Genomic DNA, 107480 nt, shown 5'->3' on the forward strand with positions numbered 1-107480 from the left:
TGTGTGCCTTCATTAATGGATTTAGAATCATTGAATTGCAAAAAGAAGGCAGAAAGGTGATGTTTTGACAAAATGAGCTCAGTTGTTTGGAAGCGGCCCTTGAGGCAGTAGCTCTGAACTGGGGGCCTTGTGGATTTCTCCATAATGCAGATAAAACTTCATGATATATTTAAATCCTTTTCCGCAAACATTTTCCTGATTTGTTGCCAAGCTGTCACTGAATTTAGTAATCCAGACAGATTACCATAGGGGTTCTATTTTTAGGGTCCTTCTGTTACTGCGGCAGTTGCAGCTGATCGGATTACAGCTATATCCTACCCATGTAAAATGCACTGATGCTTCAAGAGAAACCTGCATCCACTCCCGTAATTACAATGTCAGACTCATTCCTAGATATTTCTCCCTAAGTTGATTTTGTAGCTGCATTGTGGCCAATCCATTATTAACTCACTAGATGGTGTGTTTTCTTTTAGTTTTGTTCTGTGCCTTTCAATACTAGCTTACTATTGTGTGTTTTAGTGGTGGGGGGGGGTGGGGGGTGGGACATGGGTGATGGAAAATGCATGGTGTGGGTCTCAGAGGACATAAAATTTCTCTAATTTTGAAGGCAGAGAAATGTGTAACCCAGCCTTTACTCTCTCCTATAAATGACAATATCTCCATCTAGTGGTGAAAATGAACTTAACCATAGTATTATCTTCACTGTCAGATGAAGAAAGAGGCAAATTTGCCTCGGAGCATAAATTATATTTTACCTTTAGAATGCAAAGGGATTCCCTGATATAGTAAAGAATCTGCCTGCAATGCAGGAGACACAGATTTTACCCCTGCGTTGGGAAGACCCCCTGGAGAAGGGAATGGCAACCCACTCCAGTATTCTTGACTAGAAAACTCCATGGACAGAAGAGACTGGTGGTTTACAGTCCACGGGGTTGCAAAGAGTCAGACACAACTGAGCGACTAACACTTTCATGTTAGAATATAAAATTTTTCTTAAGAATACATAGTCACTGAGCCAAACTAGACTTCTTCCTGCAGTCTTTGCAAGGGAAAAATAACTCCATTTACTTCAGGGGAAGTTTGGCCTCCAGAAATGACTTTTCAATAGCCAGGTATACAAGTTGTCAATAATCTTTTTCGTGATTTTTTACAAGGCTTTGGGAGGGAGGCAAAGTGTAAAGAAATACTAATAGCAAGTTGATTTAATATCACATGGATTCTTGTACTTGGTCTAATAAGTTATCCAACAAATATCTCATCTCCCTATAAAACTCATATTAATTTCATAGTATATAGACTCCAGTGAATTAGTATATATTAAACATACTTTGGAGAAGGCAATGGCAACCCACTCCAGCACTCTTGCCTGGAAAATCCTATGGATGGAGGAGCCTGGTGGGCTGCAGTCCATGGGGTCGCTAAGAGTAGGACACGACTGAGCGACTTCACTTTCACTTTTCACTTTCATGCATTGGAGAAGGAAATGGCAACCCACTCCAGTGTTCTTGCCTGTAGAATCCCAGGGACAGGGGAGCCTAGTGGGCTGCCGTCTATGGGGTCGCACAGAGTCAGACACGACTGAAGTGACTTAGCAGCAGCAGCAGCAGCAGCATACATATCTAAGCAAGTAAATTACATTATTTTCTTGAAAGTATAGATGCCAAAGAATGTTAGATTTTCCCATTCTGTAAGTTATTGCAACCTTTACAGTAAAGTAAAATTTTTTAAAAAATTATTTAAAAAATTAGAATATCGGCAACACTATTTGTGAGAGCAAGCATCTGGAATCTCTAACTGTCCATCAAGAAGAGATCTGTTTACAAAAATCACACATAGAACAAGTAAACTGTTGACCACCATGCATAAGATAGAAAGAATTGAACTGATTGATATAAAATGATAAATAAAGATTTTTCTAGATATGCTTATAGGTGAAAAAAGCAAATTCCAGAATGTAAATATTATTGTAAGATAATATCATTTAAATAAATACCCATCCTTCAATAAAAATGTTATATTAAAAAAAAAGAAAAAACAAGTTATTGTAATATAAAGTTAATAATTTAAGGCTGTCTTTTACAAATGTTCTTGATTATTGCTGTTTGTATTTGCAAACTCAGGATTGTTTTTAATTAATCTTCCAACTTCTATTAAGTTGTACAGCTTTAGTAACAAATTTGTTTACATAAGCATAGGTAGTCATCAGAGAACCAAGAGAGTGAAGACAGCCACTGAGCTTGCAGCAGATTTCCACCAGGTGGCAGCACGTTTGTGGACACATTCCAGATCCTGGTCCTTGAACCCAAATTCCCAATTTTGGTGTGCTGTGCGTAGCATTTTGAGCTTCTCTCGTGGCTCACAATCTGCCTGTAATGCAGGAGACCTGGGTTCAATCCCTGGGTCATAAAGATGGCTTGGAGAAGGGAATGGCAACCCACTGCAGTATTCTTGCCTGGAGAATTCCATGGACAGAGGAACCTGGTAAGCTACAGTCCATGCGGTCACAAAAAGTCACATGACTGAGCGACTAACACTTGCACTTTCATAGGAATTTGGTCTCTCTAAAAGGACTGCTTAGGGCAACTCAGTGCAGAAGTCAGATGTTTCAAGTCAGAATGCCAAGTGATTTGTATAAAATTGAGGATATTCCTTTCCTGAAGCTATAATGTCAGAATACATAGAGAGAGATTAGAGAGAGACAGTTATGAAAATAAATACAAATACATGAGCACATACGCATCTATTTTCCAGTTCTATGTGCTGAGCAGCCATAAGAACAACTACATTCCAACTGCAAACCTAGTGACCAGATTTGGTTCCTAAAATCATTCTCCTTAAAAAGAAGTGAGAAACAGAGAAATAAGTGATTTCAGGACTTATTGAGGGAAGTGCAAGATGAGCCTCAAAAATATTTTTAGCCAGAAAATATGGAAGTTCTCAGATAATGATGAAGATCTGTCAAAATAACAGAGTCCAGACCAAAGAGGCTCCTGCGGTCCAACTTCAGACAATATGAACATCAAAGTAAGTGATAATATTAACAGATTATAAGAAATCAGTGTTATGATTGTCAATGAACTGAGAAACTCTCCGAAAGCAAAGAAAACTAAAGAGACAGGACAACTGAATACAACATGTGAATTGGATTGGACCTTGAACCAGATATTGTCTGTTGGAAAGACATTATTGGAACAACTGAAAAACATAAAGTGGGCCTGAAGATTAGATAAGAGTACTATATAATGTTCATTTCTTGATTTTGATTATTATGCTATGGTTTTGTGGGGAAAATATTCCTGTTTTCACGAAGTTCACACTGAGATATTTAGTGGTAAAGGCTAAAAGTTGCTTTCAAATGAATCAGAAAAACGTGTGTCTGTGTTGTGTGTAGAAAAAGAGAAGAATAGAAATGAGTAAAATGCTATAATGCCAGGGTCTGAGTAAAAGTTATATGAACATTATTTGCATTATTCCTACAACTTTCTACAAGTCTGACCTTTTTTTTTTTTTTTCAAAATAAAATTTAGAAATTTAGTGTCTAGAAAAGTAATACTAACACAGTTCCTGGCACATATAATCTTCACAAATATCAAGCTTAGAATTCACGATTTCCACAGAACCTTGTGAATTAATCACATGGTATGGGCTTCCCTGGTGGCTCAGCAGGTAAAGAATCTGCCTGCAATGCAGGAGACCTAGGTTCAATTCCTGGGTTGGGAAGGTCCCCTGGAGAAGGGATAGTTTACCCACTCCAGTATTCTTGGGCTTCCCAGGTGGCTCAGCAGGTAAAGAATCCGCCTGCAATACAAGGTTCAATCCCTGGGTTCAGAAGATCCCCTGGAGAAAGAAAAGGCTACCCACTTCAGTATTCTGACCTCAAGAATTCCATGGACTGTATAGTCCTTGGGGTCACTAAGAGGTGGACACAACTGAGCGCCTTTCACTTCTCTCTTCTTCATGATAAACTAAGGGGCTTCCCTAGTGACTTAGACAGTAAGGAATCTGCCTGCAATATGGGAGACCTGAGTTTGATCCCTGAGCTGGGAAGATGCCCTGGAGACAGGAATGACAACCCACTCCAGTATTCTTGTCTGGAGAATTCTGTGGACAGAAGAGCCTGGTGAGCTACCGTCCATGGTGTTGCAAAGAGTCAGACACGACTGAATACCTAACACTTCCTTTTTTCATGATGAACTAAAGTAATATGCCCCTGCCATTCAACATTTAATAATTCTCAGGGTGAAAAATAAAATACCTGTGTGTTATGTGTAAGTCAGAGGATATACTTTTAAAATGATGTAACAAACAGTTTAAAAAGCTGAAATGATGACAAGATTTTTCTTTCCTTCCTTCTTATGAGCTCCCTGAAATAATAGTAAATATACACAAGAAGAATAAATTACAGAGGTTAAAAAAAAAAGATGTCATCAAGCAACCACATAAATGTTGCATTTCTGTAATATAGGAAATATTGATATATGGATATATTCGAATAGAGAAAAAAAAAACTCTGAAGGAAAAGCCTAAAAAAGATGAGAACAATTTCTTTCTAATGAATCACAAATAGCCAAGCTCAATATTATAAAAAATGGAGAATGTACGGGGCAGAAGTTGTCAGAGTACTTAGTATCAATAAAAAGTTGAGTATAGAATGGCTGAGCCTCTGTAAGATCATACTATAAACTCCCAAGCAATGGCACAGAAGGAGGAGGTAATCTTGTGGGTACAGTCTACCCCGACTCTCTCTTGTTTGCAAATGAGTGAGGATGTCAGTCATAGTGTAGAAGGCCAAGATATTGCGGAATTGTTGCCAGTTAGCCTCTTGGCCAACCATGGAGCCGTATACCTCTGGACCTTTTATTATGAGCAGAAAGTAAATTCTTAATTGTTTAAGCCATAATTTATCAGGCTTTCTTCTATCTGGAGCGAAAAACATTCTGATATTGATCCAACATTTAAATGTGAAAATGCAATCATTAGAAAGACTCACAATAATAATATATGCTATTAACAAAAATGTGTAGGAGTAGGTGGGGCTGGGGAGATCAAGCAAGAAAGATACCTTCCTCTTTTGCAGGAGATAAGAATTATTGAGTTGAGACATATTAAAATATAAGCTTTCGAATGGGTTTATTTATAGATAGAAGTGCATTCTCAGACAACAGAACAAATGAGAAGAAAAGACGTGATTCAAATGCCATCATCACAAATTAAACCAACCAAAATTATGAGATGAGATGAGAGAAGATGAAAGAAGATATCATATGATCATCATTTTCTTTATTTTGTAAAGTTGGTTTATTAATGTTTGGCTGTGCTGGGTCTTTGTTGCTGCTCAGGCTCTCCTCTAGTTGCGGCATGGAGGGGCTGCTCTCTAGTTGCAGTGCCGGGGCTACTCATCGCAGTGGCTTCTCTTGTTGAAGAGCACAAGCTCTAGGGCAGCAGGCCTCAGTAGCTGTGGATTGGATGCGTGGGCTTAGTTGCTCCGTGGCATGTGGAATCTTCCCAACCCAGAGATCGAACCTGTGTGCCCTGCATTAGCAGGCAGATTCTTTACAACCAGACCACCAGAGAAGTTCTTATTTTCTTAATTTAATAACGTGAATATTTATTGTACAAATTTTAAAATATAACTATAGACAATGATTTAAGGTATTTCCCGTGTGTCTGTTGTGCAGTTTTGTTTTGTTTTTTCTCAAAAATGGACTTAAGAAAGCCAAAATATTTTTCCTTTTTTCCCTCTGCACAATTGAGAAAGAATCAAATATTCACAGTGTAAAGAAACAAATGTCCTCAGTCTTTGAGAATAGATTTTAAAGATTCTTGAAAAGAAGTAATTGAATGATTATCTGATTTCATACAATGTCAATGGGTGCTTGTTTTTCCTCTTACATTTCTATTTTCAGTCCTCTCTTTTCATTTCTTCTCATTGTGTTAGGTACACACCCTCCAATTGATGCTAATGGCCTTAAACATCTGAAAATCTTCCTTTAGAGTGTGACCTGACTTTAGGCAATCTCCAATAAATCCGAGAGTCCATTGGCACAGCACCAAGAAGCAAGAGTATTTAAAAGCAAGATCATTCATCCAAGAAGAGGGATGCTTTCTGCCAGAGTTCTATTTTCAGATTACTGAGTTCTAAATGGAGCCATTCATTCTAATTGACAGTTGACAATGTTAATAGCCGGCAAAGTGCTTCTGTGAGCAAACATTCCTGTTTTCCTTTGTCTGCTTCCACCCCGGTGATAGCCATTGGCAGCAATCAGTGCCCGCGCTATGTCTCTGTACCAGCCCAGATGATTCTTGTGAGAGGCTGCTGTGCCTCATCCTTGCTCTCACAGGCCTCACTCTCTTCATCAGGAGGAAAGTTTACTTTCAGACTGAAAGCGGAGACATGGTGAGCTTTACTTCCCCAGGGGACATCCAGATGTTCAACAGGTCACCAGATATTCAAGGCTAGAGCTCTTGGGAATCAATTCTTACACATTATATCTGAAGTGCGTCAAAATATGGATTAAGGATAAAAACGTAATGCTATATAAAATCATTACTGCTTCCATTATACACATAGCTTTCCCTCATTGTTGATAATTTTTGTTTTTATTTTCTTTGAAAAATGATTTTCCATATTTTTCATGCCTACAGCTTATGCATCCTTGGTTAAGTTGTAAATCCTATGAAGAAATAGAACTTGCTTTTTAAATTTATTTTTAAATACAGCACTTTGTACATACATTTAGGAGGACATTCATAGCGTTTATCACTAGATGGCAGTAAAGATCAAAAACTGAATGAAACCGAAAAACTTCCAAGTAGGAATTCTGAAATAAAATTTTAATTTGAATAATTGAAATCAATATAAAAATTTTATGATCAAATACAAGGACTAATACATATCTGAAAAACATGCTGGCTACCATTTGCACTTAAAAAGTGGATTATTCTGGAGAAAACAATGGAAATATTGAAATCAAATTGTTAGAAAAACACAACTAATAATGATATGCCTGTTTGTATGATAATTATGCATACAAACAACTCCCGGGAGACAAACTTACAAGCATTTTACATTATGTGAGAATCTTGCCTAAAATATTAAAGTATAATTCTGTGCCTTGTCAAAAAAAATGCATTCCCCAAAGATTAGAGAAATTTCTTCATTTAGTATTTTAACATTCTTCATTCTAGTATAATATTTCCTTCATTTTTCAAGAACAGTTGGATAATGCAAAAACATAAAACAGTATTAGAATGATGCACAAGAATTCTCATTGCATTTAATGACACTTTGCTGTTGTTATTTAGCCATTCAGTCCTGTCTAACTCTTTTGCAACCATGGACTTTACCCTGCCAGGCTCCTCAGTCCATAGGATTTCCCAGGCAAGAATACTTGAGTGAGTTGCCATTTCCTTCTCCAGGGGATCTTCCTGATCCAGGGATAGAAACTGCATTAAAAAATTTTAATAATATCACAGTTTCTAATTTTTTTTTACCAGTGTTTTATTTAGAAAAAGTATAGTGTTTGTATCGGGCTGGAAGAAGCACAAGCTGGAATCAAGATTGCCAAGAAAAATATCAATAACCTCAGATATGCAGATGACACCACTCTTATGGCAGAAAGTGAAGAGGAACTAAAAAGCCTCTTGATGAAAGTGAAAGAGGAGAGTGAAAAAGTTGGCTTAAAACTCAACATTCAGAAAACGAAGATCATGGCATCCGGTCCCATTACTTCATGGGAAATAGATGGGGAAACAGTGTCAGACTTTATTTTGGGGGGCTCCAAAATCACTGCAGATGGTGACTGCAACCATGAAATTAAAAGACATTTACTCCTTGGAAGGAAAGTTATGACCAACCTAGATAGCATATTGAAAAGCAGAGACATTACTTTGCCAACAAAGGTCCATCTAGTCAAGGCTATGGTTTTTCCAGTGGTCGTGTGTGGATGTGAGAGTTGGACTGTGAAGAGGGCTGGGCACCAAAGAATTGATGCTTTTGAACTGTGGTGTTGGAGAAGACTCTTGAGAGTCCCTCGGACTGCAAGGAGATCCAACCAGTCCATTCTGAAGGAGATCAGCCCTGGGATTTCTTTGGAAGGAATGATGCTAAAGCTGAAACTCCAGTACTTTGGCCACCTCATGCGAAGAGTTGACTCATTGGAAAAGACTCTGATGCTGTGAGGGATTGAGGGCGGGAGGAGAAGGGGACGACAGAGGATGAGATGGCTGGATGGCATCACCAACTCGATGGAGGTGAGTCTGAGTGAACTCCGGGAGTTGGTGATGGACAGGGAGGCCTGGCGTGCTGCAGTTCATGGGGTCACAAAGAGTCGGACACGACTGAGCGACTGAGCTGAACTGAACTGATAGTGTTGTTTAGTCAGTCATGTCCAATTCTTCTCAAGTACATGGACTATAACCCACCAGGCTCCTCTGTCCATGGAATTCTCCAGGCAAGAATACTGGAGTGGGTTGCTATTCCCTTCTCCAGGGTATCTTCCTACCCTAGGCAAGGAATCCAGGTGTCCTGCTTTGTAGGCAGATTCTTTACCATCTGAGCCACCTGGGATCTATCTTGGGGCATCTTTATCATTTTGTTTATTTGCTTAAAGTGAAGGGTTATGATAAAACATTTTTGTTGTATAGACTTTGCCCTCTAAACATCATCATTTTGTCCTTTGATCAGAGATCAAAGGGAACCTTAACACCTACATGGACAGATTTACCTCCAAGAAAGATCACAAAAGTAGGATGGTTTAGTGAATTGCTCAATGAATCAGATGGTCTTCCTTTCAGCTCTGTTTTGGTGTCACTTTTCGCTAAACAGTCCTTGCAATGAATTACCCGTTACTTAACTGGAGAAAGAGTTGCAAAGAGTTGAACATGACTGAGTGAGCACAAGCATGAGCTTAAGCTTATGTGGCACCAGGTGGCAGGGGCTTATACTGGACCAGACCCTATTTTTCTTTTGTTTTATCTTTTAAGATAAAAAAAAGGCTTGACTCTTTTGAGTGAAGATAGGAAAGAACCAGTAAAGGGGAAGATTTAAAACACAAGTAGTTAATAATCAGCCCCATGAAGTGTAAATACTTACCTATTTGATGCATTTATATTTGTTTTCTGTGCAATCCATTCAAACACAGAGAAGCAAGAGGAAACAATGGTGGTATCTGCTTTAAAAAAAAAATACTAACAAATGATTTTACTGCAGGTTCTTTTAGTAGGAAGTCAACTTTGTGATTTTATATAAAAGTGGAACTTTTTGGTTTGACTTTTTAAAATTATTTTAGAAAAAGACAAAAAAAATCAAAACAGAAACTAATACTTACTTGCAACTTTCAAGAGAAAATATTAGAAAAACTATTATACATGACTAGGTCATAAATTCCATATGGGTAGTTTGGATGTAGAGTAATGTACAAACCTCTTATATTGTCTTTAGTTAATTGGATCTTTCTCCCATGCTCCCAAACACTGGAAGAAAAAATAATTCTGAGCCCTATCTTGTTTAAAATCCAATAATGTCACTGCTTCACAGCCCAAGTTAACCTCTAGTGTCAAGTTTTTCCCCTGAGTAGACGAAAAATGTGAACCAGCAAGCAGAATGGCCAGGGGACACTGAGCCACAGACCTCAGTCTTTCCGTCGACAGTGACTCACTTCACCCTGGTACACTCCAAAATTCTTAGAGAGTAGCCAAGGGAAGAAGAAATGGGAGAGAAACTAAGAAACTGAGCTGTTTTTTTCTAGACAGATAGAGGAGGATCTAAAAATAGATTATTAAACTAGACTAAAATTCACACCAGATGGCACTAAAAGCTCATTTTGTTTTCCTTCTTAAACTGAGTATGAAGTTTTTGAAGAATAATAGATTATATTTAGACAATAAAAAAGAGCTTCATTCAGGGTCGGCTTCATGAAGACACAACCTTTACACATGGGGCCCCACTCAGAAGTCACCACTATTTGGTTCAATGGTGTGCTCTATATGTTTTGAACTTCTAATAATTTTTGGACAAGGATGCTCACATTTTGCCATGTACCCATGCTGGTCTATATTTTCTCTATATTTAGAAAGACTAAAGTAGACTTCTGAATGTGGAGAATTTAACAGAAAAAGTACACATGCTAGATAAATGAGGACAAACATATTTAAAGTATAAAAGTTGAAACACTCAAAATGAATAGTTGGTTTGCATGCTGACAACACAACATTTCCAGTGGTCACAATCTTCAAGAAAATAACACAATAATTGTTTCCAGCTAGAAGCGAGAGACTTGAAGTTTATTTCCATTAGACTAGCCAAAACAAAACAGACTTCTTTTTAGATGGGTGGTTTGGTAGATGACTCAGCTTGGGACTAAGCCTGAATTTCTATGGATTCCTGTGGTGGGGTGAAAAAAAGTAAAAAAAAAAAAAGAAAGAAAGAAAGAAACCCACATACACAGTGAAATTCTTGATGTATAGATATATTCAAGCTATTTTCTTTTCCTTTTCTTTCTCTCATACTGTTTTTGCATTCTATTCCTACTCCTTTTTTGCAAGTACTTTTCCTACTTTTACCTTGGACCCATTTTTAGTTCCATGGACTGCCCAGTCAGCTGGATATTTCAAATAGCAAGATCAATAGATACAGATAACCAGAGAACATTTTTTAGAGCCTAATTCAGAAACCCCAAACAAAAAAATAACTGGTAGTTAATTACTTTTTTTTATTCTTAGGTAAAAAAACCAAAGTCTTTAAAAAGATAATGATAAGCATTAAACCTTTTATCACATGAGAACCAGAAGGATGATGTACTAGAACAGTGCAGTTTTTTGTTTTTTTTTTTTTTCTGAAAGCCCCATTCAAGTTCTAACATCAATAAGAAGTCTCTTTACTTCTGTTGGGCTTCCATGATTGTTCACCAATAAAGATTCCACCTGTTAATGCAGGAAATGCAGGTTTAATCCCTGGGTCAGGAAGATCCCCTGGAGAAGAAAGTGGCAACCTACTCCAGAAAATTCCATGGACAAGAGGAGCCTGGCAGGCTACAGTCCATGGGCCACAAAGAGTCCACACACATTCACAGAAAAACAGAGTCAATAAATAAGCTTTTCACTGCTTGAAAGGCTAACACTACTGAATTTAATAATCTCCAGTGAGATGAGAGTATAAAGAAGATAATCCATGACTTAGTTTACTACATGCAAGAGCTCTCGTTTCATTCCTCTTTGCAGCAGCTAAAAATGATCTGATGTTTCTGATATTATTGAACATTTCATAATGTATTCTCATATTAAAAGAAGCTTTCTTTGGCAAAAATGTATGGCAAGCTCCTCATCATAGCAGAAGCTACTGTGTTTTAATTTTTACTGAGTTCTTTATGTGGGCTCAATGGTGATTATCTCATTTATTAATAGTTTTCATCACAACCATCAGTGTCATTTTACAGATGACCAAACTGTGGCACAGAGAAGGCAGGAAACAGGCAAGCCTCACAGTCAGTGAGTGGTAGGGCTGGATTTGAATCATGAAACCTGACTAATTCTCAGTTATGATTATGAAGATGCTGATTGTCTGTGAATCAGTCTTCAGAGCCAGAAAAGCAAACAATGGTAATAATTGTAAGACGATGCATTGTTTATACATCATGGCTAAAGAAAAGATTTGGAAGGTGGGTCGCTTTGGCTATTGAGTCAATATCACGGGTTTCTACCACTGAAACTAAAGAAAGGATCATTTCCACATGACTGCACCTTAGGTATCCAGAAATGAAAAAGACTTTTCTTTTCCTGCATTTCTGGCTCAGCCTGAAACAGGTACACAAACTCCAGAACAAGGATTTCTTTTCAGAGCTTTCAATTTTTTAAAGCCATTTTAGTTTTGAGCTGAAAACTGGTTTGCTACTGCTGCTGCTAAGTCACTTCAGTCATGTCCGACTCTGTGGAACTATAGAACGTAGTCTGCCAGGCTCCTCTGACCATGGGATTCTCTAGGCAAGAATGCTGGAATGGGTTGTCATGCTTTCCTCCAGGAGATCTTCCCGACTCAGGGATTGAACCCATGTCACTTATGTCTCCTGCTTGGAAGGCAGGTTCTTTGTCGTTAGCACCAACTGGGAAGCCCCAAAACTAGTTTAATCCTAGTTTAATCACTATAAGATCTATATCATCCATAGCAAAAGAAATGGATGAAATAGAAACACCATTCAATCGTATTGACTGTTTCGCCTATCATTACCAATTATCTTAGAATTTGAAAGCATTGTTGTTGGGGTTTTTTTTTTCACTTTCTCTTAGATGATTTAAAGTATATAGTTAATACTCCTCCACACAAGAATCTACAAGTAGTCTGTGTGTGTGCATATTTTAACAAAATCACTGTAAGTTTACAAAAACTCGTGTAATCAAGCAAGGAAGGATAAATGAAAAATCTTTTTCAGCAAATGCAAAACACTAGCTACCTGCTTTGTGTGTTTGTTCATTTATTCCCTAATAAGAAGGGAAAAAGCTTTCTTATTAACATTATACTTAATTTCATATCTTGTCAGGGAACCTGAGTTGACAGTTTTTTATTCTTTTTCCTCTGAATTTTGACAATGAATACATTTTTCTAATATTTGATATTTATATCTCGATTATTTTTCCTTTAAACTTGGGCATTAAAAGAAAATTTGCCATCAAAAAAAGAAAAGAAAACCACATTTTTGGCCTTGTTTATTAGAATCACCAAGAATAAATAAAATCACTGAATCACTGAATCTCTAAGCAATAAAGGACATTTTTATTTTTACCTATTAATAAAAATAACATCTTTGTCAAAAGACATAGTGTCTTCTGAAGCAGGTTTTCATTCAGTCTCATTTCTTTCCTAATTTTCCTTTGGGGTCCGAAGACCTATGTTCAAATTTATGTTCAAAATTCATTCACCATTCACATACTGTGGGACCTTGGGCAAGTCATGTGATGTCAGGAACTTTAGACTCCTCACATGTAAAAAGCACACGACACTTCCCTACCAGACTTGTTTGAAGACTACATTAATATATATATATGTATAACAGCTTAGACTAGTTCTTAAGAATAAGAAATTCTCAGTAAATTTAGTCATTCAATAATTCAATAGGATGAAGTTTTACTGATCCTTCACATACTCTTCATTTCATAGCTTTTCCCAATTCTGTTACTCTCTTATTTTACTAAAGTATTTCATATATGTCTGTATATAATGATTATTACATTATATTATCAACTTTTGCATGACTTTCTGGATTCAAAAGTTGATTACCACTTTTTTACTTAATATACTTCTTTTTTTAGGAAAATTTTAAGTTTGCAGCAAAATTGTATAGATTTCTCTTTTAGTCTCTCTCTATGTCTTACAATTTTCCCTATTATTAACATCTTGGATTACCAGGTACAATTTAAAATTGATTAACCAATATTGATACATTATAATTATCTAAACTATACTTGGGTTTCACTCTTTGTTTTATCATCTGTCCCTGGAATTCTAAAAGTAAGAATTCTGGAGTGGGTAACCATTCTCTTCTCCAGGGGATCTTCTGGACCCAGGGATCGAACCAAGGTTTCCTGCATTGCAGGCAGATTATTTACCGTCTGAATCACCAGGGAATCCCATATAACTCTATCAGTTCAGTTCAGTTCAGTTCACTCAGTCGTGTCTGACTCTTTGCGACCCCATGAACCACAGCACAGCAGGCCTCCCTGTCCATCACCAACTCCCGGAGTTTACCCAAACTCATGTCCATTGAGTCAGTGATGCCATCTAACCATCTCATCATCTGTCATCGCTTTCTCCTCCCACCTTCAATCTTTCCCAGCATCAGAGTCTTTTCAAATGAGTTGGCTCTTCACATCAAGTGGCCAAAATATTGGAGTTTCAGCTTCAACATCAGTCTTTCCAATGAACACCCAGGACTGATTTCCTTTAGAATGGACTGGTTGCATCTCCTTGCAGTCCAAGGGACTCTCAAGAGTCTTCTCTAGCACCCCAGTTCAAAAGTATACATTCTTCAACGCTCAGCTTTCTTTATAGTCCAGCTCTCACATCCATACATGACTGCTGGAAAAACCTTAGCCTTAACTAGATGGAGCTTTGTTGACAAAGTAATGTCTCTGCCTTTTAATATGCTGTCTAGGTCATAACTTTCCTTGCAAGGAGTAAGTGTCTTTTAATTTCATGGCTGCAATCACCATCTGCAGTGATTTTGGAGCCCAAAAAATAGTCAGCCACTGTTTCCACTGTTTCCCCATCTATTTCCCATGAAGTGACGCGACCGGATGCCATGATCTTCGTTTTCTGAATGTTGAGCTTTAAGCCAACTTGTTCACTATCCTCTTTCACTTTCATCAAGAGGCTTTTTAGTTCCTCTTCACTTTCTGCCATAAGGGTGGTGTCATCTGCATATCTGAGGTTCTTGATATTTCTCCCAGAAGTCTTGATTCCAGCTGTGCTTCTTCCAGCCCAGCGTTTCTCATGATGTACTCTGCATAGAAGTTAAATATGCAGGGTGACAATATACAACCTTGACATACTCCTTTTCCTATTTGGAACCAGTCTGTTGTTCCATGTCCAGTTTTAACTGTTGCTTCCTGACTTGCATACAGGTTTCTCAAGAGGCAGGTCAGGTGGTCTGGTATTCCCATCTCTTTCAGAATTTTCCACACTTTAATGTGATCCACACAGTCAAAGGCTTTGGCATAGTCAATAAAGCAGAAATAGATGTTTTTCTGGAACTCTCTTTCTTTTTTGATGATCCAGTAGATGTAGGCAATTTGATCTCTGGTTCCTCTGCCCTTTTTAAAACCAGCTTGAGCATCTGGAAGTTCACGGTTCATGTATTACTGAAGCCTGGCTTGGAGAAATTTGAGCATTATTTTACTAGTGTGTGATATGAGTGCAATTGTGTGGTAGTTTGAGCATTCTTTGACATTGCCTTTCTTTGGGATTGGAATGAAAACTGACCTTTTCCATAACTCTATTGGCTTTGACACATGCATAGTACATGTATTCACCATTATGATATTGTACTTAGTATTTTAATTAACCTAAAAATGTCCTTTGCTTCACCTATTTATCTCTCCCTTCTTCTTCCTTACCTTTGGTACCAGGGTCCAGCCCCAGTTGGATCCAGGGTATCCCAAGCATGAACGGTGAGGCAAGAGAGATGTATAGATATAGAGAGAGATAAGGAAAGAATTTGCAGTTAAGAGAATAGAGGAGAGAAAAGAGGCTGATATTCCTTGGTTTACACAGAAAGCCAATGAAGCCTCAGACAAGAGACTTTCTCTGTTCATGTAGGCCGCCGGTGCCCTCTCGGTCTCTCGAAGGAGTGAAGACGCAGAGCCCCATCCCAGTCAGGTCTTAGAAGCCCAGGCAAAAAAGTGAATGCAGAGAGCCTCTGAGCTCCAAGGAATCAGCCTGAAAAGGAAAGTAAGAGAGAGAGAGAGAAAGAATTGAAAGAAAGAACGACACGGGGGAACCAGGCTTTCGTGGAACTGGTCCTTGTCCGTCTCTTTATTTTTCAGGGAAGCTTTTATACTTTAAGTTGTACATAGAGATAAATGTAAGAAGCAGAGTCACGCAGGGTCAGCTGCTCTGACCCTTATTTAAAGACAGAGTGTTCTTTGCATATCTTTGTTCTTACAAGGGTCTTATGTTTGTTTACAATATCTTCTGGTCTGAAGACCGATTAACATTTTATGGCCCAATCTTTCTTTCTATTGATAAAGGTTAGTCAATCAGAAAACTTGTTTTCCCTTAAGATCTGCTTAGTCTTAAGACAGTGATAAAGTTACTTTCTTACATAGCAAGGATACAACGATTTATAACAAAGAAAGAGGAGTACAATGATTTATAACAAAGAGAAAATTCATTAACTCAAAAGTTTATTATCGCTAACATCAAAACTACTATATTTCTTTTTCTACATTCCAATTACATTGATTAACATACTCCCAGGTGCCTAAGGGTATGGAGGCCCGGTGGCAATCATTAAGTTAGCAATGAAACGCTTCACCAACATGATTTTTATTTTTAGAAAAACCCTATGCTAAGCCTTTCAAAATACTCCAAACTCTCTGTGCTGTTTATGGTTGAGAGGTTGTAAACAATCATGTGCATAGTAGTGAGAGTGTGGATAAACCTGTCACACAAGTTAGACTGCCAGCATTTGAGCTGAGACACTCCTTTTATATGCAGGAGACTATTAACTGGAGCTATAAGTTAATTTTCCAGAGAAAGTTGGTTGGGGATAGCCCCTGTTAATGTCAGAAGAGTGTAGTATAACAGACAGATTTTGGTTTCGGGGGTAGATGCTCAAGCAGATCCAGGGGACCCCTTGAGTCCTGATCCACCTTGCCCATCAGGCCTCTTCCCCATGACCTTTGTCATGGGTGGGACCTCCCATGCTGGCTCCTGGCACTTTGGCAACCACTTATCTTTGTACTGTCTCTATAGTTTTGCCTTTTCCATAATGTCATATAGTTGAAATCATACAACCAATTTTTAGATTGACTTCTTTCACTCCGCAATGGAGAAGATTAATACATGTCTTTTCCCCAATGTCTTGATAGCTCATTTCTTTCTATGGCTCAGTAATACCATTGTGTGAATATACTAGTTTATACATTAATCTTTTGAAAGACATCTTGGTTGCATCCAAGTTTTGAAAAGTATAAATAAAGCTGCTAAAATCATTTGTATGCAGGTTTTTGTGTGGACATAATTTTTCAACTGATTTGGGTAAAGACCTAATAGTGTGATTGCTAAATTGTATGCGACTGTCTTTAACTTGTAAGAAGCTATCAAACTGTCTTCCAAAATGGCTGTACTATTTTTCTTTCTTATGAACAATGAATACAACTTTTCTGTTACTCCACTTGGAATGGGTTTTGGCCATTCAAATAAATGTATAGTGGTGTTTCATTCACTTTAATTTTCCATTCACTACTGACACATGATATAGAGCATCTTTTCATATGCTTATTTGCCATCTGTGTATCTTTTCTGGTGAAATATCTATTCAGATCTTTTATTCCTTTTTAATTTAGATGCATGCATGCTAAATTGCTTCAGTCATGTCCAACTCTTTGTGAACCTATGGACTGTAGGTTGCCAGGGTCCTTTGTCTAGGGGATTTTCCAGGCAAGAATACTGAAGTGGGCTGCCATGCCCTCCTCCAGTGAAGTTTCTCGACATAGGGATGGAACCCGTATCCCTTATGTCTTCATGTCTCCTGCATTGGCAGGTGGGTTCTTTACCACTAGTGCCATCTGGGAAGCCCTTTTTAATTTAGGCTATTGTCTTCTTTATACATGCTTTGTATACCAGTGTTTATCAGATGTTTTGCAAAGGTTTTCTCCAGGTCTATGACTTGTTTTCTTATTCTCTTAACAGTATCTTTTACAGAGCAGAAGTTTTTCATTTTAATGAAGTCTAATCAATGTTTTTCTTTCATTGATCATAGAGAGTAATATATTTTTATCTTCTGAAATGTTTCTTTGTATCTCTACTTACTTACTTCATACTCTCCTATTCAATTGTGTATCCACTTACCTAGCCTAGAATCTGGAATTTAGTCAGGAGCTTAAGCAGTTTTTGATAAAATATGTAGGTTAGTATGGTATATTAGATATATCCAATTGGAGAGCAATTGGATATTCATATGCAAACAAAATAATTTTGACCAAGTCTCATCTTATGTTATACAAAAATTAGTTCAAAATGAATCACAAACTGAAATAGACACTGAAAAACTATAAAACTCAGAGGAGAAAATTTCCAGGACCTAAGGTTAGGTTAAGAGTCTGTAGATGTGACACCAAAAGCAAAAACATTAAAAGGAAAAACTGAACCTCATTAAAATTTGAAACGTTCCCTCTGAGAAAGCCTTTATGTATTAAAATGATTAAAAGCTACAGACTGAAAGAAAATATTTGCAAACCACATATTTGACAAAGGACTAATATCTAGAATATTTTAAAAGTTCTCAAAATTCAACAATAAAAAAATAGACAATGTCAAAATACAAAATATGACAATGTCAAGTGCTGATGAGGTTGTGGAAAACTAGCTTACTTATACATTTATTGTGGGAAAGTAAAATGGTACACCGTCCTGGAAAACAGTTTGATAGTTTCTCAGAAATCTATACATGCAACTACCATTTTTTTTTAGTGAGAAATTTTTATTGCTGATGCCATTTCATCTTTATACTGGTTCATGAAATATAGCAGAATGTTCGATTGTTCCAATGCTGATGCAATAAATCCCACTATTATACAGAGATACCATCTCAATAATCTGTAACCAGATGGTAAAAGGGTTAGTTGTTCAGTTGTGTTCCACTGGAGCCTGCCAGTCCCCTTGATCCATGAAATTCTCCAGGCAAGAAGACTAGAATGGGTAGCCATTCCCTTCTCCAGGGGAACTTTCCAACCCAGAGACTGAGCCCAGGTCTCTTGCATTGCAGACAGTCTTTACCATCTGATCTACAATACATACAACACAAAGTAAAAGTGTTAGTTGCTCAGAATTTCATGGACAGAGGAACCTGGGAGGCTACAGTCCATGGGGTTACTAAGTGTCAGACACAACTGAGCACACACAAAGATGGTAAAATGTAAAAAGTTCATTTTCTAACTCTGTGAACATTTCATTTAATATGCAAAGTCTATTTCAACAAGTGATCATAATATAAAATTCAGATTCCTGTCCCTTGCTATCAAATTAAGCAACTGCACTACACACAAAAGAAAATCAGAATAGAAGAATCAATGACACATCAACTGTCCTGTAAAATCATTTTATTTTCTGCAAGGTAAACATTTTTCTTAGGCATTGTTACCAGAACAACCTCTTTGTAGGGTTTTATAGTTTGGAATAACTATGTATTTTTTTTAAAAATTGTATTTATTTTGTAGAGTTGTAATACAAAAAATGATTTATAGGCTATATTTTACAGGAAGAAGTTACTAGACTATATTCCTATTGAAGAAACTTTCCTATTTAAATCTATGATATGGAATGAAAAGAGGATTAAAAAGTCTTCTGATCAAAAAGCTTGAGATCATCAAAGGAATGTTTAGTTTCCTTCACAGAGAGCCACCAGGATTTTTTCATAATCTCCTTTGGTTTCATCCTGTTGATAAAAATAAAGTATGCTTAATGCTACCTGAGACCACAATCAATAGAAAGTATTTTTAAATTGTAGAATAATTATTGTATTAGGCTTAACATACATCAGAGTATATCAATTTTTTTGGATCTTGGATAAGAATATCACTTATTTAATTAATAAAATTTATATAGCAGATAACTGGTATTTTTAATTGCTTATATGAAAAGCAGTAGCTTTCAAAATTCAGATGCAAACTTCTCTTGATTATTCTATAGTAAAGCCATTATTTTCCAAGAATGAAATATAACACAGAATAAATATAGCAAAATATAACTTCATATCACCTTTGACTTGCTCAACCAGAGTGAAGGTTATAAGTCCATGATAGTCTCACTTTTCATGTTAGATTTTTGTTATCCAATACAAATGCCAAATTGAATTTGAACAGTCATCTATCTTTAAGTTCAAAACTCCTTGACTTGTCTTTATTTTTCACTTTCTAACTTGAACATGCATTTTATATTTTTTACATATGACAAAGTTAAGGAAAAATTTAGAATAAAAAGTTTCTAATCCTCTGATCAATATTCATTGCAACATAAATCATTATATATCTCTACCAAAGCATTTTGATTGCTAAATGTATGTATGGTAAACTGTTTCCATGACTACTGAAAAATCTGAAGTCTTTCTGTATAGTATCACTAGTAGATTTTACCAGCCCAAGTTCAATTTACTTTAAATTATGCATCTTTTTTAAAATTTTTATTTTTTGGTCATACTGTGCAGCAAGTTCAGCAACCAAAGATCAAACTCATGTCCCTTGCAGTTAAAGTACAGAGCCTTAACCACTAGACCACAAGAAAAGTCTCTGTATATTAATATAACAAATTAATCATATATGTAATTTATGGATACAGTAAATCAGCCCTTCTTTTTGAAGAAGTTGCAAAAAAATTATCATTTGTGGGGGTAACATTATGAGAATTACAACATACCAGGATGGCTTGACAGAGAGAGATGCCATACAACTTCTGATAGCATGCTTTGATGTCATTCATGTCGATTTCAGAGCGGGAAACCATAATCCTGATCAGTGTCTTATGACGAGTTCCAACACCCTGTTGAAAACAAATGATGATCAGTGTCCCTTATATTCCAAGCCTACTCTTAAGGCAGGATGTGGGTTTGAATGTGAAGCTATTTTGCTAACCTATATAGTTTTTATGGAGAAACTATTTCCACATTAAAATACGCACAAACACACACACTTCAAACAAGTGGTAATAAAATGACACGAACTCAACTGTGACAAGAGAATTATATAGAGAGCTTTTAAAACCTCCTAATTTATCTTCCACTATCCAGTCTTTCCTCTGTCTAAGCTATTTAAGAACTGCAAAGTAAGCTTTCTAAGTTGTAAACTGATCATTTGATTCATCTGCTTAAAACCTTTTAGTGACCTTCTGTAAATTTTAGGATGAAAATCAATCATTTTACCTGGGCTTACAATGCCCTGCCTAATTCTACAACTTCTTCCACCGTGTACCATCACTCTATATATATTATCCTGAAAGGGACATGCCGTGTTCTCCTCCAGGGTCAGACTTGCTTTATTCCTTCATTCTTTACACTGCTGCTCTCATCTGGCTAATTCCTGTTCAAATAGCATGTTGTAATTTAGCTGACACCTACACTGCTTTCCAAAGTCTGGGACACAGGTCCCTCTTCTCATTTACAATACTAGGTGTTCTCATTATCCATCTAATAACCTCACTAGGTAACAGCAAGCATGGGGTCAGGAACTGTACTGCCAACTACCCAGTGGAACATGCCTATCACATCAAAGGGACTCTTTTCTTTTAATTGAATGGTTAGATTGCTTTCTCCTAAGACTTCTTTATTTTGGAGTTGCAAAGGAAAAAAACAGACAACTTCATAACTTTTCACAAGTATATAGGTACCATCCTATATAATAAAATACAAGCTAGACAATAAAGGACTTAAAGTGATATCTCAAATACATCTTAATAAAACCTTACACTTTGATGAGCTTACAATGACATTTTAAAATCTTAGAATGACATATTAAGCAATGCCATGGAAGGCAAAATAATAAAAAAGATAAATGAAATTTAGAAGAGATTGTAAAGCTTACAATCTTAGCAGCTTGCTAAAATCATACATTCAGTTCAGTTCAGTTCAGTAGCTCAGTCGTATCTGACTCTTTGTGACCTTATGAACTGCAGCACGCCAGGCTTCCCTGTCCATCACCAACTCCCGGAGTTTACTCAGACTCACGTCCATCGAGTCAATGATGCCATCCAGCCATCTCATCCTCTGTCGTCCCCTTCTCCTCCTGCCCCCAATCCCTCCCAGCATCAGAGTCTTTTCCAATGAGCCAACTCTTCGCATGAGGTGGCCAAAGAACTGGAGTTTCAGCTTACGAGAAAGTATATTGCCCTTCCTCTGCTGACTCAGATTTTATGCAAATCATGAGTAATCTACAAATTGCTTTCAAGCTCACCTTACTATCTTACCTATACAAGAATATAACAAGTCTAACAGAATTTTAAGAAGTAAGTGTATTACCTCTTGCAATGGACAGAAAAATAATTTTTAATGAAAAGATACTAAAAAATAAATGTAATTTTTAAACAATATGGGATTTTCTGTTCTCTCCATACACAGTAATTTTTTCCCCAAAGCAAATCATATGTTACCTTCATAGCCTGATGGAGCTTCTCAGCAAAGAACATTGGCTTGCTTGTAGCACACTTCACTGTAAGAGAGGCATGTTTTAGTTGACATCTTTACCACAAAAGAAGAAAGGTACATATGAAAGAAATAGGATATACAGAGGTTTTCAAGAAAGATTCTGTTCTCCATCCCTGTTCCTCACCATCCACCCCCAGTAAGGGATATCTGGCTTAAAAAAAGCTATTTTCTAGACGGTGATTCTGAATATTCTGTCCTCTGACAATATCATTTATCTCTTATTATCCTAAGTCCACTGATAGCAGCTTAAATAGTTCGTGCTATCCTGAGTATACTCTTCATGGAAACAAGGAAACCAGTAGATATGTTAAAGGCCATGTTGGCAGGCAAGAAATACTTTTTTTCTTGTTGTAATAAGAAAAAAAAATCCAAGTGGGACAGGAAAGTCATAAAATATAAGGCAACTGCCAAATAAAATACTAACAGATGTGTCAATCAGTTTTAAGCAGATTCTCTACCTTCTTACTCCAAGTGTGATCTATGGACCAAAAGAACTGGAGTCAACTGAGAATTTGTTAGAAATGCAGACTTCCAGTTTCCACCCAGACCTACTGAATTAGAATATGCATTTTAGCAAGATCCCCAAAGGATTCATGTGCACATTAATGTTTGAGAAGCACTGCTTCATAATGGAGGTTTCCGAACTTCAACTGGTCATCTGAATAAAAGGGAAAACTTTAAAATTCTTTTCTTCTGAAGGTCTAAATCCTTTAAGCTTGCCCAAGATTACTCAGCAAGTGACAGACCAGGATGTGGACCTTGATTTATCTAATTCCAAATCCCATGCTCTTAATGACCATTTTGACTTTCTTTTGTGCCATGCCCAGCCTCGTATATTGCATGGTACAAGTTGATGCTCAATATTATCCACCTGCTCATGTTTTTAATCAAGGAAATAATATCTGTAATTACTAACATGACTATTGTATCACTTTAGCTAAATATTTATTGTCATTATCTTACATGCTACCTCTATTTGCAACATAAATTACATCTGAGTTTTTGTCTTGTTATTATATTTTATAAATTATTGGACAACATTGACAATACAATTTCAAGTTAGAAAACTCTTCCCTCTTCAGGACTACATACCAATAACTGTGAGGCATTTCTCGATGTCACCTTTCAACTCCAGGTCCAGAACTTTGTTCATGTCATGCTTACTATACTTGGAATATTTCTGAAATACTGAATATTAAATTTAAATTAGAGATGTACAAAACATCCTGTTTTTTTTAGCAAACTAGCAAAATCAGGCATGGCCACAAAGTCAAAGCATTCCTTATGTGTATGCTAAGTCACTCCAGTCATGTCTTTTTGTGACCCCATGGACTGTCACCTGCCAGGCTCATTTGGCCATGGGATTCTCCAGGCAAATACTGGAATGGGTTGCCATGCCCTCCTCCATGGGATCTGTCCAACCCAGGAACTGAACCCACATTTCTTATGTATCCTGCATTGGCAGGCAGGTTCTTTACCACTAGCGCCACCAGGGAAGCCCAAAGCATTCCTTAGGATGACTGAACTTCAAAAAACACAATGTAAATCTAACTATTCATCTGAGCATATTTTGGATACATCATCTTCTCTGAGAGATGTAATTCACATGGCTATTTTTGGGCTTCTGCGTATTTTGGGAAAATTTTTGCAAATGTTGACATTTATTAGAAGTGACATTTGATTGACAGCCATAACTCTACATCAGAGCCAAGTGCCACAGCAAATGGATCTTTCCTTATATAAAGATCTGTGTTGTAGATTCCTCTTATTTTAATCTCAGAGTGCTAACAGAATGCTGTTATTAAATAATAAACTTGAAGTAATCATCATGATCTGCCCTTTGTCTTTACTTCCAGAACACTCGGGGTAAATCTTGTGGCAAGAACTCTCTTTTAGCTTTTGTTTCTGGAGTATCTAGATACTCTTTTCTTCGCTTAGCCTCAGCTGTTTTCTTCTTCATTGTAATTTCATGTGTTCTGTTTTACGTGTATATATTGTCAGACCTATTCCAAATATCGAGGGGAAAAAATAGTAAAAATAAACTAATGTTCTACATGCCAAAGTCATAAAATGTGTTTCAAATACTATCACGTGGTGTCTGTACGAAGCTGGACAAATGCACAAGAAGCAATAAGAGATCAGGAATTCTGCATCCACTTGGTTTCGGAGTGTCACTGATTAAGATTTCTTTCTTGCTTTCTCTTGGAAGTGTTAGTCACTCAGTCGTGTCCAGCTCTTTATGACCCTATGGACTCCTCTGTGCCAGGCTCCTCTGACCACAGGATTCTTCAGGCAAGAATACTGGAGTGTATTTGCCATTCATTCCCTTCCCTGGGGGATCTTCCTGACCCAGGGATTGAACCTAAGTCTCCTGCAGTACAGGCAGATTCTTTACTATCTGAGCTACCAGGGAAGCCCTTTCCTTTCTCTTGCTTGTCCTCATTAAAAAATAAAAATAAAAAATGACTTCTGCAAACAGTCCCAGGGAACATTTGTTTTCTTCTTACCTCTGCGAAGATGGGGATAGCTCCTGGTGGTAAGAATGGTAGTGAACACATTCACATCTGTCCCTTTTCTTCTTTCTCCTGCTTCATATAAGGCCTGTTAAAAAAACACAAAAGTAAACACTTGACCCTCTGAGGACTTGATATCTGCATAAGAATGTCAGATCTCTTCAAAGATTTTGGAGGCAGCTGCTTTGTGTCCAATACAATCAAAGCAGGTGACAATGCTAAGATTACAAGTTCCTTAGAGATGGAAACTTTGTTTTGTCAAGTATCTTCCATAATATCTCTCAAGTTACCTTGCAAACACTAGAGACTGAATCTATGCATGCAAAATAAATGTTTATTGAGTTAACTCGCTTTAAGATTACATTCTGTATCAAGAACACTTCAAGGGACAATCTCTAAATTTTTAATTTTACTCTTAATTGTTTAAAGTAATTTTCAGCAAATGGTACTAATAAATCAATAATTCAACCATTACCTAGATGTTGAATTTTGATGTGAGAATTTCTGGATTCAAATTCTGACTCTGCAGCTTAATCGTTCTTAGATATTACTACTGAGATATCTTAGTAATCTTATGTAGTTTCACATTATTAAACTAAAGACTTTCCTCTTTTGTAAATGGAAAAGATAACCTCTACCTTATTGTCAGCAACCTGCTCTGTTACCTTTGAAATGTTAATTACCACCCTCCTCCTGGGTCACACTAATCCATGTAATGGCCATAAATATACATCTAAGAGCCCTGAAAGTCTTTTTTTTTTTTTTTAATTTTAATTTTTGCCTGCACTGGGTCTTTGCAGCTGCACGTGGGTTTCCTCTAGTTGTAGAGAGCAGGGGCTATTCTCTAGTTGTATTGTGCAGTTGTTTCTCTTGTTGCAGAGCACCGGCTCTGGGCACACGGGCTTAGTTGCCCCAAGGTATGTGGGATCTTCCTGGACAAGGGATTGAATTGGTGTCCTCTGCATTGCAAGGTGGATTCCTAACCACTGGACTACCAGGGAAGCTCCCTGATAGTCTTAAAATGGAAAGCAAATTCAGAAGTATCACAAGCAAATAATAGTAATTTCTTACTATGGGCAGTTACTCAAATACTTACTTTTGTTCTTTGATATGATTGCACAATTTCTATTAAAACGATAAAACTTCCAATGGGCATAAAAAGTTATTCGGGACTTTCTGAGCAAACAACTGATATAGATGCATTTATTTAACAAAAGTCAATAAATGCAGGATAATGCATTGATATAGTGAAGAGAGTGGAGTAGTCAAGTAAGTTTCTATTTTTACTAACTCACTGTAATGAATTTGTTGAGAATACTAACTGTACCATGAGTAAAGCATATGTAAATACTAGATGCCATTTTTTTTACCAAAAATTCCAAGTCCCAAAACGACACAGTTTTTCTAATGTTGCCAATGGACTGATGTATTAAAAAACAAGCAACCTCACTGAAACAATATATAATAATATACTTGAAAGTATATAAATGCTATAACTTTTATAATTTTAATATCATTACCATAATATTTTTACAATATTAACTTACACTTCTAAACCAATGTTCATTGTTTAAAGAATTGTTAGATGTGTTTATTCTTTTCACTTTTACTTTGTTATACCTGGTAAAATAAAAATTCAGAGTTTCCTCAATAACAGATCAAATTTTTACTGTTCTTTCTCAATCCTCTCCAGTTTCATGAACAGTGCAACCTGTTGAAAACATAAAGACCACATTTCCTCTCTTGGATTGCTTGAATCCTGGCTGGTGGGCATCCTTCAGGGAATGGACATTAGATGTCATTATCCTTTTGGAGAATCTCATATCTGCTTTCACATGGAGGCCCTCAAGTGGTACCTCACCTCAGGTCGGACCTAACTGAAGTAGCAAAGTAGATTCTAAGAGTATTTATAAGCACTTGCTTACCCTGGCATCTGAATCAGCCAAGTCGTCATTTACAGCAAGCTCCTCAGATCGGTCACCCTGGAAAATAACCCATTCTCATGTAAGTAGCTTTCTAGCATATAATCACATGGCTTATTTATTCTCTTAAAATCAGATGAGTAATATTCTTTGCAGAAAAAGGAGTGAATTGCTCATTTCTAGAGAGAGATGAAATCTAAGATTTTACTTTTTATCAAAGAAGAGATATTTCCAGATCTGTTTTCATTATACCTTAGCAAGAGAAAGCAAAGCCTTCTCATAGTCTCCAGATGTGTCTGAGGCAATGTCTTTAGCTAGATCTCTCTTCAGTTCTGAGAAATAGGAAAAATATATTTTGTAGTAAACTACTGATAATGGTGATGATAATAATATCTAACATCTCTATATTGGTTCACAACTTGCAATGCCAAATGTTCAATAACTTATGGAACACATTTCAAATAGTTTTATTTTTTAATAAAGCAAAATCAGAGCAAGCAAAATTTTTGATCGTCAAATTTATTTCCTATAAGGCAATTAAAACAGTTTACATAATACTGTGAATGAAACTCTACAGCCCTAAAGCTTTTGCTAACAAGAATAAATTGCACAGGTATACATTATTAGATAACTATTTCTGAAATAAATCATACCAGAATTTAAGCAATGGGGTGAATAGAAGAGCTATTTAAAAGGACAAACCAAAGTGCTTGCATGAATATAGACTCTTTATTTATTTTGAAATAATAAATGTCTTATATGGAATACAACTTAGTTACGTATGCATGTGTATGTATACACCTCTACAGTAGATATAGATTTAAAATGTTTCCTTGTTAAACACCCTTACTTAACATTAAAAAATTGTGTTGTTATTATTTTTCAGCAAAACTTTAACTGAATTTATAGTTGACTAGAAGGCAGAACATTTTAATAAACAGTCATTGAACTGTACCTTGGGAATAATTTATGGCTATTTGCCTTTGTAAACTATATTTTATAAAATTTAAAAAATTAGTTATAATGCCCCTCTTGATGACTATCACTGATAAATGGACCTAAGATAAATATTGATAACGAGATAAGAATTGCAGAACATGAGGTTAAAACTTTCTTATTCTGATTCCTTTATTAGATTTCCGTGAAAATAATACACGAGGACTATTGTATTCTCTGTGCTTGGTTTTAAAATCACGTAGAATGATCCTCTACGGTGCTGCATATTGGGTTGAGAAAATAAAACAAACAAACAAAAAAAACAGGGGGCTTAGGAAACTAGAAAAAGAAAATAGTGATGACTCAGCACTGCCCAGGACCCATTTGCAGATACTCTCTTTACAGTGTTAAGCATACCATTGAAATGAAATGTTTCACTGAATAGATAAAATGAGCCATGGCTAGTCTTTCATCCCCATGAATCTAACTGGATGTTAACAGTGAGTAAGTCATTTATGTTCATAATGGTAAAGTTAGCTTGCATCAGAGAATTATAAGCACCAAGCTGTTTATCTTTTCAAGGACAAATGTTTGGAGGGTTTTTGTTTGTTTGTTTTTGTTGTTATTATCTTTTCAAAATGAAAGACAATGGGATATTTTTATGAAATAACTCATAAAAATAGGAAATGTTTTTAGAAAACTATTTAAATTCAGAGCTTTGAATTGAGAATTTCATTGCAATACTATGTGGCCATTTGTCCCAGACATACAATTTTTTTTAAGTGCAAAGTTGATGAGGACTGAGACAATCGTGTCCCTTATTTGTACCCCACTAACTCTAGTGTGTCTGGTAACCATATGTGCCTGTGATAGACCTGTGACAGACAATGAAAGAAATATTTTAATATGTACTTTTCCCATAATTAACATCCACACTCAATTTTTCAAAAAGTATATCAGAATTCCTTTTCAACTAAGACACTTGGACTGTTACGCATTAAAACTTACCTTCTCTATAGACTCTGTTAATTTCTCTGATTTCTCCGTTAGTTCTTGATGCCAGAATTTCATTCAGAGTGTCTTCATCAGTCCCAAGGCCCTGAATTGAAAAAGATGGAAAAAAAAAAAAAGTAGAAAAATCTTCATTCAAAAGTATCAACTAGTTATTATGTTCCAAAATTTGTCTGAATCTGACATTTAGTAAATTTCTCACAACATTCAATAAATATCCACAATATTTATTAATTGCAATAAAGTATGTATTATATTGCTTAAAAAACAAAATGGGTTTAATGCCAATATTTTGGGCAAATAAATACAAAGTGAGATCTATTAAATATGGTAACATCATGAAGATAGTGGAAATAACATAGTTGTTAACACCAGCATCTATTTTTTCTTTTACTTATTCATGCACTTATTCATTTTATTACCACTGATTGGTGGTCCTGTGCTGGTTGTTGAAAATACTCTAGCAGGCATAAGTGGTTTGAACATGCTTTGAGGAAAGGCGCTTTGCTTAAATCAGGTGGTTTACCTTCATGGCAGCACGGAGCTCTTCGGCATCAAACTGGGCTGGAGTTTTCAATAGAGCCAAAACAACTTCCTCAAGGTGACCGAGGAGGGCTTTCTTCAGAACTTCATCCAGGGGCTATAACAAGAAGATATATAACCTTTTAGTAAATAATGCATTAGGTAATAGAGTAAAGCAGTGTTACCTGATGTTTAGCTAATCTTACTGAGTCCTAAACCCAACCTGTTTTCATAGCTCCTTCCCTTTACATAGAAAAGGGTACCCAATATTTAATATCTTAATCTTTTTGTTTCTAGAGTGATTAGAATGAAATTTACTGAATTCATTGATAACTCCTTAAAGGATAGCATTCTCAATCTTTTATAGAGGGAATAAATGACAAAGCTCAAAAGATAGGGGCTGCGTATTAACAGAAATAGTAATAAGAATACTTTAAAAATAACGTATTAATAATTTTTCCAACCATTGAGATTTGCACTTTTCAAATAAGCACTGTAATCAGACATTATGTTGTTTTCTAACTATACTCCTTAAAAAAATTACCTATATTTTGTATAAAATAGAAACCTTACTTTTAAAGTAGAATTATACATATAAACTTTACATTCAGACACTAAACAGCTCAGTTTAAAATTGAACAGAAGTCATATTTCAAGCAGAACATATTTCTTACTGCCAACAGAAATCTTGATGTCTGTTATGTTCAAGTTAAAGGCTTATCTCCAATATAGAACACCACATGTGCAAAGAATCAAAACAGTGCATAAAACCAGCAAATGCGATAGAACTGATTACATTGCAACCAAGAAAACAAATACAGTAATCCCAGACTTAGTTGTAATGGAAAACAGTGGCTAGAGACTGAAAGAACTAGGCAACTGTATTTCAAAATCTATGCGCGCATATTCAGTTATATTCGACTCTGCAGTTCACCAGGCTGCTCTGTCCATGCAGTTTTCCAGACAATACTGGAGTGGCTTACCATTTCCTACTCCAGGGGATCTTCCTTATCCAGGGATCAAACCTGTGTCTCTTGTGTCTCCTGCACTGGTAGGCAAAGATTCTTTACTACCACTACCTGAGAAGCCCATCAAACACTATATTTAAACATAAATATGACTGAAATTAATTATCTAAGTTAACCACTGCAACCGACCTTTCCTTTCTCCTGCAGATAGGCTGCTTTGATCTGCTGACGCTGTGCATTGTTTCTCTTAGTCAGAATTTCAATGATGGTTGCTTCATCCACACCTGGAAATAAAGGGCATCTAGACTTAAAAAATCAATTTTCTTTATCATCAATAACGGACATAAAATGATTCACTATCAAGATGCTTCAAATGAAGTTCTTAACAAAACAAAGAAGTATAAATTATAACAGGCTGGGACATGGATGTGACTCTATATCAGATGGAAGCACTTGGTGAAAATGGCTCATTTGTGTCCTACTCTTTGTGACCCCATGGACTGTAACCTGCGAGGCTTCTCTGTCCATGGGATTCTCCAGGCAAGAATACTAGAGTGGGTTGCCATTCCCTTCTCCAGGAGATCTTCCCAACCCAGGGACTGGACCTGGATCTTCTGCACTGCAGGCAGATTCTTTACCATCTGAGACACCAAAGGAAGAAGAAATTCTCCCCAGCCCTCAGTGTTGCAATGTTTGTTCCTAGTTCACACCTTAAGTGTGAGCAGAGGTGCTGACTTCAGCATTCTGTTAGAAATGAGCTTTGTAAGGATAACTGTTGCAGCAGTCTACTGATTTAATCAAAATCTCCTAAGTGCTGAGAAAGGAAGTGTATCTTCATTGATAAAGATCTCTTATCTTCAAAATGAAGCAGACTCTTTCCATTGCACATGTTTGTTTTTTAGTAGCCATTCTGAAATGTCTAGGAGGGGACTGTTTGGGGAAGACAGAGTTACCTCTAACTGTGATTGCTTTATGCAAGGCCTCAACATCCGAGGATGGATTGAAGGTAGGATAGGGGCTCACTGCTGACCCAGGACCACCTTTGGATCCTTTCACAGTTTTCTGTGAATGAGAAATAAATTATTGTCCATTCACTTACATTTGCTTCTATTTTAATACTACTATTTAAATGAGCTATTTTATTGTCTCTTGACTTACAATGTATTCCTGTTCTTCATTTTCAATAAACCAGGCCTGCTTGAGGAATTCAGATACCATCGCCATTTTTGAAGGATCTGAAAAGAAAACAGGTCAATGTTTTTACAAACCACAAACTCAACACATATACATACCACTCCACTCCGTTACATATGTAAGACATAGAGCAGCCCTGCTTTTACTTTCCAGGATTACTCCTAGGAGCATCATACAATGCTACATGTAGTGTTTTTTGGTCTCTTTGTTTTTAAATGTAGGGGTGTGTGTGTGTGTGTGTGTGTGTGTGGCCATGCTGCATGCCAAAAGATGTGGGATATTAGTTCCCCAACCAGGGGTCGAACCTGCACCTACTGCAGTGAAAGCAGGAGTCCTAACCAATAGACTGCCTGGGAAGTCCCTAGATTTCAAGTTATTTTAAAGAGACTCTACTACCCTTGAACAGAAACCCAAAGCCTCAGAAATGTAGCTCTTTCTCAGTATATTCAGGCCTACCCTTAGGGCTCAGATGACGTCTATAAGTAAACAGATAAGCTGTGAAGAGCAAAGCTGGTGCTTCATTTCACCATGTACTGTATACCAAGCCCCAAGGGCGTAAAAACATTGAAACATCCTTTGCCTCAAAGAACTTAAAGCCAGCATGTGCTCTTCCTAAGAAAACTCAAAAGTTTAAGAACAATTTTTAGAGGAAGTTCTGGGTGATCTGAGACTCTTTTGGGGGAAGGTTTGAGATTAAATTGGCTAAAAAGTTAAAGAGAACAAAACAGAGAAGCTTGTCATATTTGGGAAGTTGATAAGAGTTTATTAGCTCAAGAAGCCCAAATTTAAAAGTTCAAATGTGTTTCCAAAGTTTTGGATAAACATTACTGGGTTTTTTAAAAAGAAAGTTACATTTCAGAAAGATGACTCATCCTGTGTCATAGAGAATGCCTAGGAGATGGGCAAGATGGAAGATTAGAGACCACTTAGTAAGCTGTAGGAGAATCTATGTAGGGTTAATGAGGACTTGAACAAAGCTATTGGGTAGAGAAAGAACATTATACTGGCATTTATAAGCTAAGATAATCTATGGCAATCTACAGGAGTGAACTCAGACTCAAAACTCTACCTTAAAAAAAAAAAAAAAGATATTCTTGTGAGATTTCTCCTTGAAATAATTCAGTTTTCTTTTCCATTCCTTGGTATAAAATTATTTCAGCACCTGGAATAATCACTACACTCACATTTCTTCTGTTTGAGCTGTCTGAATTCTCATCCTACATGTGTTGTTTTTCTTTTTTTACCCAATACAAAATAATCTTGGAAAAGAATTATTTTATACCAGCTGCTTTGCTCTAAAAAGGATTCTTTAGAGTGAAACTGCACCATGCATGTCCTCCTTTGGAAAATTGTATGTTAAAGAAAATTGCTTGACTTACTATCATCGTTCAGCAATATTTTTATTTAATAAGCTATGTATATGTTTAAAACTTGAAGTACATTTAAAAAATTAATGCATTTACTGCATTATCTGCAAAAGAAGCCCTCAAGGATCCTTTTTGTCTCGGATTTTTTTTTTTTTTAAGAGCCTACGCTCCAGTTCTATGCTGATCGATCTCTCCACACCCTTTTATTTCTCTGGAGACTGCTATTATGAGTACATCTGAAAGAGATTCGAAGGATGATCTTAGCAGTTTTAAATTCTCCTTGTGAAGCTAAATGACTCATGAGGAGTAAAACCCATAGCCTGATTCTTTACCGGTATGTTCAGACAAAGTATTTCAATCCCCACCTGCTGAAAAGTGGTAGAAATTCTAAGTAATGAGATTAAATACATGAGGGAAATAATATCCAAAGCAGAAACTACCTCTACTTAATTATCATGGGAATTGTTCAAATTACTGTTCCGTCATCTGTGAGGAGAACCAATATATTGTGCACTATTTAATCTCATCCCCCCAACAACTGATCAATTTAAAGTTATTTCCTGAGGTAAAGTCATGGTGTACAATTTTGCACAAAGTTTTAGTTCCTATTACACCATAATCTGCTGCAACTGTTGTTGGCACATTGAGTTTCATTTTCCTCTTGCTTAATTGGCATATACAAAACATCTTGCAATTTCTGGCAAGACTGCAGGTATTTAAAATATCCATTTTTTATCTCATCCATGCCCTTTAGAAAGTAGAATTCTTAGAATGAGTGATACAATTGGTCACTTAATGGAGTAATTTTCCCTCCATAATAGAAACAGATGTTCCAATATTTCCACTTTTTTCAATTAGAAGCGAAAAACTTCAAAAGCAATCAAAGAGGAGATTAAGAATATTGTCAAATATAATTTTTAAAATGAGCCTCACAACTTCAAAATAAATTTTATGGAAACTTTACTGTACATCACAATTTTTTCACTTAAAAAAGCTTATATCATCCATTAATTTCTTAAAAGAATAAACTTGAGAAAGACTAGAAAATATTTCTTTATTATATTAGACAAAATAACAAAAATAAAAGGGTTAAATAATTTATTTCACACATGTCCACAGAGAACACAGCTTTGTGCCATATCTTCTGTGTTCCTAGATTTTGGTTGAAAAAGTGATCTGGAATGTGGTCTGGAAAAGAGAAGCAGCCTGAATAGAACCTTCTTCAAGAAAACAGTTAGAGGAAAATGGAATCTCAATTCAGCCAAATAAGATCCACAAGCTCTCAGCAAAACTTAAAGATACAAAGATTGTGACAGGATGTTAAAAAAGAAAAAACAACTCCCTGCAGGAAGTAGATTTGATCATATACTGCTAGCTAAGTGCTCAAATGCAACTCCATGTTTTAACAGAACCTTGAATATTTGCAACACACCTTACAAATACCACAAACAGCAAAAATATTTTGCTCAAATTGTATTGCTAAACCATTCTCTTTTCAATACCTAACCTCTGCATGAAAACCAATATGCTGTACTCGATAAAACCCACTTAATAATTTAAAAGTAAGATCTCTTAACTATCAACAAATAATGCATGCAAACACATTTTATAAACTTCAACATGGTATATAAATGTTTGTCACATATTTTTACTATTCAAAGAATGATCCAGTCTAGAAATTAGAATTTTTTAAAAATAAAAAATGAATAATCCCATGAGTTCACAAGAGGCTTTTTTCCATCTTTTTTTTTAGTTGCAACATTTAGAATATGTACTAGGTATTGAAGAGCCTGTTTTCTTAATATTCCTTGGCTCAATATATATTTAATCTGGCTACCAATGAGCTTTGAAACCAAGTTCATCTCAGTCCTTAGCATCATCTAATTTGAAGATGGAATTGAACATCTATAAATAGACTGACTTACATGGAAATTAATAAAATTCCAGTGTTGTTCTAATTAATAATCTGTGAATATGCACTGCCTATCAATCTCATTTATCTATGAAAAAGTGTATAACTTTCTAGAAATTAATATTTTTATGTCATAAGAGAGCTCTCTTCCTCTCACTCAGCAAGAAATTAAAAGAAAGTAAATATGCATTAAATGATGCTTGCTAAATGTAAGAGAAAGGTATTCTATAAATGGTACATTAGCAATTATACCAACTGTACAGTTTGAGAAAACTAAGACATTGTATGAAAGTTAATTTCCTGATTTTTTTTCTTTTTAAACTGCACTGTGGTTGAAGTATTTAGAGACAGAGGGACACCATATCTGCAGTGGTCTCTTAAATGAGACAGTAAAAATAACTATATAGAGTGGGTAGAAGAAGAAAAAGGAAGATAATGATAAAGCAAATGTGGTAAAATATTAACACTTGGGGAATTTGGGTAAAAAGTATATGTAATTTTGTGCAATATTCTTGCAACTTTTCTGAAGGTTTGAAATTATTACAAGACTGCTTTTAATAACTTTAAAAACCACATTTCCTATCTCTGTCAGCTTCATGAAACCCTACTTCCAGAATTTTTGACAGAGGAAACTGAGTTTTGTGATCTATCATGCCTTCCTGATGGTAAGTAAGAAAGATCAGAGTTCTGCAAAGACAGCAGCAGAAATAGATTTTTGCAGAGGACATCATTATCCCCATTTTCTACCTGGGGGAAAAATGTAATTTTTTCTGTCAGTTTTCTAGATTCTAGTAGCAAGCATCAAGGCATACATAAATCCATGCTTTCTGATTCCAAAAGAGTGTATATGCTTTTAATGATCAATGATATTTTTAATAGCGTATAGTTAAGAATCAAATTCATTCACAGTAAGCCTATGGAGACCGTGGCAGGTTTTACTCCAGCCTGAGGGAGTTTATTTTTCAGCGCTTTGGCCTGTGTAGTTTTTTTCCTCGATTATAGATTTCACAAGTCTTTCCCATACCTACTCATGTGAGAAAAGGCAATTAGACTATACAAAGGCATGACTTATGAAGAAACACTTTATGAAAGGTAGTTTCATGAATGTTTCACTTCCAGGCCTCTGAGTAGGGTGTTCTGTTTGCCTGGCATGCTATTTCATCCTCCATACCCAATTCTCTTTGCCTAAATGATGCTGCTTAGAGAGGATTTCGCCTAGACCTCATCACATTCTCCAGACGGGCCTTCCTTAGTTCAACACTGGGGTAAGCGACCAACCATCTGTGCTCTCCCAAAGCATCCTGCCTTCACCCCTACACTTGCCCCTATTGTTCTGCATTATCACTTTCTATTTATTTACTCAGCTATATTTTTAGTGGCATTCCATGGGGGCAATGATAATCCCATGCCTGGCAGAATGCCTGGTACTTAGTATGCTGGAAAACATAAGTAAATGAACAAATAGTGTATCAGTGCTAATTATTTAGGAAAAATATCTATACCAACTTAACTAATGTTTTCTATCCACAACTATAGGATGTAAAAATAAGAATTGAGGAGTTTTGACCCATATCTTGACTCTCTTTAGCTGGCCATATGACTGAAGAAAACATTTAACTTTTGGAGTGAAGAGGGCCCTCCAATTATAAAAATAAGAGTTGGAATGCACAGTAGCTGAGATTCATTACAGCTCTGAAATGCTAGTCATAAATTTCACCTCAAGTACCAGGAAGTGGAAAAAATTAGCATAGCGAAAGAAAAGTGGAGTGATGTTAGTCGCTCAGTAGCATCTGAGTCTTTGCAACCCCACGAACTGTAGCCCACCAGGATCCTCCGTCCAAGTAATTCTATGGAATTTAGAAAGATGGTAATGATGACCCTGTATGCGAGACAGCAAAAGAGACACAGATGTGTAGAGCGGACTTTTAGACTCTGAGGGAGAGGGAGAGGGGGGGATGATTTGGGAGAATGGCATTGAAACATGTATACTATCATGTAAGAAACGAATCGCCAGTCTATGTTTGATGCAGGATACAGGATGCTTGGGGCTGGTGCACGGGGATGATCCAGAGAGATGATATGGGGTGGGAGGTGGGAGGGGGGTTCATGTTTGGGGTTCATGTACACCCGGGGTGGATTCATGTCAATGTATGGCAAAACCAATACAGTATTGTAAAGTAAAATAAAGTAAAAATAAAAATTAAATAAATAAATATATATATATACAAATTTAAAAAAAAAAAAAAGTCCTTGGCTGAAACCCTCTGGGGAGTTGGACATGCTTGGGCACTAGTTGTCTCAGATTCCTTGTATGGTGCCTTACAATAAGCACTGAACTTTCATTCACCACAGGAAAAAAAAAAAGAATACTGTAGTGGATAGCCATTCCCTTTTCCAGGGGATCTTCCTGATCCTGGGAATGAACCTGGATCTCCTGCTTTGTAGGAGGACTCTTTAGGGTCTGAGCTGCCAGGTAAGCCCATAGTGAAGGAAGGTATTACATAAATTGTGTCTATTCTTATCTTTCTCATAAAAATCTCTCCCATTTTAAAGAAAGAGGAAATAATTTACTCAAAAGATAGCTTTTGGTTTATCACTGAAAAATAATATGTCCGCTGGTTTCAAATATGTCATCACTTAATGGGTGTAGAGAAGATTAAGCAGCAGCTGAGCAAGCTAACATCAATAGAAACCAGTCTTTGCAGATCTTTTGATTGAAAAAGTATTTAATAACCACGAAACTCTAGCTGGTTTCTTAATAATATTATTATTAACTATTCTGTCAACATCTGTCAAATGATGGCTGTGTGCCAGATGTGGTTGAGCCTGGGGCTAGGGTGGTAACCCAGCTTCTGGAGAAGAGGCTAAGAATTTTGAAATTATGAAACTGGCATTTTACCACATTTGAGGTGTTCTGCAATGTGCCTACAAAAATACATTCCTGTGGGCAGAGGAGAATATTGCTTTTTCAAAGTCCAAACATAATTTTAGACACAAACTAGGCAAGAAAAGTACATAGTTTTTGATTAACTAGCACTAAAAATTAGATATCAGATCATTTAACTTAACACTGAGAATGAGCTAAGAAAAAATTTTGAAGGGACATTTGTAATAAACAAGAGCCAGATATATGGTTAGGATTCAAAAATCCCTCACTTTTGCATGTATATCCAACACCAGTAAAATCTCTACTTTAGATATGCTTTTTGCTTTCCTAAGGAGTTTTATAGCTATTAGCTCATTCGACAATCAAGATGTTACTAAGTGGAATAATTTTTAGAGGGCTCTAATGGCATTCCCAAGGGATAACTTATCTGACACCACCCAGGAAATGTTTCCTTTCCCCTTAGGTTTTCAAATCTGCACTTGAAAAGCCAGTCTATGACACAGAGGCTCCAGGGGAAAGAATGCGGCCACACCCTCTCTAAATGAAGTAAGTGGATCCTCTTATTTATTTATACTGCATGAGTGAACATAACATTAATTTAAGATGTTAATTACAAAGGATATAATTTCCACTATGAGATCTGAATTTTTTTTTTTTAAAGAAAAAAATAAATTATTTAAGTCCCTGAAACCCACCTCTGGGTTCTTCAGGCCTGGCTCCCCACAAACATCCACCATCCATCATGATTTCTACATAAAGTTCATACAGATCTTGGAAACTCATAACTTGTGGGAACAAACACATTCATCTCTTCTTTTCCATGGTAACTCACCAACAGTACAGAAAGCCAGTATTAAGCAAAGTTTTCTTGTTTTTAAAATTGTATTTCTTAACTAAGTAAAAATAAAACTGCAATTTGTGATCCCCAAAATATAAATTTCCAATGTAATCTTACAGAAATGTTTGTCAAAGATATAAGTGCAGCTAGCCATAAATTCCACAGTAGTAACATTAAACACTGACGGTAAAAGTTATCAAAACAGCCAAAACTTAAAGGAAAACCAAGACTTACCTTTTTGTTTTTTTCACCTCCGTACAAAGAACTAAAGAGAGATTCTCCTCTGAACGGTTTGTGGTGGAAGTGGAACCTTGAGCTTCTGATTTTATAGAATTTCAAGGGAGGCCACACCTAGCAACCAGAAGTTAGTAACTGGCTGTCTTTTGTTTGAAATACAGGGCTCAGCCTTGCCCAAAAGTGAAACAAGCATTGCAAAACTATTCACTAAGCCAACTCAGAGCTGACAGCAAAAAGGAAAAGAAACGGAAGTACAGATTTTTTTTTTCCCCCACTTTAGTTTGCACTGCTTTTTTCAGGGGAGCAGAATATAAGAGGTGTTCAAGTATGCAGTACTATCTGCCTCAATCCTGATACCAACGACTGACATACTTTTTTTAGTTAGACGAATTGTGAAATGAAAAATCATAAACTTTAAAACAAAATAAAACTCTCACTGGTTAAGTCTCAACTTCACCACTAGTTATTATGTTATTTGGGGGACATATTTAATTTCCCTGAATTTGTTTCAACATTTGTGAAATAAGGATAATATTTTCTAGGCTGCCAACTTACTAGAATTCTTGTGAGAATTAAGAAAGAATATATCTGCAAAATTTAGTGTTAAAAAACTCTGGGTATTTTTCCTTTTTGTTATTTTATTCTTTATTTTTTAAATTGGAATTATAATTGCTTTACAATATTGTGTTAGTTTCTGCTATACAATAATGTGAATCAGCTTGGATAGTTTTCTATTTCTATTTCACCAGCATTTTTCCTGCCTTCAAAACAAAATATGTTCTATGCTTGCATACACCTTGTTGATATACATAAGAAATGGAAAAGACATAAAGTTCCAAATTGTCTCAAAATCTCAAAGTTAATTCTAGAAATATAACCATTATGATATTTTAAGAAAATATTGACATTAGAGGAAGGCTTAATACATTAATTCTTTTTATAGACTGTTATATATAAACTTTCATGCAAATAGATCCTTAGTATTCTACAGAATTTGAACAATAAACTAGAACTACAAAATGAAAGGATTAGTGGAGTAACAGCTGTTTCAGAACGAACAGGTATCACAAGAAATTTCCCACTTGACCCAAGGAAAGGAAATTTGTTTCATAATCTTGATGATGATTCATTTTTATTCTTCATGAAGCCTTACAAAGTTATATATGATGTTTCCATTAAACCATGCATTAGTATGACTTCTCTCATAGTATTATAGTTCAGTTTATGCTACATTTTAGTAGTTCTTTTTCCTCTTAGATATCTCAGGTTATTATGTATGTATATATCAGGTTTGGAAAAATCAGTGAAGATAGTTTCTTATGATTGTCAATTTTTAAAACATATTCTAAATTCTCAGTGCTAATGTTAATGAAGTCAACATATCCTGAAGAGGGGTGATCATCTAAATATTTAAGAATATATATATATATATATATATATAGTCACCTACCATAACAAGTATGTTTTGAACTATTTAATTAGGTGCCAACTAATTAATTGATTGGCATTATCACAAATTGATATTATTGCATCTTGGACAGATGTAGACCAGCTTTTTCATACCACATTTCTTTTTGTCAGGTGAAAAAGGAAAAGATACTTACACAAAATTATCATATTTGTATTTTTATTCCTGATTTTGACAATGGAAACATTGGAACATGCACAGTGACACTCCTCTGAAATGAAGAAAAAAGTTCATGTAGCTTTTAGAAGACTACCTAAAAGAAACATATGGACCCATTTTGTCCTGTTTTTGTGGTTACTGGTAGCATTAACGTGGAGGAATTGGGTTGTATGTTTGGATTTGTAATACATTGGCAAATGTATGATGGCAACAATAGATGTAATACCTGTGGCAGAATTAAGGACAACAAGTTAGAAAAACATTTTTTTCCAAAATTAAATTGCTGCTGTAACTCTAAAGGCAATGAAACTCCCAAATATAAAAAGAAAGTCACTAACCATAAAGAAAGATTTCTGTGAGTAATCTATTAGGAACTCTGTCCCCCCAATAATGCTGTCAAGTGGGATCTGGAAATAAAATGTATCATGTGTTACCATTAGCAGCTAAGGGATAATAACTGGTTAAATGCTTCATGTATGTAAAAGCCACATACTACAAGTCTGGAGGAATGAGTCACCAGTCTTGCTGTTTCTAGAAGATGACTCATTAGTTCCATTTATTTTACACGGAGAGAACAGAAAATGAAGAAAAGGAGGGGGAAGGGAGAGAGTTAAAGTAACTATTATGTTTTATATTTTCACAGTATACTTATCTCTACTCCTATAGTACAGACCTGATAGTGAAAAGGAAACAAAACAAGGATACAAAATATGCAGTCTCTCACACATATCATACTTTAACAGAGCAAAAGTATTTGGACAAAATCTGGCAAAACATCTGATTTAAGTAAGGGGTTTCCTCCACCCGTTTGTTTTAGGTTCTCTCTAAAAGTAATGCTCAAAATTCTCCAAGCCAGGCTTCAGCAATACGTGAACTGTGAACTTCTAGATGTTCAAGCTGGTTTTAGAAAAGGCAGAAGAACCAAAGATCAAATTGCCAACATCTTCTGGATCATGGAAAAAGCAAGAGAGTTCCAGAAAAATATCTATTTCTGCTTTATTGACTACGCCAAAGCCTTTGACTGTGTGGATCACAATAAACTGTGGAAAATTCTGAAAGAGATGGGAATACCAGACCACCTGACCTGCCTCTTGAGAAACCTATATGCAGGTCAGGAAGCCACAGTTAGAACTGGACATGGAACAACAGACTGGTTCCAAATAGGAAATGGAGCATGTCAAGGCTGTATATTGTCACCCTGCTTATTTAACTTCTATGCAGAGTACATCATGAGAAACGCTGGGCTGGAAGAAGCACAAGCTGGAATCAAGATTGCCGGGAGAAATTTCAATCACCTAAGATATGCAGATGCCACCACCTTTATGGTAGAAAGTGAAGAGGAACTAAAAAGTCTCTTGATGAAAGTGAAAGAGGGGAGTGAACAAGTTGGCTTAAAGCTCAACATTCAGAAAACGAAGATCATGGCATCTGGTCCCATCACTTCATGGCAAATAGATGGGGAAACAGTAGAAACAATGTCAGACTTTATTTTTGGGGCTCCAAAATCACCACAGATGGTGATTGTAGCCATGAAATTAAGATTCTTACTCCTTGGAAGGAAAGTTATAACCAACCTAGACAACATATTGAAAAGCAGAGACATTACTTTGCTAACAAAGGTCTGTCTAGTCAAGGCTATGATTTTTCCAGTGGTCATGTATGGATGTGAGAGTTGGACTATGAAGAAAGCTGAGCGCTGAAGAATTGATGCTTTTGAACTGTGGTGTTGGAGAAGACTCTTGAGAGTCCCTTGGACTGCAAGGAGATCCAACCAGTCCATTCTAAAGGAGATCAGTCCTAGGTGTTCTTTGAAAGGACTGATGCTAAAGCTGAAACTCCAATACTTTCACCACCTCATGTGGAGGGTTGACTTATTGGAAAAGACTCTGATTCTAGGAGGCATTGGGGGCAGGAGGAGAAGGGGACAACAGAAGATGAGATGGCTGGATGGCATCACTGGCTCGATGGACATGAGTGTGTGTGTTGGTGAGTTGGTGATGAACAGGGAGGCCTGGCATGCTGCAGTTCATGGGGTCACAAAGAGTCGGACACGACTGAGCAACTGAACTGAACTGAACTGAACTGAAGCATTACTTTTCATGTGGAGAAAGAGGTATATTCAGAATCATCAAAAACAGCAGTTCTCTGAAATCTCAAAATTTCCCCACAGCTTTCTCACACCCATTATCCACAGTCAATGAAAATACTGCCTTAGTTTGTATTTCTAATGTCTGCATAGGTTAAAGAATTTTGAGAAACAGTGTTCTAAATGGTTTTCCCTTTATCTCTGGAAATGTCAGATACTCAAATAATTATCACACACAACTAAATTATTGATTGTTATTATTACTCAGTTTTTCCCAACATCATGTGAAATAGAGAATTTTTTTTTTTTTAATTTTATCCTCCTGCCCATTCAATGAAGTAGTCAAATGAAGATACTGAAGGCCAATGGAGTGAATCTTCATTGGAGTGTATCATCACACTGAAGCAAAAATAGACAAAAGCATATATGTGTAACAAGTTGGAGGAAGGAACTTCATCTTCTTAACTTGGCATCCCAGGAACCAGGGAGCACAGCTGGAGGTGAGCAGCAAGCAAGCCAGTGAAGTTTCATCTATATTTACAGCCACTCCTCATTGTTTGCTTTACAGTGACAGTGGTGACCAGATCAAACGGTGGCATTATAAATGTAACAGCACTTAAATCATCCTGAAACCATCCGCCCTGCACCTCCTCTCCATGGAAAAATTGTTTTCCAAGAAACCAGTCCCTGGTGCCAAGAAGGTTGAGAACCTCTGTTCTTAACACATCAGTATAGGAAGGTGGTTAATTGAGAATGTGAAGGAATAACACTTAGATACATTATCTTGCTTCCTTGATATGGATTTAACAGGGAAAAATGAAAGTTATCACCCTATCTGCCAAAGAATTAACCATGACTAGAATTCCCAGGGATTTGGAATCTACTTATCCTCATGGACTTTGAAAGGAAAATAGTTTCCTAAGTTTCTCATTAGGGTCAAGCCAAAGTAAGACAATATTTTGTTTGTTTTGAAGGTGGAGACACATTTAGAGCAATGTTTCAACTGCTAAATCAAAATCATTTGTGAATTCTGAAGTCAATTTGTTATGCACTGATCAACACTAAAAAGAAAGAAAGGAGTAGAATAGAATGAAATGGAACAACATGGAAAGTATCAGTATGTTTCACTTATAAGGAAGTATTATTTTGTGAAAATTTAGCTTGTAATGCTATGTGTGTGCATGCTTGTATGAATGGTGTAAAAATGTAATAGGTTGGTGGAAACAAAATTAAGTTTTCACACCATGATTTTAAATCATTATAACTAAGCTCAACACATCTATATTAAGCAAAATAGAAATCACTACAGTCAACACATTTTTGCCAACGAGAAATAAGTTTGCTTATTCCTATTGTGCTTTGGATTTGACTAACTCTTGGAAAGCATTTTCTGCATCCTACTGGTTGTGGAAATGTTTTGCCTGAAAAAAAGTTGTCAAGATGCTTGAAGAAGTGGTAGTTGGTGAGAGGTCATGTAAATATGGCAGATGAGGCAAAACTTTGTAGCCCAGTTCATTCAACTTTTGAAGAACTGGTTGTGCATTGTGTTGTCAGGCATTGTCATGAAGAAGAATTGGACCCTTTCTGTTGACCACTGCCAGCTGCAGGTATTGCCGTTTTCAGTACATCTCAGTGATTGCTGGAGAAGGCGATGGCACCCCACTCCAGTAGTCTTGCCTGGAAAATCCTATGGATGGAAGAGCCTGGTAGGCTGCAGTCCATGGGGTCGCAAAGAGTCAGACACAACTGAGCGATTTCACTTTCACTTTTCACTTTCATGCATTAGAGAAGCAAATGGCAACCCACTCCAGTGACAGGGGAGCCTGGTGGGCTGCCGTCTATGGGGTCATACAAGGTTGGACAAGACTGAAGTGACTTAGCAGCAGCAGCAGTGATTTGCTGAGCATACTTATCAGATGTAATGGTTTCGCTGGGATTCAGAAAGCTGGAGTGAATCAGATTGGCAGCAGACCACCAAAGAGTGGCTCTGACCTTTTTTTGATGCAAATTTTGCTTTGGGAAGGGCTTTGGAGCTTCTTCTCATTCCAGCCATTGAGCTGGTTGCTGCTGGTTGTCATATACAATCCACTTATCATTGCACGTCACAGTCTGATCAAGAAATGGTTTCTTGTTATTGCGTAAGAATAAGAGAAGACATCCAGTCCCATCACTTCATGGTAAATAGATGGGGAAACAATAGAAACAGTGACAGACTCTTTTATGGGGCTCCAAAATCACTGCACATGTTGACTGTAGCCATGAAATTAAAAGATGCTTGCTACTTGGAAGGAAAGTTATGACCAACCTAGACAGCATATTGAAGAGCAGAGACATTACTTTGCCAACAGAGATCCATCTAGTCAAGGCTATGGTTTTTCCAGTAGTCATGTATGGATGTGAGAGTTGGACTCTAAAGAAAGCAGAGTGCCGAAGAATTGATGCTTTTTTAAAAAATTAATTTATTTTAATTGGAGGCTAATTTATTTACAATATTGTATTGGTTTTTTGAACTGTGGTGTTGGAGAAGACTCTTGAGAGTCCCTTGGACTGCAAGGAGATACAACCAGTCCATCTTAAAGAAAATCAGTCCTGAATATTCATTGGAAGGACCGATGTTGAAGCTGAAACCGATACTTTGGCCACCTGATGCGATAGAATTGACTCATTTGAAAAGACCCTGATGCTGGGAAAGACTGAAAGCAAGAGGAGAAGAGGACGACAGAGGATGAGATGGTTGGATGGCATCATCAACTCGTTGGACATGAGTTTGGGTAAGTTCTGGCAGTTGGTGATGAACAGGGAGGCCTGGTGTGTGCTGCAGTCCGTGGGGTCACAAAGAGTCAGACATGACTGAACAGCTGAACTGAACTGAAGAGAAGACAACTCTTCAAATGACGATTTTTTTTGATTTGCAGTCAGCTCTTGAGACACTCACTTATTGAGCTTTTTCATCTTTCCATTTTGCTACAAGTGCCAAATGATGGTAGAATGGTCAAGGTTGAGTCTTTCAGCAACTTTTCTCTTGAGTCTTCTGCATTGACAGGTGGGTTCTTTAGCAATGCAGGAGACTTAAGAGAGTACGTTATTCCTTTGTAAAAACATTTCACTATTTATTTATCCATTTTTCTCTAGTCTCATATTGGAATGTTTCTAATTTCTGGCTATTACAAACCGTGCTGCAACAAACATCCTTATACACACCTTCTGGTTCTTTTGCTAGGTCATGGTGTTTGCATGCATTCTGCTTTAGTCAATACTGCCACTTAGTTTTCCAAAGTTGTACCAAGTTACACTTGCAAACAGCAGTAAATGAGAAATCCAGTCTTTCCTTATCCTTGTCAATATTTGCTATTGTCTTTTTCATTTTAACAATTCTGGTGTTGTGAGTGGTATTACCTTGGGTTTTGAATTTAGCTTTCTTCAGTGGCTAATGAAGTTTAACACCCTTTTATATATATGTTGATTATTGGATATATTCTTTCTTAGATTCCAGTTCTGGTTTTTGGTCCATTTTTTCTAAAGGGTCGTCTGCCTATTTCTTACTGATTTGTAAGAAATTCAAATTCTTTATACAATGTTCACAAACAGGCAAGGTTTATCTATTTTAATTTTTTGAAAAATACTTTAAATTGAAATAAATTTACATATACACACACACACAGTTACACATACCACATGCACAAAGTAGTTGGTCTAACCTAAAGAGGTGGTTGCAATTCTCAGTCCTGGAAGGAACACAAGAGCTTTGGGTTTTCTAGATCATATAGTGTGCTTGAATCCCCTCAGATGCTTCTATGCTAGCATGGTCACAGAAGGGGCTGACTCTCTATGGGACATGGAAGAAGTCAGCATCAATTGCCATGGTCTCAGGGCCTTACTGAAGGTGCCCATTATTGAAATGGTCATCAGCAAATGAGATCATTGAAATTAAGAGCAATGTGGTGCCCTTTCTCATTTCACTAGGTTTTCCAAAACCTTGTATTCCAGTGTGATGCAAGGACAAGAGAGAGTGCTGAACACGTACTCAGGTTAAATTTACTGCTAGTCTCAGGGCGTGAATTTTGAGGTAAAAGTGAATCCAATTTATAACTTTAAGAAATATTTTATCTCTCCTGTGTTCAAATTGTAATTCCAATAGCTGTCAAACAAAAAGAGGTGATAACACACTTGTGCTAAGATCTTGCATCTCTGCTTCTCTATGTTTTCTTTTGTGGGTGATAAATCATAGATAAAACAGAAATTCAAATTCAGTGGAGGCTTAGTATCTATTATTATGTGACTTAGGAAAAGTCAGTGAATAATTCACTGAGTCAGTTCTTACACTCCTACTAACAGGATCTTGCTAGGATTAGAAAATTTTTCACAAGTCTTTTTTATCCCTGAATATGGTATCACCATTCCTCTCTATGTTATCCTAAAAAGGAGAGAGAATAAAATGGTCACATTGGCTACTGTACTTAATTTTATTTTGATAAATTATCAAGAAATTTGTAGGGAGAAAAATTAAGGTGTGTGTTAAGGTCAAGAGTTCAAAATCCGCTTTCCAGGTTCAAGGAGAGCAAAGCATCTATTTAAATATTGTGAAATTTCAGATTTCCTAATGCTAGCTTAATTACCATACATTTTGTACACAAATTCTTTTATAACCTTTAGTAATTTGTGCTATCATAATGATTTCTTCTTTATGTCAACCAACTTGCAGCAAAACTTTGTGGTGATAAAAATACATATATATGTAAACTAATTTCATATTAGTTTGAGTAATAAATACTTATTCAAAACTCCAGTTGGCAGGAACACTTGTTAATTGCTGGTAAAGAATACAAGATGGGACTACCCTTTGGAAGATAGCCTGACAGTTTCTTAAAAACTTAAACATAGTTTTAGGATACAGTCCAGTGATTGTACACCTAGATACTTACTCTAATGAGTTAAGAAAATTATTTGATCACAAAAATCTGCACACAAGTGATTATAGCAACTTTATTCATAATTGCCAAAAATTGGTGGCAACCAAGATATCCATTAATCAGTGAGTGGATCAACTATTATACATCCATACAGGGCTTCTCAGGTCATGCTACTGGTAAAGAATCCAACTTCCAATGCAGGAGACACAACAGATGCAGGTCCGATCCCTGGGTTGGGAAGGTCCCCTGAAATGGGAAATGGCACCCCACTCCAGTATTCTTGCCTGGAATATTCCATGGGCAGAGGACCCTGGCAGGCTATAGTTCATAGACCACAGTTCATGGGGCCTCAAAGAGTCAGACATGACTGAGCAACTGAGCATACACACACACACACACACACACACACACACACACACCCCCATAATGGAATTTTATTCAACAATAAAAAGAAATATGTTATCAAACTAGGAAATGTCATGGAAGAATCTTAACTGTGTATTTCTAAGTGAAATAAGGCAGTATGAAAAGGTTGTATACTATATGATATTAACTATATGACATTCTGGAAAAAGCGACCTCCAGAGACTGTAAAAATATCAATGGTTGCCACGAGTCTGGGAGAAGGGTAAGAGAATGAGTAGGTGGAGTATAGGGGATTTTTAGGACAGAGACATTTTTCTATACTATCATAATGTTATATATATGGTATTTTATATTTGGCAAAATCCATAGAACTGTACAACATAAAGAGTGAATCCTAATGTAAATTCTTGTATTGACTAATAATAATATATCAATAGAGGTTCACCAGTTATAACAAATGTACCATACCAATACAATATATTAATAATAGAGGAAACTAAGGAAGAGGGCCTTTATGGGAACTCTCTATATTTTCTCTTCAGTTTTTCAGCAACCCTTAAACTGCTCTAAAAACTAAATTTATTAGTTAAAAAGACCCCAGTTGACTATATAACAATAGATTCACATCTTTTAATTAAATAGCAATGCTATTTTCAAATTCTATTTGAATTCAATGGATTAAATAGATAATTTAAAACAATTCTTTAAATAGAAACAATCAGAAAACTCGATCCGCATTTTATATCATATTAAAAATATTTCAGATAGAACTAAGATTTAAACGGAAGTAAATATATAAATGGGGCTTCCCTGATGTCTCAGCGGTAAAGAATATACTTGCAATGCAGGAGACATAGGAGAGGTAGTTCAATCCCTGGGTCAGGAATATCCCCTGGAGGAGAAAATGGCAACTCACTTCAGTATTCTTGCCTGGAGAAACCCATGGGCAGAGGAGTCTGGCAGGCTACAGTCTATGGGATCGCAGAGTTCGACACGACTGAGTGACTGAGCACGTATGCATGCTCATAAATAACATACATAATCTCTGGGCTGGGAAACACTTATTCATGCATGGAAATCTTGAATGATTAACAGAGAGACAGAGATTTTAACACACACAAATAAAAGTAGATGTGGAAAAATACAAATAAAATCATTAGATTCTCATAAAAGTTCAAATCTTATTTTCATATATTAAGAAAAGGCTGATATGTATACTATAGCGGGAGCTTTTATAAACTGTTGAGGAAAAAAATTCAAGCAGGGGACTTCCCTGGTGGTTCAGTGGCTAAGACTCAGAGCTCCCAATGCAGAGGGGCCTGGGTTCAATCCCTGGTCAGGAAACTAGATCCCACATGCTGTGACTAAGACCTGGCACAGTCAAATAAATAAATATTTTTTTAAAAAAATTCAAGCAACCTAAACAGCAATGGAAATGAGGTGGAAATGTGAATATTCAGAGAAGCAAATTCAAATGGCCAAACCATGGATTTGTGTGAGAAATTTCTTCTTGTCCAAAAGGTATTCCTACTTTCTCCTGCTTACTCCTCTCTGTTGACCTGATCTAGATTATGTAGCAGAATTGGGAGTAGATGTTCCTATGGCTGTTGGAGAGGCAGTGGATGGGTCCCAATGCCTCTCCCATGAAGATGAGGGATGCCTTGTCATCCCTGTAGGACTGTAGCTAAAGATCACCAACAAGCTCCTTGGTGTGCACCCCCAAGAAAGTGCAGGTCCTGAACTACTAGAAGTTGAAAAAGAAATTTATTTCACCAACAGAGAGTAAACAACAAATTTTGTTTGCACCATTTCAGATAAGGAAGCGGTGGACATTAGAATAAGCTTTTGACTGATCGTTGTCTCCTGGTACCCTAAATATTGATTATTATGAAGAATTTAAAAGCTATTTTGTCTAAAGTATATGGTTAGCTGATTGTCTGACTTTGACAAGGTCCTAAAGCAACTTTACTTTCCTATTGCAAAACATATGTTACTGTAGTTTCAGGGGAAAGAGTTTTGCAACAACATACCATATTTTTTCAACATGCAAAAGAATGGCATGGGATTTAAGACTGATTTTAATAACTGAATGATTCAAAATGTCTTTCAGTGTCATAATTGTACAAAAATGTTGATATGACTCTTGTGTAGCTAGCTAGTATATAAAAATTATTCTTTTAATTTTTAGCTATTTTATAGTTTTTGTACATCCATATTATGGAAGGTCATGAAACCTGTCATAGAATAAGTATCAAAATACAAGACCAAAAAGAGGAGAAAAGTTGCACACTTTTTATAACCAAGATCATCTTTAAGCTCAAAGCCAAACATGCAAATTCTAACATTTTCCCTAAATCTGCTACATAACCAGGAGTCTTTTGGAGAGACTAAAAATAAGCAAAGTGTGAAAAGGAAACAATTCTAAATTCCATGTGTGTTAGCCAGGTTCAGAAGAACCCCAAGAAATTTAAATTCAGCTAATGGGTTTACAGTGAGCAATCCAGAGAATTAAAGATCCTTCGGCTTCAACAACAGTTCTTCTTTCTATTTGAAACTATATCCTGTTGCCTGGTTAAGGTTTTGCATTTTAAGAGGCAGTGGCTGGTGCTTGCAATATGCACCTTTCAGTTTAATTTCCATCTGGGTGAACAAGAAGTCAGCTGCCTGGAGCTGAGGCATATTTACTGTGGACACAGGTAAATTTGCTTAAACTATCCTAAGTGTAAAGAGAATAAAGGCTTAGTTGAGTAAAGAGAGAGTACAAAAAACTCACTGGGATTAGAACTGATGGGTTAGGCAAATCTTCTTTGTAGCATTTGATATTTGCAATATGGAAATGAAATGCAGATCAGAAGAACTGCCTCTCGGACTTCTTAAAATGCAGTGTCTCCTAAACTTCCTTTAAACGAAAACATCTAAGTTACGTTTCTATGTAGTTTGAGTATACTAAGTTTAATATCACTATGAGATATTTTTAAAAAACTCTATAGATGGGCTTTGGTGAAAACTAGTACTGTATTGAAGAGAACATTCGTATCATGAATGTCACTACTATACAGGAGACTTTTTGAGAAAAAGTAAGGCAGAATCCATTTTGTGAACAAACCGGTTTTGCAGAAGGAGTCATCAAAGTTCAGAATGTCTAACTGTGGTTTGATGAATCATGGCTTTAAAATTTGCTCCAGGGTGAGGAAGAGGGGGAGGGAGATTTGCAGGGAATTGCTCGGTCCTGTCAGAACTTTGGTAAGGAAAAGACAATACCATGCTTTTTCTTGAAATACCAGTATTTTTCTTTCATAGGCAGTCTGAGTTTAATGTGACACTTGCTGGAAACTGAAACATAAACTCTTAAAAATAAACATAGAAGAAGCTTTTTTTTTTTTTTTCAAGTTACTCATTTCACTTTAAGTGAAAATGGCAGAAAAGTCACTCCCTTCCCTCCCCCGCAACCCCGGCCCTGTGGGAGGGCACTAGGATGTGCTTAAAATACTTGTGTCTTGAAGATGCTGCAGTGCTTAATAATTTACGTAGTTCTTTCAGCTATTGAAACATACCATTCTTTATTTCTGCTGGTCTCATGAAGACTCAGAAAAGACTCTAAGACTGATTTCTAGCGCAAGGCATTCTCTGCCTTTGAGATTCTCTCTGTGGAAATTCTATTCATATTTTTAGACACAGCTCAAAAGCTAATCCTCTGCAGCATAACTTCAAATCTCTACAGAAAGGAGTGCTGCTTCTCAGGAAAGCAAACAGCACATTTGTTGGATCTTGAATACAGAATCATTTTAATTGAATGTTTAGTATACCTATTTTTAAAAATAATTTTATTTATTTATGGATTTTTGGCTGTGCAGGGTCTTCATTGCTTCCTGGGCTTTTCTCTACTGTGGCCAGGGGAGATTACTCTAGTTTCAGTCCACGGGCCTCTCTTGTTGTGGAGCCTGGCTCTAGAGCACAGGCTCAGTAGTTGGGGTGCTCAGTCTTAGTTGCTTTGTGGCATGTGGGATCCTCCTAGACCAGGGATTGAACCCATTTCTCCTGCATTGTCAGGCAGATTCTTTACCTCTGAGCGACCAGGGGAGCCCCTAGTGTACCTATTTTTGTATTGTTTCTCTCACCTACTAGATCAAGTTTCTTCGGGATGCATTCTTATTCAGCCTCAAAATTCTCCACAGGGTTTTCCACACTGTAGGGACACACACAGTGAAAATCAAACATTTATTCAATTACTTAGCAGAGTGATTCAGCCCTATAGTCACAATGTGTGAGCCTTCCAACAGATGTTAGCAATCTCTTGTATTAGGTCCTCTTCCAAGACCTGGGGCTTGGTGAAACACAAGCAAAAATCTACCATCCTTATAGAACTAACATTTTAATGACACTAGTTGTATTATGTCAAGAGAACCTACTCCAAAAAGGAAACTTACACTTTCTATCTCTATGGAATTTTTAAATAGTCTACGCATTAATAGTGGAGGCTTTGAAACTGCACTTTTGCCTTATGAGGTAACTGCAGACAACAGATCATGTATGGAAGGTTTTCTGATAGTTTAGGTTGTTCTCATAAACATAGCCAATATCTTTGATTAAAAAAAAAAAAGCTAGAGTAAGTTGATAACATAAGGCAGTGAAAACGCTTTGAAAGCATCTAAATGCAATTCTCTGCCCTCCGTGGACACTGTGAAGAAATCACATCTACCCCTCCATAGCATGGATCAGAAAGGGTTATGAGAAAAGAGAACTTTGAAAAAGGCAGGATCAGCACTGTGTCCAAGAGTGAAAGTCAAATTCAAGAGGAAGTGCTTGTCCCACATTGGCCAATAGAAGCAGGAGCACACAGAGGAGGATTAGAAGACAAATCAACTAAAGCTAATTGTAGTCGCTCTCAACAGTAGAGAAGCAAAAGGCCAGACTCTTCAAAGTCTTTGTAAAAGGCCAGAACAGGATGGATGGTATTAAGGAATTATTAATACTTACTGAGCTCTTGCAGGTAAGAGTGCTGTCACCTCAGTCATGTCCGACTCTTTGCAACCCCGTAGACTGTAGCCCACCAGGCTCCTCTGTCCATGGGATTTCCCAGGCAAGAATACTGGAGTGGGTTGCCATTTGCTTCTCCAGGGGATCTTCCTGACCCATGGATCAAACCCACATCTCTTGCGTCTCCTGTATTGCAAGCAGGTTCTTTACCACTAGCACCGCCTGTGAAGCTCTCCAGGTAAAAGTAAGGAAGCTTTACTAAGGAAGAGGGGAGAGGGCTAGATTCAAGACACAGAGGGAAGATCTTGATAAGGTAAGCACTATGGAAACCTCAGCAACTTGGCAGGGGAAAATAGCATTAGAAGTAAAGAAAGCTTTTCAACTAGTTTGTTGTCTTTTAATATGTAAATTAACGTCTCTTTCATATAAATAGTATCTGTGGTATTGTTGATTTGTGCTGTTATATATAAGTCCCTTGGATAAGTCAGGTTTGCTAGTGCAAACACTAAACTCCAACAAGCTCAGTCAGAATGGGGAAAATAGAAGAGAACAGTATTAGGGTTCTCTTGTAACTCAAGAACAGATCTAGCCCTCAGACTCTTAGAACTAGAAATTTGCATGTGGTTTGAAGTTTCTTTTTCTCTTATCTCTGTATTAATCAGACCAGCTTTTCTCCTAATGGTAGGAAACTTGACAGACAACATTCTTGTTCTTCAGACTTCTCATCACTTGTCTATCAAAGAACCATTGCTTCTGTCTCTGTGTTGGGGAAAAAATACTGGAATGGTTGCTATTGGCACATTTTGGATCAGTCGCTTATTTCTGAAGCCATCTACAGTGGTCAGAGAGTTAATTTACTGTGACTGAAAGACCTACCTAGAGCCAGTTGGTTGATTTTATCCCAAAGAAGGTAGGGTTAATCTTAGCATCAGGAAGAATGTTCTCAAACAAAGCAATAAATGTCTACAGCATTCTTTCAGGGAGGAAATCCACTGTTTTCCTCAGTGTCTCCACTTTTATTGTCTGGAAAGTTTTAAAATACTTAACTTTTAGCCTGAAGTGTATTGCCTTTATTTCCCTCCTTGGTATAGCTGGATAAACATCTTCTATAGTCTATATAGTGATTTATGGATAATAGGAACTTTTAAATGTAAGTAAAATTTTTGTACATTTTTGTACAAAAAAATAAAATCCTACTTTCAATATAAACAGTATTAAAGTTAGATTTGTTTAATTCTTTAAGCATTTGATATTTCTACAAATATGTTATAAGTTTGTAACCAGTGCCACAAACAAATAAGGCCTATTTTCTTTTTACAAGTGTCATAAAACCTCATTTCATTTATTCTTTATTGTAGTGAAATATTGTGAAGGTGAGGAAAATATAGGCCATATCAATGTCCAACTGCCGACATGACCTTTTTGTTGTTCTTTCATTTTTGTTACTCTGGTCACAAGCCTTTATATGGTACATCCCTGCAGAGTCCCATTATGTAATTTTCTCATTTTAATCATGGTTGACTGCCAGATACTTTCTGGTGTATGTGTGCTCACTCACTGAGTCATGTTCACCTCTTTGCAACCCCATGGACTATATGTAGCCCACCAGGCTTCTCTGTCCATGGGGTCTTTTCAGGCAAGAATATTGGAGCGGGTTGCCATTTCCTTCCCCAGGGGACCTTGCCAACCCGTAGATTGAACCCAAGTCTCTTACTTGGGAGGCAGATTCTTTACCACTGAGCCACTAATCTGGGTTATAATATTTAAATTTCTTTTAAAAGAAGAGCAAAATCTAAAGCAAAAGCATTTGTTTTGTTTCAAGAAATAAAGATGTTTTTCCTTTAAAAAAAAAAGCAGTCATTTTATAAAGATTGCTACCTTGCTTTTCTTGTTTATATGTATTATTATTTTATTTTATATGTATTATACATATGATATAAAAATGATATAATATTATTTTATTTATTATTGAGAGCATTAACCAACATCTGTCATTTTTAGTCTTGTTTTTCTCCTAATGGTTGATCTTTTCATTTTATTTTTTTGATGCCTGAAGTTAATGAACCACTTTCATATACATTCATAGATTATAATTGTACTATCATAAAGGAAAATAAGGATTTCAGATGAACTCTGTGGAAGAAAATGTATATGCGTGTATATATTATATATATTCTGTCAGTGCTGAGAATATATATATATATGTATATATACATATATATGTGAAGTAAAATAATAGAACAATTTCTATTTTTAATTGACCAGTTTAAGCAACTGCCATGTTCATTAAGAGCCTATTGTTGCCCCGGTTCTGTACCTGTCTTCGGATAAAATCTTATTTTGCAGTCTCAGGAAGAGACTCTTTCCTTCAGTATCTTTTCTGGGGGGAAAGGCAGAACGTGTTTCATAAAGTAAAAATGTAAGAATTTCATCTCTTGGTTTACTGTCTCAGTTCAGTTCAGTTCAGTCGCTCAGTCGTGTCCGACTCTTTGTGAACCCGTGAATCGCAGCACGCCAGGCCTCCCTGTCCATCACCAACTCCCGGAGTTCACTCAGAGTCATGTCCATCCAGTCGGTGATGCCATCCAGCCATCTCATCTTCTGTCATTCCCTTCTCCTCCTGCCCCCAATCCCTCCCAGCATCAGAGTCTTTTCCAATGGGTCAACTCTTCGCATGAGGTTTAACGTCTAAAAAGACCTAAAAAAGTGAAGATAATGCAATATTAAATATTATTTTTGCTTGTTTTATTTTATTTTTCCCTTCTCATCTACAGTCAACAACTAAAACCCTGAAGACTGCCTCTTCCTCTCCCATTCTGTCCTCAGCTTCACATGTACCATTTTCCAAATAATCCCCATTCCTGCTCATGCACAATTGCTCGTTCTGTTTCCAGTATAGACACTCCCCCTTTTCCCCATAAGTCTTTGCATTCTTTAAAGTGCAGCTGCAACCTATACTATGTATTCCTTAACTTTCTAGTTTATTCCTTTGAGTAAACAATCATACTCTTGTTTATACTTGTATTTAATAGTTCCTTAGTCTTAGAAACTTCTTTAGAGAACCAGCAGACTTTTCAAAGCTTCTTTAATTTCAACCTTAAAAAGATCCAGTTAGAAATTATTTTTCTGTTGATAAAAGTGAGGTGAGGCTCACAGGATTCAAATTTTTTTTTTCTTCTAAAAGAAAAGTGAATTGTGACAATATTTGAACTTTGTTTAGGACTACAAATGACATACCTGCCTACTACAAACAGCATAGTTCACAGTACGTGTTCCAACTGTTATTCACATGTTCCCATTCAGAATTAGAAGGAAAAATGAGAAAAATCAAACTATGACTTAAGAGGAAGATGGCACTGAATTCTTTTTTAAATAATTTGGTATGAATATATAATTACTTGTGTGGTTTCTTGTGTGTTTGATATATATCCCTCCTAAAAGACTGTAAGTTCCCTGATTTATTTCTTATTAGTTCCACTCCCCAGCACAGTGCCTGGACTACAACAGACACTAAATAAGTTCTTGTTAAAGGAATAATGAATGATAAGATATCTCTATATTAGAATGAGCTCACTTGTCTGAGGAATTCTTTAATAGCAAGGTATCAAACAGAACAATCTGGTTGACTTTCCATGATTGGAAAGCTGTTACTATTCTTTCGAGCACAAAGGAAATCTACTAGCCATGCTTGAACAGATTGAAGGTGAACCAATACTGAGTGTTAAATAATACAACACAGGTGCTGTGACTGAGTAACAGATATGGACAGTTTTTATCTCTGAGGTCAATTCTAGTTTCAGTTTCTATTTTCTAACATTCTTTTTTCTCCTTTCACTTTAAAATGAAATTTTTTTTACTGTTAATGACATGATGATAGTAATGAAGAATGGCTTTCTTCCTTAATAACCCATTGTAGACCCATTGTTAACTAACAAAATTTGGAGTGAACAGAATGGGATTTAGAAGGATATCTAAGTAAGGAAAAAAATATTATTTCTGTATAATTTTTGAAAACAGAACTGGAATGTAAAGGAGGGTGGAGAGGAACATTCTAAGGGTGAAGCTCACGGAGAGAATTAAGGATGAAGGAAGCACTGTTAATACTCCCCTGACTTTAAGTTCCTGAGTAAATAAATCGTTTCCATAGTGCCAGTGTAGAGTTGTCTGAAGCTGAATAAGTAAGGAGGGAATTCAGTCCATCACGATAAACCTGAATTAAGACTCGTTTCTTTAATACTCTGGCTATTGCTAATATAAAGTACATCTCTGACCAATCAACAGGACTGATTTACCCATGATTCTGAACTTTGAAACGTAAAACTTTATAAGGCTTTGTCCCTAGGTGAGCAGGTGGCAGAGTAATGGTGCCATTGTGTTTATTTATGGCTGAGTAGCCGAACCCTTCTGGAGAAGGCAATGGCAACCCACTCCAGTACTCTTGCCTAGAAAATCCCATGGACGGAGGAGCCTGGTAGGCTACAGTCCACAGGGTCGCTAAGAGTTGGGCACGACTGAGCGACTTCACTTTCACTTTTCACTTTCATGCATTGGAGAAGGAAATGGCCACCCACTCCAGTATTCCTGCCTGGAGAATCCCAGGGACAGAGGAGCCTAGTGGGCTGTGGTCTATGAGGTCACACAGAGTTGGACACGACTGAAGCGACTTAGCAGCAGCAGCAGCTGAATCCTGGTGGTTTAAGACTGAGACTCAACAGAAACCAGTCTATAGGACACACTCAGGCACTACTGATATTCCTGAGATAAGCCTGAATTTTCCATTTGCCTCAAATGGAAACCAAGGAGAGTGGAGAGGCATTTCGCAGCCCCAGTAGAAACGCTTTACATCCCTATCACAATGCTTTATCATTTAAGTTTGACAACTCTGAATGGGTTCTATGCTGCTGTAACACAAATGTGTAAGTGTATGTGCATGTGTGAGCATCTGTGTCTGTGTGTGTTTAACACTCAATGTCTGGGTTCCTAGGTAGCAGTAACTTCAATTTTCTCAGTATTTTTGACAATAACAATGGACATTGTCATTATCCAAATGGACCATTTGGAATGGACATTCCAAAGCATTTCCTTTGGAAAAAGTTTAAATGCATTGGAATAGTGGACTCTGCTATAGGATGTGGCTCAGAGGGAACTGTAGTTACCATGTTATATTCATCTTACCCTCATTCTTGCATAGATACTTCATTTTCACCAAGACTAATAAGGCCAATGTTGATTCAGAAAGGTACATTTACTTCTGGTCATTATTCAGTTTAAATTATTCATTTTACCTAGAAAATATATTAGAATGGTACTTACTAAAACCAAAAACATAAATAATTCACTATATTTACAAGACAGTTTAGATAAGGTGCTTAAAACCACTCTGTTGGTTTGAGTGGAATATTTAAAATACTTATAGCTAGACATATATATTATGTTGCTTATCTCTGAATATGTATTTTAAAGTTGTCTTCATGCCAAGAATCATGTTACTGTTCAAATGAAGTATATGATTGAGCATCTAAAACCTTATTTTCTGACTGTGCCTGATTCTTGACAAAACCATCATGTGGGCAGGGTTATTAAAAAGTGCCTAGAGCTTTCTCCCAGAGAAGGCAATGGCAACCCACTCCAGTACTCTTGCCTGGCAAATCCCATGGGCAGAGGAGCCTGGTAGGCTGCAGTCCATGGGGTCGCTAGGAGTCGGACACGACTGAGCGACTTCACTTTCACTTTTCACTTTCATGCATTGGAGGAGGAAATGGCAACCCACTCCAGTGTTCTTGCCTGGAGAATCCCAGGGATGGGGAAGCTTGGTGGGCTGCCATCTCTGGGGTCGCACAGAGTCAGACACGGCTGAAGCGACTTAGCAGCAGCAGCAGAGCTTTGTTCTCAATTGTGTAACTATAAAGTCTTTTAAGTGCGAGAGGTGGAAGTGAAATCCCATCTGCTACATCCATCAAGGGTGAAATTTTCTATTGGTTTTACATTTCAGGGCTTGCAAAACTTTTTTCACATATATTTATTTCATCCACATAATTATATTGTGAGAAAGATTGGGTAGGTAGTATTGCACATATTTCAAAACTGAAATGCACTGAAGTTGAGATTTTGTTAAAGTGGATAATTAACAAATAGAGGAGTCAGGACTTGAATCTAGACTTATAGTGCAGACCACAATGCCCAATTTGACTTAGCTATTTGGAGGCATAAAATTATCTACAATTCTAAATTAAAGACTGACAAAAATTTAGAAAGAATTTTTGATTGACAATAAAATAAAAACATAAGACTGGAATATGAGGGCTATAGTGACTACAAACCTACATATACACCTACCATGTAATACTGATAGACCCACAGGCATCCACTTTGTTTCCCTTCTATAGGAGGGTGGGGAGCCTCAAAAGGACACTCATGTTTCTAACTACTATATCATTATTCAATTTCCTGCATGATTCTTGAAAAACCAGCTCTTCTGGAGTTAGCACTCATGGTATGTTCATACTCTTCAAAGTTTTCTTTTTTCCTTTTTGAAACTTTTGTTCTTCTCAGTAATTTTTCATACTTGACATCTGAGACAAAGCTGAGTGATGAAATAATGAGATGGTTTGATTCATTCTTTGTCTTTACAGTGAAAAAAAATGCAGTGCAAAGGCACCATGCATGCCTAGTTTTTGTCCACTGAAAATCTTTTCTCTGCGTTGATTGCTCTTGAACTTCACTGTTTTTCTTGATTTCCTTTGACTTTGAATCCTTGAATTACATCTTACCTTTCAATTTTTAGGTTGGAATCTTCTTTCATTATATCTTGGATCCTGTGTCATGAAATCATTGAAATACTTTGGTTCCAATTTTCTTAGAGCTCCTTAGAAAATAAACATATAAGCTGACTGTCCAAACAATTTTCTTTGATTTTTTTTTATTTCAAATAAGTTATAATCCCCCACAAAACTGTTAAGAATAAGTTTTATTGATTACAACAAATGTAATACAAAATGTCGTTATTCCATTTTCAAAACAAACCAATTAGAAAACTACAAAAACATAATATAAATCAAAAGCATAGATATCATGATTTACTTTGATTTCACAGATATTGGAGAATAATCCAATTAAATAAACTTCAAAATACTCTGCCATTCTGTATGTGCAATATATTTAAATAACTGATGATTTTTTTTATTGGAATTTATGTTTTATTCAGCTTTCTAATAATTTAGAAAGTTTCTTTTTGGGGGTTATTTCTTTTCATTTTTTTCTTTTTATTTTTTTATTGAAGGATAACTGCTTTACAGAATTTTGTTGTTTTCTGTCAAACCTCAACATGAGTCAGCCATAGGTATACATATATCTCCTCCCTTTTGAAACTCCCTCCCATCTCCCTTCCCAGCCCACCCCTCTAGGTTGATACAGAGCCCTTTTTTGAGTTTCCTGAGCCATACAGCAAATTCCTGTTGGCTATCTATTTTACATATGGTAATGTTGGCTTTCATGTTACTGTTTTTAATACATCTCACTCTCTCCTCCCCTCTCCCCATGTCCATAAGTCTATTCTCTATGTCTGTTTCTCCACTGTTGCCCTGTAAATAAATTCTTCAGTACCATTCTTCTAGATTCCATATGTATGTGTTAGAATATGCTATTTATCTTTCTGTTTCTGACTTAATTCACACTGTATAATAGGTTCTAGGTTCATCCACCTCATCAGAACTGACTTAAATGTGTTCCTTCCTTTGGCTGAGTAATATTCTGTTGTGTATATGTACCACAACTTCTTTATCCATTCATCTGTTGATGGACATCTAGGTTGCTTCCATGTTCTAGCTAAATAGTGCTTCAGTGAACAATAGGATACATGTGTCTTTTTTCAATTTTGGTTTCTTCAGGGTATATGCCTAGGAGTGTGATTGCTGGGTCATATGGTAATTTTATTCCTAGTTTTTTAAGGAATCTCCATACCATCTTCCACAGTGGCTGTATCAATTTGCATTCCTACCAATAGTGCAAGAGTGTTCCCTTTTCTCCACACCCTCTCCAGCATTTATTGTTTGTAGACTTTTTGATGATGGCCATTCTGACCAGTGTGGAATGATATCTCATTGTAGTTTTGATTTTCATTTCTCTAATAATGAGCTATGTTGAGCATATTTTCATGTGATTATTAGCTCTCTATATGTCTTCTTTGGAAAAATGTCTGTTTAGGTCTTTTTCCCACTTTTTGATAGGGTTGTTTGTTTTTCTGGCATTGAGTTGTTTGAGCAGCTTGTATATTTTGGAAATTAATCATTCATCAGTTGTTTCTTCTGCTATTATTTTCTCCCATTCTGAGTGTTGTCTTTTCACCTTGCTTATAGTTTCCTTTGCTGTGCAAAAGCTTTTAAGTTTAATCAGGTCCTACTTGCTTACTTTTCATTCTATTTCCATTACTGTAGGAGGTGGGTCATAGAGGACTTTGCTTTAATTTAGGTCATCGAGTGTTCTGCCTATGTTTTCCTCTAAGAGTTTTATAGTTTCTGGTCTTCCATTTTGAGTTTATCTTTGTGTATGGTGTTAGGAAGTGTTCTAATTTCATTCTTTTATATGTAGCTGTCCAGTTTTCCCAGCACCATTTATTGAAGAGGCTGCCTTTGCCTCTTCAAAAATAAGGTACCCATAGGCGCATGAGTACCTATTTATTTCTTTCTATCTTGTTCCGTTGGTTTATATTTCTGCTTTTGTGCCAGTACCATACTGTCTTTATGACTGTAGCTTTGTAATATAATCTGAAGTCAGGAAGGTTGATTCCTCCAGTTCTATTCTTCTTTCTCAAGACTGCTTTGGCTATTCGGGATCTTTTGTGTTTCCATATGAATTGTGAAATTTTTGGTTCTAGTTCTGTGAAAAATGCCTTTGATAATTTGATAGGGATTGCATTGAATCTGTAGATTGCTTTTGGTAGTATAGCCATTTTCACAATACTGATTCTTCCTACCTAGGAACATGGACTATCTCTCCATCTATTTATGTCGTCTTTGATTTTTTTCCTTCATGTCTTATAATTTTCTGTGTACAGTTCTTTCATTTTCTTGGGTAAGTTTATTCCTAGATATTTAATTATTTTTGTTGCAATGGTGAATGAGATTGATTCTTTAATTTCTCTTTCTGATTTTTTATTGTTATTATATAGAAATGCAAGTGATTTCTGTGTATTGGTTTGTATCCTGCAACTTTGCTAAATTCACTGATTAGCTTTAGTAATTTTCTGATACTATCTTTAATCTTTACAGTGTACAGTATCATGTCATCTGCAAACAGTGAGAGCTTTACTTCTTCTTTTCTGATCTGGATTTTCATATCAGACAAAATAGATCTTAAAATAAAGAATATTATAAGAGATAAGGAAGGACACTACATAATGATCAAGGATCAATCCAAGAGGAAGACATAGCAATTGTAAATATCCAACACAGGGACACCTCAATACATAAGACAAACACTAGTGTACATAAAAGGAGAAATTGAAAGTAAGACAATAATAGTAAGAGACTTTAACACCCCACTCACACTAATGGACAGATCATCAAAATAGAAAATAAATAAGGAAACATGTCTTAAATGATACATTAGATGAGCTGGATCTTATTGATATCTTCAGGACATTCTATCCAAATGCAGAAGAATACACCTTCTTCAAAATAAACCACATCTTGGGTCACAAATCAAACCTCAGCAAATGTAAGAAAATTGAAATCATATCAAGCATCTTCTCTGACCACAATGCTATGAGACTAGATATCAATTATAAGAGAAAAAAACTATAAGAAACACAAACACATGGAGATTAAACATCACATTTCTAAATAATCAACACATTTCTAAATAATCAACTGAAGAAATCAAAAGGGAAATCAAAAAAGGTTGAGAAACAAATGACAATGAAGACATGGCAACTCAAAACCCATGGGATGCAGTAAAAGCAGTTCTAAGAGGGAAGTTTATAGCAATACAATCCTACCTCAAGAAACAAAAAAGACATCAAATAGACAACCTAACTTTATACCTAAAACAGCTGGGAAAAGAAGAACAAAAAGAAAATTAGTAGAAGAAAGAAAATCACAAAGATCTGAGTAGAAATAAGTGAAAAAGAAATGAAACAATCAATAGTAAAGATTAATAAAACTAAGAGCTGGTTCTTTGAGAAGATAAACAAAATTGACAAACCTTTAGCCAGATTCATCAAGAAAAAAAGAGAGAAGAATCAAATCAACAAAATTAGAAATGAAAAAGGAGAGGTTACAACAGACAATGCAGAAATACAAAGGATTCTGAGACTGTTGTGAACAACTATATGGCAATAAAATGGATAACCTGGAAAAAATGGACAGATTCTTAGAAAAGTTCAATCTTCCAAGACTGAATCAGGAAAAAATAGAAATTACGAACAACTCAATCACAAGCACTGAAATTGAAGCTGTGATCAAAAATCTCCCAAAAAACAAAAGCCCAGGACCAGATGGCTTCCCAGAAGAATTCTATCAAACATTAAGAGAAGAGCTAATGCCTTCTAAAACTCTTCCAAAAAATTGCAGAGGAAGGAACACTTCCAAACTCATTCTATGGGCCACCATCACCCTGATACCAAAACTTAACAAGACAACATGAAAAAAGAAAACTACAGGCCAATATCACTGATGAACATAGATGCAAAAATCCTCAACAAAATTTTAGCAAACAGAATTCAACGACATATCAAAAAGTTCATACAACATGATTGAGTTGGGTTTATTTCAGGAATGCAAGGACTCTTCAATATATGCAAATCAATCAATGTGGTACACCATATTAAAAAATTAAATGATAAAAATCATATGGTAATCTCAATAGATGCAGAAAAAGCCTTTGACAAAATTCAGCACCCATTTATGATTAAAACTCTTCAGAAAATGGGCATAGAAGGAACCTACCTTAACATAGTAAAGGCTGTATATAATAAGCCTACAGCAAACATTATTCTCAATGGTGATAAACTGAAAGCATACCCCCTAAGATCAGGGACAAGACAAGGGTGTCCACTTTTACCACTATTACTCAACATAGTTTTGGAAGTCCTAGCTATAGCAATCAGAGTAGAAAGCTTTATGATGTAAAGTATTTTGCTTCCATTGATGATGTGACTGATTGGGGAAAATATTAAAAATTCCAACTTAAAGACTTTCCTGATTGTTGAAGAGCAAAAAATAAACGATTTGATTTTCATCATTCTCAAAGAACCGATCTTAGATTTTTTTAAAGTATCATCAAGATGATGACTTACTCTCACCAAAAAAAAAAAAAAAAGTCCTTACCCTTTCTACAGATTTGAGCTTAAAATACAGCAATGATTTTTAAGAAGCAACGCTTAGGAAACCCTGTGTTTCTTCTTACAGAAATAAATTTGTGAAAGAAAAATGATCTAACATGAATTTATCTCTTTCAAGTGAGAGGAGATTCAGAAACTTTTGATGGGTCATCAGTAAATGTTTTCCTGCTAAAACCGTGATGATTGACTAATATTTCTGCACAGTTTTGAGTAGAGGAGCAACGCAATTAAGACATGTTCTAGGAAATATTCTCTGCTACTTCACATGATACTTGGTTAATGCTAGGATGACATACTTCTTTCTGAGAATATGACAAGACATATGAGGAAACAGGGAGTATCGACTGAAAGGTACCTCTTGAAAGTATTTGGATTATGGACAGTTACCTCATCTGTCAGGGACACAGAAAGCTACTTTGATGAGCAAGAGGCAGAACATATCCTGAGTACAAATGGGGAGGCTTGCTACAACTGGTTCATCAGGGTAGGGCCACAAGAGTCAATCAAGGAAAATACTACATCATACATAAAATGCAAACATCAAGCCAATTGTTGGCCAGAGTCCTGATAGAGTCCTTAATAAGATTACTAAGAAATAAATACCTTGGCTCACCTTACAGTATACAACGTGAATCATAAATACTCATTCAGTTCAGTCGCTCAGTCATGTCCGACTCTTTGTGACCCCATGAATCACAGCACACCAGGCCTCCCTGTCCATTACCAGCTCGCAGAGTTCACTCAGACTCACGTCCATCGAGTTGGTGATGCCATCCAGCCATCTCATCCTCTGTCATTCCCTTCTCCTTCTGCCCCTAATCCCTCCAAGCATCAGGGTCTTTTCCAATGAGTCAACTCTTCGCATGAGGTGGCCAAAGTACTGGAGCTTCAGCTTTAGCATCATTCCTTCCAAAGAAATCCCAGGGCTGATCTCCTTCAGAATGGACTGGTTGGATCTCCTTGCAGTCCAAGAGACTCTCAAGAGTCTTCTTCAACACCACAGTTCAAAAGCACCAATTCTTCAGCACTCAGCCTTCTTCACAGTCCAACTCTCACATCCATACATAACCACTGGAAAAACCATCTCCTTGACTAGACAGACCTTTGTTGGCAAAGTAATGTCTCTGCTTTTGAATATGCTATCTAGGTTGGTCATAACTTTTCTTCCAAGGAGTAAGTGTCTTTTAATTTCATGGCTGCAAACACCATCTGCAGTGATTTTAGAGCCCGCCAAAAATAAAAAGTCTGACACTGTTTCCACTGTTTTCCCATCTATTTGCCATGAAGTGATGGGACCAAATGCCATGATCTTCATTTTCTGAATGTTGAGCTTTCAGCCAACTTGTTCACTCTCCTCTTTCACTTTCATCAAGAGGCTTTTTAGTTCCTCTTCACTTTCTGCCATAAAGGTGGTGTCATCTGCATATCTGACGTTATTGATATTTCTCCCGGCAATCTTGATTCCAGCTTGTGCTTCTTCCAGTCCAGCGTTTCTCATGATGTACTCTGTATAGAAGTTAAATACGCAGGGTGACAATATACAGCCTTGACGTATTCCTTTTCCTATTTGGAACCAGTCTGTTGTTCCATGTCCAGTTCTATCTGTTGCTTCCTGACCTGCATATAGGTTTCTCAAGAGGCAGGTCAGGTGGTCTGGTATGACCATCTCTTTCAGAATTTTCCACAGTTTCTTGTGATCTACACAGTCAAAGGCTTTGGCATAGTCAATAAAGCAGAAGTAGATGTTTTTCTGGAACTCTCTTGCTTTTTCCATGATCCGGCAGATGTTGGCAATTCGATATCTGGTTCTTCTGCCTTTTCTAAAACCAGCTTGAACATCTGGAAGTTCATGGCTCACGTATTGCTGAAGTGGTTAGCTACTGTGGGTTGACACTCTGTGGGTCATTTATTATTGCTGGAGTTCCAAGTATAGAGGCTATTCTATTTTTTAGTGTTTTCTTTATGTGATTGGATGTGCAAAAAACTTTACACATCCAGTAAATAACTTCACCTGAACTCTAGTGTGATGAAACATTGAGTTATGAAGGTGTTTTAATTAAACTATTTTATTCAAGCTATAATTTAAAACATTAGATTAAAACTAGAAATAGTAAGAGAAACAAAATTAATTTTTTACAAAAATAAATATTATAATTAAGTTTTAGAGAATTAGTCATTACAAAGTAAATCTACGGGTTACAGAGTAAAGCAGTAGCGTTAGGTGAAGATTTAAAGCTAGATACTTTGAATCATACCCACTTATTTTTCATTCTGTATTTTCTGTCTTATATGTAGAACATGAACATTTTCTAGAGAAAGACTCTTTTCCATCCAAAATCAGCTTTCATATTTTTTCTGCCTTCCCATTTTGCTTTAGCCCATCTTAAGTAATAAAGGTAAAAGATAATATTTATTGCTCACATTCACACTGTAGAGCATTATACAAAAATTTTGTACCGTGTATTACCAGAGATAATTCTTACAACCATCTGCAAACCAGATACCAGTATTTTCCTTCCCTTACAAGAGGCCTTACATTGGTTAAATAACTTGCCCATAGTCTGTATGTGAAAGAACATGAACTTAAACTGGGGTCAATTATTTTCTAAACACCATTCTCTGAAAAGCTGTGCCATAAGCAATCCAAGTGCAAGCCTCTTCCTTATAGAACTTTCATTTTAATATAGTTTAGTGTTGTGTATTTCAAAAATTATGAGAAAATGAATTAAGCCAGAGGAGTAAAACTTTATTTCATACACATACTTTTTTGTTGATGTTTGTTTATTTTGTTTTTACCATGCCTTTTTCCTTTTTAAAATTTTTTTTAACTTTCCATTTAAATTGGTGTATAGTTGATTGTTTTTTTTACCATTCATAAAGAAGTTTTGGGGGTACTGAATTTATGTCATTTCTCTCATATTTAAAAGAGAGATGGTGTCAATGTCATTTACTTTTTGTATCCATGGATATGATGTGAAGATGATGTATTTAGAATAATAAGATGAAAAGAGTTCATCTTTATAAGAATTAACAGCAGAGATTCTGGAATCTAATTACTGCAGAACAAATTTGAATTACTATTTACCAACTATATAAAGTTTACCAAGTTTCTTAATCTTTCTGTGCCTCAATTTCACATCTGAAAAATATACATAACAACTAGTATTCCATATAGCTGCTACTTGATTATATGAGAAAAATCTGTGTAGAAAGTTTAGCACAATATCTTGTAATAGACATTTCTCAGAAAAAATTTATTTTCTTTGTCACAACAAATGAACAAAAGACTAGACCATAAAAATAAGAAGATGGTCTCTAGACCACATTAAAGAAGATGATTTTCCAATATAAAAGTGACTTTTGAAATAAGACAAGTTTAGGTTTTCTTTTGGAAATGGTTTTTTACCAGTTTGCATTTTTTTCCGAATAAAAAGGAAGTTATTTTAGAGAATGAATTCATTTTTAGTACTGCTTTGATGTTCTCTGAACTTCTTTCTGTGTTTTGAGACACATGATTCAATTTTCCTAAGAATTTATTCCTTAAGGAAAATAGATTAGAAGAGATCTTAAGAAGCTGAAAGAAAACAAGTGAATTATTTATGATTGCATTTTTCCTGATTGTGGTTGTGAGCTGCCATTCAGAACAAGCAAAATGTTTATCATTTTATTATCAGAAGACTGTATGTCATATAAAAGGAATAAGGGAAGTTTTATAAATGATCTAAGGAAAAACTCTGAAGAAAAAGAAGCAGCAGGTTAGAAATGTTGCCAGTGATGCTATAGTAGCAGAAATATTACTGATACTAGAAACCAAGGAGGAGAGAAAGTCAACAAGGGTTTCTGAAGCTGTAATGTTTAATACTAGAAACTCAAGGAGATACAAAGCTCAGTGGCTGAAAGTGATAAGCCTGTCACAGCATGTCTTTCTTTGGAGTCTGTAGCTGTCAAGGCACTTCCTTTGCTGGTTGCTATAGAAATAATTATAGTACAAGACGTTGAGAATTCAAAGCAGATGGATGTCAAAGTAGAAACGCTGTCATCTTTGTGTGTTTACTCTAATATCCTTAGGGTGAAAAAGATAAAATTAAAGACAAAAAGCACCATATTTTGAATTGAAAATTAAGAAATATAGGTTTCACAGTTTAATGAAGTATTTCATTTCAGCACAAAGCAGTTAAGTGAGGGCTATTCAGTGAAGCCTTTAAAGTGATCAGAAATGCTAACAAAAAAAGAAACTAAGGGTTCTTGTCAAATGGGAGAATGTTTGATTTAAATCAAGAAACTGAGGATAAGTTTATCTTTGAAAGGATTATATCATCCTGTAAGTGATCTCTTTTTAGGTTTGTAGTTATATGCCAGGATATCACTACCTTGAAAAAAATTTTCAAAAAAACCAAAGCTAGTTTTTTTTTGCTATCACCATATTAACTTTGATTCTTTCTTTCATTTTAATTTCTCCTGTTAGATTAATCATATATAAAGGAGATATTATAAGATGTAAATATATGTGTGCATATATGTACATTTGTATGTGTATGTATATAGTTAGATAGATATTATTTCTATCCTGTTCTATCTTTTCATCTTTCTTTTAACCAGTACTATAGTATCTTGATTTCTAAAATGGATTTTTAAAATTTCTTGATATTCAATAGAGCAATCCCAGCATCTTCTTCAAGTTTCTCTGGGCCAAGACATTTTGATAATTTTAAGCACGTAGTCACATTTCCCATTTTGGCATGATAATTTATGGAAGGATACTATGATAGCAATCATGGCTTTTTGATCATTATGAAGTAGTAGATGACAGAATTTACTAAAAGCCCTAAGTTCTAAGACACATACTGGTTGTGCAGTGGCTATTCATTTCTTTTGACTCATCTGATGTTGGGGGAAAAAAACACCTGAATTTAATCTACCTATATACCTAAGTTAATCATTCCATAGTTGATACTCCTATTTAAGTTTTTCTTCAGTATCTCAAGTAATTCTGCCAGTTAAGAAACTAAAATAAATGTATGGGTGTAGAAATATTTGCATTCTTATAGCCAGTGATGAACAGCTCCAATTCTAGTTCAAAGTGAAACAAATAAAATGCTAAATGGAAAATACTAAGAGTTGGACATGACTGAGCAACTGAACAAACAAATTTTGTTAAACATGTGTGTATGTGCATGCTCAGTCATGTCTGACTCTTTGCGATCCCATGGACTGTAGCCTGCCAGGCTGCTCTGTCCATAGAATTTTCCAGGCAAGAATACTGAAATGTGTTGCCATTTCCTACTCCAGGGGATCTCCTTACCCATGGTCAAACTCACATCTCTTGAGTCTCTTCCACAGGCAGGTGGATTCTTTACCATTGCACTACCTGGAAAGCCCTAATTAAGATTGTGTTAAATATCAGTTCAGTTCAGTTCAGTCGTTTAGTTCTGTCTGACTCTTTGTGACCGAATGAATCGCAGCATGCCAGGCTTCCCTGTCCATCACCAACCCCTCGAGTTTACACAAACTCGTATCCATCGAGTTCGTGATGCCAACCAGCCATCTCATCCTCTGTCGTCCCCTTCTCCTCCTGCCCCCAATCCCTCCCAGCATCAGGGTATTTTCCAATGAGTGAACTCTTCGCATGAGATGGCCAAAGTACCAGAGTTTCAGCTTCAGCATCAGTTCTTCCTATGAACACCCAGGACTGATCTCCTTTAGGATGGACTGGTTGGATCTCCTTGCAGTCCAAGAGACTCTCAAGAGTCTTCTCCAACACCGCAGTTCAAAAGCATCAATTCTTTGGCGCTCAGCTTTCTTCACAGTCCAACTCTCACACCCATACATGACCACTGGAAAAACCATAGCCTTGACTAGACAGACCTTTGTTGGCAAAGTAATGTCTCTGCTTTTCAATATGCTATCTAGGTTGGTCATAACTTTCCCTCCAAGGAGTGTCTTTTAATTTCATGCCTGTAATCATCATCTGCAGTGATTTTGGAGCCCCCCAAAATAAACTGACTCTGTTTCCACTGTTTCCCCATCTATTTGCCATGAAGTGATGGGACCAGATGACATGATCTTCGTTTTCTGAATGTTGAGCTTTAAGCCAACTTTTTCACTCTCCTCTTTCACTTCCATCAAGAGGCTTTTTAGCTCCTCTTCACTTTCTGCCATAAGGGTGGTGTCATCTGCATATCTGAGGTTATTGATATTTCTCCCGGCAATCTTGATTCCAGCTTGTGCTTCTTCCAGCCCAGCGTTTCTCATGATGTACTCTGCATAGAAGTTAAATACGCAGGGTGACAATATACAGCCTTGATGTATTCCTTTTCCTATTTGGAACCAGTCTGTTGTTCCATGTCCAGTTCTAACTGTTGCTTCCTGACCTGCACATGGGTTTCTCAAGAGGCAGGTCAGATGGTCTGGTATGACCATCTCTTTCAGAATTTTCCACAGTTTATGTGTGATCCACACAGTCAAAGGCTTTGGCATAGTCAATAAAGCAGAAATACATGTTTTTCTGGAACTCTCTTGCTTGTTCCATGATCCGGCAGATGTTGGCAATTTGATTTCTGGTTCCTCTGCCTTTTCTAAAACCAGCTTGAACATCATGATTCACGTATTGCTGAAGCCTGGCTTGGAGAATTTTGAGCATTATTTTACTAGCGTGTGATCATGAAAAAGCAAGAGAGTTCCAGAAAAACAACTATTTCTGCTTTATTGACTATGCCAAAGCCTTTGACTGTGTGGATCACAAGAAACTGTGGAAAATTCTGAAAGAGATGGGAAGGTAATACCAGACCATCTCACCTGCCTCTTGAGGAATCTGTATGCAGGTCAGGAAGCAGCAGTTAGAACTGGACATGGAACAACAGACTGGTTCCAAATAGGAAAAGGAGTACGTCAAGGCTGTATATTGTCACCCTGCGTATTTAACTTCTATGCAGAGTACATCATGAGAAACGCTGGACTGGAATAAACACAAGCTGGAATCAAGATTGCCGGGAGAAATCTCAATCACCTCAGATATGCAGATGACACCACCCTTATGGCAGAAAGTGAAGAGGAGCTAAAAAGCCTCTTGATGAAAGTGAAAGTGGAGAGTGAAAAAGTTGGCCTAAGGCTCAACATTCAGAAAACGAAGATCATGTCATCTGGTCCCATCACTTCATGGCAAATAGATGGGGAAACAGTGGAAACAGTGTCAGACTTTATTTTTTGGGCTCCAAAATCACTGCAGATGGTGATTGCAGCCATGAAATTAAAAGACACTTACTCCTTGGAAGAAAAGTTATGACCAACCTAGATATTATATTCAAAAGCAGAGACATTACTTTGCGGACTAAGGTCCGTCTAGTCGAGGCTGTGGTTTTTCCTGTGGTCATGTATGGATGTGAGAGTTGGACTGTGAAGAAGGCTGAGCACCGAAGAATTGATGCTTTTGAACTGTGGTGTTGGAGAAGACTCTTGAGAGTCCCTTGGACTGCAAGGAGATCCAACCAGTCCATTCTGAAGGAGATCAACCCTGGGATTTCTTTGGAAGGAATGATGCTAAAGCTGAAGCTCCAGTACTTTGGCCACCTCATGTGAAGAGTTGACTTATTGGAAAAGACTCTGATGCTGGGAGGGATTGGGGGCAGGAGGAGAAGGGGACGACAGAGGATGAGATATCTGGATAGCATCACTGACTAGATGGACGTGAGTCTGGGTGAACTCCAGAAGTTGGGATGGACAGGGAGGCCTGGCATGCTGTGATTCATGGGGTCACAAACAGTTGGACATGACTGAGCAACTGAACTGAACTGAACTGAGATGAGTGCAATTGTGCTGTAGTTTGAGCATTCTTTGGCATTGACTTTCTTTGAGATTGGAATGAAAACTGACTTTTCCAGTTCTGTGGCCACAGGTGAGTTTTCCAAATTTGCTGGCATATTGAGTGCAGCACTTTCACAGCATCATCTTTAAGGATTTGAAATAGCTCAACTGGAATTCCATCACCTCCACTACCTTTGTTCATAGTGATGCTTTCTAAGGCCCACGTGACTTCGGAAACATAGAGCATTGTAAGAAGTTCTGGTGTTTAAGAATGATCCTGTTTGCAAGGTCTAAGTATTGGGTTGAAAAATTGATTTTTCTTTATATATAAAAATTTCCCCAACCAGTCAAGACTGAATATAGTAAAAGTTAAATGAACAATAAAGCTGTATAGAGGAGGCAGTCACTACCACAAGATGGAGGTCATTGGAAAAGGCTTTATTAAAGCATTAAAAGAGGGTAGCACTCACACAAAGAAGTTGCAAAAGAGTAATGGTAAGAATCACTAGCCTGTATAAAGAAACTATAAATGTGCATAGTAGGCTAGCTAATTTCAAATTATAGTGAATTATATGCAAAATATGTAAAATGATAAGGCAGAAATCTCTGCCATAATCCAATAACCCAGATGAGGAAGTGGCATTCCATGAAGACTGATGAAATCAGGCTTCTGCTCATCCAAATTTAATGATTTTTATTTATGTATATCAAGCCATGCTCTTGTCAGCTGTCCATCTATTTTTCCTTTAGCGATATCTTGGGATATTAGTCATCACCATAGTGATGACTCAGTAGTTGATTATGGCCTTTTCACCTCTACTCCTCAGGAATCCTATCATTCCTACTGACTACAGGGAGCCCAGTTCTCTAATAATTATTGTCTGTCCTCAATCCTGGTGCAGTAACCACTGAGCTTCCTGACATGCCAGTACCTCCATCACTAGCATGTTCCTCATAAGCTTAGTGATGAGAGCATTCTTGGTCCTTCCAAAGAACTTAGCCATCTGGTGGGTACTCAATACCCACTGGTTGTGTAACCAGTGGCTCTGTTACACAATAGAGCCACTGTAGCATGCTTACTTCTCTGAGCCTTTTGATCCCTTCCCCAAAGCTCTGCCAAGGGAGTTCTGTCATTTGCACTTAATTTAATATGAACCTTTTGTCCCCACAAGCCTCCAGTAACCTTCCATCCTAACAGTGTTTTAGAACCATTTCTAGGTGCTCTTGCCAGGGAGTTTTCAGTCATGGGAGACTTCTCCCTAATGGCCAATTCTCCTTTATGGAGCTTATCTTTCATCATCCCTAACCCCCAAGCAAGTCCAGTGCTATCAAGATCAACTTCTTGGAATTCTGTCTCTCACCTCACCTCTGATTTATTTTGCTACAGTTAATCATGTCCTGAGGTTTCTTTGGTAAATAACTCTTTTTTGCCTCTAGCAAGAAAGTCCTTCCTCAGTTGGCCCATGTTGAGACTTGTTATAGAGCTCGAAGACAAGGGGAGGAAATGAGGTCAGATCCTGAAGAGAACAACTGTTATCCTCCAAGGCATCCATCTCAGTTGAGGTTTTGGTATGGTCTTCAGGCAAGAGAAAGCTGCTGTTCTTCAGGAAAACAAAGTAGACTATGCTTGTGGTCCAGGGGTTCAGAGGAATCCGGGGACCCTTATTCTGAGCACGTCTATATATATTTCTCCAATCAATGTCTTAGGGACTCTCTTCCCTATCAGGGTTTTTATTTTAGCATAAAGACTTGCCAAAGCTATGGATTCCATCTTCATTAGCTCTACTATTTTTACAATAAAAAAGTGTGTCTGAAATAATAGAAAATTTATATATTGCCTCTGCTCCCAGTTCTTGGCACAGAGCTCTAGAGCCTTGTAATTCCTAAGTGATAGAAGTACTAGGAGAATCTTTAGTTCTAATATTTGACCTTTGTGCTGACATGAGCTCCTAAATCCCTTGGAATTTGTCCCTGGGGATAGCAGTGTCTTGTGTTCTAATGAGGTGACTCTCGGTGGGCTCTTGGATGAGGATTGGTCACCAGAAAGAGCAAACCATGATTAGAGGCTTGGAATTCTTTTAGCCTCACTACCCATTCTCTGGAGGCTTCCCTGGGGTAGTCCAGTCAGCAAAGAATCTGCCTGCAATGCAGGAGACTGGATTCAGTCCTTGGGTTGGGAAGATACCCTGGGGAAGGAAATGGCAACTCACTCCAGTGTTCTTACCTGGAGAATCCCAGGGACAGAGGAGCCTGGCAGATTACAGTCCATGGGGTCACAAAGAGTCTGAAACGACTGAGCAACTAAGCATGCACCCATTTTCTGGAGAGGGAAGAAGGGCTGGAAATAGAGTTAATGATTGATCTTACCTATATGATGAAGCCTCTATAAAGATCCCAGTATTATGAGGTTTGGAGAGCTTCCCAGCTGGTGAACATGGGGAGTTGCTGGGAGAGTGATCTGATATACCCAGAGAAGGCATGGAAGCTCTGCACACTTCCAGTGTACTTTTCCCATACACATTTCCATCTAGATGTTTATTGTATCCTTTATCATAGTCTTTGTTATATAGTGATCAAACATAAATAAGTTTTCCCTAAGTTCTGCTAGTTGTTTTTTGAGCAAATGATCAAATCCAAGAGGGAGGAGACCATGGGAACTTCAGATTTATAGCCCAGTTGAATGAAAGTTGTGGGCATCCTGAGCAACTACTAAGTGCAGTTGTCGTCTTAGGTGGGGAGAAGTCTTGTGGGACTGAACACTTAACTTGTAGGATCTGGTGCTCTTTCCAGGTAAACAGTGTCATAACCGAGATAAATTGTAGCACATACAGCTGGTATCAGAGAGAACTGCTTGGTGTGGGAGAAAAAACCCACACACCTGACATTGCAAGTGTTGTAACTGTTGTACACAACAAAAGACCAAAAAAGTGTGGGGAGGAAAAAAGAGAGACACAGAGGAAGAGTGAGCTTTTTTTCCCCCTCTTATAATGCCTCATCCAATTTCCATTTCAATCTGCCTTCTAGCTACAGAAACTGAGGATCTCTTTAAATGCTCCCAAACAGACTTTCTAACTTCTTTTTCACAGTACCCAGGTTGGTAATTGATTAATCTGAACCTGTCAGTTTTCTTCTTCAAACAACAGTAGCACTTAGCAACAACGAACACAGTCCTTATAATTACTGAGCCCTCCTTATCTTGGAAATGCTTAGAACTATGCGTCAGTGAGTCTCGTATCATCTATTCCCATCCAGACTCAACAATGGTGGAAATTATAGCAATTATAATGCCAGAGTGAGCAGGAGGTTTTAAACATGGTTTATCTCCAACAATGGGATCTCTATTACTATCTAGCTGGCAAATGATCTAATTCCAAAATCGCATCCTAAGAGTATGCTACCTGGGACCACTTCTGAAATTACTTATTTCCAGTAGGGTTTCAGCATTAGTTTCCTAGGGTTACCATAACAAAGTCTCACAAAATTTGTGGCATAAAGCAAGAGAAATTTGTTGTCAATTTCCAGAGGCTAGATATCCAAAAATCAAAGTTTTTGGGGGGTTAGTGTCTTCTAGGCACTCTTGGAAGAATCTGTTCCATGCCCTTCTGGCTTCTGGTGATTAATTAGAAATATTTGGCATTCTTTGGTGTATGGATACATTACTCCAACCTCTTCATCTATCTTCACATGTTGTTCTCTCCTTTTATTTCTGTGGTCACATGACATTCTCCCTGTGTATCTCTGTCTCTTTGGGTTCAAGTTTCCCTCTTATTCTGAGGACACCAGTCATATTGACTTAAAATCAATACTGCTCAGTATGACTTTGTCTTAACTTGAGCACATATACAAAGACCCTATTTCAGGTCACATTTATGCATTAGGATTTCAACAATCTTTTGGGGAGACATAGTTAAACCCTTAACAGTCCCAAGGACAAATAAAGACAAATCCTGTGATGAGAATTTGTGTGTAAGTGATTTATTAAGATATATTACCAAGAAAATGTAGTAAAAGAGGATGTATTATCAAGCAGCACCCAACTAAGAGTAACTTTTGCTCATTCTAGTCATGGAGTCCTGGGGATGGTATAGGTCACAACTCAAGTGTCAGCAGAGAGAAAGATGATTCTCACCTCTGTACCCATCAGTCACTGGTTCAAAGCTATAGCTGGAGGAACATAAATTCCCAGGTATCTTTATTCCTGCTTGTAACAGGAAAAGTGTTATGATGGCTTGAAAATAGCTGTTATGGAATGATGTATGCCCCCCAGACTTGTATATTGAAGTCTTAATTCCAAGTGATGCAGAATGTAACTGTATTTGAAGATAGGGCCTTTAAGGAGGTAATTAAGTTAAAATGAGGTGATGTGGATAGACCCTAATCCAATACAACCAATGTCCTTATAAAAAGAGATTAGTTGCAGATGACACACAGACAGAGGGACAACGACCATGTGAGGACACTCCAGAAAGACATAGTAAGTGTTCTACTGAAAGCTGAAACACATACTTTGTCAGTGTCAGCTCTGAAAAATTACCCAGCTTTGTTTTTGTACAATGGAGACAGAAACAAGTATACATATGGACCTTAGGAGATTCCTTTAGATGCATCTTGATATTTCTACATATGGTGATAAAATGAGTGGGTTAATCCAGTAACAGGAGTAGGATGAGGATACCAACAGAGCATGGATGCTTCAAGGTTGAAGAAATGGATCACTCCACAGAGTGATTACCCTAGACCACATACAATTTTAACCAAGGATGGGAAAATCTTGAATAGTTGTAGAGGAGTAAGAAGAGCCCTTAGTTGATGGTTGCTGTTGAAAACTCTGCTTCATTCACTGTATCTTATATTATGTTTTTATATTTGCACACACAAGGGACTTATCTCACAGTCCTAAAAAATACAATTCATAGCCAAGTTTGAGGAACTGTTATATGTAGTTGGGGAAATATATGAAACAATCACACAAATAGCAGAACCTCTTTGCTTTTCTAAAGGACAATTTCTAAGACTCCCATTATTGCCCATTAAGTTAAACCTGTTTTTATATGCTTTTATGTTTTCTTATCTAATCAGTTTAATATCTCATTGAAAGGACATTCTACTATATAATGCAATATTAAAGCTGATCTTACTTTAGTCATTACTAATCATAATTATATTGTTTGCATAATTTTTATCTTTAGTTGAAGTTATAGTTTTATATATTCATTTCCTACATAAATAATTTTCTGTGGATTTATAACTCAATTAGTATTTCAAATACTTTTGTTAATACACACTTAGAAAAATATCACAATAATGATAATTTAACTTTTAAACCTTTAAAAATAGAATATAAAGATGCAGGTTTTATTTTAGAAAAAAAGCAAAATGATGGATCTGATATTATCATTTTTTTCCAATTAGGAATATTTTGTGTAAATATATACAAAAGTCAGGTTACTATAATCTTGATTGTGACAAGCATAATAATTAATGTGAAATCATTTAGTTGAATTTTTGATAAATAAGTAAAAACTTTGCATGTGACTCTATAAGTGATATAAGAAAATTATAGGTTATCTGCAGGGATGAATCCATTTAGAGGTATTGTTTATAGTCATAGAATGGAAAATATTCCCAAAACAGTTCAACCTATGGTAGAATAGTCTTCAACACTTTTCTCAGAAAATAAACATCTAAACAAAATAAACATCTAAATAAATCTTGTATTATATTCCATAGGAATAATTATTTTGATGTTAGTTTCACAAATGTTATATTCACACCCAGTGTTAATTAACTTTCAAATCTGTTAATTAAAACAGCAGAATCTCATGTTGTAATATAAATAAAAAGACAATTTTCTTCTCAGAGAGCCAAGCTAAGTCAGTATTCAGAGCCTAGAAACAGAATATAGACAAAAACATTAACCTTCCAACTCAGGCAACCTCTAATTATGCATACATGAAAATATAGATTAAACAAAATTATTGAAATTGAATAGCTCCATGCTTACAGTTCATTAGCTCTTGATGAAAAACAGAAAAAAATTGTGTAATTCTTGTATAACTAGTTAGGAGCTGATGGTGGAAACATTTTGTGAAAACACAAATCAGTTCACATTCTAATATTATCTCAATTGAACCTACTCTTACTCATGTCTATACCATCCTCCTTGTTTTCTCTAACTTGCAGAACTTTTCCCTTATTTATCATCCCTTGGCCAGTAACTGAGAAGAGCTTCTTGGAGGATATCCTACCTGCCTTCTCATCTCAACCAATATCAATCAAGTCAGGCAATATTTTAGGTACTGAAGATATAAGAGTGAACAGAAGTCCACATACCTGTCTTCTTCAAGATTATATTTTCACTCAAGTGATAGACATAAATAAATTAAACATAACTAAATAATGATCTTCTCCATCTTTGGCTGCAAAGAATATAATCAATCTGATTTCAGTGTTGACTATCTGGTGATGTCCATGTGTGGAGTTTTCTCTCGTGTTGTTGGAAGAGGGTGTTTGCTATGACCAGTGTGTTCTCTTGGCAAAACTCTGTTAGCCTTTGCCCTGCTTCATTCCATATTCCAAGGCCAAATTTGCCTGTTACTCCATGTGTTTCTTGACTTCCTACTTTTGTATTCCAGTCCCCTATAATGAAAAGGATATCTTTTGGGGGTGTTAGTTCTAAAAGGTCTTGTAGGTCTTCATAGAATAGTACAAATTCGCTTCTTCAGTGTTACTGGTTGGGGCATAGGCTTGGATCACCATGATATTGAATGGTTTGCCTTGGAAACAGACAGAGTTCATTCTGTCATTTTTGAGATCGCATCCAAGTACTGCATTTCAGACTCTTTTGTTGACCATGATGGCTACTCCATTTCTTCTAAGGGATTCCTGCCCACAGTAGTAGATATAATGGCCATCTGAGTTAAATTCACCCATTCCAGTCCATTTTAGTTTGTTGATTCCTAGAATGTCAGTGTTCACTCTTGCCATCTCCTACTTGACCACTTCCAATTTGCCTTGATTCATGGACCTAACATTCCAGGTTCCTATGCAATATTGATCTTTACAGCATCGGACCTTGCTTCTATCACCAGTCACATTCACAAGTGGGTATTATTTTTGCTTTGGCTCCATCCCTTCATTCTTTCTGAAGTTATTTCTCTACTGATCTCCAGTAGCATATTGGGCACTTTGGGTTCCAAAATCACTGCAGATGTTGATTGCAGCCATGAAATTAAAAGACGCCTATTCCTTGGAAGGGAAGTTATGACCAACTTACATAGCATATTAAAAAGCAGAGACATAACTTTGCCAACAAAGGTCCATCTAGTCAAGGCTATGGTTTTTCCACTGGTCATGTATGGATGTGAGAGTTGGACTGTGGAGAAGGCTGAGTGCCAAAGAATTGATGCTTTTGAACTGTGGTGTTGGAGAAGACTCTTGGGAGTCCCTTGGACTGCAAGGAGATCCAAGCAGTCCATTCTAAAAGAGATCAGTCCTGGGTGTTCATTGGAAGGACTGATGCTGAAGCTGAAACTCCAGTACTGTGGCCACCTCATGTGAAGAGTTGACTCATTGGAAAAGACCCTGAGGCTGGGGCGGGGGGTGGGGGGGATTTGGGGGCAGGAGTAGAAGGGGATGACAGAGGATGAGATGGCTGGATGGCATCACAGACTCGATGGACATGAGTTTGGGTAAACTCTGGGAGTTAGTGATGGACAAGGAGGCCTGGCATGCTGCAATTCATGGGGTCGCAAAGAGTTGGACACAACTGAGCAACTGAACTGAACTGTATTGAAATAATGATCTTAAATCCTGAATCTTACTATCTTACTTTGCAACCTTAAATAAGTTATTTAACCTACTAAACCTCAAACATTTTTTTTCCATTACTTGAAATATATATATATATATATTTTTAGTTTTTTATTTTTTTAATTTTAAAATCTTTAATTCTTACATGTGTTCCCAAACATGAACCCCCCTCCCACCTCCAAAAATGGGGATGATAATATTATCAGTGGCTGTGTGTATACAGACACATACATGGGGGCTTCCCAGGTGGCACTGGTAGTCTGCCTGCAATACAGGAAGAGCTGAGTTTGATGCTTGGGTTGAGAAAATCACCTGGAGAAGGAAATGGCAACCAACTCCAGTATTTTTGCCTGGGAAATCCCCAGGACAGAAGGGCTTGGCAGTCTATAATCTGTGGAGTCACAAAAGTTGTACATGACTTAGCAACTAAACAACAACATACACACACACATATATAAGCATACATAAAAAAGAATATATATACATATATATTTATCTTCCTTAATATAAAGTTAGCTTTCATTAACAGAGAATTATAAATCCCAATCAGACTGAGCAAAGATTCTTATGTAGACAGAAATCAAGCTCATATAAATTGCCTTTGTTGACACAATGGAATAGAGAGAAAAATATAAATTATGGATGATCCAGTGAGCAAAGAACCTTGTTATTCAATTTCTTGTGTTGGGGCATTGAATCCAGAAAAGTAAGAAGGTTAAACATCAAATATTTTACTATAAGACTGCTTACCTAACCAGAGAAGTACTGATTTAATTCATGATATGATTTCTGTAGAACAAAAGAGATCACCCTGCCCCCAAATAATTTCCAATATCCTACCAGTAGAAAGCCAGTGTTGTTGTTGTTCAGTCAGTAAGTCATGTTTGACCCTTTGTGACCCCCCTGAGTGACATCATGCCAGGTTTCCCTGTCCTTCACTATCTCCCAGAGTTTGTTCAAACTCATATCCATTGAGTTGGTGATGCCATCCAACCATCTCATTTTCTGTTGTCCCCTTCTCCTCTTGCCTTCAATCTTTCCCAGCATCAGTGTCTTTTCCAATGAATTGGCTTTTCACATCAGGTGGCAAAAGTTTTGGAGCTTCAGCTTCAGCCTCAGTCTTTCCAATGAATATTCAGAATTGATTTCCTTTAGGATTGACTGATCTGATCGCCTTGCTGTCCAAGGGACTCACAATAGTCTTCTCCAACACCACAGTTCAAAGCATCAATTCTTCGGTGCTCAGCCTTCTTTATGATTCAACTCACACATTCGTACATGACTCCTGGAAAACCTGTAGCTTTGCCTTTGTTGGCAAAGTGATGTCTCTCTCTCTTTTTTTAATACACTGTCTGTGTTTGTCATAGCTTTTCTTACTAGGAGCAAGTGTCTTTTGATTTTGTGGCTGCCATCACCGTCCACAGTGATTTTGGAGCCCAAGAAAAATTCTGCCACTGAAAAAAATCTGCCAGTTTGCACTTTTTCCCCATCAATTTACCATGAAGTGATTAGTTATGATTGATTGCCATGAAGAAAGCTAATAGGAGTAATTTTCTTAAGTCCTCTTAATTATTTTTAGGTCAGTGTAGGTTTCAAGAGATATGCACTTACTATTAATAAATAAATAATAATTAAAATTGCTTGTTAGATTGCAGAACATGAAGAGACAAGAAGGGTAAAATGGCACTGAAGGTGGAGGCCAAATGGTGCAGAGGATGTACTGCCTGCATGGAGCTTTTTAAATAGATGATCTTGTTTTAGTATCTGGCAGCAACCTAATTTTTTTTGATAGAATGTGTCATAATTTACCCAATATAAGTAGGAGCAGAGTCAGAGGGTATATCCCAATCTATACATAATTTGAGGGAGTACAAAAGCAAGCAAGAGTCTATTTGAGATGGGGAATGGCCAGGCCAGGAAATAGGAGAGGGACTCGAGCAGTGCCTGTTGCCTCACCCATGCAAATTCAGAGAGCACTGCTGAGTCAATCAGGTGTAAGCAGTCATGAGGTACTCTGGGAAAATCCAGAAAAACCAGGGAAGCAGTTACAGTAAGTCCTTTACATATGAACCTTCAAGTTTCAAGCTTTCAAAGATATGAACATGTGTTCACATGTCCAATCATGAAAGTTAATTCACATGTCTGGCATACATGGTTATGTATGTGCATTCTCTACAAGGGATTGTGCTTCTATGCACTTTACTGTACAGTACAGTATAGAATACAGTAGTACAGTATCTTTATTTCAAGCTAGATCTGAAAGAGGATGACTTCATTGAACTCCTTTCTGTGCAACACAAGGAACTTAATACTGAAGACCTTGGAACTGGAGGCCCAGAGAAAGGGCAAAGAGAGACAGAGAAAGAAGTGATTGAAGAACCAAAGACTTTCATGATGTGGAAAATGACAAGGGGATTTTCTTTATTTCAGGAGACACTGTTAGCTTTTTGAGGTACAGGACCCAAAAGTGGAAAGGAGCAGGAAGGTTGCAGCAACCATTCAGAATGCAGTCCAGTGCTACTGTGTCATCTATGACAAGAAAAAATAAGCTACATTCCGGATCATTTTTTTCAAGAGGGTAGATAGAATTGAATCCAGCAAGAAGCTGGAGAGAAATTGCAGCTTGCCCTCTGTCTGCTAACACTGACAATGCTTCAGTTCTGCCATGTCCCACCTCCTCTCCCTCCTCCAGCCAGTAACTCTTATCTGTTCACACGATGCCAACCCCTGTATGCCAGTTGTTGTACTGTACTACTCTACATTTCAAGTACTGTACTGTAAGATTTAAAATGTTTACTTTTGTGGTTTTTTAATGTACTATTTGTGTGAAAAGTAGTATCAACCTATTACAGTACAGTACTATATAGCTGATTGTGTTAGTTGGGTACCTAGGCCAACTTTTTTGGACTTAACAACTGCTCTCAGAACAGAACTCGTTCCTATGTAGGGGACTTACTATATGTTAAATCAGGAAGAGAGAGTCACTAAGGCAGGCTGAAAGGGAAACAATCCATGTCAAAGCAGAAGAAATATTAGTGGTTGCAGAGTAGCAAAGGAATGTATGAATAGTACCCACATGACCTTGTGTTAGACATTGTTCCATCCCACTCGTATTCTAGTTTATTCCATACATAAATGTCTTTAGCAGGCCTCCTGGAATTTTTGTAATTATGACATATTATTCATGATACCCAGATATTTCAGAATTCACTGACCTAAGACTCAGGGAAAATAATTAAGTGGTGATTTCTTTTTATTCCTAAGTCATGATGGCAAGAGTCATCCCACTTGATTGGTAGAAAGCAATGACCATGAACGTGTAATTTCACCCAAGGTGTCTCAAATGTTTTTCAAGTCAATTTTTAGCCATCATCAGCATACAGGGTCTGTGGTCACTGCTGTGCTGAATAGGGTGTCCATGAGCTCACAAGAATCAGCTGTGCACATTTATTGCAAATCCACGTTTAGTGAATTTATGTTGATAGCTTTAAATTGGCTATAGTGGAAAACACTAAAACTCCTCCCTGAAAAAAAAAACCTCCTCCATGGAGAGCTGGTTGTCAAATATTACCTACACACCATTAAGTTTGCCCTGGTCTTCATTTCCACCACCACTCATTTGTGGTTTGATTCCAGCGCTTATGAAGCCTTTTGGAAAAGCCTCACTATTGCCATTCCCATGGTTTCTCCATCTATTTTGTTAACTTTGTGGTGTCTCAAAATGAATTCAACAAACAGTGTAGGAGATAGATGGTATTACAACCCTTCTCTGATTTGTTTTATTCCTCAAGAACCTCCTGCCAACTACCAAAATGTGTGGTTCTCCTTCCCTGATGGCATGTGTGTGTATATGTGTGTGTGTGTGTGTATGTGGGCGTGTGCACACGTGCGCATATGGGAGGGTATGGGAAAAGAGAGAAGAAATGTCTGATAACAGGAGGGGCAGATGGAGTCAAAAGTAAGCAAGCCATTTAAATTTATTATTTAAAGTTATGCATTCGTTGTGCTCTGTCTACATCTCTTTTGCCCCATTTCCCAGATTAACTCTTCACTCCTTTTCATTCTGCCCTTTGTTCTGGGAAATTAACACATAGGGGCTAGCTCAACGGTTCTCTTTCCCCCTAACCCACTGAGTTTGGCCAAAGGAAGACCTCAGCAAGAGATCTGAAGATTGAATGATCTTTTCTCTAGCTGCTCTTGCTGGGTTCTCATAACTGTTCTTTGCTGTGTCCCTCTGTTCCAGGCTCAGAAAAAGCTCCCTGCTGTTGCTAGTGTCAGGATACAACACCATCCCTTATTGCTTTCCTAAAACCTCATCCTGTACCTTAAAAAAAATCCTTTCTATTAAAATCTCATCAGTTGTCCTGTTTGAGTAGGCTATTCCTTATTTCACTGGGATCTTGGCTGATATGCCATTTAAACTAAGTCATAGTCTATGAAATTTAATATTCTTCTCACTAAAAGCATTTCTAGTTGGTAATATTAATAAATCATATACTCATGTTGTTTCAACTATGGAAAAACAAAAAACCTAAGAATAGTTCTGCCAAAAGTAGCTGTTTATATCATCTTAATTATTGCACATCTACCTCACCTATCATTTTATGAAATCTTGCCAGAGTTTAGTAATTTTTTTCTGAATAATTACACTGGTCATAAACAGAAAAAGCCATAATCAAAGAGAAAAATAAGGATAATGAGGGAATATTGAGGATACCAGCTCTCAAAATATATGTAAAAATATTTCTAATGCATATTGGTATAAGAAAAATACAATAATTTTTATCAGTATGTTAAATATACGGGATGAATTACAGTAAATAGATTAAATTTCATGAACACTCTTTCTGGGTTCAGTTACATTATGGTGACTATCTGGTGATATAATTTGGTTTAAAGCAGAGTGGTGTTAGAAAATCGACTCTTGTATTAGCCAGATCTTGAGTTTCACATTGTTTTGTTGAAGAGTTACTGGAAAAATATTTCCCTACTCATTTATTCTCATAAAACCATCAGGAATTAATCAGGAAACATTTCAAGCTCTCTAACCTTCTACGCTTCAGGCCATCCTGAGTCAGTCATCTAGCTAAAATGTTGCTCCAATACTAACGCAATCTCAAGAGAAAGAGGGCACTCTCACTTTGACCTGCAACTAGGAGAAAGGTCGTGTGACATGACTGATACTTTGTGAAAGCGTGGGAAGGAAATATTAGGTCATTTTATTATAACCCAGTGACTGCATAGTTTGTACAAACTGTATTCAACTGAACAAGGGTTTTTTTTTTTTAACATTTCCTCTCCTTATATTTTCTATTAACTTACCTAGTGGCTGTAAAATTGTGATCTTGTGATTCAACATTTAAATTTAGTTTTATCACATTAGTGATAAAAATGGTGAATAAACCCAAATAAGAAAGAAAAGATTTTAAAAATGTATATACTGTATATAAAATGACAATATGTATACACGGAGAGAAAAAAGGCCTAAATTATTACCTTATTCACTCCAACTGTCAAAGGTTGAACATAATGATTTGGACATATTAAGACCTCAAGACCTGTTTATTGAATTTAATGCAAATATTTGAAATAAAGTTAAAATTGCATTGTCTTTTTATGAGAGAAGTTCCAAACTTAAGCATTTGTTTTGTTTTTTAACAGATAATGAAAAGTTAATCTGCTTACAGAACCTTGGCAACACCAAAAAAAAAAAAAAAAAAAAAAAACCAATGTCTCTTTTAAGATGCTGAAGATTACCTAAAAAGGCCTGTCAGCAGAACCATGACATGCATAGATGTGGTGCCTGATGCTCCCTGGCTGAGGATTCTTTCTGACGAAATACAAGCTACCCACCTGTGACTAAAGGTATTAAGAGTGATGAAAAATATGGACAGGGTAAGAATTGCTTAGTGCTGTGAAACTAATCCAAAATGTACATGAATTCTAATATTTCATGCTCATTATAAAAGAGGTCTCCGATATCTTAACACACCTACAAAACCATTGATTCAGATATATTCTTTTACCTTCACAAGAATCTCCACTCATGAGCTCTCAACTCAGTAGTGAAGTGAAGTCACTCAGTTGTGCCCGACTCTTTGTGACCCCATGGATAGTAGCCTGCACCAATCTCCTCCATCCATAGGATTTTCAAGGCAAGAGTACTGGAGTGGGTTGCCATTTCCTTCTCCAGGGAATCTTTCCAACCCAGGGATTGAACCCAGGTCTCTTACATTATAGACAGACACTTTACCCTCTGAGCCACCAGGGAAGTCTCAACTCAATAGCAGCATTAATTCTAAAGAAAGTAAACAATTTACATTAATCAGGTATAAACTTTCCCAAGTTGTCATATATAATTAGCATGAACAGTTTTGAAGAGGCTAGTTATGCTGTTGTTTCTTTAGAGATGAATTGAGGTTGATAGGTTAAAATATTTTCTTGATTCTCTTCAGCAAACAAGACAACACACTTGTTTTTGTTTGTTTTCTTTTTCGGGGTTGGGGGGGGGGTTGGGTTTTGTCTTTTTTTATTTTTGGTGGTAGAGGACAGTTCATGTATAGATCCAACATCAGAGAGCATTGAACCAAGAAGTGTTAGGGCAAAGTTGAGACTAGGGTACATTTGAGATCTCAGTACAGGGCCAAGGTTGTAGCAATAGTTTCTGACAAAACTGAGGAGTGATTTGAAGATAGAATTGTTGGAATTTGTAGCAAAATTGGACTAGCAAAGCAAGACAGAAGACATTTTCAATCCAATTGCATTATTCAGGAAGGGATAGGCTACACTGTAGTAGGAAAATGACCCTTGAAATCTCACCAGCTCAATATATAAAAGTGTATATCTTGTTTACCAAAAGTAAATTAGAGTTTGGTAGCTCTATACAGCAGGGCCTTTTCCAGTAGTACCACAGATACCTAGGCTCTTTGTATCTTCCAGGGCCACGTCAGAAATTCTTATTTTCCAGGGTAGCTACACTGAGGGAAAAGAGAGCTGAGAATTATCAGGACTTCTCACTGCTGAGACTTAACATTGGAATGTGTTCTAAGCCTTAGAATCTAAGGCACAGACCATAGAACTCATCAAATAACCCATGTGCTTTCCTCCATCTTCCAGTCTCTATGTAATTAGATCAGGACAATAAGATTACTTTTGGCCAATAGGCTGAGTGGCAATGGTGTGTCATCTCTGGAATGAGACATTTAAGAGTTAGTGTGATTTCATCAAGCTTTTTCTCCCCCTGTCATATGACTGCAGTTCCAAATGATAGATCTACAAGATTGTAAAGAAAAAAAAAAGAAGAACCTGTTTCCTAAGTCACTGTTTAGAAGGGAGCTGCTCTAGAGAGCTACTGGACCCACATATGTCTTTGTGTGGGCAAGAGCAGAGTAAAGTTGTACCTGCTAAGCCTTAAGATTTGGAATTTGTTTTCAGAAAATAACCAAGCCTATCTTTACTGATACAGCAGTGAAGGTGAGTGCTTCAGAACTAAGCCCTTCAGTGGGGAAAGTTATAGTGCGCTTGGTTTCCTAGACTCCTACTACTGTTGAAAGATGAACGTTGTTGTTGTTGTTCAGTCTTTATGTCATGGCAGACTCTGCAACCCTATGGATTGCAGCAAGCTTCCCTCTTCTTCACTGTCTCCCTGAGTTTGCTTAAATTCACATCCATTGATTTAGTGATGCCATCCACCCTTCTCATCCTCTCATCTCCCTTCTTCTCTTGCCCTCAGTCTTTCCCAGCATCAGAGGCTTTTCCAATGAGTTGGCTCTTTACATCAGGTGGCCAACGTGTTGGAGCTTCAGCTTCAGCATCAGTCTTTCCAATGAATACTCAAGGTTGATTTCCTTTTAGATTGACTGGTTTGATCTCCTTGCAGTCTAAGAGACTCTCAAGAATCTTCTACAATACCACAATTCGAAAACATCAATTCTTCAGCGCCCAGACTTCTTTATGGTCCAACTCTCACATCCACACATGACTACTACTACAGCTTAGTATTAGACATGAAATGATTGGACCAGATGCCATGATCTTTGTTTTTGAATGCTGAGTTTCAAGCCAGCTTTTTTCACTCCTCTTTCACCCTCATCGAGATGCTCTTTTGTTCCTTTTCACTTTCTGTTATTACAGTGTTATCATCTGCACATCTGAGATTATTGATATATCTCCTGACCATCTTGATTCCAGCTTGTGATTCATCCAACCCAGCATTTTGCATAATGTACTCTGCATATAAGTTAAATAAACAGGGTGACAATATATAGGTTGACATACTCTTTTCCCAATTTTGAACCAGTTCATTGTTCCTTGTCAGTTTCTAACTGTTGTTTCTTGACCTGCATACAGGTTTCTCAGCAGGCAGGTAGGTGGTCTGGTATTCCCATTTCTTTAAGAATTTTCCACAGTTTGCTGTGCTCCACACAGTCAAAGGCTTTAGTATAGTCAATGAAGCAGAAGATGTTTTTCTGGAATTCTCTTTCTCTATGATCCAACAGATGTTGGCAATTTGATCTCTGATTCCTCTGCCTTTTCTAAACCCAACTTTTATCTCTGGAAGTTCTGGATTCAGAAGCTGCTGAAGCCTAGCTTGAAGGATTTTGAGCATCACCTTGCTAGCCTATGAAATGAGCACAATTGTATGATAGTTTGAACAGTCTTTGGCATTACCCTTCTTTGGAATTGGAATGAAAACTGACCTTTCCCAGTCCTGTGGCCACTGCTGAGTTTTCCAAGTTTGCTGTTATATTGAGTACAGCACTTTAACAGCATTATCTTTTAGGATTTTAAATAACTCAGCTGGAATACCATCACCTCCACTCGCTTTGTTTGTAATAATGCTTCCTAAGGTACGCCTGACTTCGCACTCCACATGTCTGGCTCTAAGTGAGTGATCACACCCTCATGGTTATCTGCATCATTAAGACATTTTTTGTATAGTTCTGTGCATTCTTGCCACCTCTTCTTAATAACTTCTGCTTCTGTTAGGTCTGGGGCTTCCCTGGTAACTCAGTTGGTAAAGAATCCACCTGCAGTGCAGGAGACTCTGGGTTGATTCCTGGGTCAGAAAGATCCTCTGGAGAAGAGATAGGCTACCCACTGCAGTATTCTTGGGCTTCCCTGTTGCTCAGACAGTCAACAATCTTCATGCAATGTGGGAGACCTGGATTCAATCCATGGGTTAGGAAGATCCCCTGGAGAAGGAACAGCTACCCACTCCAGTATTATGGCCTGGGGAAATCCATGAATAGAGGATCCTGGAAGGCTAAAGCCCATAGAGTCACAGTCAGACAGGACTGAGCCACTTTCACTTTGTTAGGTCTTTGCCATTTCTTTCCTTTATTGTGCCCATCTCTACATGAAATGTTACCCCAGTATCTCCAATATTCTTGAAGAGATCTCTAGTCTTTCCCATTCTATTGTTTCCTTCTATTTCTTTGCATTGTTCACTTAAGACGGTTTTCTTATCTCTCGTTGCTGTTTTCTGGAACTCCGCATTCAGTTGGGAATATCTTTCCCATTCTCCTTTGCCTTTTGCTTCTCTTGTTTTCTCAGCTATCTGTAAGGCCTTCTCAGAAAACCACTTTGCTTTCTTGAATTTCTTTTTCTTGGGGATGGTTTTGGGCACTGCCTCCTGTGGACTGTTACCAGCCTCTGTCCATAGTACTTCAGGACTCCATCTACCAGATCTAATCCATTGAATCTATTTGCACCTCCACTGTATAATCATAATGGGTTTTATTTAGGTCATACCTAAATGTTCTAGTTAATAGCATTATATGAACAAGGGTAAGGCTATGCAACAAGAAATGTGTCTGTGCAGTTTAGAAGCAGTGATACATTTTAAATATAGCAGCTAGTTTTTCCAAAAAAGATTTTATACTACCCCAACAATATTTCTTCACTCTTTCTTTCAGCATATAAAACAATCTGATAAAAGTTGTTTTTAAGTAATGCATGTATCCAGTTCTTTTATTAAAATAAATCTTCTCAATTTACCTTTTCTCATATCAAAAATAATTTCAAGTATATTTAATTGGGCATGACAATTCATGGGGTCGCAAAGAGTCGGACACGACTGAGCAACTGAACTGAACTGAACTGATATAGATTACAGAAACTGTAGACTCATAGTTTCACTTCCTGCATAAAAGATACTATTAATATTTTAAATGTGTTGGCTTTAGTTTTTTTATAATATATTTGGAAGAAGAAAGGGCCTGACTCTCTCAAAATTGGAAACAATTCATATTAGATAATCCTAGGAAAACAAGCCAAAAAACTACTTTTACTAACTCTACAGATTTTAATTTGAATATAAATTGTACATAGTTTGAAATTACTTAATGGGAGACAGACATCTTTGCCTCTGGAAGAGCCAAATTTCATGGCTTGGGAAATGTACAGTCAAAGAAACGATGAAAGTATATCTTAAATTTTGCTTTAAGTTTCAAATCCTTTGGTTTCACTCAAGATATATGAAGTCAGGTTTATGACTAACAAAGCCACTTCTTCCCTCTCATGCAATGAATCAGAGGCAACGGGGTTAGCTAGGGCTTAACATGGATTAAAAGCAAGAGAACTGCTAAACTGTCAAATGTTCTCTTTTCAAGACAATAACAGGAAACAAAATGTCCAAGCACTACTTAAAATTTACAGAACTATTACAGACCTAGGAATTGTTTTATCACTCAGAACAACATAAAAGAGATGTCTTAAAGATATCTTTTATAGAAAAAATGGAAAATCAGCCTTATTATGAAGTCATTATAATAAGAAAATCTTTCTCCTTTTGTTTATATTTCTCTAAAAATTGATTTTATATACATTATTCTTTTAAACAGCTTACCCTTTGTTATGGTAAAGAAAAAAAATTGCAAGTGAATACTTAGAATCTCTTGTATCTCTCACATACCAGGAGAATTTTTCCCTTGTCCCCATAATCTGTGGCTTGGTTGTGCAGCCTGGAATAGTGAGTGAAGGACGAGAATAAGAACAGTATACTGTAATCCATCTGATTGATTTTCATTGCTGAAAATCAATGAAAATTTATTTACAGTAAAAAAAAAAAAAAGAAAGAGTAAACAGCAAGGACAGGAGATGCAAGAGGCTGGGTTTAAAGAAGATGTTAGAAATCGAAGGAGAGGGACTTGTGTTGTAGTCCAGTGGTTAGGACTTTGCTTCCAATGCAGGGGGTGAAGGTTCAATCCCTGGTTGGGAAGCTAAGATCCTACATGCCTCAGAGCCAAAAACCAAAGCAGAAAATAGAGGCAGTATTGTAACACATTCAATAAATACTCTAAAAATTATTTTAAAGTAGAAATTAAGAAAAGAAGAAAAGAAATTGAGGGAGAAGATTGGGATTAAGTTGCCATTCTGTGATGAGTGTGTCTTTGGAGTAACTGAAAGAGAGATGAAAAGGATTTCTATGTTGGGTTATGTGTTATGAATGGAAGCCTTCCCTTCCAGAGGATTCAGTAAAAATTAAAGAGCCCCTGTCTCAATTAGAGATGATATTTCTCAATAAAATGCTGAAATGGGCCAAAGAGTAACAAGCTTCATAAGTTGTCTTGACTTTTAACAAGATATTTTAATTATCTAAAAAAAAAAAAAAAAAAGTTCACCAGACATCATTTTGTTATACCAAGCCAACAGGAAAACAACAAATAATGATTGATCAGTGTGGTTAATCACCGAATAAAAATTCTCAAAATAACAGACTGGACTCAGGACTTCTATTTCAGCAAGGAATGCTTCTACTTAGCAGTAACAGAAAACAGTCTAATAAGTTTAACAATGGAGGGACATTTTTCTTATATCACAAGACATTTGAAAGTAAGGCTGTGTTGGCATTTGTTCAGCAGTTCAATAATGGCAGACCTAACATCTCTGCTAACTTCTTTTCCTCTCATAACTGAAATGTGTCTGCCACTTTACAGTAGCAAATCCTTGAGATGAGAAGGAAACTGGTTTGATCCTTCTAGCTCATGAAGGAGGACGGCTTGGGAAGTAGGGTGGCCTCAAGAAGGAGGCTCAGGGAAGACTGCAGAAAGTCTTTTGTGTAGTTCAATATTATCTACTTCATTTGATTTCTAGGGATGTCCCACAGAAAGCAATGTTTTTGGTTTTTATGGCTTTCCTGTGACTATCCTCACTATTCAGATATTTCCTAGCCTGGTGAATAGCCGGTTGAAACCAGAGTCAGGGAATAAGGTTGTATCTAGGCCCCGAGGCATAAATTATTCCTTCCATCCAACTTCTTCCTGAAGTAGACATCTTTTCACAAAGCAGGGTTAACATAAGCAATTTGGCATATATTTTTATCAGAAAAATCAGGCGTTTTAATTCTGAAAATGAGCTGTCTTTTGGGCAGCAATAGAGGGGAAAGTCATACCATGAAGGGCTTTATTAGTGATATGAAGTAACTGGCATATTTTATAATCTTAAAATCTCTAGTAACATAAAGGAAATGATGTTCTATAGGAAAAAGATTGAGTTTAGTGTGGTTCCTGACTCAAAACTTTTATATTTCCACCTGGATGATGGAGATTTGAAAACTCAAGGGCTATCCACCAGAACAAAGTCAACATAGCCTACGCCACCTACTTACATGTACCTTCAAGCATGTTAAAAGAACGCAATAGAGTGTAGCTTGCAGCATCCTTGATTTTGTGCAGCACCACCTTTCTGTATGTTTTCTTTGGCTGACTGGAGTGGCTCTGGTCAGTCCCTGTTTAATGAATACGAACATCTTTGATCTGAGACATTACAACCCTGGGAAATAATGAGGAAGTATTCATTAGGAGTACTTTGTTGTTGTTGTTGTTCCTTACTGTGGGATCTATTCCCACATCTCTCATTTAGCATTGGTATGAGATTAGACCTTGATCACTTACAGATACCTTCCCATGAGCGGTTTTCATCTGAGTTCACTTGTCGCTTGAAGTTGAAGAGCTGGGAGTGCCCTGGATGGATAGATTTTGCATCAACAAAAAGCTGAGTTTTTTCAGGTGACTCAAAGAAAGAAAAGAATACAACTGTGGAAAAAAGTATTTTGTTGCACAATATGCAAACATTTGTACTGACTTGTAGAACAAGTTGGATAAAACACACACCTGACTAAGATGGATAACATACAAATAGCCTATTCTTCCTACTGATTCTAGCACCATATAGAATGTGTTTCAATTTCCTTATTGTTACAGATTGTAAAAAGGAAAAAAAAAAAAACAAAAACAGATTTTGGTTCTATGTAGATAGAATTGAAAGGTGACAACAATTGATATAATCTAAAAGTGGTAAGAATAAATATAGTGTAGCAGTTGGCATGCAGTTAGAGGCTCAAAGAGTAAATGTTGAGTATCTGAGCTGCTCAGAATTTTACAAATTTCTGAATATTTAACTCAAATTAGATAATAGCAACAGGTGCATGCATGTGTGCTAAGTCGCTTCAGTTGTGTCTGACTCGATACAACCCTATGGACCGTAGCCCACCAGGCTCCTCTGTCCATGGGATTTTCCAGAATACTGGAGTAGGTTACCATGCCCTCCTACAGGGGATCTTCCCCACCCAGAGATCAAACCCACATCTCTTCTGTCTCCTGCAATGGCACGCAGGTTCTTTACCACTATTGCCACCCGAAAAGTGAAAGTGAAGTCGTTCAGTCGTGTCCGATTCTTCACAGCTCCATGGACTGTAGCCTACCAGGCTCCTCTGTCCATGGATTTTTCCAGGCAAGAGTACTGGAGTGGGTTGCCATTTCCTTCTCCAAGGGATCTTCCCGACCCTGGGATTGAACCCAGGTCTCCCACATTGCAGGCAGACGCTTTACCATTTGAGCCACCTAGGAAGCCCCAAATAGGTACATATATATATATATATATATATATATATAGTACAGGTCCAAGTTCTAGGTGCTCTTCTCACATGAACTCATTAATACTTGTTAAACTTATAAAGTAGGTGCTGTTTTTATTCCCATTTGTTAGGTGATGAAACAGAGATTTTAAGCAACCTGCCCAAGGTAACACAGCTAGTAGGTGTTAGAACTAGGGATTTGAACTCAAGTTAGCTTCCCAGGTGACACTAGTGGTAAAGAACCCGCTTGCCAATGCAGGAGACACAGGAGATGAGGTTTGAGCCCCAGGTCAGACTGATCGTCTGGAGGAGGACATGGCAACTCACTCCAGTATTCTTGCCTGGAGAATCCCGTGGACAAAGGAGCTCAACAGGCTACAGTGCATAGGGTCACAAAGAGATGGACAGAAGTGAAGCGAATTAGCACCCGCACACAGCTGTCTCTGAGCTCTGTACTCTTAAACAGTGCACTATACTGCCTCTATAGGACTTTAGGGATTATCTAATCTAAATCAAACCTCCCAGGAGATCTCAAGCATTATTGACACAATTTGTTAGATTAGGTCTTCGCTCTTTCAATCCAGACTCACATTTCTGTCCACTACGTCAAAGGAAAGACTAACAATCCAATCAAAGGAAATGGGTGGTGGTGGTAGTGTTTAAAGGTTAGATGTTTTGTAGTTTTAAATAAATAATACAATTAATATGTAACTATTCTTTAAAAAGTCATTCAGTCTGTTTGGCATTGAGTCAGGTTAAGCAAGAGTTGTTGAACAGAATCAAAATACTATTAATTTGGAGATTACATGTTAAAATTAGTGCAAGATCCCACCTATAATAAATAAAATCAAAGTTTAGGAATTGCCAAGGATATTTAAGGATAATCATATCCTTAAATAAACAAACAATTATATCAATACACACACAAAAATTAATGAATAATGACTCCATGTAAACAGAGCTTATGCTTCTGTTACGTGTTTCTTTTTTTCATAATGTATTTATTCTTTGGGTGTGCTGGATCTTCCTTGCTGCATGGACTTTCCCAGTTGTGTATGAGCAGGAAAGTGGAATAGTGAAAGTGAAAGCTGCTCAGTCGTGTCCGATCTTTGTCCATGGAATTCTTCAGGCCAGAATACTGGAGGGGGTAGCCTATCCCTTCTACAGAAGATCTTCCCAACCCAGGAAACCAGGGTCACCTGTGCTGTAGACGGATTCTTTACCAACTGAGCTGTCAGGGAAGCCCTGTACAAGCAGGGCTTGTGTCAACCCTTTATTTGTCTGCACGAGCTTCTCACTGGCGTGGCTTCTCTTATTGCTGAGCGTGGGCTCTAGGGCATGCTTGCTTCAGAAGTTGCAGCACGTGGGCTCAGTAATTGCAGCTCCTAGGCTCTAGAGCACAGGCTCAATAGCTGGGGCCCATGGATTTAGCTGCTCCATTGCATGTGAGATCCTCCTGGACCAGGGATAGAACCTATGTCTCCTGCACTGGCAGGTGGATTCTTTACCACTGAGCCACCAGGGAAGCCCCTTCATGTTTCTTATTATAATGTATTTTGTGTGCAATTTCCAAGAATTAAATGAAATTACTCAATAACTCACCTTCCCTTTTGATAACAAGGTGTCAACAAATAAGACCCAACAGCTTTTGAATAACATACACTGCTGGTTACCTTGATTAAAAAAAAGTTTAGATTTAAGACATCTTTCCTTATATCCCCAAATGCAATTATAAGGCATGATAATTGTATCAGACATTGTAGTAAATAAAGAATAAATATCATTAACAAATCCACAGTGGGGATATGTCGACAGATTCCATTTATCCTCTAGTCAGCTTCTTAATGATTCAACCTCTTAGACTCTGTGGTTTTCCTGCCTTTCTGGACAGGTGACAAGGCCACTGACTGCCTAAGTTTCCCAGAACATTCTGCTGTATGCCAGGCCCAGCTAGCACAGAGCAGAATGGCAGACTCTTCGTAACATAAAAGTAACAGATTCTTTCAATGCCATTAGCACTTTGGGCTTCCCTTGTAGCTCAGTCGGTAAAGAATCTGCCTGCAGTACAGGAGACCCTGGTTCGATCCCTGGATTGGGAAGATCCCCTGGAGAAGGAAATGGCAAACCCACTCCAGTATCCTTGCCTGGAAAATCTCATGGACACAGGAGTCTGGTGGGCTGCAGTCCATTGGGTCACAAAGAATCAGACATGACTGAGCAACTAACAGTTACTTACGGAACAGCACCTTTAACACATGATAAAATTGAGCAAGATGTTTTTCTCAAGTGTAGGCCATGAGAATGAGGAAGAGGAACCTTATCTCTGAAGAGAGAGTAATCTGATATACTAGACATGTACCAGCGGCTGGGCAAATAGCTGATTGGAGGAGTAATTTAGAAGAGAAAGTTACATGGAATTAGAGTCAAAAACTAGGGTTCAAATGTCAAATTAACCACTTTTTAGTGCTTTGAGCCTGAAGAAGTCTCCCATCTTCTCTAAGCAGTGATTCCTTCACCAGTAAAATTTGATTAATAAAACCAATTGTGAAGATAATTTTTGAGAACTAAATAAGAATATGTCTGATCAGTGTTTAATATAGGGCTTATATGTAGTAGATGATAAAAATTTTGAGATAAATCCAAACATCATGTTAAATTTTTAAAAGTGGCTTATATGTCATATGGACTTTTATTGTCCTTTTTAATTTTTCCATTTTTTTCCTGAATATCTGCAGATGACAAAGGATGTGCACCAAATGCAACGTAAAGACAAATAATCAAGCAAATGGGTTTTATGAGAAAAGATGAAAAGGTAAAGGATACACACCTTGTCTTACTGCATGAACTGCATGCGATCTCAGTTGTATCCAACTCTATGCGACCCTAGGGACTCTAGCAGCCCAGGATCCTCTGTCCATGGGATTCTCCAGGCAAAAACATTGGAGTGGGTTGCCATTTCTTCCTCCAAGGGATCTTCCTGACTCAGGGATCGAACTTGAATCTCTTATGTCTCCTGCATTGGTGGGTGGGTTCTTTACCACGCGCACCACCTGGAAAGACCTATGCTATGGTACATAAGTACTAAAGCCTACCATTGACCTAATTTATTATCTTGTTAAAAATTATACACCATCACGTACTTGGCAATAAAAATCTACAGTTCTTATTTTGAGAAAATAATGTATACAGGACCTGATGTACAGGTCCTCACAAAAAAATCAACTTGCATTTGTACCGTCCTACTTCAGCGGTAGGTGATAGCGCCCCCTACTGACCAGTAATGTAGAGGAAAACGTGCACATCCGGTCACACCTCTAAAAGCTACTAAGAACTTACCTTGTGGGTCTATAGGTGGGAAGACATCTAGATAGATAAACACATAAATGCAAGTACACACACAAAACCACTATCTGCATGTATGCACATGCTAGAAGGTTCACACTTTCACTCCTGCCCCACATGGATAGGCTTGACAAATGCTGGGTATATGGAGAACCTGTTGATGCAACTGAACAATATCCTCTTCTATATATAGCAGGAGTACAATCTAGGTGAACTAATGTAGGTCTTTAATAATAGCTATGTAAATCTCCATGCCAGGCACCAAGACAGTCTTTATTTATTTATAAGTTATTTATGTTTAATGCTTAAAGTTTTGAATGTGCAATCTGCCATTATAGAAGTACTAGAGGTCAATACAATGCATTAGAACTATGTACAATGCACAGGTTAGTACCAGAACCTTTCTACCCTATAGAGTTTTACAAAACTATCAATGACATCAGACACTAAGCACTTAAGACACCATTTTTTTTCCTTCTACTATATTAGGAACATCAATGGACAGATCATTTCAACTTGCAGCGTTCACCCATTTCTATTATGAAATTAAGTAATTTTCTACTTATATAATAAAGTTTATCTATACCATTTTCTTGATTTTGATTCATTGCAGCAAACACACTATACATCAGCTGCTAAGTCATTTCAATCGTGTCTGACTCTGTGTGACCCCATAGACGGTAGCCCACCAGGCTCTGCCGTCCCTGGGATTCTCCAGGCAAGAACACTGGAGTGGGTTGCCATTTCCTTCTCCAATGCATGAAAGTGAAAAGTAAAAGTGAAGCCACTCAGTCGTGTCCGACCCTCAGCGACCCCATGGACTGCAGCCTTTCAGGCTCCTCTGTCCATAGTATTTTCCAGGCAAGAGTACTGGAGTGGGGTGCCATTGCCTTCTCCGATACATCAGCAGATCCAGACAGTATTTTAATTTCATCATTGTGAGGCACTCAGGAATCAGTAATGCCTGCATTAAGTTTAACTACTGTTTCATAGTGTTTTATTAGTTTCTGTGTCAAACTCTTTAATTCATTGAACTGTTTAGTTGATGTTCAATAGATGTCTACTCTGGGCCAGGCAGTAATTCTAAGTGCCAGCTATGCAGCAATGAATCAACCAAGCAAAATCTCTTCCTTCTTGGAGATTACATTCTAGTGGGGAGATATGAATGTTCCCATTAAGTCACACCCAGACTCTGAATATTTCAGATAAGTAAAAGTGAGTTTTCATCATTCCTTTAATGAAGTTTGGAAATGTGAGTTTTTATTCTCTTATGATTGCCTGGACACTATAGCAAACCTGTTTTTAGTAAGCATGTGGCTCTATTTTAGTTTCTTGTTGATATTTTTAAATGGGTCTAAAAATGCTAATAGATACCTTATGACTATCAGATGTTGTGAAATAAGAATGTGAAATTAGTGGTGCTCACGATGTGTAACTTAGTGGGAGATGTGTGTGTGTGTAAGAGAACTTATTGCTATTTCTTTAAGACCTTGATCTTTTTCCAGTCTCCCAAAATATAATCCATCTCTATCACTAAATTTACCATTCTCCTCATTTGCAGGAAGTTATAGAGAAACTCTAAATAAAGCATGCTTTGAAAGATCCTCATAAGCTTTAAAAGAGCAGGAAAGATCATCAAAACAAAAATACTTGTATAGAGACCCAAGTGGGGTTCATGTTTAAGGTTACCTTCTGTTAAAACTCTGTTTTTAAGCTATTCAGATTAAATTTTTGAACCCAAAAGATACCCTTTCCAAGAGTGATGTGTGAGCATGTTTCTAAGTCTAGATTTGACCAAGGAAGGCAGCTGCTTTACCATTTAGCTCCAGGTTGTATTGATTACCGCTGGGCTGAAAAGTGACGCTACCCATGCCCAAGTGCAGGGGAGACATGTGATCCAGAGTCTCAGCTACTCTTCATGTTACTAATACCAGCACAATAAGAAATGGGTGGCCTTAATCATTACTGTCTCTCCTTGTAATTGGGGTTTGTGAAGGTTTTACCCTATAAAATGTGTCCAAGTAGTAAGGAGCAGAGATTGCGTTTAGCTAATACACTTTTATGAGGATTCTCTCTCATGTCTCTATAAATATGACCATGAGAGGAAAATAAAAATACCAAAGAGAATATTTGAACCAGGTTATGACCAAGTAGTACAGAAGAACAGACACTGGTAAGGTCCAGTGAAGCTAATTGGAATGTAAACTTTTCCTTGGGCTACCCAGGTGGCACAATGGTAAAGAATTCGCCTGCCAGTTCAGGACTTGCTAGAGATGTGGGTTGGATCCCTGGGTCAGGAAGATGCCCTGGAGAAAAAAATGGCAACCTAAAGAAAGAAAGAAAGAAACTGCCTGGAGAATCCCATGGACAGAGGAGCCTGGCCTGCTACAGTCCATAGCATCACAAAGAGTCAGACACGACTGAAGTGACTCGCACACACACAGAAAAAAAATGGTATCTAGAAGGATAGTCCTGATGTACCTATTTGCAGGGCAACAGTGGAGAGGCAGGCATAGAGAAGAGACTTGTGTACATGGGGGCAGGAGTCGGGAATAGGAGGGAGAGGGTGGGATGAATGGAGAGAGTAGCATGCAAATACATACACTGACATGTGTAAAATAGATAGCCAGCAGGAATTTGCTGCGTGAATCAGGGGATTGAAACCAGGGCTCTGTGACAACCTAGAGGGTGGGATGGGGTAGGAGGTGGAAGGGAGGCTCAAGAGGGAGTGAACATGTATACCTATGACTGACCCATGTTGATGTATGGCAGCTCGTTTTTAATGTTAAATATCCTTCCTGCTATTATCCATACATTTCTTTTCTTCTTCCCTCTGCTGTTAGTATTCCTGGTTAGTAGAAGGGAAATGATTCAAAACTATTTGCAGCTGCCTTCTTTGCTTGCTTGCTTAGTGGCTTCAGTCGTGTCCGACTATGTGACCCTATGGACCATGGCCTGCTAGGCTCCTCTGTCCAGGGGTATTCTCCAGGCAAGAATATTGGAGTGGGTTGCCATTTGGTTCTCCAGCTACCTTCTTTAAGTAAGGTAAAATTCAACAGATAAATGCAAGTTCTTTCTCAGCCTTCAAGAGGCTTCGTCCTAAAGAATAATGCTTGACATAATTGCCTTGCAGTTACTCCACTTTTTTTTCTTATTTGCAGAAAACTACTGCAATCATGTATTTAATCATATATTTACATTTGTAAAAGTCTGAAATGGTGTTGTAGACAATTTGTAGAATTCTGTATCTTTTCAAGTGTCAGTGTTGATAGTTGGTCTTCTGGAGGAGGAAACAGGGAGCTTTCATGGCCCCAGCAACTCAGGTTGGAAGCTTCTTCACACTCTAAGACTTAGAACTCACGAAGAGAAACAGAGGGAAGATTAGAGGTGTGAACCTTGGGATGTTAGCTTGACTACTTCCTTGTATTCTCACTTGGGTCAGTACGAGAAGTTATTCTCCTTAATTGTAATCTTAAAAAAAATTTTATTGGAGTATAGTTTCTTTACAATGTTGTGTTAGTTACTATACAGCAAGGAGAATCAGCCACATATATACATATATACCCTCTTCCTTGAATTTCTTTCCCACTTAGATCACCACAGAATACTGAATAGAGTTCTCTGTGCTATACAGCAGATTCATTTGAGTTATCTATGGTTTTTCCAGTAGTCATATATGGATGTGAGAGTTGGACTGTGAAGAAAGCTGAGCGCTGAAGAATTGATGCTTTTGAACTGTGGTGTTGGAGAAGACTCTTGAGAGCCCCTTGGACTTCAAGGAGATCCAACCAGTCCATCCTAAAGGGAATTAGTCCTAAATATTCATTGGAAGGACTGATGCTAAAGCTGAAACTCCAATACTTTGGCTACCTCATGCGAAGAGTTGACTCATTGGAAAAGACTCTGATGCTGGGAGGGATTGGGGGCAAGAGGAGAAGGGGACAACAGAAGATGAGATGGCTGGATGGCATTACCGACTCGATGGACGTGAGTCTGAGTGAACTCCAGGAGTTGGTGATAAACAGGGAGGTCTTGTGTGCTGCAGTTCATGCAGTCTCAAAGAGTCGGACATGACTGAGCAACTGAACTGAACTGATATAGTATCAATAGTGTAGTCTTAATTTAAAATGCTTCTTGTAAATTACAAAATTAATAGTGTACTTGAAAAAAATGCTATGTTATTTTTCTCTTGAGTTACTTTTCAAACTTCAATTTTGGGGAGTGAAGACTATATTCATTTACAATATTCATTATATCATTATATATTCATATATTGTCATATATAAGTGAATATATTCACTATATTCATATTCATTATATCTTTAACAAATAACCACAAATTAAGTGACTTAAAAACGCACAAATTTATTATCTTATTCCACAGGTCACAAGGCCAACACAGTTCTCACTGGGCCAAAATCAAGATGTGAGCAACGTCTAGGGGAAAATTCATTTCCTGCTTTTTGCAGCTTCTAAAGCTGCCTGTATTCTTTGGTTTGTGCTTTTTCCTCCAACTTTGAAACCAGCAACATAGTATCTGACAGTACATCTGTTGTCACACCTCTGCCTCTGACTCTCTTCTAAGAATACTTCCACTTTTAATAACCTTTGTGATGACATTAGAGCCACCCAGATAGTCCAGGAAAATCTCCTTAATTTAAGCAGCTGATTAGCAACCTTAATTTTACTGCAACTCCAGTTCCCCTTTGTCATGTAACCTAGTTCACAGGTTTGAGGGCATTAAGACATCTGCTGGGAGGATATTTTTCAGATGCCACTATTTTGCGCACTGCAGAGACAATAGGTGAGAAGTACTTAAGTGAATTTGATAATATAAAGTCAGTTGATAAATCCATTTAACAAAACTTGAATTAAAGCTTTCAACCTCACTTCCAGATTATGGGATGATTTAATAGCTCATTTTAAATAACATGCAGACATGATTTTAATAATATTCCCTAGGAATTCGCTTAAAAATTTTTGATACTATAATTGATTTTTATGGAAAATCTACTGTTCTGCCTTTTTCCCTTTAGCTTCTTCCAATGTATACAGACTCTGATGAAGAAAAATGATAGGTTTATGGAAGGAAAGAACATTTCCGTCAACAAGCAAACAAAGGAAAAGAAAAATGGGAGAGAGAAAAGATAGGTTGGAAAGTGTACTTTATAATCCAGTTTGGGCCTGGTAGAGCCTCAATTACAAGCTTTTACTGTATCATCCATTGCTCTGTCATGGGTCACAGTTTTATTTGCAATTTTTGTGAATAATAAACCCTCATTTTTTTCAGTCACAATTTATGAGGCAAAGTGCTAGATTCCAGGATTATAAAATGGAATAAGGGTGACGGCATAAGGACATATAGTTTCAGTGCAGTAAGGGAAGTGTGGTAAGGCAGATATTTGTGGATTATTCCGGGAGCAATAAGAAACTGTATCTAACACATCCTGGAGAAGAATAGCAAAGACAGATTCAGGAATAACTTCTGAGCAGATAAATGCCTGAGCTGAGTACTAAAGCATAAGAATGTATGGGTAGAAGTGGAACACGTGATCTTTGCTCACGGAACACCATGAAGGGGAGTGTAAAGAAGCCCCTAGTGTACCGGGAGTGCCAAGCCTCTCGTTGTCACTGTGGTCAGCTTCTCTCCACTCTGTAAGATACACCTCAAACCCATCCGCTCTGGGACATCGTCTCTAACCAGCTTTACATAATCAAACCTCATTACCACAGCACCCTATTTACTTCTTTAGTGGTATTTATTACAATCTTTAATTATGTTAATTCACATGTTCAGCGTTTCGCTTCTTTTTTCCCCTCACCACAACCTAAACTCTACCAGATACTCTCCCATCAGGGCATTTTTCTAAAGTTTTTCATTAGTGAAATAGCTGCAGTGATTTTAATGATACTTTCTGGGAAGATTCAACCTTATTCTTCTTTGTATTTCAGCTGCCCATGAACTGCAAGGAATCAGAGTGGAACTGAAAAAAGCCCAGAAAAATGTGAAACTTGTACATGGTCATCCCAATGCAGCAGTGTCCCCATGGAAGATGATTTCTTGGGATTTGGACAAGAGAGATTAGACAAGCTTGGAAATGTCATCCTTTCTCATGACTTAAAGTAACCAAAATAATTTTTAACAGCATTAATTTTTGGCCTTTAAGTAAGTGTCTTTCTGATATTTAAATTTGTAATGCAGAACAGTGTATTAAAAAAATTGAAACCATCACATTGCTTGACTCCATAAGCAATACATTTGAAGGCATTTATTTCATGGCTATCCAAATATATATATGCTGTTTTCTTTTACAGATCTTTTTTTTTTTTTCTGTCTCTCAAAGGACTTTTGAAAAATCACTTCACAATGTTATGTTGAGAGGTAGGTTCCGGCTGTTAGGTAAAGCACATTATCTGGATAAGTGACTAAATTCATACTGTACCACAGCTTGAGAATCTTCAAAACTATATCTTTGAAAGCGAAATCTATTCTTTCTGATTTTTGTAGAAAATAGTCAGATGTGTATCTTTTAATTTAGAGTTCTACCAAATCACTGGTTATATTAATAACTAACACACACACACACATACACACACACACTCACACTCACACACGTGTTTTCTTAGGCTGGAAATAAGGAGTTAGTTGCCTAAGACTAGAGCTTTTATTTTCCATTCTTTCCAGCATCTGGTAGCTTAGAATCAGACACACAGGAGGTACATGAAACACACTTGATGAATACTCAGCCATGATGTCCCAATGGGTTCACAGTCCAGCATCTAAATTTATTTTTCAGGTAAAACAAAATGCTTCCTAAACCTAACTTTACATGAGAGACATTTTCTTTTCACTCTTTTTATTTAGAAAAAAATTTGATGAAATTTATATGTAAGAAGCATATATCTTAAACAGACCTTCTTTTGATTAAAAGGGAAACAATAACCCCTTTTATCTTAATACGATGACTTGTCTGCATTAGATCTAAGAAAGAAAAAAAACAATGCACAATTATGTTTATTTCCAGTTGGAATGGACAAAATCAGAATGATGGAGCCATCCAAGCCAAAAACAGTAATCTTCTTAATCAAGATTATCCTTTAAGACTACAGAAAGACTGGGAGGACATCTCATTTGCTTTCTCTTCTTCCCGCAGTCTCCCACCATGATTGGTATTATAACTGATCTTCAGTTACTAATGTTATTATTGATTTTCAGTGGTGAAACTTAATCATTGGTTATCTTACAAATTGCCATTAGTTCCTTTGCTATATTTAATTTTTAAAATTCTTTTCAGTAGAATGAATATTTATTTTACTCTTACTATCACAGCCTTTTCAGATTTACTTCTTTGACATATTCTCATCTGTAAGTAGCATCCTAGTTATAACTCTAACTGTTATGAATGTTTTCTATCTTGGAAATGTACATATTTATTTCTGTTACAAGATATAACATGAACTTTAAAAGAGGTAAAAGTTTCATGAAGGTAATCTCATTATTATTTAATAGTGTTCCCATAAATGTATATAGTATGCCTAAAATATTTATTTGTTTTTTAAAACTTTATCATACCTGATAAATCAACATGGATTCCATAAGAAATATTTCAAGATGACCTGAAAGTTAATGAGTTACTAAGCTAGGTTCAAAGCTCAAGAAAACCATGAAATGTTATGAGAAACACTTAAGTTTTGAGTTTACAAGTCTTGGAAGAGAATTAATTTTATGACAAAAAATAAAATAGCATGCAGTTATAAACATGAGTTTTCATTTAACTTATTTTTATCACCTCAAATCCCTACTCTCATTCCACACTTCTTTAAAGCACTGATGTTTGATAGCATCAGAGCAAATTAAACAAGATGATGGCTGGCTGAAGTCATTTAAAAAATGATTTTTATTAATAAAATATCAGCTGTCATTATACATTGTGATTTAGAGGAAATATAAAAATATGACTCCCACTGGTTATAACATTAATTGCTTAAAATCTTGTCACTGTAAAAATTTTAAACACTGTAGAATTTTTAATTTATACAACTAAAATTTATGGTGATACACCACTAACATTTAGACCATTATTTAAAATAATTATGTGTTCTTTATGGAAGAATGACTTTATCTCTAGAAGACAAGACTCAACCATAAATATGGTATATATTTTTCTTTCACGATTCTTGCAGATAACTAAGGTTCAGGGAATAAATAAAGTGGAAAAGTGTCTTAGAAATATGATTGAAAATACAAAATTTTTCAAGATGTTTTTAAGACTTAAAACACTACACTTGATTGCATATCCATTCATTCCACACTTATCTATTAAGTTAATATTGGCTATCCTCTTGGGATACTTTAGTTAATAAAATGTTCTTTTTTATATTTACCCTTTCTGTTTGTTACCTGTTTAGAGTACAGGTAGAAACTTTCTGTGAAACATATTTCCAAATAGTCTTTAAAAGTCTGGTATTGTGTTTTATAAAGTTATTCTTACAGCTGTTTTTCTCCCCTCAAATGAGCACCCAGTTACTTGAAAAGATTTAACTACAACAGCAATGACCCCCTCAATTTTTATAGTTTTAAGCCATTTCCCACAAATTTCTGGAACACTAAAAAATATTTTCAAAATGCACGTCTCAAAATTTAAAGTATATGTTATTTCATACAGGATTCTTTGATTTTTATAAGTAATTTTATTGCTTTTTTTTACAACATGTTGGCATAGTTTGCTAATAATTTATTTGCAAGGATGCCTCATAACATGGTAAATGGTGACATGGTGACATTTTAACATAGACTTTTCCTTGTGTTTTTTTACCTCATTAAGAGGTTTTTTGTGTCTGTAGTACAGTTGATTATAACATTGGAATAATCATAGGATTGATTTCTGTGTGGGTTGCATGGTATAAGTCCCTCATTGGCCTTTAATTGAAGCCACTAATTATCTTTCAAATGCTAAAGGCAAGATGTTGGATTAATATCTTAAACCTTGAAAGCCTACTAAAAACAGATGCTGGAGTTATGATGGCCACTATGAAGTTTATATATATTTATAAAGTATCTTATCATTAATATGAATGTCTTAATAAATGTTTTAATGTCACAATGGTGTTTCAAATTTTATGCCTGTTTTGTTTTATTTTCTCTTGTCAATAAAGTTGAATAGGTTAATGCCAGCTTAATGATAAAGTTTGTTCTCAGAGTTAATATTTATAACTAAGTACCTAAGTACAGGAGTAGTTAAGTCAAGAGCCTGAATAATTTAAATGGTTGAAGCTTAGAGAATATCCATGGACAAAATGACATTTAAGGGAAAAATCTCAACAGTAGGGCATATCTTTAAATAAAACAACTGAATCATTTTTAAAGCATAATATGTCTTTATGCATTTTCAAAAATTATCCACTATTTCATAACAGAGAAATTAGGAAATTTTAGCACATAATACAAACTTTCACAGCCTTGAAAAAAGAAACATAAAATTGGAGAAAAGATTTTCACTAGTTACAAAATGTGAACAATATTTTGCTTAAAAAAGTCGTGATAATAAATACTGTGCTACGACAGTGCATAACTATATCAAAACAAAATACAGTAGTTTCCTCAAGCTATATGGGGTGAGTTACAAAAATATATGGTATTTCTTAACACAGAGAGATGCAAAAACCAGGATTTTGCATGAGAAAAACACAGTCCCAGCTCACTAGTTTGAATTTAGGGAGGGGGCGCAGAATAAATATGCCTTCAGAAAAATTACAGAATCATAGAATCTGAGTCATAATGAACTTCAAATGACATCTAATCCCTTGAACTTCTTTATTCCTGAATCCTTCTAATAACTTCCCAGCCTACTGGCCATTTAAACTGTCTACATGTCTCTTATGATGGAAGAAAATAGGTGAATAGTGCTAAGGAGAAAGTTCAAAGTCTCTGTTAAAAAACAAAGTGATCTATTTTTATCAGGTCCATGTTATAAACTGTGACATCTGAGTTGCATAGCAAAGAATTCACTACCTGCTCACACACACACACACACACACACACACACACAATGTTCCTAAGATGTTTGAGCACAGGTAAAAAGATAATTGCCTATGGGCAACAAACATCTGATCCTGTAAAGCATTTTGGAAGGAGATACTAGAGGATCTTGAAAGGTACTTTGAGGCCTTGTGAATTTATGAGATATATTCTTGGACTTTATTTTTATATCAATCATTCATTAATAAAATCACTGCTTTCAGTGTGGAGTCATAGCTTTTAACCAATCTTATCTTACTTAAGATTTGGATAAAGAAGACAATCTCATGAAATACCAGAAAGCAACACAAGGAAAGGAAAACTAGTTTGAGTCCTCAGTTATATTCCTCTGCCTTTTAATATGCATTACCAAATTTTCCACAAAATATCTTAATATATTTATTTTTATTCTATGTGAATATTTACTTTCTCAATGTTGGGATCTTCTTTTTTTTAGTCTGGCGATTTAGGGCTTCCCTGGTGGTGCAGTGGTGAGGAATCCACTTGGCAATGCAGGAGAAATGGGTTTGGATCCCTGGTCCGGGAAGATCCCACATGCTGAGGAGAAACTAAGTCCATGTGGCACGACAAGCCTGTGTGCTCGTGCCCAGGAGCTGCAGCCGCTGGACTGGCTCACTTTGGGGTCGGTTCTCTGCAACAGGTGAAGCCACTGCAATGAGAAGTCCGCACACGGCAACTGGAGAGTGGCCTCGCTTGCTGTAACTAGAGAAAAGCCCACACAGCAATGAAAACCCCGTGCAACCAAAACTAAAATAAAATTTTAAAAATATTTATTTACCATATTTATTATGCTACAAAAAATCCTGCATAAAATGTAACATAATCATACGAATAATACCTCATCATATTCACAGTTCTATCCACAGCCAAGGAGGGGAGATTACACAGATTTTTAAAATCTTCTTTTTCTTTTAGATTTTTAAAAAATTTATTATTATTATTATTATTTTACTTTACAATATTGTATTGGTTTTGCCACACATCAACATGAATCCGCCACGGGTGTACATGTGTTCCCAATCCCGAACCCCTCTCCCACCTCCCCCACGACACCATCCCTCTGGGTCATCCCAGTGCACCAGCCCCAAGCATTCTGCACCCTGCATTGAACCT

General features: G+C 36.9%; 1 protein-coding gene and 1 long non-coding RNA gene across 6 annotated transcripts; one reads left to right on the forward strand and one right to left on the reverse strand.

The window, feature by feature from the left end:
* Positions 1-15494: 15494 nt before the first annotated feature.
* Positions 15495-38564, reverse strand: ANXA1 (annexin A1). Its single transcript, XM_069576355.1, has 13 exons — positions 38210-38564; positions 30936-31012; positions 30731-30839; positions 29967-30061; positions 28814-28927; positions 28285-28375; positions 26593-26672; positions 26344-26400; positions 24413-24506; positions 22998-23093; positions 21851-21909; positions 20126-20248; positions 15495-19148 (listed from the first exon to the last, which is right to left on the reverse strand). The coding sequence occupies exons 2-13, from the start codon at positions 30999-31001 to the stop codon at positions 19092-19094; spliced, it is 1041 nt and encodes a 346-aa protein (XP_069432456.1). The 5' UTR covers positions 31002-31012; positions 38210-38564; the 3' UTR covers positions 15495-19091.
* Positions 38565-49771: 11207 nt separating this feature from the next.
* Positions 49772-107136, forward strand: LOC138433532 (uncharacterized). Of its 5 annotated transcripts, none has more exons than XR_011254343.1 (6): positions 49772-49897; positions 84790-85023; positions 95722-95798; positions 99996-100315; positions 102281-102494; positions 103354-104087. It is a non-coding gene; the product is annotated as an uncharacterized lncRNA (long non-coding RNA). The 5 variants fall into 5 exon arrangements; XR_011254345.1 differs by lacking the exons at positions 49772-49897; positions 103354-104087 and adding exons at positions 52007-52191; positions 106804-107136; XR_011254347.1 differs by lacking the exon at positions 103354-104087 and having other exon boundaries at positions 49819-49897; positions 84790-84993; positions 102281-102560.
* Positions 107137-107480: the final 344 nt, after the last annotated feature.

Source organism: Ovis canadensis, chromosome 2 (assembly GCF_042477335.2).
Source record: "Ovis canadensis isolate MfBH-ARS-UI-01 breed Bighorn chromosome 2, ARS-UI_OviCan_v2, whole genome shotgun sequence".
NCBI classification, from domain to species: Eukaryota; Metazoa; Chordata; class Mammalia; order Artiodactyla; family Bovidae; genus Ovis; species Ovis canadensis.

Excerpts from the sequence above, each read along its gene's own strand:
- ANXA1 (XM_069576355.1), bottom strand. The coding sequence starts at position 31,001 with ATGGCGATGGTATCTGAATTCCTCAAGCAGGCCTGGTTTATTGAAAAT. Across the intron at positions 30,840-30,935 it reads ATGAAGAACAGGAATACATT|AAAACTGTGAAAGGATCCAA; the intron begins GTAAGTCAAGAG and ends TCTCATTCACAG. Across the intron at positions 28,376-28,813 it reads AGCTCCGTGCTGCCATGAAG|GGCCTTGGGACTGATGAAGA; the intron begins GTAAACCACCTG and ends TTTTCAATTCAG.